The sequence below is a fragment of the Cinclus cinclus genome, chromosome 3 (assembly GCF_963662255.1).
Source record: "Cinclus cinclus chromosome 3, bCinCin1.1, whole genome shotgun sequence".
Classification (NCBI taxonomy): domain Eukaryota; kingdom Metazoa; phylum Chordata; class Aves; order Passeriformes; family Cinclidae; genus Cinclus; species Cinclus cinclus.
Genome location: NC_085048.1, coordinates 1,931,744 through 2,053,639, shown reverse-complemented (window position 1 = coordinate 2,053,639; position 121,896 = coordinate 1,931,744). Strand labels below are relative to the sequence as shown.

Here is a 121,896-nt window from a genome sequence, read left to right as displayed (position 1 = left end):
GGAGCTGCTCAGATCAAGTTTTCCAACCTTGTGTTTTCAAGGCATGACTGAAAATGAAAAAAACAAAAAAAAAACAAAAAAAAAAAAAACAAACAAAAAAAAAACAACAAAAAACACAAAAAAAAAAACCCAAAACAAACAAACAAACAAAAAAACTTCAGGTGATAAAGTCTGAAACTGGAGAAAAGAGAAATAATCTCTAGATGTTATTTTCAAAATGTCAAAGTTAGCCAATTAACGAGGGGAGGAAGAAAAACTGATTAAAGCCCTGACAAACCCTTGAGATCACAGACTGATTGTGAGTTCTGCTGCAGACTCCCTGTAGGAACCTGGGCAAGTTGATCCCTCTACACCTTTGTTTGCCACCTTTGAGACAAAAATAGCACTTTCTTTTCATATCCTGTCATTCTTACTTGTATTGTTCCCCAAATTAAAAGCATTTGTCAAAACACTTATCTTGAGCATTAACCCTGGGAACTGCATTCACAACTACCACACAACCCATTTGCATGGCTGAATGTTCAAAATACAAACTCTTAGTACACTTTGCTACCCAGCCATCCTAATTTAGGAATACTGCAGTGTTAAAATACATGTTTTTTACTAATCTTACAAATAAAACCAGCTTCAGCGTTATGAGTTAGACCGATCCCCCTCAAAAAAAATAAAATTCTCATCATTATGTCCTAAAAATCCCGCTGTAATCACAGTATTGGTCTCACTGCATTGATAACCCACAAGATCATATTATCAGCATAGGTATAATTAAAGCCCAATCCCACGAGGACATGTATGGAGAATCCAATCCACGCTCTGTTAAAATCAGCGTAACGTGAAATCAACTTTGGGGACTTCAGAATTAAAGCTGCATGAAGTTATCGACAGGAGGAACAAAGGCATCTGTTTTTTGCAGTAAGATTCTTAAGCTGACAGTATTTTGATTTCAAATTCTGGAACTTTGCAGATGAAAAAGATTTGCTACAGATGCCAATACTGTAGCCTGTCATTCTGTAATGTTCTTAAAAGCTCTGCACAGAAATCACTGTGAAGCACAAGTCGCTTTCTTTAGATCAAAATGTGCTGCTGTTGCCTGAAAATTCATTTGTTTGCTAACATAAACAACCAAACACTTCTCCAGATCCCTCGGTATAAGGAACAGTACAGCTTCCTCACGGTTCAGTTTCATTAATTCTCCTAATTCTCTGAATTCTCCACCCAAAGACCCAAATTTCACCCCTGCCCCACTGACACACAACGCAAAAAGAGCAGTCCCAAAAGTTAATGACAAAACAATTCCCGACAGTCCCGCTTAATAAAAATGCATTTTGTTAAAAAGTAAATGAGTATAAATATGAATGTCAGAGCCCCACTCTTTTCCCAAAACCAGACAGTAATGAAAAAACATACCAAACATTCCCATGAACCTACGGATTATCACTATAAACACTCCATAATAATTTAGTTTTCAAAACACTGCACAGCTATCAACTTCTAATACCCTTTTGTAAGAGACCAGTAAAACCCACACAGAAACTGCCTTAAAAATAAGCTTCCTGCAGCTGACACTAGCTACTGATTCCATGGAATTATCAGAATCACAATGCTAGAGAGAAGCACGTTGTCCAGAAAGGTCAATAAACCCAGGGAGTAGCTTAACACTGCTCAGTGAAACAGTTCTAGAGATAACCAGGCCTCATTCACACAGGATTTTCTCCCAGATTTCCTTACCCCTCCTTAAAAATCCTGCCGTTTCACCTAGGGTAGCATTCCTGGAACCCAGCTGGCAGCCCGCATACCACAATGTCGTCTAGACCTGCTCAGAACAGTGGGATGACACAGGAGTAAAAATGCTGATGCCTGTTCTGGTGCTTGCCCTGGTGCTAAGGGAACGAGACGAGGAAGAATAGGCAGCACGGAGTGAAACACAAGTTCCTTGTTCCCAGCCTCCTGTCCAGGCTCGTCAGGTAATTCTGTCAACCAGATAGAAAAAGTTGTGGCCTTCGCAGGGCTAAAGAATAATCTTCACATAAGGGGAAAAGAACATTCCCAAATCCCAGTTTTCACATGCAGAAACAAACCCTGCCCTTCCCCAGCCCAGTGCTCCCCGGACATGCAGATAACAAATGCATCCCTGCACAGACAACATTTTCCATCCCTTTCTTCCTTCTCCCCTCTCTCCATCTCAGAGATGTGTTCTCAGCAATTTGGAAGAGAAACGGTAAAAACGGAGATGCAAAACACAGAAATAAATTAAGTTTGCTCTCTGCTGTTGACGGATTTGGTCTTAGCATGATGGCAGGAAAAAAAATAATGTTAGGAGTGATAAATCCATATATACCTACTCCAAACTACACCCCGCTTCCCAAGGGACACGGTATAATGGTAAATAAGTATAGATGCAGTTCCTACTAATGAGGCAGGGTACAGCAAGGCCAAAGAAAATGCAATCATCTCGGGGAAAAAAACTGCACAGGACTCCTCCTCTCCCATCCACGGAGGAAATCAAATGCCAGCTGCACCATCCCAGGAAGGAAGCAGAGCCTGTACCTGATGAGCCCTGCAGAAATGAGCGAGTCATATCACGGGACCCGAGCAGGCACTTCAGGCTTTCGCCAGCCCACAAATCGTTTGCAGAGCACAATTCCTCGCTCCGGTATTTTACATGGGATCATTCATGCAAATTGTAGGGGTATTTTCCCCCAGTGTTTTCTTTTTTATTCCCTGCATCCCCACTAGTTTGAAGCAGGGGGACGTGGGCAGCGTCTCCCAGATCCGCGTTCCCTGGCCATCGCTTTAACGCTTTCCTCCCTACAAAGTTTAAATCTCCAAGGTTTTTGTTCATAGACATTTTGTACTTAAAAGCCATCGAATCACACTCCCAAGTGTTACTTGAACAAATTGAAACAGACCCGACTTCACAAACATGCTTAAGCCTTCATTTCCTCTTCCTTCTTCCTTCCCCACCCCCCAAAATAGCTTTTATTTTTTTTGTCCCCAACACGAAAGAATTGGAGAAAAAAAACAGCACGTCCAACCAAGGCTTTTCCAGAGCTATCGCAAAGCACAAAATGCTTCCCAAGAAGTGCTCTGCAAACATACCAAAAGGCACTCCACCAACTAGGAAAAAAAAAAAAAAAAAGGAGAGAACCCATCAGACAAAACTGAGGTCGAAGAACTCGGCGGGGTCTGGCTCGGGTGTGTATTCTGCACCTAAATACACTCGCCTCTTGTTTTGTTTTAACCCCGAAGCTGAGGCAAACACTCCAGCAGAATCCCCTGCCGCTTCCCCCGACCGCTCCTGCGGTCAAACCGTTCTGACCCAAAACCATGCCGGGCACGGGACACAAAAGCATTTACCCCCCCACCCCCGTTCCCCACCTCTTCCCAAGAAGTACAAAACAAGCGTCTGACACCCCACCCAAGCTCTCCTCGCACATTTTGGGAATGACTTCCCTCCGGGTCCTCCTCCCTCCCCCACCCGTTCCCACGTTAAACTCTCCAGCAAACAGACACCCTCCCGCTTTCACGCCTTTTGCCCTCCCCGAAAAACCTTCCGAAGCCCCAGGAGCTGCAAGAGGTCTCATAGCCCTAGGAGCTGGCGGGATGTGGGGCATCCCTGAGCCCCGTTCCCCGACCGCCACCGGCCCAAAGCTCCCGAAAAGGAGCCCCCGGAGCCCTCTCACAACGCAGAGCTCCCCGGCAGAGCGAGGGGGCTCCGTGCCCGGCTCCATCCCCGCAGGTCGGAGCCTCCCTCCTTCTCCTGCCGTCCCCGGGGGTCTCCGGGACAGGGAGCGCCGGGGGTCGCAGCAGCCCACCCCAAAACTCCGCGGCGAACAACAGGCGAACACCCCGAAACCGCAGCACCCACCCAGGTTGAGGGGGGCTCCGCGCCGCCACTCCGTGCCCCCGCACCCGGGAGATGGGAAGAATCAGAATAAATACACAAATGGCAGGAACAGCGAACCCCAAAGGTGCCCTGCCCTCTCGCTGCAGCCTCCCGGGGACACCTTCTCCTCCTCCCCCGATCCGGGGGCAGCCGCGGAGCTCCCCAAAGCCGAGGCTCTAACTCTGCCGCCCGTGCTGAGGGGCTGCCCCTGCCCACCCCTGCCCGCCCCCGGCTGCCCCCCTCACGCACATCCCGCTCTCCGGCTCGGCGCGACTCCCGGCGGTGCCGGCGGAGGGGGGACCCCTTCCCGCTACCCACCCTGCCTCCAGCCCACCCACCCGCCCGCCCCCTCCCCTCGCCACCGCCGCTCCCCCCCCGTATTCCCCGTCGACACTCACCTCTGGGTGCTGCCGGCGCCTCCGCCTCACCATGGACCGGCTGGACTGGGGGGGGTCCCCCCGCCCCAGACTGAGGGGGGATTAATGGGGGGCGCGGAGGGACGAGAACAATAGGGGGGGAGGAAATCCCTCAGCCCCCCCACGCCCCCCGAGGACACAGCCCCCTCCCCGCCCGGCGCTCCTCCTGCCGCTCCCTCCTCCTTGCCCGCTCCCTCTCCTTTTTTTTTTTTGGTTTTTTTTTTTTTTTGGCTCAATCACACCAGACCGACTGTCTTTGTCTGTCTGACAAGCGCCATGTTGATATCAACATCCAAGCCCCCACCTGCTGCAGCTGTGAGACCCTGGGACTTGTAGTTCCCCCTCCCCAGGGTGACGGGGAGACCCGCGGCGCCGGGACTACAACTCCCAGCGCGCCGCGGGTGCGCGGCGTGCCAATGGGGCGCCGGGGCTAAGCTCGGAGCGGACTACAACTCCCGGCATGCCTCGGGCGGCCATGACGTTATCTAGGGCGGAGGGGAGGCGGGACTACAATGCCCATGATGCCCCGGGGGCGACGGGGCGGGCAGGAAGGGGGGGCAGGGTTGTCTCGGTAAATAGAACCGGGGGACGCGATGAAGCTGGTGAGTGCCCGGGGCGGGGGGCCATGAGGATGGGGGGCCATGAGGACGGGGAGCCATGAGGACGGGGAGGGGGCTTGGCCTTCCCCTAGCGGAGGGGGTGTCCCGGTGTCGCCTCTGGGCTGCGTAGTGTCAGCCTCGCCGCGCGTGAGGGGAAACTGAGGTGCTGGAGGGGGGGCTGGGGGAGGAGGCGATCCTGAGGGAGTTCGGGAGGTGGACTGAGGGAAAAGGGGGTGATACTGAGGCGGGGAAGGGCTGAGGGAGGGACGGGGGTCGGTCCTGAGGTGTGGAGGAAGCCGGGAGTCGGCCCTTGAGTGGGGAGGATAAGGGGGGGGGGGGGCATTGCCCGGGTTTGAGGTGTTGGATGGGATCAAATCTTAGTAGGATTCTGCAGGAGGAGAAGAAAATGTTGCACAGCCTCCCTAGCCTTAAACATGAGTCTGGCGTGGAGCTTTCCTCCTGCACGTGTGGCTTCTGCTGGACTCTGCTAGGAGCGTGAATAAAATCCCTATGGTTTCTCATAAAGAAGTTTTCCATCCGCAGTGTGATAATACAGGGAGGTAGTGATAAAAAAAAAAGCAACAGCCTGAGACAGCTTTGCCAAGGGTGCACCTTGCTTCTAACAGGGATTTTAGTTCTGATATTATAGTCTTCTGTCAGGAAGTAGATGACCCGTGATACTGGTCTCCTCTCTTGACCTGTTAAACTTTCCTAGAGAGCTTGGATTCAGACGCCACTTTGTTTTCCAGGAAGAATTTCAGTTTCACATAATGTGCTGCAGTTCTCGGTCTGGAGGTGAAAACCCAAGCAGTTTTCAACATACCTGAGCATAATATTTGATTTATTGAATCTGAAGTGACACTATTATTCAATTTAAGATTGCCTCTTGGCTTTGAGACTGAGCAGTGTGTTATAACAAAGCTTCATCGAAGTAAATGTGGGTTCTGGGCTGTTTTAACCACTCTCCGTGGAAGTGTTAACAATTAATTCCAGAGGCAGGTGCTCAAGGAGCTTGATCCTGCTTAATCTTACCTGTGTGATAGGGATCTGTGCAGGGATGAATATTACCAGTGGGACAAACACTGCGATGTCAAGCACTTCTGGGTGTGATTGTAGAGGCTGATAGAATTCAGTGGGGAAAAGCAAACTGGGAAATCTTTAAATAAAGACCCCAGTGGAAATGCAGAGCTCTCTTAGAGTTTTGCATAGGGACAGAGAGAGGGAAGGGGTAGGGAGGGGAAATACAAACTATCTGAAGTCTGTATTGGAGCATTTTTAGACATGTTTTAAAATTCAGATACTCAGAATTATAAGGTGAGATTCTTCACCTTATATTTTTCTGGAGATGTTGTTTGAATTTGGGGTTGTGAGGAGAGGAGTCAAATGCTTTTCATGCTCTCTTCTCATGGATTTGAATTGAATTTGGAAGAACAGGGTAGAGGTGAGGGACTAGTGGAATATTCCCTGTCTGTGGCAGAGGGGTTGGGACAGGATGAGCTTCAAGGTCCCTTTCAACCCAAACCATTCTGGAATTCTGACTCCAGGCCTGATTCAGAATCCAATGAAAACGTCTGACTCCCACAAGCTCAAATGTGCTTTGACTCAGGCAAATCTCCGTGCTCATTTCCCCCCAGATTTTAAGATGGCATGTGATACTAATACTGGAGGAATGCACTGCAGGATTTGTTGGCTTCACTTGGAATTCCAAGTGAATTGGAATTCAATTCTTAATTGAATTGACTTTAACCTGCACAACTCTGAATGTTTTGGAGCTGCAAGTTTGGGCCACCATCTGTCTCCTCTGTCACAGCCAGAAAAGCTGTGAGCTGGCCTGGGCATATTTATGCCTTTTGTGTGTTTTGTGTCTTTTTTTACATGACTTTAGGAGTTAAGAGGTGACACACAATCTCTGTGTGTTGGCTGCACCAGCCATAAGGGAATAAAGCTGGAAGCAAGCAAATCTTGGAACAGAAAAAGTTTTTTTTTTTAGTCCAGTCAGGAACATGACTGAAGACTCTGGATCTGTTTTAAACAGTAACAGGTATGAACTGTGTGGAAATTATCACATTTATAATGTGTATAGAGACACACATAGTGCAAACACTCCCATTCCTGGATTCTTAATCTAAAATTTTAACAGGGGTGCAGGTCCAGCAATGTCACCTGTGCAAACAGCTGTATAGAAAATATTAATTGTTTTTTTTATTTTTCTGTCACTTTGTTTGAATCTGGTAGAAAGAATCCACTGACTCCCAGAATCCATTTACCACAGCGTGACAGCAACAGAGAGAGATGGTTTTAGCTGCTTTTAAAGAAGGAAAAAAGGAAGATTTTCCAGTTAGCTTATAGATGTCAGGGTCGTGATACTACTCATGATTATAAAAAAGGCAAGAAAATGTTTTGCTGATAAAAGTGGTGATATTTCATTGCCTTTTTTAATTACCAATAGTTTAAAAGCTACAAAAATAGAACTTATTTTTCCCCTTCATTTCTTTCTATTTACTTCAATTTATAGCTTCATTTGTCAAAGTTCTGGTCTGGTGAGAACCTAATTTCACATGAGTGTGTTACATTTGTGAATAAACCAAGTGAATTCCTCACTCCTCCACCAGCTTGGCTTTATGCAATTTTTCAGACTTTACTAAAAGAAAGGCAACATGTGATGTAACTCCTTAATAATTAAGGCTTTGAGAATTTAAAACAAAACTCTCTGTGATATTTTAAATTTAATATTTGGGGCTTAGTCGGCTTTACTATTTAAATATAGTTTAAAGCAGGTTTTTGAGGAATGTATGTAAACAGACACCTTGAAGGCTGTTAATCCAGACAGTTGCAGTCCTGTGTTAACATTATTGTGAGCAGAGGTAGAAAATGAAATTATTAATCTCCTTTTTTTTTTTTTTTTTCCACTTGGTAGAGGGAAGTATAAAACACTAGCTTAAGGGATAAATGACTTGGAAAAGGACTCGAGTCCGTATTTAGTGCAGTGCACGGCCAAACAAGTAGTATTTTTCATCTTCATTGACAAAAGCTTGAATTTCAAAACTCCAGTTTGACAACCTGAGCGTTGCTGTGCTGCCAGATGCCCAGACTTGGGAGACTGGAGATGCAAAATCCCTGCTGGGAGCAGAGGAACCCTCCAGCAGAAGTGGCCACGCTCTGCTCAGACATTTGTCTCTAATGCCACATTTTAAACCCGACCTTTCTGTTCTGTTCTTCCCTCAAAGCTCCCGTGCCTCGTTAAATGTTTGTCACTCCAGACAGGAGGTGGCTGAATCTCAGTGATGCTCAAGTGCCCCCTACATCACCTGCTCACCGGCTCATTAAGCTTACAAAGCCTTGGGGATTTGGATACACAAACCCTTCCATTCAGGTGGGGTTGCCCAGTCCCTCCTGCTTCCTGTTTGTGTTTAGTAAGACAAAAAGCAGGTGAAAACTTGCACCCAGAGCTGCTGCACCTGTGCAGCGGTTGTTGAGGCAGGTTTCTTGCCAAAATAAAAACTTGTGTTCTTGCAGGGCTTCTCTGCCTCCTTGTCCGCTTTGAGTAATTTTCAAGTTTTCTAGCCAAGTTCTGCCAGGAGGGCTGAGTTTGGAACAAGCTGGTTTCCTGGGTTTTTGGGGGAAATAGGTGATTCCAAGAAAAAAAGAGATTCTGTGTGTGTCCTAAATCGGAGAGAAGAGCTTTGTCATCCACTCAACACTTGGGATCAGAAAAACTGTTTGAAGAAAATCTGCCCCTTAATACCCTGACATAGGGAAATCTCAATGAACACACACAGCTGTGGGACACAGATTCATGGGAAATCATGGTTTTATTTTGGTGTGTAAGGAGCTGTGTTTAAAACCAAGGGGGGAAAGGCAGTTTGTGAACTCCGTTCACAGAATCACTGAGGCTGAAAAAGACTCCACAATCCAGTGCAACCTGATCCCACCTTGTCACTGAGTGCCACATCCAGCCATTCCTTGGACACCTTCAGGGATGGAGACTCCAAACTTCCCTGGGCAGCCTCTCCCAGTGCCTGACCACCCTTTCCATGAAGAAATTCTTCCTGGTGTCTGACCTGACCCTGCCCTGGCACAGCCTGAGGCCGTTCCCTCTCCTCCTGTCCCTGTTTCCCCAGGAGCAGAGCCCTGACCCCCCCGGCTGTCTCCTCCTGTCAGGGAGTTGTGCAGAGCCACAAGGTCTCCCCTGAGTCTCCTTTTCTCCAGGTTGAACCCCCCTTCCCAGCTCCCACAGCCACTCCTGGTGCTCCAGCCCCTTCCCCAGCTCCTTCCCTGCCCTGGACACACTCCAGCTGTTCCATGTCCTTGCAGTGAGGAGCCCAGAGCTGGACACAGGATTCGAGGTGTGGCTTCACCAGCGCACAGCACACAGGGAGGGGTCATGTTCTGAAAGGTCCTGAGTAACTCCTCCTCATTATTCTTCCAGTACTGCCTGTCAGGACATCCAACCTTGCCATGCAACGTGCTCAAGTTCAAATCCACCACCATCATGCTGGACTGTGGGCTGGATATGACATCTACCCTCAATTTCCTCCCGCTGCCTCTGGTCCAGAGGTGAGTTCTGTGGCCTGTCAGCACTTAGTCTGCATCTTCTTGGGTTGCAGTTGGAGTGCTGTGCCTGAAATGGTGTATTGGAAGGAGGGAGGGGATGGGTACAAATGAACAGCATCATCTGATATCATAAATAGACTTTGTTCACTTAAAAATTCTCTTTATCAAAATAACGTCCTTTGGCTCAGTAGACGGAAGACATTTTATGGATTTATTGATTGGTTTTTCTAGATAATTTATTCTAAGCTTCAGTAAAGTATTGCTGCAACTGCTCAGCACAAGTGAGGTCACATATCTGTCATCTTTCTGGCTTCTTCATGCAAGATGAGATAAATGGGTAACTGAGATGGAGTGCATGGAGCCCAGCAAGTCCTGTTTAGCCACCATCTTCTTGGGCTGTTCTTCAGAGCACAGACTAATGCAAAGAAAAATAGCACTTAGCAGCCCTTGTTAGCTGCCTGCATGGCATAATTGTTCCCTTTTAAAAGTTAAATAAATAAAAGGGCAGTGCAGCTGGGCATGGGATTGGAACAGCAGAGAAACAAAAATAGAGTCTAGAACAGAATCCTGAGATCTCCTTTCTGTGCCCTGCTACAAAGTTGTGTTTCCCGTGGTTTTTAGATTAATTTGGATATTCAGTTAGGGTGACATGTTTTGTGTAAATGGGATGAATGACAAAAATTAGCAGTTGGAAAGGTGGGAATGAGTCACTCTCAGTGGTGGGAAGCAGTAGGAGTTTTCTCAAAAGCTGTTTAGTAACTTTGATCCACAAGGAAACAAGTGAGGAACATTCTGGGTTCAGGGAAGGCTTGATTGAGAGGGGTAAAATATAATTGGAGAAGGAAGTTTCCTAAGTGACCTAGTGAGGTTAAAGCAGTTTGTCCAGCACTTCCTATGATTTGTTATTTTTTGGAAAGTGGAGGAAAGGAATAGACAATGTGTGCATTGTTCTGCAAGAACGTGGAGTTCAGGATCTGCTGTAGAGAGGCAGCAGATGCCCTCAGAGGGATCAGTGTGAAAGTCAGTTTTTGTCCCATTCCATCATGCAACTGCTAACTGCAACAACTGGTGCAGTAATGGATTTTGAACAGATCCAGCAAATTTTGGAAATCTAGGTACAGACAGAATAGCCTTACATTTGCTTTCTCCCACACCCCCTCAAAAAAAAAAAATAGAAATTGAGAGGAACAAGTAGCAAAATGAGGTGATTGAGCAAAGGCTTAAGAGGTTCTTTAGAGTGGCAGGAATCAGCCTTCCCCTGAGATGTGGCAGCTTTGTCTGCTGATAGCAGACCCTGGGAATGAGCAGCCAAATTGCAGGTCACAACCTGGAATTCCCCAAGCACCTCCAGAATGTCGGCACTAGAATGACTCAAACTCAATAAGGGAGGATGTCAGATTTGACCCCTGATGGCCCAGAGGAATGGGAGCAAACACTCGGATTTCAATCCAATCAATCTTGTCGGTGTAGTGACTGAGCACCCCTTAGAGCAAGGATTGGCCTGAGCACATGGACTTGGGCAAGTAATTGATCCCCTCTACAAACCAGGTATCCTGCAGAGAGTTGTGGAAATAAGTCAGAAATGTGAGGAGGAATGTGGCTGCCACTGCAAAGTCCTTATCTCTGTAGTACTCACAGTTGTACCCTTAGAGATTAGGAGTCCATTACCATGATGTCCAAACACCTCTGAAATTCAAATGTGTGTTATCAACATAACTCGGGGTGACAGAGGGCTGACATTGTCATCAGATGCCAGGTAAGGTGACAGGAAGGACTGACTGCCTAAGGAATTTGAACACAGGTCTGTCGGATCTGGGTTTCTCACCAGCTGTGTCCTCTGAGAGCCAGATGTGCTTCCTGGAGATGAGCATGGGTGAAACCTTAACCCCAGAGGAGCCCTGCTTCTCTCTGCTGTCTAACCAGAGATTCCGGCAGGATCCATGAATCCCTTGGATTCTGCAAATCTCAGTATGTGGTCTGCAAAACTGCCCAAATGTGTGGTATTACACAGGATCTTTGCTGCACAGCTCAGTCCTGGGTGGTACCTGGCATGGGACCCTCCTTGAGCAAATATTTTTGAGAGTCTGTGCTTTAAACTGTAAGAGAGGAAAGTGCTGCAGTGTTTGTGGAATTAAAGGGACTGGGCATTTTTTGGAGTTTTTTGCTCTTCAAAGAAATGCCAGTGCAAAGGTATTTAGATCTACCCTTGCCCTGGAAGTGGCATTCCCTGTTCTCACCAGCCCATGGAGCATGTGCAGAGCACCTGCAGCTCCCCAACTCTTCATGCTCCTGTACTTTAAAGGAGGTTTGTCAAATGGAGTTTTCTCCCCTGTACGAAAGTCAAATGCAAAACTGTAAAATGAACATGTGGAAAGCTCTTAACCTTTCCTGTCTAGCCATGACACACTTGCTCACATTATTTATGGGACAGTTCCAGCTATTTTGGATTAATCAATCACTCTATTACAATGTCACAACTATGTCAGGAGGAGCTGTGTCGCTTCTTGGCTTCAAGGTAAAGAGTCCTCTCTGTCCTGTGTTGCTTGTTCTGCTTTCAGCCACACAGAAGACACACCTGCTCATTTTGCCTCCCCTGACTCTTCACTCCTCAGTGGATGCCAGTTTAATACAAGTTTAGTGCTCTTTCATCATGAATAAAGCAAAACACTTGCTAGGTTAAATTATGGGGAATAGGACAAGTAAAGTTTATTCTGCTCTGCCTCGTGCTGCTGAAACCACAGATGGATGCAGGGATTTGCAAGGCACAAGCCACTGACCTGACCTTGTGCTGGTGTAGAGACAGGACTGCAGCCCTCGAGGTGACCCTTCCAGCCAAGGTTCCTATCCTCTCCTCCTGTATCTGTCAGAGCTGTTGGATATCAGAGTGGTTTGTTCTTGCTTTTTCCATAACTCTTTTAGACTCACTGCACCAATTCTACTCTGCCCCCTTCGTCTCCAAATTGCTGCTCCTAAATAGTGCTTTTGAACAATCCACTGGGGAGCACAGTTAGCCACTTCATCTTTTCTATCGTCAGACTTCTTCAGCCTTGCTCTTTATCCTCAGAAGGGAATTGCCCTTTTCTGGCCCAGCTTCTTCATGACAGATCCTTCTGCTCTCCCCTCTTACCTTCTGTCTTCACTCCTTGACTCTTGGATATCCCCTTTTTCCTTCCTTGTGACTTACTGGAGTGTCAGAATTTGTTCTTTTGTATTGCTGTTAGTCTGAGCACAGCGTTCCTCCGAGCCCTTGAATCACTTCCTATTTTCAAGATGTTCAATTTGAAAGCCCTTTCAGGATATAACCATGCTTGTCTGTAGAGCTTAGTGCACAGCACTTGCAAAATGCGTTGCAAGCAGGTTCTGTGTCCAAATCTGAAGTTGTTGCAGGGTTTGGTTTCAGGTGGGTTCAATTCTCTTGTTTACTCAATGTTGATTTTTTTTTTTTTTTTTTTAAATTTGTGTAAATGAATGTCAGTCTGGGCAGATACTGGGTTTGGAGCTAAGTTGTGGGCTCACACAAAAATCACATGTCACTGTGAAATACAAATAAGTCTGTCAATTATAGTATCAAGAAATGATGCAGCCACTATTGCTGTAAACTCAGAATTACAATGTCTATCTTTAAATTCCTTTATTAGTATTTGAAACAGTGAAAAAAAGGGGCTCTGCTGTTGTTTAGAACCTGCAGTTCACAGCAAAGCCTTCTTTCCCCTGTACTGTGCCCTGTACAGCTGTTGGTGTAGGTCTTTGGGGTGACACCCAGACACAGAACCGTGGTTTATGTGGATATAAAATCCCAACCTGTGTCTATAAATGACTTAATCCACAGCATCAGTCTTTCCCTGCCACTGCTGATGGGTATATTTGTCTCTTGTCCTCTATCCCACAGTTTTACAGTGGTTTTGTGTCGTTTCCAGCGCAGAGTTTGTTGCTGCCCTAACTTCTGTTTATTCATCCTGTTTCACCACAGGGAACTCAGCAGCACTGAGCTTTTTAAAATCCTCACCATAAATGACTAAAAACTCCCTGCATGCCTCGTCCTCTTATTTCTTTTTACTTCTAAGTGTCATCATCATGATTTGTAAAAGTCATTTTGGTGAGCACTTAGCCACAGTGAAACTGTCTGTCTGTTTTATTGGGACTGTTACTTCCCTGAGACAGGAATGGTGTTCTCTGCCTGTATGACACCAAGTAGAAGGTTTGTGCTTAGCCACTGATAATATTTCAGTTCATATTGCAGTAATTTCTCTTCTTTCTTTCCACAGCCCCAGGCTGTCCAAACTTCCTGGTTGGGTTTTGAAAGATGGAAGCACATTTCTGGACAAGGTACTGGAGTGATGGTTGGAATTTTCTTGCCATGCAAAATGCCACCTGACAGGTTGGGAGCTGGTGCTGCAGGAGCATTGTTCCACGCTGACTCATCCCAAAGGTTTCTCTGTGTACCTTCACCAGCCAGGATGTCCTTGCAGAGCAGAACATTTTGAAACAAAATGCTGATAGCAACTCTCAGGCTTCTGAGGTAGCCTAGATTATAAAAAAATCGCTTAAAATGCACAAGTTGTCAGTGTGAATATTTTTGTATCTCATGGAGCTCCATAAATAATAGTGCCTCGCCTTCTTAGTGTGCCTTTTATTCCACAGTCTCACTTTTCTGACTCTGAGGCTTCAGAGCATGCCTATAAATGAGGTTGGCTTCCTTTTTCAGGCAGAACTATGAGAAAGGCAATGGTTTGCCTATGGGAGGTCTCTCAGAGAGGAAAAGCATTGCTTTGGCCTCTGAAATCAACATGTGTTCTGCTGCTGGACATAGCAGGGAGGATATTATCTCCAGCCTCCTGATTCTAAGACACAGAACTTCCTCAGCGACATGAGAGACACAGAATTGCTCTTTCTTCCCCTTCTTTTCATTCCATCAGTTTTGGAGGCAGAATTTATCTGAGGCTTCAGCCAAAACTTGGCACTGCAGCGGCCAGCTTGATCTGCCATAGGGGAACAATGAACACAAAAATATGTCAGATGTTAGTAAAATAGGCAGATACATTTCAAATGTGGGCAGCAATAGATACCAGTAGAGAAAATGCTTAATACACTGTTCTCTGACTATGGGAACATTAAAGGAAACAGTGATAATAGTTGCTTTTGTAGGGGACTTTGAGGTGGACAAAATGGATTGATCTGATTTTTACAGACAAGGGAGCTGAAGATCATAGATTAAAAACCCGATTTTTCTTCTCATTGGAGACAAAAGAAACTGTGCAGGCAGCATTTCTGTTGGTAAAATAGTAACAGCTCTATTCAGAGCACTTGCTAACTGGCAATTGCATGGCTGCAGAGGCTCAGGGGCAGAAATGGAGTTGTTCAGTTTGAATTCCCTGGAATTTGTGTCTCCTGAACGCCAGCTTTGGTGTCAGAGCTTTGGGCTCCAAAGAATGCACAGACGATTACTGTAGTTTTATTTGGAATATATTTAAATTTCTGGGATGCTGCTGCTGCAGCGTGTGCTCGGGAGAAACCTCCAAACTCACACAGTGGCAATGGAAATCATGTTAAAAATTCAAAGGCAGCATCTCTTAACTTCACCTTGACCACTGTAAGTGCTTGGAATGGTAAATTCTTTGACCCATGTTGGAAAAAGGCAAGGGAAGGAGTCAAAGGGGGGTGTTTTATCATGTGGGGTGGACATTCCTGTTACAGCACTCAGTTATAAAACTTCAGTCCTGGAGAGGCATTGAAATGTGCTGTGATCTACTTTTAATCATTCTGAACTCCCTTGAGATGAGGTTAGGAGACTTCTGCCACTAGATGTAATTGCTCGTTCGTTATTAGTTGGCAGGTGCACTGTAATTATTAAGAATTGGATTCAGTCTTTAATTCTGTCAGTCTGAAGCTGGCTGAGACCACTTGCTTTGGGACAGAAGAGAAGGCAGGGTGGGTGGTAGGGAGCCTGTGAGTTGTGCTGGGAGTAGAGTTGGGAATATTTTTGTTCCACCCTGAAGAATGTGACTTTTCATGTGACAAAAGTTTTTGATGTCAGCCTTGAAGAAGAAGAAGAAAATAGGGGAGAGTTTAACAAAAAGTTCCATATGGAGATTAGATCCCCAAAAGTGTTTCATTGAATCCTCTGAGACAGGTACTATAAATTGTATTTAGGTTGTAATAAGACAGAAGAGGTTGGATGTTATTTGGAACCGAAAGTAAATTCCAAACTTGCCTTTCCTGGTGGTTACCAGGGCTCTTTCTTTACTTGCCAGAGTGCTCTCTCTGTCCTTCCTGAGGAGGGTCTGATCCCTTCAGGTACGAAGCAGCCTCATCTGGCATGAAAACAATTTCAGCAGATCTGCCTGCACCAAACTGTGTCTAGAAGGGGGATAAATGTCCTGTAGTAACAGGGCTGGAAATTACCCGTGATAAAGAAAAATGTCTGGAAAATCCAAAATGTGCTGCCTTGGAGTAATGCTGTGTTGTATTTTTGTGTCTCTTCTGTTGGTGTGTTTTTTTACAGGAGCTGAAGGAGTGCTCTGGCCATGTGTTTGTAGACTCTGTGCCTGAGTTCTGCTTACCAGAGGTGAGTTTGTTCAAAGCCTCACTGAAAAACGTGACTCCATTCAATCACATGAGGGGAACTTTGTTAAATTATTATTATTACTATTATCCTACTAATTTATTAATACTCAGTAAATAATACTGCTAAAACTCTGTATTGTTAAGGTGCCTCCAGGCTCTAGACACTGGAAAAAGGATGGAAACAGCCCTTTTCAGCTCTGGTTTTGGGAGACATGGAAGGTCTCCTTGAACAAATATATGACACAAGAATAAAACTGAGCTGTGCCTTGTTGTGGGCTTTTCAAACACAACCTGACTGAGCTGGGCTGGCTGACAGGATCCATGTGCTGATCTAGATGAGGACAGGGTGCAAAGGCAAGGGAAGCTGCTTGTCTCTAACCACAGATGCAGGACGTGCCAGTGGAGCTCCCTGGGGAGCCAGCTGTGGTTAAACCAGGCTGGATTCTGCTGGGCTGCACTTCTTTCAGGTTAAAAACTTTTACAGCCTCTTTGAGGGAAGAACTGGGCCTTTATATCCATGGGCATGGCTGCAAGTGGCTGCTCAAGCTGGTTTTTACTGGAATTTCTGGATTTAGACAAAGCAAGTAAGACTATTGAAGACGTTTGGATTACTTGGAGTCACCTGATGGATCAGGGGAGTGCTGTAGGAAAAATAAAGATCTAGAAAGCTGAGCAGAGAGGTGGGGATGAATGATGGAGGGTAGCATGGGAATAGTATCCCTTTCCTTAGTGTGTTCAGAGTGTGATAACATGAGTTCTTTCATTTCATGGTGGGATGTTTTCTCTGCCTTTCAAAGATATCCACAATTGCTTTTGGGCAGCAGTTTTTTGTTTTTTCCTTTCTGCCTGACCTTGCAGACAGGAAGCACAAAACACTCCTGGAAGGTTGCTGTCAGCTTGCTGAGGTTCTGAAAATATTGTTCCTATGTGTGGATCCCATGGAGCTCACCTGTGACATCACTCTTGTCAGCTTGATTGTTTCAAACAAGTTTGCAGCTCTGGTACTGGTTTTGGCAAATGGTTCCAACAGATTATAACAATTCCAACCTAGCTGGAATTGTCATAATCCAATCACATCAAAAAAGACCAGCCCAAAACCATAATAATTCTGGGTTCTTGTGAGCCTTTCAGTTACTGTCCTGTGAAACGGAGAGATGTGGGAAGCATCTGTGCGTGTTGAAAATGCCATTATGGCCCAGATCTTGGGAAGGATAGGGTTTATGTGCTGGATTCTCTTTGGAATTATTATCTGCTGCAGTTTAAGGTGCTTCAGCCAGACTTTCTGGTTACTTTGGGCTGGAAAATACCCACAGATGTAGCTCTAAGTATGACAGGGAGTCACTGCTTCATTTTACTGCTGTTATCATTGCACTAAGCTGCTTCCCAGCAGCCCATCCTGAAACCAGAAGATGGCAACCAACTGCACATCACCATTGCAGGGACTTTAAAAATGGCCTCTCAGATGTTTCCCAAAATTCCCAGCACATGCCACATCTCCTCCATGAACACTGGGAAGAGATCTGCAGTGATTCCCAGCTTGCACCTTGAGCTCACCTGTCTGCAGGAGGTTCAGGAGTCATGGCCAGCTGCAGACAGAGTGGAAATGTTGATGCTGTTTGGTAGCACAGGATAAGATGGAGCTTGTGTGAAAGAAGCTTTTACTTTTTCTCCTTCCATGCCACTTCTTTTGAAGAAATTTATCTGCAGAAGCAGTTAGCCAGAGTATCTAGGTATCACTTCCAGAGCACCATTGCCAAAGCAAGCCAAGGTTTGGATCTCATCCAGCAGCCACAAGGTGATAAGAGGCTGTCTCTGCAGCAGAGTACTCACACATGTCAGAGTGCAGGGTACAGCCCTCTCTTTGCTTGGCAACCTTCTGCTCTCTCACTTCACATGCAAGAAACATTTTTAAGCCTCTTCAGCTCAAAGGCACTTTAGTGAGATCACAGCAAGCCCCAGGGAAGATTTCACTTTGTTTTGGTTTTGACACCCTTTTCATCCTGTCAGTAAATGCTTCTAGGGTGCTGAGATGTGGCATGCTTAAGGCTGGAAAGTGCTGGTGTGTATCCTCCTGATGGCTCTCCTGGGCTGGGATTCGGCTCAGGGCTGGAGCCCCTCTGCTCTGGAGCCAGGCTGGGAGAGCTGGGGTTGTTCCCCTGGAGAAGAGAAGGATCCAGGGAGAGCTCAGAGTTCCTTCCAAAGCCTAAAGGGGCTCCAGGAGAGCTGGAGAGGGACTGGGGACAAGGGATGTGCAGTGACAAGGAGTGGCTTCCCACTGTCAGAGGGCAGGGTCAGATGGGATCTTGGGAAGGAATTGTTCTCTGTGAGCATGGGGTGGCCCTAGCAAAGGCTACCTGGAGAAGCTGTGGCTGCCCCTGGATCCCTGGAAGTGTCCATGGCCAGGCTGGACAGGGCTTGGAGCCACCTGAGATAGTGGAAGATGTCCCTGTGTGGAACAAGTTGAGCTTTAAGGTTCCTTTCCAACCCAGACCAGTCCAGAATTTGATCCTGTACAGTCTGGACACAGCTGAAAACTGAAGCATGGACAGCCCAAGCTTTGGCAGGAGCAGGCGTCAGCGGATCCTTTGATACCTTGCAGGGAGAGTGTTCCTGCCTGGAAGCCCAGGAAGATAAAAGGTGCCCTGTCAAGGAGCTGAGGATGTTGTTTCACCTCCTGTTCTCAGCTGGGAGATCATTGCTCCGTGATCAGCTGTGATCATGGATTGAAACCATGAGCTCTTAGGAGTTAAGCAGCTTGTCACCAGAGCAGTGTGTCAGCCCTCTGCAAAGCAGAGTGACCTACTTTCTTGCCTTTTTTATTCAAATTGCTGGACCAAGCCTTGTAATCAGATAATATGTGCTTGATGAGTGTTGAATTCCATTAGCTGCTCTATAATAACTGAGTAAGAGGTCAGTAATCTTGTAAATTTCTGACTTGACACCATTTGTGTTACAGCATTACCAGTAAATATTTCTAATTAAAATTCTTTTAACAATGTGTGAAATCTTCTTTCACTCTCAGAACTCTTGTCTAAACCGTCACATCAAAATGAATTGGGCCCACCCAACCATTTTGTTGTATTCTGTGCATGGGCTTCATCTCCTTCTATAGAAAATGTGAATGATAAAGATGCCAGGCAATTACTTCGGGAAAATATAAGGATTGTTTTTAAGCATATGAATAAATACAGTCTTCCTTCATCTCTTTCTTGGGGTGTAGTATGATGTACTGCATAAAAATTATGAGACACCTTAATCACTGCTCCAGAAGTTTGGTGTCTCCTCCTCCCTAAGGAGGTGCACACATCAATTCTTTGATAAAAGTAAAATAATCCTGGATCTCATAACAGCAGCCATTTCATCACCTGAAAGACAGAAAAACCCAGGACATGGTTTTCTTTTCCATGCTGGAGAATGGAATAATCTTAGGGGGCTTTTAAAATAAATCTTGTTAATTCAAAGGCAACATTAATCTTTGCCACAGCTGAGACATGCTATTATAAACCAGTCGCATTCCTGCAATAAAGTTTTAAAAAAACAGAATAAGAAGATTTTCTGCCATTTATTAAACCGCGTGAAAGGGTTACAAGTTGCTTATCTCTTTGCTCTGTTTTCAGACTGAACTGCTTGACCTCTCCACGGTGGATGTAATCTTGATCTCCAACTATCACTGCATGATGGCCCTGCCCTACATCACAGAGTACACAGGATTCACTGGAACAGTTTACGCCACCGAGCCCACTGTTCAAATTGGCAGGTAAAAAGCCCCTTCGAATTCTCTGCTCCTCTTTCATCGCTGCTGAGGAGAAGGTGTAAAGGACAGTGTGGGCAGAGGAGTGGTGTCTAATGTTCTGAAGAGGCTTTCAGGCAGGAGCTGAATGCCAGCCAAGTCCTTAGTGCTGCAAATGTGTTAACTCCATGTTTCCCAACCTCTGGAATCATCAGCATTTCCAGCAGGTGCTTTGTGTTAAGTCCAGGCATAGATGTGGGACAGTGGAATTTGAGTGAGCTGAGACACCTCAGTAATTGCCACATAGGCAACTTCAGACCTTCAAAAACCACGGATCAAAGAGCTCTCCTGCTCTTCTCTGTTTCCCTTAACCAAAAGGAGTCTTCCCAGTCAGAAAACTGAAATTGTTCTCCACAGAAGCTGCGGCTGCCCCTGGGTCCCTGTGAGTGTTCAAGTCCAGGTTGGAGGGGGCTTGGAGCAACCCCGGATAGTGGAAGGTGCCCGTAGCAGTTTAGTTGGAATGAAATGTTCCTCAAGGTTCCTTCCACCCCAAACCATTTATGATTCCATATCAACACAGTTCCCTCCATGGAAAGGAATTCAAGCTGACTTCATCTCCAATGACAGCTGAGCTACGTGAGCTCTGAACTCCAGAAAAATGCTCTAAGAAAAATGGCTGAAATAGGAGACTGAGGTAGAAAAAGACAAGACAGTGCAGTCAAAACCAGAATAGTCATCAAACTTGCCAATCTGTTTTTACATAATTGTTGATTGGATGGGTCAACACCAAATGCTGCAGATTTGGTGAGGCCTAACTGGAACTGAGCTCTGTACCTCTCTCCTGCAGAGCTGCCACATTCAGTAATTAGGAGCCAGATTAGGCCTTCCTATCTGGTAGCACTTCGGGGCAGGAATCTTTGTCCACTGAAGGTCCTGTGCAAACTTCCCATGCCAGAGTAATTCCCCCACTGTGTGAAAACAAACAGAAACTGAAGGCTCTTGTACATGAAAGGAATTGTGTAAATATGAACAAGTAGTAGACCTCAGGGCTTTGCTGGACCAGAGCTGGGGATAACAAGCACAGTCTTGTGGGAGAGTGCACTGGTGTGGTTCTCACCATCCCAAGTCATTCCAGATGCTGTCCTGCTCCAAACTTCAAGGGAAAGCCTGCACACAATCACAAATACTGTTCTGTTTTGGGCAGGGAAATCTGCTGTCACAGTTTTTTTAACGCTTGACACCTTCTTCTGTCTCAGGTATGTGTTGGTAGATGAGGACAGTTCACTTTGACAGCATGCTTGGTTTCCCTAAGTGATAAACAGGCATTAGCTGAGGAGTTTTTGTTGTGTGTTTTGTATCATTACATATCACAAGCAGTTAGGAATGAAGAAATTATCTTGCACTTTCCAAATAGCCCATAACCCAGTGGGCCAGATCCTCCTCTGTTGCAAGTAGAATGGAATGGGAAACACTCAAATTTTGGAAATTTGGAAACAGGGGCAGTGCTGGTAATGGCCTCTGTGGGAAGAGCCCCTCCGAGTGTTACAACTCCTATGTTATTTTGAAAAGATTTGGGCCAAAGTTCTCTCCTGTGTGAGAGGAGGCAGTGCTAATTTAGGTTTGTGTTTTCAGGCTCCTGATGGAAGAGCTGGTGAATTCCATTGAACGTGTGCCAAAGGCTCAGTCTGCCTCCATGTGGAAGAACAAGGAGGTGCAAAGGTAAGGAGCAAGTCCCAGAAAGGTGATGGTCCCAAATCACCAAAGTTTGGGAGTCTCTGTGAGGATGGCTCAGCTCCCACCATTTGAGATTTGCCACTGTGGTTCCTTTGGATCGATTATTTCTTTAATCGTTTTTGCACGTTGTTGGTTTTGCAGCCTCACAAATTTGTTCCTTGGAGAAAGGCTTGGTAACAGCAAAGCCTCCCCTCACACAGTTCAGCTCAATGATGGTAGCTAATACCAGCAGATTCTGGTATTAACATAATAAAAAGTTGTTGAAATGAACAGGCTATTTAAAATTAATGATTCTGCATTGGAATAATTTGCATTTAGAATGTATTTGCATTCATGTTTGCTGACATACTAAGAAAGTCAAGACACAGCTGTTAGAGGTCACTGGTGTTACCTTTCTCCCTGTGTCCTTTTACACCTGAATAACAGAGGTGGGCTTTTTGGCTTTCCAAAGCTTAAAAACAAAATAAAATCTGAATAAAAAAGGTTATTTGGAAGCACCATGTCCATTATTCCAGCTGTACATCAAAACAAGCTGCTCAGAGTTTTGAAAGCCTATGAAATCTAAAAATTATCCATACAGTTTACTAATTGTAGCTGATGCTTTCCTTGGGAATAAAAACAGTTTTAGGTGCACAAGATGTTCCTTGGAAGAGACAGTTTTGTTTTTAGCACATTTTAAAGATAGGGTTGGTTGATTAAAAAGTTATTTTTAAAAGCTGCTTTGTGCATTTTTAATTGATCTCCCATTTTATACTCCTAATTCTTAAGATGGCTTGATTTGGAAGCTTCCTAAAAGTGAATTATTTCTTACATTAGAAGAGTAGTCTTGATATTTTCCAATATCACAAAGCAAAATTTAAAATCTAAATTACCACGGTTTTAGCTGTATATTGTGTTCCCCTGCTGAATATAGGAGCAGTCTTTACACTGTAACTCTCATTCTTCTGAAGAAGACAAGCAGATGTCAACTTGGATGTAAAGCAGAACTAAATACACTAAAGTTCAGCAGGATTTTCAGAATAGTGGGGTTTTTTTTGTTAATTTTGGGGTCCACTGGCCTGCCCAGAACCACTGCTGAAGCTCCCAGTGTGTGGAGAGAGAGAGAGGACTGGAGCCATTATTCCTGTCACACCAGGCATGTTTTGTATGCATGGCTCAAAGGAGAATCATATATCTTGCAGCTCATACAATGTCACTTTCCTGGTGGTCATATTTTAGGAAAAGTGCTGCCTGGCACTTTGCATGCTGCTGATTATTCCAGAGGAGAACACAGAGAGGGAATCTTTGTTCTGATTCAGCTGCTGTAGGAGACTGAAGCCTTTTTTGCCTTGAAGTTCCATCCTGTAGCTGTTGCAAAGGGGTAGCAGAGAGGTGGGAGCTACTAAGCAGCTGTTTAATAGCATAAATTTGTGTATCATGAACTCTGCTGGTATGAACCAGTGTTGTCTTTGAGCTGGAACAAGGGGACAAATGTGAACTCCCTCTTTACCTCTGCCCCACCTGTGCCCTGAGTTCCCCCTTCACCTCCCTGTGCATCTGTAAAACAGAGCTCCCATCCAGCACAGAGGGCACACAGGGACTTTAATTAATGTTTGCAAAGTGGTTTTGAGATGCCTGGTGACAAGTGTCATGCAGGCGTGAATGGAGCTGATTATTAGAGCAAAACATTCACTGATCCCCAAATTAGCACCTGGCTAATGGCACATGCAGGCTTGGACTGACATCCGTTACTTAAGAAAATGTGATCTTGATGAATTAGGGTTTTTTTTCTTACTTGGCTGTTGCTAGAACAGAATGCTTATTACTTCTGAGTCTAACTTTAATTTTTCGGGCTGATCAATCCCCATTACTGCTTTACAGTTCAGCTAGTTCTACTCCAAACAGTTAGTATAAAACACAAAGTATTATCGTCTTCATTAGATGAAGCACTGGAGCATTTTAAATGCAAATACTGTATAAAATATAATAAGTTCATTATAGTGGTTTACATTTTTCCATTATCAGATCCAGTCTGAACTAATTGCTTAGCCAGTTTTATTGGGTTTTATTTCAAGTGAGCAGTCTTGTGGAAGTTCAGTAGATGTCAGCCAGGATATCTTTCACACTGATTGGGATTCAGGGGCAAAAGAGGAAGTTTGCCTTATGAAAGGCACTTTGTTGACTTCTTGTTTGGTGGTTTCCTATATCATTTGAAGTGTTTGAAACAAGCTGTTTCCTGAGGCTGAGCAAGGCACGAGAGAGGCCATGGCCTGATGTAGTTTCAGTGCTGCAATCCTCCTCTCCCTTCAAACAATTCTGGGATTTTATTAAATGACCTTATGGATTTTAAATCTCTTACGGATTTTATTGCATGACCCTTTGCATTGACCAGGAGGGACTGTCTCTGTGCAGATCCCAGGGAAGAATACAAATCCCTGAGATTTGTAAGTGTGAATTTTGTATCCTCAACCGTGTGGATTCATGGTACCTCCCTGTTTGTTGCTGTCCCAGCAGCTGCCCTCGTATGTCTGGTTGTTGTGAGATGATCCTTCACAGGATATTGCCATGGTGGCAGTAGATTTACTCCAGACTACAGAATATCCTCTGGTAACTCTGTAGGGAATTTAGAAATGAGATGACAGACTAAATGCTGACAGGGGCACATGTGAGGGACCAGCACCTCATTGCCACTCAGCTTCATGAAACCACTGGAGACTGGTGCCACTGGTCTCTGCCAGGATCAGAGTATTTTCAGTATAGCCACAGTCAAGGTTAGGAGAAACTTCCTTCAGTCACCAAGGACAATTCCCCACTTTCTCCATTACCTGGAGAAACATTTTCCTCTTCCCAGAAGAGAAGCTCCTGAAAGCATCCAACATTAAATGCTTCTTATGGTAGGTTAAATGCTTTTACAGGCAATTTGCTTCAGTGCAGTGGTGGACAACTCTTCACATTGTGTGGCCTTTTGTTGCTTATGACTTCCCAAAAAAGACCTTGAAGGCTTTGTTTGTTTCCTGAAGCACGGGGTGCTTTCAGCCAGTGCTGGAATTACAGTTATCGTTCTGGACCTGTGCTGTGGTCTTGGCAAGAGCTGTCCTTAATCCTTTCTTCAGTATCTTAAATTATGGAGGAGTTCACTGACCTAGTAGATATAACAATAAATTAAATTCCTTTAAACAAATTGATCAAAGAAACTTGACCAATTTCCATAAATCTTTGGAAATTGGTTTGAATTAGCCTTTGATTTAGCATTGGTTTAATATACAAAAAAAAAAAAATCCTATTCTTCTTATGCATTTGGCAGCTGTGCTGCTTCCTGCCTCAGTTCATGTTGCTAAGGGAGATTTATTTCCCAGAAGTTAGCCATCCCTCTTCCAGTCTGTGACATTATAGTTCACTTCTTCCCTTGACAACGCCGGCCAGCTGACTTGCAATGTCTGTGAGGAGCAGAATGGATGGATCTTACTTTGGTGTAAAACATCTTAAATACTTCCGTGGAGGGGATTTCAAAGAGCTCTGCAGTGTCAGCTCGTGTATCCCTGCCAGGGCACTCGGAAGGGAAGTGGGATTGAAGGCAGGGAAGCTGGGCTGCAGGGACACGTGCTCTTGGAAGAGACCAGTGGCAGAAATCAGGGCAGAGCCATCCCTGCTCCTGCTCTGGTCACTGTACTTTAATCACCAGATTGCTTCAGGTTATTAGGGTATTATTCAGATTATAATGATACAAAAAATAGACACTGATTCAAGATCCCAGTGCTAGAGATGCATTTCATGTTGTCATCTCAGATCAGCCATCACCTTTCATCAGTGGTGAAAATACCCCAAGGGTTGTGATAACACCTTGATCACAGCTATTTCTTTGATGCAAGGGCTGGACAGAACAGCAACAAAGAGAGCTGGAGGAGAGCAGTCCTCAGAGTGAGGCATATTGGGAAGCGTGGCTCCGCTCCTCAGCAGACAGAAAGTCTTGCTCCTCACTGTGAAGTGCCAGGCACAATGAAAATAAACATTTTAAATGGTAAAATCAAAGATGTGGAGAATGTAAATGGTTGTAGAAGCTGGTCCAGCACCAGCTGTTGTTCTGGATCCCCACAGAACATCCCACTGGTGTTCACAGGTTGCTGCCAGCCCCACTGAAGGATGCAGTGGAGGTGTCCATGTGGAGGAAGTGCTACACCATGCCAGAGGTGAATGCAGCCCTCAGCAAGATCCAGCTAGTGGGCTATTCCCAGAAAATCGTGAGTACCTGCACAGCTGTCCTCAGGGCAACAGCAACAACTGTTCCCCAGCTTTTTCCCCCTCTAGATCCTGTGTTGGATCTAGTTACCCTGGCCTAGGCAAGCAAGAGAGGATTACACAGACTGCCCCTCAGTCTGCCTCCCAGGAAGAGCTCTTGTTTGGTGAAATCAGGCAATATCCATTTGTTTCTTCTCTTCCTTGGGGAGGCCAATTTTAAGGCAGCATGCCCTCAAATTTGGAGCTGATGGCTGGCCCACTGAGAGCTGGGAGGATGCAAGGAGTGAATGTATCCTCTCTGTCTCTAAGCCACATCCCCTTCCCAGCTCCCCTATCTCACTTCTGGGAATCTTTTGAGTGCTTTAGCCTCCACTTTGTTTCATACTGTAAATTAGGAATTGTAAACAAAACCTAATGGTTCAATGTGAACTTCAGAAACACCTTTCCCAGGGCTCCCAGCTAATAGTTATTGTCTGTAATGCTGTTGACTATAATCCAGTGTAGTTTCCAGAATGAACTGAACCAACAATTCCATAGTCTGCAGATCCCATATGGATTGTAGGCAGCGTGTGGGCCATGGTCCCTGCTCTTGTTTGGGCTGTGATACCTGGTTTTGCTGCTCAGAGGCCATAAAAATAAAAATATGGGTTAAAGTAAGTTGTGACTCCTCATTATCCATGGATTGTTACAGTTCATTTTTGACTGTTCTCACATTGTGGATGTATCTCCTCTAATTTTAGATCTGTGCATCTGAGCCAATCATTCTTTTATGGTTACTGGGGGAAAAAAAAAAAAAAAAACCATATTTTTTTCTCTTCCCAAAGCTAACTTTTCAAATAATCAAACTTTAGAGCCTTGGCTTGCACACTCTTGAGGGATGAAGGCTCCCTGCCTTGTTTTTCAAGGCATCCAAATACGTATTGAAATACTAGAAAAACCATTAGTATTGCATGAATCAAATGCTTGTTCTATTATTTAGTAACCAGAAGGTGGATCACATTAGGGAGGTCTGTACATGAAGGTTTATTTTCCTTTCTCCAAACAAGTATTCCACATTCCTGGGTGCAGATGAAGGAATACAATTCCTAATGACACCTGGAAAGAAGGCAACTGTCAGGTTGCTTACACTGAATCTAAAACGTGGACTGAGTTTGCAGGTGTTGTTGCTAAATCACCAGCAGGAAACATTTAAAAAGAAATAAAGTTAGAAAGTGAGTGTGTTTGAAGTTAAGTTTGTTTTCCACAGTAAAATTTGCAAGCCAAGCAGAGTTTTATATCAATATAGAAGTACTTGTCCTTCCTTCTCTCCTGCTGGCCAGTACCAATTTAATTTGACTGAAGGAGAATAGAGTCTTCAAACATGCAAAGCTCCCACAAACTTCTTCAGTACGGCAGAGGATCAAGACACTGGTTGATTCCTTCATTTTGAGACATTGTTCAGTGTGAACTCAGATGCCATAAAATTCACATGGAAGAGAGACTTTATGGAGGCCCTGTCCCAGAAAAGCTTTTCTCAGAGCACGTGTCCTTCCAGACATGGGTGGGTAAAACCAGCAGATGTAATTCTCAGCAGAACAGCTTCACAAAGGCTTTAACAGCAGTACTGCTTTTTAAATTCCTATCACTGATGATAAAATGACCCTTCCTGATTTCTTTTGGGGCTCTCTCAAGTTAATGTGTCTGTCTGTCTTTGTGTTTCAGGAGCTCTTTGGGGCTGTCCAGGTCACCCCTCTGAGCTCGGGCTACGCTCTTGGGAGTTCCAACTGGATTATCCAGTCACACTATGAAAAGGTTTCTTATGTTTCAGGATCTTCTCTGCTTACAACACACCCTCAGGTAAAGCCTCTGACTTTTCCTAGTCTTTAGGAGGAACTTTTGCTCCAAAAAATGGGGTTATTCCAGCTGGGATCAGGTTTAGGATATAGGCCACTCTAAGGTAACTGTGTTATCAGTACCTGGACTTAATGGGCATTGATAAGACATACCCTGACAAATGACAGGTATCAATAGTTAGGAGGAAAAGATAACTAAAATTCTTTGTTCTTGGTGATTTGATGTTCACTTAAAACTGTGGAATTGTCTTTCACTCTAAAAAGGAAATTTTCAACAGAGTTAAACAAAAAAGCATTAGTGACTTTTTAAAAAAAAATCCATATTTGACTGAAGAATCTTCACAGACAGTTCACAGACTGCTTTATATCACTTCTGAAGCATCCTTCCTTAGGAGGAATGATAGCTCAGTGGCTGCCAAGTTTTCCACCCTGCTCTGCTAAGGGCAAAGTCTTTATAGTGCTGTAGATGTAATTTCCAGTAAATTAATTCTCTCTAGATCCATAAATTCTTAGTGCAAAGAAAGGCTTGAAGTTTGCAGTGCCGTGCGCTTCAGAAGTTGTCAAAATAGTTAAAAGCATTATTGCAGGAGGTATTTAAAAATAATTTAGAAGATGTGTCAGGTTTTTGATCAATAAGTGATTTCCCCCAAGGTGGGTATCTGCTGGAGAGCTTTGCTTCTGAGCATCCCTCACTTAAAAGCTTGTTCTCAGTTGAGAAACTACAGTAGAGAAATGATCCTTAATAGTAGGGCCATCCTTAGGTGCACAGAATGTATCAGAGCCTCTAAATCCCTGTTTCTCATCAGCCTCATTCCATCCTGGGCTCTCCCCTCCTAGAGAAGGAACAGCAGTATTTGACAATGTGTGAATGGAATGTTTCTGTGAGGAGAAACTTTGCCCTGCACAAAGTAATTTGGTCACTGAGAATGTTTTCTCCTCACTGACATGAAACGTGATTTAGTCTATCAGGTCAGACTGGCCAGGCTTCATTACTTTCCAGAGGTGAATATTTCTCTGGAAGCTTCTGGTAAAATTTCTGTTTTTAAGGAAATTAAGTCCCAGTGGCAGAGAATGGTTTGAGTGAACTGCTCATGGGCACATCTTTAGAAGGAGTAGTTTAACAGATAGTTAAAATCACATTCAGTTTGTGCTTTCCTTGTTATTTACCACATCACAGTTGTTACCCCATATCATCATTGTCTTGCATTTGCTTCCAGATGCTTTTTGAAGACAATGGATAGTTTTTGTCCTGGGGTTAATCCCTGTGAGCACCAGCACAGGCTGCTACAATCTGGGGTTTCTGTATGTGGATTTTGGGAGCTTCCAACCAGCTTCTCATCATCTCTTTGATGTTTGATAGACAATATTTAGTTATAACAATATCTCGAGTGGCACAGAGTCAGAATTGTGAGCAACAAATCATTTTTCCTCAGGGAGTGAAAAGTTGTCCTGGTTTTCCATAGGATCATGATGAGAAGTTCGTCATGAAATTCCTTTTTTTTTTAGCAGGGTGTGAAAACAGTCACTGCATTTTGTTTTTAAAAAGTACATACTTTGAACATATCCAGAGCTGCTTTTCCAGTGAACTGGGATTTAGGCCTGGCACCATTGACTGTTCCCTGTTCTTATGGCAGATGGTTTCCATTGAAATTTTGCCTCCCCCCTCTCCTGAGGCTGGAATTGACAGTGTTGCCACTGAAGTGGAGAACAGGAGTTGACAGCAGAGGTTCAGACATATTACTAAAAGCCTTTTAAGACATATTCTTTACATTAACCCACAAAAATCAATGCAGGCCCTCTCAGTGCAGTGGCATCTGAAACTTATGTGGATGTAATATGCCATAATCATTATGTACATTATCACAGGCAGATTCCATATTATTTTTTATTGCATTATTGGCATTTCATTTTCATGGACACGCTGGAGAGAGTCAAAGATTGTGCTAAATCTCACGTGTCAGGTCTGATCCTACAAGGGGGTGCACATATCAACTCCTGCCAGAGTTGATATGAAATTCCCCTGCATGTTTAACAGAGCAGGGTCCTTCTCAACTGTTTCAGAATGGCTCTGGAGAGCTGTGAGCAGGGGAATTAACCTCACAGTGGTCTTGGAGGTTCAGCAGAGGAAATCTCTTCATCTGTCTCTTCTGGCAGAAATCTTTCCTGGTTGGTGAGACTGCAGAATGTTGTTTATTGAGAGTAAATACCCATAAAGTACCACACAGCTGCCAGCAGTTGCCCACTTTTGCTTAATCAGTAGCTGTGGGAAGGGCATCCCAACACAAAGTGAAGCTCAAGGTTACCTTTTCACCATCTGCACAGAGAGAATTGGATTTTACCTTATCAAGATTGGATCACGCTACATTTTCAGTATCAAGAATATGTATTTAGTGTCACACTCATGTCTAATTTCTGAATATCTATTTTCTGTTTGCTAATGCAGAGAAATGGGTTTGCATTTTCATTCTGCTTCAATAAAATACCAGTTATAAAACAAGTTAGGTTCCCACAGATGGAGGAGTGTGAAGTGTAAAATGTTTGGTGACTGTATCTATTATGTCCTGCCTGGAGATACTCTCCCATTCCTGATTTTATTTCCCTGTGCTCTGTTCCAGCCCATGGACCAGGCTTCTCTTAAAAACAGCGACGTTCTCATCCTGACAGGGCTGACCCAGATCCCTACTGCCAACCCTGATGGAATGGTGGGAGAGTTCTGCAGCAACCTGGGTAGGTCACTGAGAGAAATCTCCTGCCTGTTTTATCATCTTATTCATGGCTTTGGGTGGGAAATAATTCTGAGATTCCTGGAATTGAATAAGTTGTCCAGCTATAGCTCCTGGCATAAAACTACCTGTTTAGATTTTACGATGTGCTCCTGATGTCATTAATGCAGTAAGTGCTTGGAGAGACACAGGTTGTACCTAAAATGTTTTGGAATGGAACAGGTATAATGAGATTTAATCATCTGCTGCTCCTGGTTTGCTAAGTATGTCACTTGGCTGCCAACAGGCTACGTGGATATTGTTCCCAGCTGAAATATTACTATTTCCTTCCTGTGTATCAGCCAGAGTAAAATCTTTACATGCTTTTTTATGACTTTCAGTTTTGAAAACAAGCACATCTGCTTCCCTTCTTACACCTGACTTTTAAATATATCAAAAGCAAACAGCACAATCTGTTTTAAAAAAAAAAGTCAAGATATATTTATAGACCCCCAGAAATATAAAACCTAATCAGATGCTTTCACAGCTGGAAAAGCTGATAATTGCAAAGCTGTGATATCAGTGTGAATGGCAGCATTTTCCAGCCTGTTTGGAATGTCACATCTAGTGCTGTTCTCCTTTTCTCCCCTTGCCCCTGCTCAGTTCCTCTGTGCTCTCCTCCTTCTTTCATCAAACCACTTTTCCATGTCTGTCCTGCTCTGTGTTGTCTGTTCTTTTACCAGGATCTTCCCTTTATTTTAAATTCCCTACATTTTACAAATAGAATTTAAAAGCTCGTGATAGGAGGATCCTTAAAAAAAATACCAAAGACATGACAAGACTAAATCAGACTAAGTTCCTGATCCAGTGGAATGGGACCCTGCCCATGGCAGGGGGTTGGACCTAGATGATCCCTAAGGTCCCTTCCAACTCAACCCACTCAGTGATTCTAGATATCTGTTAATAGAGCACATTTTGGCATTTTATAAGAATGATAATCGTGGGTTTTACTAAAGATCCTCTCTGCCAGCATCCAAGAAGAATAGGGTGAAATTCTGTGATACTTTTCTCTGATGATCTTTAAGTATTTTTATTTCAGGAATTTCCTGAATTAGATGTGACTGTGTAATTAATGATGTCCTGTAGTTTTGTTCAACCTCCCCTTGAAGCTGTGTTAACACCTGTGACTTCCTTTCCTAAATGTGTGTTTTTACATGTGTGTGTATCTCATCTGCATTTTCATTGGTTTTAAACACTGAGTTTTATTCCCCTGCCACAGCTCTGGTGATCTGGTTTTGGTAAATCCAGATGAGCTGCCCTTCTCTGTCCCTCCTGGACCTCCATGGGGGTGGGTCACTGTCCCCCTGACAGACAGTGGCACAGTCCCCTCCTATCATGATGAGTAAACAAGAGTGAGACTGTTAATTAAAATGCATTTACAAATTAAACTCTCAGAGCTGTAGTTGGGCCAAAGCAGAATCCAAAAGTTGACTGTGTATAAACAACCATGTTACATGTGTCAGTGCAGGTGGCTGTTTGTCTGCACAACTTGTTCTGGTTTACAGAAACATTCTGAACTATTTTCAGGGGTTTGCAGGTCCTCGAGCCAGTTTGTTGAATGAGACAAACTCAGAGAAATGAGAAAAAAAAAATAATTAAAGACCAAAGGAAGATACATGCTTAAAATAATGCCATTGTAAGAATCTGGAATTTGAGTGGTACTTGCCAAAAACCAGCAAAATGAAGAAATTAAATAATTCTACATTAATGCAGTTTAGAGCTGTCTTTTACATGACACCAGCTATATTTATCTACCCAACCTCAGGAAAACAGAGAATCAGTTTTCTTTCAAATATGTAAAAATGTCCAAAAGCAATGGGTTTCTGGGAAAAGCAATTGAGGAGGCAGGCTGAGCACAGTAGCTTTCATGTGTGTTTTCTCACTTCCAAAATGTGCAATGGAGTGCACAAGCAGCTCAGAATACTCAAGGTAAAAACTCCAAAGCAGACCAAAATTCACCAAAAGTGTGTATGAGGAGGTAGCAGCATGCTTGTGAAGAGGGGGCGGGGGGGAGTGAAGCACAGAAATGGAAGTGTGAAAATTCCACCTCGATCTCTGTTTTCATCCCAGCATGTGGAGCTGCAGCCCTAATTCCCAGGATTCCCAAGGCACACACAGTTTCATCCCCACACTGTGTCCCACCTCCAGCTTCCTCTGAGTTTACCCCAAACCTCTTTTTTCCCTGCTCAGCACTGCAGCACCAGCACTCTGCAGCTCAGGGAGAGCAGTTTTATTTCCACATTGCCTTGGGCACCAGCAGCAAAGCTGCCAGTCTGTCTGTGGGGACAGTTGGTGATATTTTGTGTGAGTGTGAGGCTGTGTGTGTTAATAGAGAGCAGAAAAGAGCACAGTTTGCTTTTTAGGTGCCAACTCGACCTTGTGGTGGCAGCTGCTGGGAAAGCAAGGATCTCTTTGTGAGTTGTAAATTGAACAACTTGTTATGGAGCTGCTGAAGGAGACTAAATTTGAAATGCCAAGATTATTATACAATTTTTATCAGGAGAGAGCATCCATCAGTCACCAAGATAAATTGGGCTTTAAACAACTTTCAGATAGATGTGTCCTCTTACTGACAACTCTGAAAAGCTGCTGTAGTGCTGCAGAGAGCCAGACTGGACCTGCTGCTTGTGTGAAAAGCAGTGTTCTTGGAAAGGTTTTCACCCCTGTTTTGCAGAAGCTGGGAGGTGATTCTTACCCCTTTGTGGATCCCTGGCCTGGTGGGCACCTGGCTGGAATCATTCTCCACTCCCTGGATTGTGATTTTATATCCATCATTGCTCACCAGCTCTTTGGTTCAGATGAGGACACAGACTCGGGCTGAGATCTCCTCCAAGACTTTACCCTCCATTATTTCCTCTGTGGCCCCAGGAATCTTGAACTTGTTCTTGTTTTCAGCAGGAAAGGCTTGAGGTTTCCAGGGAGCCAGTGGCTGTGGGGAAGGGAGAGTTGGGAATTCAGGCTCTGTTGGGCTTGGCACAGCCAGGTTTTGGTAGTGTGGGGCTACAGGGGTGATTTCTGGTGTTTCCAGAAGTTTTCCCCCATCCCAGCTGGCTCCAGGATGGACCCCCTGCTGGCCAAGGCCAAGCCCATCAGAGATGGAGCACTTCTGAGATAACAGAGTGAAGAGAGGGAAAGAAGTGACTGTGCAGGAGTAATTGCAGCCAGGGGAGAGGAGGGTGAGGATAAATGAGGAGCAGCTCTGCAAACCCCCAGGACAGTGAGGAAGAAGAAGGCAGGAGCTGCTCCAGGAACCAAAGCTGAGATTCCCAGCCCAGGGAGAGGCAGCTGTGCCCCTGCAGCCCATGGGGACCAAGGGAGGTGCAGAAATCCACCTGGAGACCCCACATTGGAGCAGGGGGATGGATGCCTGAAGGAGGTTGTGAAGCATGGGAAGCACATGTTGGAGCAGGATCCTGGCTGGGTCTGTACCCTCTCTGGAGGGAGGTGTAATAAATTTAACTAATTTCCACAAGTCAAGTCTATTTTGTCCATGATGGTAATTACTCGTTGATCTCTCCCTGGTTTTAACTCTCCCCACAAGCTTTTTGTTACATTTTCTCCCCTGCCCAACTGAGTGATAGAGCAGCTTTGGTGAGCACCCAGCCTCCAGCCAGGGTCAAAGCACCACAAAGGAAAAGTAACATTTTTTGTGGCCTGACACATTCTTTAACCTCTGTTCTGCATCTCATCCCTGCCCTGTGCACCATTCCTGCTGCAGTAGGTGCAGGTACTTTCCTTTACCTCTGCAGGATTTTTGGGTTTGTGATTTCTCAGTGTAAATTCAGGTCCTGGAGGAGCCAGAGCCTCAACTTCCACCTCCAGATGGCTTTGAAAATGTTGTTCTTAACCTCCTCATTGCTCTCTTCACATCCTGTTTACAGCTGGGATGGTTTAGATTTGACCGTGTGAGGGGGATAATGTCACACATTGCTGGGATGTTTGGGAACATCTTGAGTTCTGGACAAATCTGAACTATTGCTGTTCATCTCCACAAATATTTGGATGGTATAGTTTGTATATGGCCTGGAGAAGTAAATCCACTACCCTGCAGTTGTATTGTAAGTGATAAACAAGGGGCCTTTGATGAGCAGTTGTTGATAGCACCGTGTCAGAGGCACTGACTGCTGCAAGGAGTAAAATAACCACAAATGCATGTGAAAAATCCTACTAGGCTGTGCATCTCCCTGAACTCCATAAAACTTAAACATTCAGCCAGAAAAATCTTCCTTGAGGAAGATTCTGTCCCATCAGGGGCAAGAAGACCCTTAAAGTGCTAAATCCATACCCCAATCCATACCCAGCAAGAAACTGAAGTCAAAGAAGTGATTTTGCAGGGTATGCAATATTTGTATTTTCAGACTCTTCCACAGCTTTTTGTGGAATACTTGGTGCATGATTTAACTGCTGCTGGACTGCAGTTAACAGCAGTGAATGGTTTTACCCCACGACCACAGGTGAAATTGCTCATTGAGGTGAACAAAGTATTTCTCCTTTCCCAGAAGGTGCAGTATTTTTGTAATTCATTCTGCCAGAAGAACACCATGTTTGCTCTGTTTGCTTTTGCTGTTGTGCTCAGATCTGTCTCAATTACAGAGTAAACCTATATTTCCTTTTTCTTCTGCTCAATTTTATCTAGTCCCATGCTGGCTGCAAGTTTTAAATTTTTCTTGTTATACAGAAAGGACAGAAATATTTAGAATTTTTTAAAAGGACAAACATTCCATCACCCATTTCTGGCTCTGGGGGCTGTTTGAAATAACCACACCTTGAGCTTTTCATCTGAAATCCAAGCACTGAACAGCTTACTTATGTGCAGTGCTTTTGGCTGAGACCTGGGAGCTGTTGTCCTTCCCCTCTGTAGGCAGCTGAGAGATGGATTTATTTTGGGTTTATTTTGATGGTGAGATGGTTTGTGTGACTCCTTTATCCTCCTGTGCCAGTGCATGGCTGCCCTCTCCTGTCAGGAGTTTTCCATGTGCTCAGGCTGTCATGTGCCCCCAGCTAAAGGAGCAGAATCGCTCCACTGAGCCTGGAGAAGGCAGGAAATAAACATATTTAATGATCAGAGGTTTTCTTTCCAAACATAATGTCTTGTGTTAATTCATGCGAAAGCTGCTTTTTATGTAATACTTGGATGAAAGGAATTTATTAAAAGTTGAAGTACGAATTGATTTCTCTCACTGTCTCTCCCTTAGCGATGACTGTCCGGAATGGAGGCAATGTCCTGGTTCCCTGTTACCCCTCAGGAGTGATCTACGACCTGCTGGAGTGCCTCTATCAGTACATTGACTCTGCAGGACTCTCCAATGTCCCCTTTTATTTCATCTCACCTGTTGCCAACAGTTCCCTGGAGTTCTCCCAGATCTTTGCCGAGTGGTAGGTGTGCCAGAGCAACCCCAAGTGCACCCTCAGCTGTGGGAGGAGGCAGGTGCAGGTTATCTCTACCTGACAGATTCTAAAATACACCTGGTTAGGATTGTGAACACATTCCTGGAGTCACCAGGGTGTGTGTGTGTGTGTGTGTGTGTGTGTGTAAGAATATATTCTGTAATTAGGGAAGGATCATTTCCTATAGAATGTGCAGACTCAATCTCTGCTTTTTTGGTGCTTACCATAATGAGTAAATTATGTTCCTGACTTGAGTGAGTTTTAGCTGTGCCTGTCTGCAAGTCTTACCCCCCAGACTGTACCATGATGTCCCTGGCTAAGCAAAATAAGAGTTTCCAGGCTTAATTTTGCTGAGCCATGGCAAGAAAAGGCCAAGAGTGTCCTGGGCTGAGCAGATCAGAGCTGAGCCAGCAGGTCAGGAGAGGAGATCCTGCTCTGCTCAGCACTGCTGAGGCTACATGGACGTGGTTCTGGTCTCCCCAGTAGGATGTGGGATTTCTGGAATGAGGGCCATGGAGATGAGGGGAGGCTGAGAGAGCTGGGGTTCTCCAGCCTGGAGAGCAGAAGGCTCAGAGGGATCTTATCATTGTGTAGAAGCACCTGATAGGAAGTAATGAAGGATAAGGGCTCAGTCTCTTTGGCAGGGCCCACTGGCAGAACAAATTAAAACACGTGAAATTCCATCAGGGTAGGGATTTAAACTGCCAAAGGGCCGGGTTGGGTAGGATATTGGGATGAAATTCTTCCATGTGAGGATGCTGAGGCCCTAGCAGAGGTTGCCCAGAGAAGCTGTGTCTGCTCCATCCCCGGGAAGTGTCCAAGGCCAGGCTGGACAGGGCTTGAAGCAACCTGAGATGGTGGAAGGTGTCCCTGCCCACGGCAGGTGATTGGAACTGGATGATCTTTCAGATCCCTTCCAGCCCATCCCATTCCATGATTCTGTGAAACACTGCAGCCTCTGTGCAGAGAGGTTATGTAGACTTTGCTATGGGGATGTCAAAATCCAACTGGACCCAGTCCTGGATGATCTGCTCTGCTGAGAGTGCTTGAGCAGGGCTTGAACTTGGTGATCTCAAGGAGGTCCCTCCAAACCTCAACCATTCTGTGATTCTGAGCCCTAGAAAGGAGAACCCAACCAATTGAAACTCTTCCCAAATTCTTACCAATGGAGGCATGCTGTAGAAAATTAAATACAATAAGGTAGCTCTTCTTCCTCTCCAGATTTTGGAGTTCAGAAAAGCAAAGACAGGTCCTGGAAATCTTACGGGAATTGATTCCTCAGGAGAATTGTAAAGAGGATTGAAATCTGCTGGATTTACATGGAAATGGAGGCAAGGGTTGAACAAAACAGAGGTTTGGGGTCAGAACTGTGGTTGATATTCAGGGATTCCAGCCTTTAAGTCTACCCTTTACTCAGCTAAAGGAAATGCCTTGCTTAGTATCCCTTAGGCTTTTAAAAAATTAGTTTGACCCAGGCTCATTTCTGTTAAATAAAGCATTAAGGATGAGCCAGGCAGTGTTTCCCAGAAAAGCCACCAGGACAGTGTCACTGCAGATCATTGTAACGTCACCCAGACCTCTGACAAACAACTTTTTTTAGCTGCTGTAATAGGATGAATCAGGAGTCTGGGTAGAGCTCATCAGCAGCTCTCAATGTCTGTTTTAAAGAGAAGTGATTGATGGAAAATGTCAGGTCACAGTGAGCTTTGGGCTGTGGGGAGAGGCAGTTTACCAACATTGAACTGCAATAATAAAATGCACAGGGGAATTGGATTAGAATGAGCAAAAGGACCAAGTCACTGCTGAGAAGTGGGATGAGGCAAGTGGGATTTTTCTGTTGACAGATGATTTGGCTTTGCAAAAGCTGCTGAGATCTGGATGAGGAACCATTGTGGATGCTGAGTTACAGATCTGTTTTGAGCAGCAGAGGAGCTCTGTTCCAGTGTGTACAGAATTACCTTCAGCTGCTTTGCACCTTTCTCTGTGTGATCCTGCTGTGACTGAGGTGTTGTGTCCTGTAGGTGTGAGTCCTCCCACCAGAGACTCTGGCAGCAGCAGGAACCAACTGGTGATTTTGTACCTCACATCCAAACCAGTTTTCTCCAAAATTGTAACAGTAGATGGCAGCAGATGCTGCAGGATGTGCTGCACCTCTAACTCTGGCTGATTTCCTTTTCTTTTAAAGGTTGTGTCATAACAAACAAACAAAGGTGTATCTTCCAGAACCTCCTTTTCCCCACGCTGAGGTGAGTTCACCATGGTCTCGTTCACTTTCTGGATCACAGTCCACACAGTATAGCTGTCATTTTTCTGATGAACCCTTCTACTGCTATTTACATTTTGTTTAATTTTTTTATAAAAGTGTTTTTTTTTTCCCTTTGCTTTTTGTGATGAATTTGGGAGCATGGGGGATGAATGAGTGATGATGTTCCTTAAACTCCAATATTACCCTGTTTATTCCAGCCCATCACTTTCACAGGCTGGCCTGGTTCACTCCTTCCCCCACAGAAGGAGATCTGGTGTGGGATATTTGTTCTTATCAACTGCAACCACCAGCATTCCCTTTGTCCAAGCAGTTTATTTCCAAGTCTGTGAAACTAAGAGCTTGTTATCAGAGACAGCTTAGTCATGCCAGCTCCTTCCTCCTCACTGAAGCAGGCACCATGTCTGCTGCAGGAGAAATGGTTATCTTGAAAGAGAGATTTTTATATCAAAATTTAAGTTCACAGCACTGAGTGCTGTCCGTGGCAGTTTTAAATGAAATTACTTGAGCATTGTAATGAAGCAAGGAGGAATGAGGCTTCTAAATTTGGAGGATTTCCCTACAACAAAATAATAATTTGAGGGGAAGCTTTAGCCAAGTAGACATTAAGTATAACTGATGCCTTCAGAGTTACATACTGGGACAGTAAATTCTCCCCTGGGTAGTTTCCCCACTGAAGCAGACAAGAGGCAGGCTGGGAAAGGAAGGAACAGGACTGAGAATTTAACTAAATCCTTCTCCTCAGTGAGCCACTGAGCCACTTGGGACATGCAGAAACCTGGCTCTTCTAGCTGCTGTGGTCCAGACTGTTTGATGAGATGTGCAGAGGGGCCATAGCAGGTTTAAGAGCCCAGAAGTTCAATGTTTTTACAGACACTGGGTGCTTTTTTTTTTCCTCTGAGATATCTCATCCAGGGACTTGTTCTAGAAATTGCTATTGCCCATAATATGTATCATCTGTAGGTGCTTCAAAGGCGTTGTTGGAAGTAGGATCTGACCAGGAGCCCTCACTCTTTCCAGATGCTTGAATGTGTTTTGAGCAGGATGTGCAGTGAATTATGTATAATCTGTTACCAAGAATAATGTGGACTGCAGGGCAAGCCACCTGTTCACCATTTATTTTATAACCAAAAAATTGATTCCCACTGATAAATCAATTCCAAATTCTCTCATTACAAGGCTCTGCAGCCTTGCTGCTGGCTGTGCTTTCTGTCTTGCCCTCCATCCCTGCTTTCTGGGGTGTCCTTGTTGATCCACAGTGTCATTGGATTCACTGACAGCCCATATTCTGATATACAATATCTACTGGAACTGGCAGATTTAAGTGAAAACCCATCCAAAAATGAGAAGCCAAACATGCAGCTGTCAAAGACTGGATTAATTAACCCATCTTATAGGATGGGTCTTTGTGTTATAGAGCGATAACTCTGTCCTCTAATTCCTGGGACATTTTATATTTTCTGGGGGCCTGTTGATTGTGAGATTTTGCCAAATTATTGGAACAGCTTTGCAAGAGCTGCTCTGTGCTCCATGTGTAGATCAGGGTAATTGTGCAGGAAAGGCCTCCCAGCAGTGGATCCCAGCTCAGTTTCCCTGCACAGAGGGAGGAATGTGCCTGGTCCAGGTGCAGGATGGAACATCTCACGGCATGTCCCTGCCAGCACCCCAGTGCTCAGCACATGCCTTGGGTCCCTTGTTAAATCTCCAAAATCTCACACCTCTGACACTGTATTTCATGCACACAGTGTGAAACATCCATAAAACCTCTTCCCAGCACAATCCTAGGCTTCCACAATCCCAATCCCCCCAGACAGGAGCTTTGCTTACTGGCACTTCAGGGGATTTTTAATGAGTATCAGAAGCAGACAGTGAATGATGGTTTCTATCGGAGAGGTTGTTAGTGGAGAATTGCTTGGCTTTTTTCAAAGTAATGCTAGGCTTGTGCAATGTAACCTGTGCTGAAATTGCCCATCATGAAAAGATGTGCTTAACTGCTCAGTTGTTGGAGGAAAATAGGGAATTACTCAGACATGCCTTTTACTTCTAAGGAATCATTAATAACATGCCTGGCATGATACATCAGAGAGGGACAGGCCAGGAAATAAGCTTCTAATTATCCACAGAACAAGCCCAGCCCAGCATGCTGCTGGTCCTGAAATTTGATGTTCCTGTTAGTTGTATAAACAGCAAGATTTAAAAACAAAGAAGGCAAAAAATCCCCCAAATCATTGATGTTGTCCCTTGTAGCAATGAGTTCCAGCAGTTCCTGATGTGTAGTAGAACAGAGTAATTCCTTCCTTTAATCAGCTGTGATTGTATTTGGCATTTCACTTAACTCTGCGTTTATTATTGTCACAAGAAGGTAAATAAAAACATCTTCATTTTCTCTACAATTACTATTTTTATTTCTCCTCACTCTCTGCACTCAGTTGTTTGAAGCTTTTGCATTCTCTCCGCATGGAAATTTTCATTTTACGATTTATGTTGCATGTTTTGAACTCATTCCTTGTTCTGCTCTGCTGAATAAAACCAGACACATGTTCAGCTCTACAGAGAACCTGAAACATTTCTCCCTCCTTGTTTAATTCCACTTTAATGGAGCAGTGGATGTTCATCTTATCTCCTCCTATGCAGTCCTGGTACAGTTCTTGTGGTGGCAGTTTGCTTCCTAACATCCAGTGTGAGTGAACAGGGAATACTTTCCCTCTGGTAGGAGCAAGGGATGTAGGCTGAAGTAGGGACAGCGTTGAACATCAGTTTCTGCTAAAGTTAATAAAAATGGAGTATACAGGCTCTTGTTGAAGTCTCTCCTGCAGCCTTTTAGTGGTGCACTAACTAAAAGAGCTTCTTTTTAATGGCATTTCTGAGGGAAGAGTTGCTCTGACTGCAAAGCCAAAAACTGGAGATCCCAAATATTTGTCAACGCAAGCTGGCAAGGCAGGGGGTGGCTTTCACTTCCAAGCCCCTGTAGCCATTATAGCCAAGGATCAACTGTCTAAATAGGCTCAGATTGAAGCTCCACAATGCCTTGGTGAAATTCTATGGAGCATAAACCAATAATTTGTTTAGCTTGGATTTGTGATTCTGGTATCCCAGAACCCACGTGTGGTGTCTTACCAAATTCCATACAGGAATATTCCATTGCAGCACAGCCCCAGATGAGGACTTAGGGCTCTCCTTGATCATTTTAACGGGATCCTTGGATTGTACACTCTGTCCCATCCCTTTTGTGGAGGTGGAGGCTTTATGTTTATCAAGGAATGGCTCAATTGTTGTGGCTGAATTTGTTCCTCTCTGTTCGATCTTTACATGGACAATTTCAGGCTCAGAGATTAGTGAATCCAGACTCCTCTAAATGTCTGCAGCAATAAAATTTGAGAGGTAATTTGTATTGATCAGTATTTGCCAGTGGAGGGAGGATTTGGATTTACTGTGCTCTTATTAAGGATTTTATTAGCAAGATCTGAGAGAAATGGCTGCAAAACCCCTTTTTTCTGACTCAAAAAAGAGCCAGGGTGGGAGCAATATTGATTTTAAATACCACTATTTGTTTTCTTTATCTTTGATTCCTTCCTGCATTTGCCAGTTCCTGCATAAGACATTTAAATAAATACCTGGAACCAGGTGATTGTGGAGCATTATGGTTTGGTTTATAGAATTGTGTTATAAATATTACCATAAAGGAGTTGAGCTCAGTGATCCCTTCCAACTCTGGATATTCTGCGATAAAATTAGGCCCCTGTTAGTGTTGATCTGATGAAGGGAGTGAGGGAGGTGAAGCAATAAATGTATTTCTCATTCCCTGATAGGAGCCACATCTGTTCCAAATTCTGGATACACGGCACACACACATAAACACACACAGAGTAAATATCAGTGTATTTTGGCTCACTTCAACAAAGGGTACACAAAGGCTCTGGAGATTGATCCTGTTTATAGCAGCAGTTGCTGACCCTGTAAATCAAGTCTACAGCTTTAAAGGGAAGCACAGAACCATTTGGGATTTCACAAAAATGCAGCTCTCACTCTTGATTCAGTACTTTACCAGCCCCTGTCTCTTAAGCTTTCAGTCAATAGTGGTTCTTTCTGTAAAAAGATGCTCTGAATGTTGCTTGTGCTTTTCAGAAACCAGGCCCACTGTGAAAATATTGGCTGGCTCAGTGCCAGGTGTTGGGTTTGGCCCAGGCTGGAGGTCTGACCATTGCACAGCAAAGGTTTACACACATTATCTCATCTGGAGATACAAAAAAACCTGCACGAATCATTACAAACTCGGGCCCCTTCATAAGTTGGGAAAATTTGTTGGACCTGTCAGCTCCATCTATTTTTGATGGGGTGATTAGAAGAGACTTTACTCTAAGAAACTAAAATCCACCAGCTGCTTTCTCACCGGAGTGAGTAGAATGTCTCTAAACTTGTTTTTGTAGCCTTTCACCCCTGCTCTGTCCACCTGTGAGAATCAGGGAATGTGAGATGAGCTCTGAAGCATCACCAGACTTATCAGAAAAGATCTGGCAAGATAAAAAGAAAAGATGAAAAAAAAATCATCACCAACGAGCTCCTGAAAACTGGATTAGAGCTCCTGTGTCTCTTTACAAAGCAATAGGAGGGGATTTGAAGCTTCCATAATGCTTTGAAGAAAATACAGCTTTTATGTTGCTGAGCGGTGAATGTTTGTGGAGGTATGGCAGGGAAATGAGCTGTTCACTGCTTTCCACATCCAGTGCTGCTCTCACATCTTCCCAAAGATCTGAATGCTCCATACAAATAAATACCATTTGATGGAACCTGATAAAAAAGATGCTGGAACAACAGTTTGTGGTTTTCAGGAGTGTCTTAGATCAATGCTGGCTGTAGAAATGTCTTTCCCTGACTTATCTGCCTATCCCTGGAAAAGATTTCCCCTGGAATATCACATATCCCACAATGTTTGAAATAGAAGTCAGCCTCCTCTTCCAGTTTACCCAGTTGAAACTGCTTCTGCAATTTTAGTTTTGAGACTTTTGAGACCTCAAAAAAGCAACAATAACAAAAAAACCCAAACAGAGCAAAAGCTTTTTGAGGCCATTTCCTACAAGTTCATTTAAATGTCAGTATTTTATGGATTCAAATTTGTTTTACCCATTGTCTGCTAAGCTGCAGTTTTTATTACTGAAGCTAAGTTTAGATTCTAAACCCTGCACTCCAGATGTGTTAATCAGAAATCTTTACCAGTATAATTGCAGGAGTATTTTTGAGATTCAGTGCCTATCAACTGCCAGAGCAGTTATTGGGTGTTTTTTTTCCAATTTCCCTCTTGAAGATTAAATAGGAACTAGCTATTACTTGCAGAAAATGTAGTCCAATTTCTACTTCCTCCATGATTCAAAGATCCACATGGAAATGATCCATGTGCATCTACAGAATTGTGTAATAACCTTGCATTGTGAGGTACTTTGTGGTGCACAAGTTGCTGAGAATTCTCAGTTTCTGTTCATTTCCATGCAGGCACCTTAGATCAGCCATGGTAAAAAGTAACACCGGACAAGGAGAAATGGCCTTGAACTGAAGTGGAGGTTTAGATGAGATACCAGGGAGAAAATCTTCACTGGGAGGGTGGGGAGGCCCTGGCACAGATTCCCAGAGAAGCTGTGGCTGCTGCATCCCTGGAATTGTCCAAGGCCAGGTTGGACAGGGCTTGGAGCAACCTGGGCTGGTGGAAGGTGTCCCTGCCCATGGCAGGGGGTGGAACAGGATGAGCTTTCAGGTTCCTTTCCAACCCAAACCATTCCAGGATTCTGTGATTTGTTGAACAGCCCAATCTCCTTTAAAAGCTGGCTGGCAAAGGAATCCCCCTTCCCTCCCTCACACTCTTTATCTCCGTGGTTTTTCTCTCAGCTGTTCAGTCTGTGATTTCATGTGTTAAATTCCTTGCTTTTTAAACTGTATTGACAGTTATTTTCATGCTGGAGATGGAAGCATATACCTGCCAAGGAAAAACTTGCAAAATTTTGCATGAAAGTGCTTCACAGCCTGCTTATTAAATTGCTTTTTAAGTCGCACCTTCTTTTGCAGATTAGAAAACAGTGGCAGGACAAATAAAGCAAAACTCTTCGAGAAGTGCCTTGATAAATAGACTTCTCCATCTTAGTAAAGAAATCTGTTCCACCTGCAGAGCTGATTGCACTGTGTGTGCAAAACATCTTATTGCTCTTAGTTCATGTTTATTGCTGGTTTCAGAGATAGTTAAGGAAGGGAAAGTCAGTCTGTTCTTTTTCAGCAGGTTTGACTTTGTGTGAACCCTTCAGACTGGGGAAGCTCAGCAGCATTCTGCTGAAGGCAAGAGTGCCTGGTACTGCTGTGATGCAAGAAAAGCAGGTTAAACATGAGCCCAGAGCTCTTTGCAGACATGGCAAATAGGAAAAAGGAGCTTATTGTGAACTTGGCAGCTGAGCATTCTGCTCACTCCAGGGAGCTCAAAGCAGGGAGTGTTTGCAGAGTTTCCTCCCAGCCACCATCCTGCTGGTACCAAAGAAGTGAGAGCAAGGACTTGGAGGTCCCTGGCCCCATGCTTTGACTTTCTTTTCATAACATTTATGACAGTCATGGCTAAATTTGTTGGAAAAATCTGAGGGGCGTACAGGAAGGGACTCTCCAATGAGTTAGAAATAAATTGTAGAACATTTATAATCTTATATAAATAAACACACTCAAGCACAGAGGCATGAAAAGTTGCACTGTCTGGATTTTTGTGGTTTTTTTTTTTTCCCAGCTCATTCAGACAAACAAATTGAAACACTATCCCAGCATCCATGGAGACTTCAGCAATGACTTCAAGCAGCCCTGTGTTGTGTTCACTGGGCATCCCTCTCTCAGATTTGGAGATGTGGTGCATTTCATGGAGCTGTGGGGAAAATCCAGTTTGAACACTGTTATATTCACAGGTAAGTAAAATGCTGGTATCATTATCAAATTAACAGTTTATGCACTCCGGGACAGAAGTTTTTGACTTCACTAGGAGCTTATCTAAATTAAGGCCCCAGGACTAGCTGCAGGGACAAATGTAATTATTGTGCCATTTAATTCAGTGTAGCCCCGCAGAGCCAACCTTTGCCTTGCAGAGTCCATTCCTGCCACCTCTGAGCAAAATCTTTGTTATGCACAGCAGTAAAATGCCTACAGGAAATTAATTTTTGAATTAAAAGCAGCTGGCTGCAAGTTAAACTCAGGCAAGACCTAATGGATGCTGGTCAGAAAGGAGAAACAATTCTCCATATTCCACTGGAACCACAAACCTTTCCTCATCCCTTCTCCTGCCTTTTCATCTTTCAGTGTTTCTAAAGAGGTTTCTGTCCTCTCTGCTGTCCCAGAAGTGACACAGGGATCTGAGCTGTTCTGCCTTTGGGCTGAGCTTTGTTCAGATGGTTTTTGGCTGGCAGACACATTTGTAGCTGAAGGTACAGCTCTGGCTCATTCCCCAGTGGAGCTGTTTCCTTTCTCAGTGCTCAACAGGTCTTTTAAGTTCCTCCACTTCTCTCCATCTGCTTCTAGTGCTGACCCTAATTAAAAAGTCCATCAAGGCCTTCCCTGGAGCTGAGGTTCTGTGCAGGTGTATTTGTACTTGATGTGTCACTCAGACAGAGCCCTGCAGTGGGCATTGTCCTGATTTGGGAAGGCAAAGAATAATTTAGGTCCTTACTCCTGATTTTGTGTCTGAAGTGCTCTGGGATAGTGGGAGGTGTGTTCTCTATGACTTAGCCAGGTAAAAAAGGTATGGATTTTTTGACAAAGTAATGTGGGAGGAACATTCCCACAGCAAGGGTGGGGTGGAGTCCCGCTGATAAGTTTATTTTCCTCCAGTTTTTAGTGAATAAGAAAGCTGCTGGAAAGCACAAAACCTGAAGAAAAAAAGGCTGGGAAAGGTTTATTTCTTTCTTCTTTCCTTTTTTAAGTGTAGACTCGAGGCTAGTGACAAGCAAGTCCCTTTGACTCTTTCACAGTATTGGCTCCAAAAAGTGTGACAGTGTCATGATACTGTTAAGCCAGTTTGGGGGTATTTATAGTGTATAATTAACCCTGTTCAATGGGAGGGGAGACACGAGGGGGTTCCTGCAGGGAACTTAAATCCAGACTGTTTTTGTGCTGGGAAATGGTGCAAGGTACCACAGCAATAAAAGTATAACTGCTGCAGTGCCCATCCCTCCTCACCTTCGAGGCAGTTCAGGAGACATGCCCTAATTACAGTAATTGGGTAAAATTGCAATGTGGCTATGCAGTGTCTTGGAAATAGTGAATTCTACTGCAGTCAGGACTTCAATTAAGGCAGAGTTTGCAGAGCTTTTGCTGGAGTGTGTATTCCATGAATCCCCAGGGAGCCAGTGGCATTAATCACGTTGTGAATGTGCTGCCCAGGGTGTCAGGAACTGGCCTTTCATGGCAGGAACTCTTCCTCTGTGTCTTCTGTAAGGAGAGGCAATTGACCTTTCTGTGTGAGATCCTAATCCTTCAGTGAACTGAGGCAGTCTAGCACTTCTGTCAGAGCCTGGCCCTGGCAGGTTGTTAAGGCATCAAAATGTCACTCCTGACAACCTGGGAGTGCTGCAGGTCGTGGTCTTGAAGATTCATTCCCAGTTTGTACTTAGTGAAACTCCAATTGAGAGCTGCTTTAGTTGGGTGACCCTGGAGTGCACAGTGATTCCAGATGCTTGTGGTGGTTTTTTTCCTAAATTCATGTCTTTTGTCTCTGTCTGTGGGCACATTCACTGGGCAGGATGGTCCTACTGCCTTGTGACTATCTAGTCCTAGGCCTATTTCCTTATGGTTGTCTCAGCTGGAACAAAACACAGGGTTTAGTGCTGGTTTTGGCAGTTGGACTTGATGACCTTAGAGATTTGTTTCCAGCCTAAGTGATTCTATGTCTGTAGAAATTCCTAGAATATTAAATTCTCCTCTTCTTAGCACCAGTGAAAATCTGAAGCACTCCACTGATGCTACTGATTTCCATTATTTAATTACTTTTCTGTTTTAAGCTAAAATCTCCTGTGGATCTGAAAGAACCCCAGTCCTTTGGAGCAGTGTGTGAGAGCAGATGATGTTGTAGCTTTTCCTGTGAAAAACTCTTGGTTTCTGGTAATTAGAGCCTTTAAACTCCAGACTATCCTGCATTGTTAATGAACACTGCTTGTTCAGTCCATAAGAACCAGACAGTCCCCACCTTTCCAATCTATAATGTAAAAAGCAATGACAAGAACACAAATTAAAGCAGCCAGCAGTCAGGACCTGGCTGTGAGGGAACTGTGGTGCTGCTCTGCTGGCTGGTGTCACCTGCAGACATCACTGCTGGAGTAGTATTGAGGAGATTATTGATTAAAAATATTGAACACCACTAAGCCACAAAGAAATTCTAGCAGAAGAAACAGTAGAAAGAAGTCTCCTTTAAAAACCAGCTCCCTGGGAGATGTAAAAACTAGCTCATGCATGTCAGTGCTGTACAGTGGAAGGTTTTATAACTCAGTGTCACACAGCAGTAAATCAGGAGTCTTGGGGGAAAAGCTAAAGACCTGTAATTCTGTCAGGAAAAGTCAATATGTGTCCTTGACAAGCACTTGGTGCCTCCAGACAGGTGACTTTGGGATTTTGGGTGGTTTCAAAACAGCAGTTCCTGTGTGTCACATGAGTTCCCTGTGAGCCCAGCTCAAATTCTCTTTTTAACATTGTAGATCTCACACAGAGTCCTGTGTTAGGATCCCTTCACTAGAATTTTTCCCCTTTCCAAGGTTCTCCTGTCCTTACTAGGAGTTCAGAGAGGCTTTGGACTGGATTTTATATGGGATTCCTGGACCAAGACTCCATGTCTGTACATTCTCTGAACCTGCTGATTCAGAAATGCTGAATAGGTGCTGCTTCAAATCTCTGTGTCCTCCACAGCTCCAGATGGGATGGAAAACCTCCCTTCTGGTAACTTTTTAAACTTATTTTTTACAATTTCACAGCACATTTCTAGCAGAGAACCTCTGCCTGACTTAAGTTTTCTGTTTTCCCCTAGTGACTTTTACAATGCCTTGTCATTTAACCCTAACAGATCACTGATCATTCTTCAACTACCAACTTTCTCAGTATTCCTATTTTTACATTTCTATTCATTGCTATTAAACCTAACTGACAGAAAATGCCATTTTTACATTGATATTTATAAGCTTTGTTTCATTCCCAGCACCACATCTGCTTTTAACTATCATGGCTTTTTGCCCAGTGTAATTTTTATTTCATGTTTGTGGATTTATGGCTTCATGTGCACGTCCTTGTACAACGCTCACTTTTTGTTAATATTTCTCACTTTAATGTTCCCAGGCAGCTACTCTGACAATTGCTTTAAACTTGGGGAAATTATCCCTTTGGCAGTTCCAAACATTTGTATCATTGCCTGGTGCCATGTACTGTTCTCTCAGGGTAAATATCCCCACATTGTGCTCAGTGGTGCTTAGCCAGCAGCAGATTTTAAGATTTTTAGATGTTTAGGTGAGCTATTATCTTGTCTTTTTGCTGGATGTCCCAGTGGTGCTGAACTTCCTCTGGTAAGGTTTGAAGGCGATTTTTTTTTCTTTCTGTCTGCATGAGAAATCCAACCAGTGCCGTGCTCTGCTGCATGTCAGAGCATCCTAGATAGCTCTTTAAATCTGGACTGGAGCCTTTGAATTTCAGTTTCCTTTAAGTTCATCCTTTCACAGCCTCAGCAGGTCCCAGAGAATTCCTCTTGCTGTGCTCCAGCCAGGCTTGAACTGCACTTCATTCTGCCTGCTGTCATTTGAGGCCCTGTGGTTCAGGATAATACAGCAGATGAGATTTTCATGTAGCCCTTTCTCTTTTCCCATTCTGTACTTATCAAACTAATACCAGTTCTTTTTTTTTTTTTTTTTTTTCAACATTCCCTTTGTCCCATCTATCCTACAATTATCAGGGAAATAAAGATGGCATAATCTTTTCCATACCATTGGTTGGTGACCCCCCAGAATGAAGAGGTTACCTGTATCCTACACCATGTTACCTGAGATCTACATTTGTCATTCACCAAAAAAATAATCTTTTTTCTGTAGTATTCTCAGTGTTTTAATACTCTCTGTGGGAGTAAAAACCCATTCAGTGCCTGACTTTTCCCTGGCAAACCTCTAATTCAGTTATAAAAGAACCCTTGGTTTCCCACCAATCTAAAACTGGCTTTTAGATTCAAAAGAATAAATAGGTATATATTTATATATCAAGATACCATCTTTATGCTGCATTTTTGTCATAGTGAAAACCAACTTGCCATTTGGCTTACCTTACAAGATTGAAAATGTCTACATTTTGCCTTCCTTTACAGGATCTGATTAAAAGTAAGAGATTATGTTTTGGTCTTGATTAAATTTGCTCTAAAAATCATGCAATAATGTGTTCAAGTGAAATAGTATTGCTCTATTGCTTGATTAAGGTAAGACTAATTGTGAGTGTAATTTTCATCAAATTAATTGAAAATAATGGGTGGGGGAAGGAGGAAGGGAAGAGAAATCTGTAACAGAATTAACATTGAACAACAGCTCTGACTAAACTGGAATTAGAGAGAAATTGGGCAGTTTTTGTGGTTTTTGGGCTCTGAGTGTTTTCACCATTTCTCTTTCCAGAACCTGATTTCTCTTACCTGGATGCCCTGGCTCCCTATCAGCCCTTGGCAATGAAATGTGTTTACTGTCCCATTGACACGAGACTCAACTTCATTCAGGTGTCTAAATTACTCAAAGAAGTCCAGGTAATGAATTTTCTGTTGCCTTTTCTTATGTTTCCTCACACAGCTGAAGTTAAATGAATGAATTGTGGGCAAATGTTGCATTGAACAAAAATGGAGGCAACACCCAGATCCTTCTTCCCAGGACACAGAGGGCTCTGTGAATGAATGAGGACACAGCATTGAACTCTGTTTTAGGAGAGGTCTAAGAAAAAGAGGGTTCTTGTAGTATTTGCTGTTTCCCCTCAACTCTTTGGAGTTTTAGTGACCCATCCCATTTGTTTCTGCTAAAATTTGCTTTCTGACTCATGACATACTTAAAATAATGACCAGATTTTTTTTTTTCTGTCTGAGTTTTTCCCTGTGTTCTATCTTGCTGAACTCTGAAATGCACATTCTTCCAAACCTTCCAAAGTGATGCAGTGCCTGCATCACTTTATCTCATTGTTCTGCAAGCTGGCTTGTCACTGCAAACTGATAGTGATGCCTTGGGTTGTAGCTTTTATATTTTTCAGAATCTCTGCTGTTTAGTGTGTAACTGTGAAACTTCATATTATGTGTTAGTGAGTTCTCTTCACAGGGTATTTAGACAAAACAATTCCTTTCTAGCTAGAGAATCAAGGACAACTGGTATCCAAAAAGCAGAAACAATGGAGAAGGGAAGGGGGCAAACCAGGGGGCTGAGACTTCATAGCCTGGGGCTGTGGTTGGACAACTGACCCCAGTGTGCAGATGAACCAAAACTTGTAAAAGTGTAAAAAACTCATGACCGGAATCCATCTTGGATTTGATTTGGATACAGCCCTGGCCAGGCTCTTGCACTGTCCAAGGTGTATCCTTTCAGTAAATTCCTATTTTATTCCTTTTGCTCTGTCTAGTCTCTGTTCCAGGTCAGCCTTTCCAGGCAACAATAGAACTGCCACTGCCTGGCTTTGGATAAACATCTCCTTCCATGTTACTGCTGATGTGTTGTGCTGTCTCCAGGGCAGCTTGCACTGGCTTCTCCTTTGGCTTCCTTAAACCCTGCAGTGGCAACCAGCCTGTTTATGTTTTGTTAACATATTGCTGGAAAACTGGAGCTGGAAAATTCAGGAGCTGTTTTTGCAGCCTCGATTATCGAGGTTTCTGCAGCCTCACATGCCGACACTTGGGATGGTCTCCACCGCTGCTGCCATTTCCTTCCAGTTTATCTGGCAAAGATTTAGGAGAAAAAGCTACGTAATATTTTTATGTTTCCCCTCCTCGTGGCAAGTATCCAACTGACGATTAAAGACATAAATTCCGGGCGGTTCGCCGCCGCACTCGGCTCCTACTCCTGGAGCAGTTGATTGAGGTGCTGATGGCGATGCCACGCTGCTCTTTTGCAGCCCCTGCACGTGGTGTGCCCCGAGCAGTACACGCAGCCCCCTCCCACCCAGTCCCACCGCACGGACCTGATGATCGACTGCCAGCCCCCGGCCATGTCCTACCGCCGCGCCGAGGTGCTCACGCTGCCCTACAAGCGCCGCTACGAGAAGATCGAGATCATGCCCGACGTGAGTCCCTGCAGGGCACGGGGTGGGGGTCCCTGCTCACACAGCCAGATTCCAGCTCTGCTGCCTCTGCAAAGTTGTGCAATCGCGGAGTTGTTGTGCTTGGGAAAGGTCTTTAAGGTTGAGCTGTCAGCCAGTGCCACGTCGCTGTGGTCGGCCTCGAGTGCCACTTCATGGTTGGGGACTTCTCCCCTTTCCGTGAAGAAGTTGTTCCCAATGTCCAACCTAAACCTCCTCTGGTTTACTCAAGGCTGTTTCCTCTCCTCCTGTCCCTGTTCCCTGGGAGCAGAGCCCTGACCCCCCTGGCTGTCCCCTCCTGTCAGGGAGTTGTGCAGAGCCACGAGGTCCCCCCTGAGCCTCCTTTTCTCCAGGCTGAGCCCCTTTCCCAGCTCCCTCAGCCTCTCCTGGGGCTCCAGCCCCTTCCCCAGCCCTGTTCCCTTCCCTGGACACACTCCAGCCTCTCAATGTCATTCTTGTTGTGAGGGACCCAGAACTGTCCTCAGGACTGGAGGTGCAGCCTCAGAACTAAAGGTGTTTGTCCTAAAGATGTCATGATGCTGGGATTTACGTTTGACTCTTGTCACATAAAGCACATTCTGTCAACTGGAGAGATAGGAAAGAAGCATTTTTGAGTGATAATTTCACTCTGTAAACTAAGAGGAACTGATAAAAAAACATTGGCTGGCTGAGAGAGCTGTTCAGCCTGGAGAAGAGACCTTAGAACCCCCTCCAGAGCCTAAAGGGGCTCCAGGAGAGCTGGAGAGGGACTGGGGACAAGGGATGGAGGGACAGGACACAGGGAATGGCTTCCCATTGGGAAAGGGGAGATTAGGGTGGGATCTTGGGAAGGAGTTCCTGGCTAGGAGAGTGGGGAGGGGCTGGCCTGGAATTCCCAGAGAAGCTGTGGCTGCCCCTGGATCCCTGGAAGTGTCCAAGGTCCAGCTGGAGCAACCTGGGATAGTGGAAGGTGTCAGGATTTGAGTGGGATGAGCTTCAAGGGTTCCTTCCAGCCCAAACTATTCCATGATTGTGTGATTGTGAGCAAGCAAAAACTGTGTTCAGGTGAGCTGTCCTTTGGTAGAGAATCCCATCCCACAAGACAAACAGTGATCTCTGCCATGAGTGAAGCAACCAGTCACTTCCAGTTTCAATATGAGGAAGTTTGAATTAGTGCCCCAGGACCATGGAAAGGATTTAGAGAATTTAGGAGTTAGTGTCCAGGAGTTGTTTTTCTTCTTCCCCAAATTCACCTGCTGTTAGAAATATTTCCTTCCCATTAAGGATCAGTTTTCAGTCATGGTAAAGAAGCAGTGAAAAAGCTCATTTGTGTTCCAACAATTTCCATAAATGGTTAATTCCTACTGGCTGCAGGAGCCCAGCAGGTTAATGGATTGCTTGTAGCCATCTAAAATGCGGATTACTTATCCCCACAACATCTATTAATGATTTGTTAGCCCTGTAAGTCAAATCCAAATGTACCCATATTACAAAGGGTGACCCATATTCTGACAGACACGAGCTTAAAATATTTTTTTTTACAATCTAGTCAGCACAAATGTGTCCTTGGATCAAAGGTGACAGTGGCCTTTTGCAAGCAGGCATTACTGCCCTTTGAAACTGGAATATTGAGTGGCTTTTCATTGGAGTGTAGAAGGAGGAATCATCCTTTAGTTGAGCCAAATATGAGGTGCAGAACTGGGACCCACGTAACAAATCCCTCAGCCAGCCCACAGCACCCACTGCCACCATTTCACACCATTTCTGTGAGGAGCCTGCCCAGCCCACTGCTTGGAGACAAGGAGAGGGCTTTAATTACAAAATATGCTTGGCTGCAGCTCCATCTTAGCATGTATATTTAATTGTTTTGGAAATTTGCATCTTTATTGGATCCCATTAAACCCAAGATTGGTGAAACGCGGCTTCGATTCACCAACACGAAACCAATCCTGAGTTCAGAATGCAGGTAGCCAGCCTGGGGCTCACAGATTATCCAAATTCCACAAAATTCCGCTGAAGCTTTGAGTTTCCACCTAAACTCTGAGGTGGAACTGAGCCTTTGTGTGAGAGTCTGTCCCTTGTGTCAGCCTCTGAAGGGTTTGGATTCCAGCTCTCCCTGAACTTCCCAAAGCTGCTGGGAGGGAGGGAATGTGGCATTCACCAGCCTGGGAAAAGCGAGCTGGTTTCTACTGTGTTTCCTTTAACTTAGGTCCAGCAGAAATCTGAAAAAAAAGGACAGAAATGGCCTTTTTTTTTCTCCTCATCAAATAACATCCAATTATATTCACACAGCAGTCCTAATTTCAGGGCTGTCCATGCTCAGGGAAGAGAAATAGCTTGTGATTGTCTATATCCAGGGATTCTTCAGGCTGGTTGTTCAGCCTGAGAAGGTTCTGGAGTGATCTTTCAGCACCTGAAGGGGAACTCCAGGAAAGCTGGAGAGGGACTTTGGATGAGGGCTGGAGTGCCAGGACAAGGAGGAATAGCTTCCTACTGCCACAGGGCAGGGTTAGATGGGATTCTGGGGACAAATTCTTCCCTGTAAGGGTGGGCAGGCCCTGGCACAGGGTGCCCAGAGAAGCTGTGGCTGCCCCTGGATCCCTGGAAGTGTCCAAGGCCAGGTTGGACGGGGCCTGGAGCAACCTGGGATAGTGGAAGGTGTCCCTGCCCATGGCAGGGAGTGGCACTGGATGAGTTTTAAGGTTCCTCCCAACCCAATCCGTTCTGGGATTTCCCTGGTTCCAAAGCTACTCTTCACAGCTCGTTGCAAAAGCTGCTTGATCTGTAGTGATGCTCCTGAAAAGACTCCTGAGAGCAAAGCTGTGCTTCTGGACTGTTAACAGGATGCCATTCCCCAGCTCCAAGATATGCAAATCATCCTCCAAAAGAGGATCTTGCTCCTTCTTTTTAAGGGAACTACGTGATCCTGGTAAAAAAATGGATGCAGCTTCCCCTTCTGCTGAGTGGGTTGTGCAAGACAGATTTCAGACATGATGGATGGGGCTCCCTGGTGTGGGAGTATTTGCTGCTTAATGTTCCCTTTTCAGTAGTTTAGGGCTTGTGAATATAGGAATTTCTGTACAGCAAGGAAAGGGCATTTGTTTAATATGGGCTCCCACCAGCCCTGGGTTCTGTGCAGGCTCAAGTGGCAATTGTAAAGAGCATTGTAAAGGGCATTTTATAGCTCCTAGAAACCTTGCAATGGCTTCTTATTTCTCAAAACCATGTTTGCCTGAAATGGAATGCTGAAATCCACCCTGGAAGAACCAGTAATTGCTACATCTGCCGCAGAGCTGGGATTTGTGTGTGAAGTAAAAACCTGAAAGTCTCATAAAAGAATGGCTGCTGCAATCAAGTCCTGATCAGGGCCTTCTCCTGACATCCTCAGTCCCTTTCCCAGCCCAAAGTTCTGCCTGGATTCTTCCAGCTTTTAAAAACCAAAGGGTTGGCTCAGCATGGCTCCACTCATTGCAGGCTGATGCTCTGGTAGAGTGAAATTTCCTTCCCAAAACTTGCAGTGATGCAGATCCTGCCCTGTCAGACTAATGGAAATCTACTTTTACTGCTGGACCTTGTCTATATTTCAATCACTTCACCGAGGTGCCAAAGGCAGGTCAGGCAGGTCTGTTGTCTGATAATGAGATTTACATTCACAGCAGCCTTTGTTTGGAGAGAGTTTTTAACAGTCCCAAGGCATCAGGCTGGAATGGCTCTCCCAGGGATTCTGCAAACCCTTACACTTCAAATAATTTCTTCTCAGCATCTGCCTTTCACTTAAAAATATATATATATAAGTAACAAAAAAAAGACTGCTTCCTGGAAATTGGTTAAGCATTGTCTGCTCACAGGACAAAGATGGGAAAATGGAAAACACCTTCTGGAGCAAACAGATAAAATTAAACAGTAGTGTCTGAGCAAATAAAGTGCCTCCAGTTTAATTACAGCTGAACAATGGTGCGGATCACTCAGTGCCGGCAGCAGACATTTCACTCGGGCTCTGTGCTTTTCAGATACTCCATTTGCCAGTTCTTCAGGACACAGCCCAGTCAGGAGAGTGTCAGGGTACAAGGCACAGCCAGACACCAAGTGAAATGATGAGAAAACACTGCAGAGAAGAATTAGGAAAACTGCCATTATAATTATGGAGCTTTTGTCTTGGCTCCTTTTCCTTCCTTTTTACCTGACATTTCCAGCTTCCTTCTGTGTTTCAGGGACTAAGGAGTTTTGAATTCTTTCCTTCTTCCCACCTTCAGCTCATTTTGGTGACCCCACATTATCCAGTCTCTGAACTCTGTGTTCCTTCTTCCCTGACTATTCCCCCTGGGTTCAATGTGCTGTAGCCTCACAAAAAGTAAATGAAATACAACCTGTTTAAATTAAATACATCCTGTTTACTTCTGCTGCTCAGCCCTGCCCCAGCTCCCAGCTCACTGCAGAATTGCCTGGAGTCTCTCTGTGAGTTGGACCTCACCTTTTGACATTCCACCAAAACTGCTCTTTCCCAGCTTTTACCAACCTTCCTCACACAAAGACAGCACCAGTGCAGATAAATCCCTCTGATTTACATCAGCAGAGCTCAGTGCAGCCTTTATTTTCTCTTTAAAAAGTCTCCTACCTCACTCTGATCTCTCTTCTCTCCTGCTTGAGAGAGTTCTCCTCCCTCCTCCTCCTCCTCTCCTTTGTGGGCTTGGAATGTGTTATCCTTCATTTGCTTTGCCTTTTTTTGTTGATGTACCTTTTCTGTGTTTGGTCTTACCCACAGGTTGTCCTATTTAGTCAGGTGGAACTCAGATCTGCATTTCTGCTACCAGCCTGCCTTTGTCTGCCTGTATTAATGTCTAGGTTTGTTTTTCCTTTCATTTTTGATGGCTTGCTGGAAGATAACACTTTTCTAGCCAGGCACTCAGCTCTCTCTTCCCAGTCAGTTTCAACAAGAACATCCCATCCCAACTTGACATTCTGACCCATAAAATGGTTACTGTATTTTGAATATTTTGATTTATGCCATTTTTATGTCTTTCAAATGACTCATCTCTTGCATCTGCAAGCTTTACTGTCTTTACTTTGAAGATATTTCATGTCCTTGCTTCCCCTACCTGTCATTTTTCATTCAAATCCAAGCCTAATTTCTGCTTCTGCTGGTTCTATTTTCCACCATCCTTTTGTAAGTTCCTCAGACAACTGTTCCCTTCCTCCTCCCAGGCTGCTGGGGAAGAGCTTCATTAAATAGCCATAAATCTCCTTCATTACACTCCTTAAACTGCTTTTTTTGGCACAGGGTTGGCAAAAAGCCAGCAGTTAGAGTTAGTGCTGAGTGGTTAGGGTGAGTTCTGGTGCTTGGAATCCCACCCAGGATTATTCCCTGGTGGTTGGTTGGTGTCTTTCTGGTTTGGGAACAAGGGTTTGGGGACAAGGGTCTGGGGATGAGATTGCTTCTCATGATCTGGAGCCCTGATCAAGTAGCTGCATGTGGAACATGGCCATGAAAAAGAAGAGCTTTAATTAATTGCTCAAAAACTGCAGACTGTACCTCGTGCTTCTTTTATTTCTTCACTGGACGTTGGCTCTGTGGAAGCCCAGAGCCAACACCTGGGCCTCTGCAAGTGATAATATCAAAATCTTTAGGTATTCCTGGTAGGATTCTTTATCCACTGAAGCTAACGAGACTTAAAAATCTGCTCCAGATGGAGCTATGGGAGACTCCCAGTGAGTGACAGCTCTGTGAAGTTGGGGTTAACTCAGCAGCTGAATTAAAACCCTTGGATTATGTCAAATGTGAGGCTGAAAGCCCAACAAGACCTGACTCAGATCACCCACTAATGATTCTACAGATGCCCTTCATTTCTGGGATGTTCTCTGGTGGAAAAGCCTTTGTTCCTTTAGGTCTCGTAAGCAAAATTCCCCAATTTCCATGCTGCCTGCAGCTTGCCTGTGCCTTGTTCCCTGTACCTGCTGGTCACAAATTCCACAGGCACATTTCAATTTCCCCTTCACCCCATGTGTTTGACCTGACATGTTTTTTGTCCCTCTGAAGGATCTGACAGTTGCAGAATTCCCTAGTTCAGCAGGGGCTGTCAAACCAAGGCTGGATCTGTTGGAGACTGCTCCTGTCTAGTTACAAGGGACTGGCCATGAGAGCTCCTGGTACTTACTTACTTAATTGCTAACTAAATTCCTTTAAAAATTAAGGGATAAGAGGAGGGAATGAAGTAAGAGGTGAGGGAAATTATCCTTCCCTCCTGACACCACCATCCAAATTTAAGTGACATGGCAAAGACCATGGTTTTAATTCTGCTTACAGTACTGACTCTACAGATCCTTCCTGCTTGTGAAAGGTCTACTGCACAGCCTTGAAGCCATTTCTGCCCTATTAAAGATGCTGTCCTGCACCCAGAAACTGGATTTGGTGTGTGTGAGGAGCAGGGAAGTGGAGAGATGGAGGATGAGCCAGGTTCTCCATTCAGGTTTTGCTGAGGAGTGGTTACTATAAAAACCTCTGCAGGTGTGATCTCCAGGGCTGTCTCTAAACTCAGGCAGATCTTAAAATCCTTGGGCTTCTCTAATAATTGGCAGGGGAGGTTTTTTTTGTTGTTGTTGTTTTGTTTTTTTTTTGTTGTTTTTTTTTTTTGTTGTTGTTTTTGGTTTTTTTTTTGTTTGTTTGTGTGTTTGGGGTTTTTTTGTGGGTGTTTGGTTGGTTGGTTGGTTGGTTTTTTTGTTTTGTTTTGTTTTTCCTTTTTTTTTTTTTATTTTTTTTTTTGGTCCCATATAGATTCCATCCTATTCAGGGGCTGGGATCTGGGTGGGAATTGCTTCATACCCAGCAACCTCCAGTGCTGTATTCCATCATTCCCACCCAGAAATGGAAGTGCCCTCAGGGCTTATGTGGCCAGAACCCAGCTGCAGTTACCAACAGTGTTTATAGTGTGCCTCAAAAACATGTAAGATTTCAAATTGCAGAGACTTTTCCCCCTGCTGTTCCCAGTAGATGCTGTTCAAGTCCCCACTGTCTCTAGAAACATCCTAATTTCCAGCCTACACATATTCACTGCTGGCCTGCACACATTTATTCCTAACATCATGTTTGAGCATAAATACATTTTCCCTTTTGTTGGTATTTTCCCTGTGGTGTTTATGTAGAATAATCAAATTCTCCCTTTGGCTTTTTTGCCAGGCTAAACAAGCCAAGATTTAGTTTCACCTTACAAGACAGCTCCTCCTGCCTTAATCTACCCTTCAGAATCTCTTACTTGAATTGAAATTACCCACAATTTACAAGTAGTTCAGATGAAATCTTGCCAGGCCCAATATAAGAGTGAGAGCTCATCTCAGAGAGAATTACCTGATGTTTTCTGGGCTTGCATTTAGCTTTTTCACGGCCATGTCACATTTGTGACTCTCCAGGGACGGATTAATAAACCTGAACCCTTCACCTCTATCCTTTGCAGGAGCTGCTAGCCCACAGCAGAAATTCTCAGTGTTAGCCCCATCCTAGGCCTTCATTTTGTGCTATGGAATTTCATCTTGGTTTTCTCACTCCAGTTCTTGAGGTCTTTGAGTTTTTCCTCTCTCATAGCTTGGTCCTGTTTTCTGTTGAAGGTGCCCTACAAACTTCTGAACACTTCTTGTTCTGTCCTGAGGTCATTAATGAAAACTGGGAGCAGGCTCAAGAATGACCCTTCAGGAATTGCAGCATCTGCCCAGGAGTTGCCTGGGAATCTTTCCCCACCTCAGAACTGCCAGAAAGATCCACAGTTTGGGGTTTCCCATGTGCTTCTCTTGTTTGATCCCACCTCTAATGCAGAGATCCCACGTTTATGCAGTTTGAAAATCTGGAAAACACATTTAATGATGTAAAAACCCCAGCTGCCCCCCTTTCTAAATACACGTTATAACGTAATGTACACATTAGTGATTTCAGGTCCTAAAAGTTCAGGGGATTTTAACTGCTGGTCACTTTGCTGTGCTCCTGCTTCTTCTCCATATCCAGCTCACCTCACTCAGCCCAAACTTTGCCCCTTTCTGCTGGGTCAGCCTTTCTGCACCCTCTCCAGTGTAAGCCAGAGATAAAAAGGGAGAAGGGAGGAGTTTGGGGAGATGTCCCAAAAAAATCTAAGAAATTACTGCAACTGGGATGTTAAAATACTGTTGTGCATCCAGCTTGTCTGTCCCTGGGAGAATCCTCCAGAGGACAAGACTATGTGTGCTGAAAGTGTGGTCCTGCCCTAATTTTATTCACTGATTATTCAGCCTCATTTTCTTTTTACTGTGGAGTTTCAGGTCCCATCCTCAGTGGTTGTTCAGCCCCTCATTGCCAATAAGAAGATTTTTGGCTGGTGACTGAAGACAGCTTAAGCCTGGAGAGAATTGTCCCCATTGAAGCCTTTAGGAGAGTCTTAAGAGTGACTTAACCCACGTTGTTCTTTATCAACATCTGTAGTTTGGCCAACAGCAGTGTTTGTGCTCACAGGGTGTGTGTCACATCCCCTTTTGGGGTGGAAAATGCAACCCTACAGGAAAGACTTAATGGTAAAAATATCTTTCCTCTGGTTTAGCATGAGCAGACAGCTCTGATCACAGGCAGAAAACATCCCAAGCTGAAATCGGAAATAGGGCACACATCCCCCCCAAATTTATCCTAAGGCAGTCCAAGTGCTCCTCTATGGGCAGGGGACTGATTAATGTGGTGTTAGATCTCAGTGTCCCTGCTTTGGTGGCTTTCCTGGTGCCAGCGTGTGACATCAGGCTTGGGATAATGACTGGAAGGAAGACTCATTTATTCCTGCATGGTGGGGGGCTTTTCAATCTTACACACAAAGGCACAACAAGAGCCAGCCTCTGCAAGTTGGACAAATTCAACCTTGAAATGAGACACGGCTTCCTGACTGCCAGGAGAATTAAAGTTTGAAACCACTTGTGAGGGGAAACAGTGGAGTTGCCATAGCTTGGAGTTCAGACAAGACTTGCTGTCTCTGTGAAAAGGGTTTCTTTAATGCAGCTTTTTGGAGGAGTTCTGTGATTTGTGTGTGCAGGAGGTCAGTTGAAAGGAGTGGAGCAGTGCTGCCTGGCCTTGGTGGGTGAATTACTGGATGTGATTAAATGACCTTTTTGGTTTGGGTCACTGAGTTTCTATAATGAAAGGATTGGCTGCCACATGGAGAGGGCTACGAGCTGGGGAGGAAATAAAAATGGATGCCTGTCCTACTGTCTTTCTGACTGTAAATAACCCAAGTGTTGCAATTTAGCCTGTTTAAAACCTGCAGAAATGTTATTAGCAAAATACTTCCCTGGCAGAAGACTTTGGTTCCAAGCCTCTCCCTGTTCTTTAAGGATCTTTCTCTTCACAGGATTTGTCACTTTGCTCTTCATCAGAGCCCATTTTGTATCGATCCTCCTCAGGAAGGTGGTTGGAATGGAAAGTGCCTTCGACCACTGGGAAGGCAGCAGAACTCACTGCTGCAAGTGCTGCTATTTTTAGGTCCCAGGAGAAATCTGAAGCAATGATTGTTGTTATATTTTCATTCTCTTTGCCTTCAACGGCAAAACATAAAGGCTATATTCAAATTGCCTGCTTTAAAGATCTTCAACAGAGTCCCAGAGTAACAGTGAGCTGAATTGCTCCATCAAATTTGGATTTCTAGGATTCGCCACAGCTGAACAAAGACAAAATTTAGGGATTTTTAATGAAGTTTGTTTTTTTCCAACACACTAATTGCTTTATTCCAAGGAGCTGCTCTCAGAATGTTCCTGCAGCTTTAACAGTGGTAGGTGAGATTTTCAGAACTTACCAAAAGAACTTTGCCACCGTCGAAGCAAACACAAAACACCCTTTCAAGTGCTTTCATGGCAAAAGGATTGGGCATCCTGGCACCTTGAATTCCCTTGGAGGGAAAAAGGGAATAATTTTTTCTCCATTCGTGAACACTATTTTCTGCAGAATTCCTTTGGAAGAGTGGCTGGAAGAGTTGCTTCCCATTTGGCCAACTTCCACTGGTCTCAGCAGGTGCAGCATTGCCCACTCCAGGCACTGCCAGCAGTGTTAGATCCAAACTTCAAGCAAAGACTAAATTTTATGTGTTTCAGGGAAGAATTCTATAAATGGCAGTGGAACGGGTTTTGTGCAGAACTGTTGGAATAATTTCAAACTAATCAACAGTTTGTTGATTGAAAACATTGGGGTTTTAAGGACAAACCCTTCTTATTCCAGATATTCTGCAGTCAGGAACTGAAAGGAAACTCACTTTGATTTTTCATTGTCCATCAGCATAAAAAACATAATAATGTTGGATTAGACCAGGAGTTTTAATGACTAAAATTATTTAATGAAGCAATTGTCTTTTCACACAAGGGTTCTCTGTGCTCATTATGGTTTTTGAGACCAGCCCTGGTTCCTGCAAACCTTGTGCTGCTCTGCTGGTGCTGTGAAATCCGTAATTCTTGGAGCTGGAAGGAGGCTGGGCAGGTCTGAGGAGCTCTCAGTCTATCAGTGGCTTTGTGTTTACAGTTCATTAGCCCATGTTTAAAAATACCACACTGCCAATTTATCTCACAGCTGGGTTCATGCACGTTTTGAGCTGATCACTTGCTGAACAAAATCTCCTTTTGCTTCAGCTTGCAGATTCCCTCGTGCCCTTGGAGATCAAGCCTGGTATTTCCTTGGCAACAGTTTCTGCTGTGCTGCATACTAAGGACAACAAGCATGTGCTGCAGGTACAGTCTAAAGGGAAAGGGAGAAAAATATCCTTACTCTGGCTTTTCCTGCCCTGCTGGACCCCAGCAGCCCCTCCTGCAGCTCCTTCCCAGCAGAGCAGGGCCGTGGGCAGAGGCTTTGCCCTGGCACGTGTGGGTGAGGAATTACACCCAGAGCAGGGAGTGGGATGCAAATAAATCTCTCTGCCCTCTTTTCTTTGGCCATGTGCCTGGCTGAGATAAAAGGGGAAGTGAGATAATTCCTGAAGAGAGGCTACAGATCATCCTGCTGTCTTCCATGGTCAGGAACAGCATCAGTCAACTTCTCAGGACAAAGGGTTAGAGGAGAGAGATGACCTGGGACATCAAACTTGGGAAGGGACCATCTGCCTTCAGTTTCCCTGGAGGCTGTACATCTCTGTACACTCCCTTCCTGCCACCCCCTTGAGGCTGGCACTGGAATTCCTGGCATGAGTTCTGTGCAAGAGGAGGTGATGTCCAGGGACACTGGTCAGCAGTGGCTGCTCTGCTCCCCTTTCTCTCAGAGCCATGAGCCTGCAGGGCCTCACTGAACCCTTCCCACACTGGGCAGCAGAGCTGGCTGGGCCCAGGACACTTGGGAGGGGAGCCCAATGTGGAAATGGCAGGGATGTGAAGGTTGGCTGAGGATTTCTGTCAGAGCACAGCAGACAGGCTGCCCTCCTCTTCCCAAGCTGCTTCCCTGGAAACCCTCAGCAGTTCTGGAAACATTGAAGTGCTGCAGTGGGATTGGTCTGAGGCTGCTGTTGTTCATTTACTCCCTTCTCCACTCATTCCTGCTGCCAAATAAACTTAACTTAAGACCTGGGCTTAAAATGCCAGAGTCCTCATAAATGGCTGGAGCTAAGCCACGTTCTCATTCCTGAGTAGTTGCTTGCTCTGAATTTGCCTGTTTACCAACCTGTTGCATCTTTCAGAGTGGGATTTTTTTTTCCTTCTCGTCCATCAGCTCCCTCCAAAACCTTCCCAACCTCCTGCCAGCAAGAAGAGGAAGCGGGTGAGTGATGATGTGCCCGAGTGCAAATCTTTGAAGCCGCTGCTGAGTGGCTCCATCCCCATGGACCAGTTTGTGCAGACTCTGGAGAAGGTGAGGAATCTTCAGTGGCAGGTGGGATTCCTGCACATTTCTGCACATCTCAGATTTGCTGCTTTGGTTGCAGAGAGAGGGGAAATAATTTTAGTGTAGCTTGAAATGGAGAAAGGCCAGTGAATTTCCAAAGTGCTCCAGGGTGTCCCTGCACTTCAGAATAGAGGGAATTGTTCCCTGTGGAGCTGTATCCTGCTCTGTGGGGTTCATATCAGTGGTCTCCTCCTTTTTCCCATGAAAGCTGAGATTTTGGGTGGGTGATTTGCCTCACAGAACTTTTGGATTCAGTAGCTGAGGGAGTCTCAAAACCATTTAAATATCCACAAGGTTTGTGAGAAGGTGACCAAGTGAAGAACAGATCCTGGAAATGTCTCCAGTAGTGGAGGAGCCTCCTGTGGAAGCTGCACAAATTTGGTTGCTGCTCTGTGGAGTCATGTTCTCACCTGGAGGAGAAAATTGGAGATAATTGGCAGGGAAAAGGGCAGGATTGCAGACTTCCAGTGCCTAAAGGGGCTCCAGGAGAGCTGGAGAGGGACTTGGGACAAGGCATGGATGGACAGGACACAGGGAATGGCTTCCCGCTGCCAGAGGGCAGGGATGGATGGGATATTGGGCAGGAATTCTCCCCTGTGAGGGTGGGGAGGCCCTGGCACAGGGTGCCCAGAGAAGCTGTGGCTTCCCCTGGATCCCTGGAAGTGTCCAAGGCCAGGCTGGACAGGGCTTGGAGCAACCTGGGACAGTGGAAGGTGTCCCTGCCCATGGCAGGGGTGCCACTGGATGAGATTTAAGATCCCTTCCCACCCAACCCAATCTATGACTCCATGAAATTCCTCCTCACCCCTATGCCCTGGTCTCTCCTCTCTCCCAGTTTTCCTGAGCTGTGCTGATTTCCCTCTCTCTCCCTCTCCCACCCCAAATCCAGCACGGCTTCAGCGATGTGAAGGTGGAGGACACTGCCAAGGGCCACATTGTGCTGCTGCAGGAGGCTGAGACCCTGATCCAGCTGGAGGAGGACTCCACCCACATCATCTGTGACAATGACGAGCCCCTCCGGGTCAAACTGCGGGACCTGGTGCTCAAATTCCTGCAGAAATTTTAGCTCATGGACATCAGGAGGTTCTGCAAGGAGAGAGCCTGGAGCAGCAGAGCTTGGAGCTGTCCAAGGAGAGAGAGAGAAAATTCTGTGATTCAGAGAGACCAGAAACCACCTTCCCCTTCATGGAGGAGCAAGGGAGTATTTTTAATATCTATTTTTTAAATCTTATTTTTAACTTGTTTTGGAATACTTTGGAGGAGATTCCTGTTGTGTAAAATTGGAAGGGGGAATCTTACAGGAGATAGGAGATGCAGAGTAAATAACTGGAGTGTTTATTTACAACATCAGGGTGAACTGCTGCTCCTCTGTGTCCCTCAGCAGTGTCTGTCCCAGTCCTTCACCTGCCAGAACTCTGTAGGAATACTGAAACAATGGCCTTTTTCCTCCCACTGCTTCTTCCCAGTCCCCAGATCCCATTCCCTGCCTCTCCTCCCCGTGTGCTGTTCACGTGTCCTTCACTGGCATGAGGAGAGGAGAGCTGGTGAGGCAAAGATTGTACAAATAAAAATGGAAAAAGGGGGTCTGGTGGACATGGGGAATAGTGGGAAGAGCCTGGTCATTCCCTGCATAAGCAGAGGCACTTTGGAAAAGCTTTATCCTTTAGGAATTCAAGTGTTCGTTGATGCTGCAGCCTCACCTGTTACATCCAGATGTGTCCATGGAGCTCCAGGCCCTTCACTAAAGCTGGTTCCTCCTGGGTTCCTCCATCAGCAGTGGAGGAAACACCTCAGGAAGACACTTAGGGAATTCCATAAAGCAGGAAAATTCCTAATGCTCATAAAAAACTTTTCGAGATTTAAGTGCCTCTTGTTTCTGCCTTCCAAAAACTTGTCCTTGCAGCACCCCCCCATCCCAAATCCTGGGTGGAATCCTGAGTCATTTATCCAAAGCCATCTGTACTGCAGACCTGGGAAGGCTTTCCCCCCCCAAATCATGTATTTGGGGCCTCACCTAAGTCAATAATACTGCTTTTAAAGGCAACCCATTTCTCAGATTTACTGCTGTTCATTTTTTATTGGATTGTTTTGTATTTATTTGGTGTTAAAAAATAAAAAGTGGAGTGAGACTGCCCAGGAGGGAGCACATCCCGTGGTTTATAAAATCCTCTCCATGTCCATTCCACATCCTTGTCCTGACACCTTGGGGAAATAAAGCTGCTCCTCCAGTTCATCCCTTTGGGGAGATGGAGGCAATGGAAGCAGCTCTGTAATAAAATCTCTTTGCTACTGCAGTGTCCACATCCCATTTCATTCCCATGAAGGAATTCTGTTGGGTTGGGTGTGCAGATCCCAGCACCCACACCTTTCTTTATTCTGTGTGTGTGCCATGGGTGTGTGAGGAGTGGTGTCATCAGCGTGAAAAACTCGGGGCAGTGCAATTGAATCCTCATCAGGCTTTGCAGGTTTGCTGCTTTAGCATCACTTAACCAGAGTAAAAGAACTGGGATAATTTCACTTTAAGAAACTCCAAAGGGATTATTCCTAACCCAGAGAGGCTGTGGGATAAGCTCATCTTTCTGCTGGTTACCTCAGCTCCAGCACTGATCTCACTGCTCCAGTGCCTTCCTTTTCACATTCCCAAGGCTTTCCCACCCTCCTCAGGGGGAGAAAGTGAAAATTAAAAGCTTTTACATTTTTTTTCCTGTCATTTTGAGCAGGAAAACTTCTCATTGTTGCATCAGTCCAGCAGCTGAGAGTGGATTGTTTTGTTACATTCAGGTTGTGCCTGCTGGAAAAACAAATATGCTGGGAGGGGAATTCTTTAATGAAAAACCCTAATTAAACTGGAAAAAGTGCTTGTTCCCTCTGCACAGATAGAGAAAAACAAACAGCATTTCTTTGGGCTGGGTGAGTCCAGCAGAAGGAACCATGGCAGCCCAGGGAACTGCCAGGGGAAGAATACCATGGTTGCAATCCAGGCTTTATCCAGAAGTTCCCAGTTTAATGGCCAAAGAACAGCAAAGGTTCGTGGTTTCACTCTCCTTCTTTCAGAAGGGAAAATAAATCCCTTAGCCCCCATGTAGGTTCCTTGTGCTGTGGCCATCCCCATTCCCTGGATTCCACATCCCTCCCTGAGCTGCTCTGGCCTCTCTCCACTGCTCCTCTCATTAAACACAATTAGTAGGGTGTGTGGCAAGTGATTAATTCCCAGTGACTTCCCAACCCTGTGCTCCCACAGGAATAATGGGGAGGAAAGGTACAAATCAGATTTCTGCTCTTGGATGGCTTTTATGGAACAGCTGTTCCTGGGTGGAGGGGAATTTATTGTGTTTTCTCTTCATTAATGTGAGACCCAATGAAAAGAGCTGGACCAGGTGAGGTAATACCAGGGCACCTGGTCCAGGCTGGCACTGGCACTGGGATCTGTCACCTCCATGGGCACCTGGACATGAGGAGCAGAGAAACTGGATCAAGGTACTGGATCTGTGCCCCAGCAGCAGCTCAGCCTTTGGGAGGAGTGGAAATGAGCAGTGGGATTTGGAATTGGCTGCACATCATGGCCTGGGCAGGTTCGTGGTGGGAAAGGTGGGATCTGACAGGTCACAGGTGAGCTGTCACCTGGGAGCCATGGACTGTGACCCAAATCCCTCAAGGATCCATAGACCCTGACTCAAATCCCTCAGGGATCCATGGACTGTGACCCCATCCCTTGAAGACCATGAAGGGGACAGGTCCTCCCTGAAGGATCCGTGGACTTGGGCCCAGTCACCTGGGAATGGGTGGCAGTGGGTCCTTTCCTGGGCTCCAGCAGGAGCTGGTGGCTTTTATGGCACTGCTGGGCAGAATGGGAACAATTCCAGTGAAATTGCTTTTTATCAAGGAGTGCAATCATGCAAAAGGGAAAATCGAGGGCAGTTTGTAGTGCAGAGGAGTGGAGTGTAAAGCACTTCACCCTGCCCTCCTCCTGGGAGCAGGGAATGAATTATTCACAGGATTTATCACCTCTGTTTCCTCGTCCCAGGGTACAAACCCTAACACAGGGAAACAGGGAAATGGAACTGGAGCTGTGGCTCCCCTCACCAAACACAGCAGTTACAGCAGGAAAAATTATTGATCAGGAGATTTTTATCTCCAGAAAAGCCTCAGGAGAAAATCAGCTCCAGCTGAGTCCATGCCCAAGGTGCTGCTGAGCTCATTTGGGAATCAGATCCCAAACCAGCATCCCGTTGCTGCTGCCAGGCTGGCATCCTGCAGTGAGGAATTCTGTGTCCTTGCCTGCCAGTGATGGCCCCGCTTCCCCACAGTGTTTTGGGGAGAGATCACAGGCATTTGGGAGTCTGAGCATCCAGGACTAGAATCCTTTGGGATTTAAAATCCCCTTCGGGAAACAAACCCAAGCACAAACCAAGCCTTACTCCAAGGCAGAAGGGAAACGAAAGGACACAATTCCCAGCGGGAGCAGCAGCAAGGGTGGGAGACACAGAGGTGAAAAAATGACCACGGAGGAAGCAGCTGCTTGGGAGGGAGGGCAAGAAACAAAAGGCAGCAGGAAGGAAGAGAGGCAATCCAGCCACGTAGAGGAAATCCTGGAGGATTCCCCAGCCCAGCGTGGAGGGGATCCCATGGCCCCTGGCCCAGCTGGCTCCACTCCTCCCCTCTGCTCCTCCCTGCAGCTTTGAAGCTGGGGATCCGCTCACAAACCTCGTGGATCCATTTGGTTTTTCCACCTCAGCCTCCTGCACAGGAGAGGGACTGGGAGCATCCTGAGCCAGCAATGCTACAGGAACTGACCCCAAAGGTTCTGGATCCCCAGGCAGGGATGGGCAGATTTGCAGTCCCAGCACCAGCTCAGCTGCTGCTTTCATTGCCTACAAACCCCCCCCACAAGCAGCAGCCCCAGAACAGGGCTGGGGATGTCCCTGGAAGCCACTCAGGGTCCACCCCCTCCCTGGAGCTCTGCTGGCCCAGCCGTGAGCTCACCACAGACACGATGGGGTTTGGTTCCAGGCGCTGCCATCCATGAGGAGTTTCCAGCATTCCAGACCAGCTCACCTGCCCCATGGGAACAGAAGCCCAGGAGATGCCTGGTTTTATTGTTTTTTTTTTTTTTATTTTGGGGTGTCCCAGGGCCTGGAGCAGCAACAGCCCCATCCTGGTCCAGCCCCTCTCCCAGCCCCAGCAAAGAGGCACCGAGACACTCCCAAGTTAAACTCTCCATTTATTGGAACCTTTTACAAAAAAACTCAACATTGTGCTCGTGTCAAAGGAGTGTTCCTTGTCTTTCAGTTCCTGTTGGATTTGAAATCCAGGTGCTCACGGGCACCGTGGGCACAAGGGGAGGGCAGGGGCCGTGTGACACGGCCATGTCACCTCAGTCCTTCTATTTACAGCGGGAGAGGCCTCGCTCCGTGCCCGGGGGAAGCAGCAGAAACTCTGCAACAGGGAAAAGGTGCAGCTGCCAAGAGCTCTTCCCAGCTCCTCAGGGCTGGGGTGGTGGAGGCCGCGTGCCCCAGGAGCTGGGATGGATCATACAAGCAAACCTGAGCTTCGGAGTGAGCCTGGGATGCCCTGAAAATCCTGGGAGAACGATGGGTGGTAGCAAGGAGGGATGTTTGGGATGGTGGCACGGGTGGGAGCACTCTCTGGAAAAGCCCCTCTCCTCCCTGGTGGAGGACAGCTCAGGTCCTGGCGTGTGTCAGGAGCAGAAAGCTGGACTGTGAATCCAGTACTCCAGGGGGTTCGGTGATCTTTGGGATGATTTGGGAAAGAGCCAAGGTGGGGAAGATGCTCCCGCTGGCATTTCATTTCCTCACAGAATTCCATCCCTCCCAACACTGCTGCTGCCCAGGTATCTCCCTTTATGAGCCTTTTTACCCCTTCACCCCCAAATCTTTCCCCTTTAGGGGCACTCAGCAAGGAGGAATTCATCCCACGACATGCAGAGGGAGATCCCACTGCACATCCTGTCCTTGCTCCAGCAAAATGGACAGGGAGATCCTCCCAACAAAAAAAAAAACAGCTTGGGAAAAAAGCCAAAGAGCCTGGGAAGAAGAACAGTTGGATTTGCTCTGCTGATCCCTGATCTCAACTGGCCTTGAATCAAAACACAGCGAGGGAAAGCAGAATTCCCAGCCTGGGCTCTGACACCCTGAGCATCCCGAGCCCCACGATGCACTCGGCAATGCCAGCACTTCCCATCCCATCCGTGTTCCCCCAGAAATTCCATCTCACTGGATTTTCCCTTTGGATTTTGGAAAGCCTGAGGGCTGCTGAGCAGCACCTGTGCTTGGATGAAGTGCAGTCCCTGCCCACATCACTCTGTGCTCTGGGAGGGCTGGGAAGGCAGAGCTGAGCCCGGGCCTGGGCTGCACCTGAGCCATGGCACTGCTGCTAACGAACCCCCACTAATGAGGGGGGAATTAATGCCGTGGAGAGGAGCTCAGGCCCCTCGGGAATGCTGGAGCTGACACAGCTCCTGACAAGTGCCACATTTCCATTCTGGGCAGGGCAGAGAATCCTTCCAGGTGTTCCAGGGCCTCACAGGAGTCTCCCGTGGCGTTTTTAAGGAGATTGTAACACATGCTGCATTTGGGGCATCTGATGTTAAAGCAAAAAGGGAATGGAAAAGGAAAAAAAAAAAAACCACAGGAAAAGATTCCTTGTTTTGCTGTGGTCAGTGCTGCTGGTGAAGGCACGAGCCATGGGCTCTGCTGGGAACGGGCTGCTCCTTCCCTCCCCTTCCCATAAGGAAGTGTCAGTGCTGATAGGAAAACCTGGGGAGAAGAGTTTGGAGAGGCCCCACAATGTGGTGCAGGAGGAGCATGGACAGGGCTGACCTTGGCAATGAGCCCAGGAGCTGCTGCTGGCCCATCCCTGCTCCCACCACCAGAGACACACCAGGGGTGACATCCAGGTGACACTTGTGTGTCACCTACCCAGCAAGAGCTTCTCCAGGCTGCTCACAAACATCTGGGATGTGCTGAGGGAGAACATCACATGAGGACCAAGCTGAGCTTGGGGGGTCACAGGTGTGACAGCATTTTGCTCTGGGGGAGAGGACCCAGCTCCAAATCCACTCTGGGAGTGTGATCCCAGCAGCATCACACACTGGAAAGCTCCTGTGGGGATTAATCCTGTTGGGATTAAGCCTCAGACACAGCCCAAAGCCAGGGTGTGAGGCTGGGCTGGGGTTAAGGCAGCTGTGCTGAGGCCCACGGCAAACCCGCCACGGGCACAGTGCTGGATGGGGATGAGGCAGAGCAGGAATTGCAGCTCTGGTCTGGCACACCCAGGCTGGGCTGAGCACGGAGAAGGCTCAAGAGCCTCCAGGAGTCTGGAGCACTCCCAGCCCTGTCTGTGCTGAAGGTGGATCTTCCCTAAACCCCAAACACACCCCCTATCTTCAGAGGATCAGCAGGACAAGGTGGGGAAAGACACTGAGACAGCAGCAACTGAACCCCCCGGGCCACAGGGAATGGCACTGGGCCAGAGCTGGGGCCAGGAAGGACCATCCAGGCCAAGCTCAGCCCTCTCCAGGGGCTCAGGGTGGGGAGCAGAGCAGAGCAGAGCAAAGGGCTCTTCACCAGGTGACACCTGAGAGGCCTCAGTAGTAGTCACAGGGCAAGAGAAGCCAGGATGTGGTGTGTGGGAAGGGCTGTGCCATGGGAGGAAGGATGGGGACAGCAGTGGTGACAGGAGCTGGGCTGATGCTGCACCCGAACACCTCCAACCTGCCTTTGCTACGGTCTCCTCAGGTGGGCTGAAGGGTCCAGGTGGGGAGAGGGGACGGAAAAGAAAACAAAAAAGCGCCTCAGGCGGCAAATCTAAAACACTTTCATTTTAAATAACAATAATTATAATTAAAAAGAACGGCTGCCCTTGGCTAGCGAAGGGGCAGAGCCAGTGGCCAGCGAGCCATTCCTCAGTGTATGATCCGTGGGAGTGTCCGTGGGATCCCATTCCCTGTCCGGGTGAGGTGCTGTGGGAGCATGGGGAAGGAGGGAAGTGCCCGTCCCGGTCCCAGTCCCGGTCCCAGTCCCGGTCCCAGTCCCAGTCCCAGTCCTGTCCGCCGGCGGGAGCGAGGCTGCAGTCCACAGCAAATGGCCTCAACACTCACAGCCCAACAGAGCAGCCCCGTGCCCGCCTCTCCTGCGAGCTGGGAGTGTCCAGCTGCTCCCATTCCTAGATGAACTTGAAGCATTTGGTCTTGTCGTGGGGCAGGCGGGTCTTGAAGAGGACCGAGTCGACGCGGAACTGGGTGTAGAGCAGGGGCATGTACCCGTACACCTTCACAAAGAAGTTGATGCACTTGTGCCGCTCGTGGAAGTGGGAATCGTCGTGGGAAAGAGCCTGGGGGCAGCCGGGGCAGCGGAAGGTCCAGCGGGAGGTCACCTGCCAGCATGGACAGAGGTGTCAGTGCCACTGCCCGCAGCGCCCAGCCCGGGGCACTGAGAGGGAGCTCGGACACAGGTGGGTTCCAGAAGGGATTGAGTTGGAAGGGAGCTCAAAGCTCATCCCAGGGTCACCCCTGCCATGGGCAGGGACGCCTCCCACTGTCCCAGGTTGCTGCAACCTGGCCTTGGACACTTCCAGGGATGCAGGGGCAGCCACAGCTTCTCTGGGCACCCTGTGCCAGGGCCTCAGCCCCCTCACGGGGAACAATTCCTTCCCAAAATCCCATCCATCCCTGTGTCCTGTCCCTCCATGCCTTGTCCCCAGTCCCTCTCCAGCTCTCCTGGAGCCCCTTTAGGCTCTGGAAGGGGCTCTGAGCTCTCCCTGGATCCTTCTGTTCTCCAGGTGAACACCCCCAGCTCTCCCAGCCTGGCTCTGTGGCCAGGGAACCTTTCACCAGGATTTTTTTTTTTGATTTGGCCGATTCCAAAGGTTGAGCTTTCCTACTGGAGCTGGATTTTTCTGGAGCAGACGCCACTCATTTCCCAACCACAGCTTGTCCAGCAATGCCAGCCCTGTGAGAAGCCCCTGGCTGCTTTACCTTGATGGGAGGTTTCCTGGTCAGGTGGGACACCAGGAAGTTCATGGCGATGTCCTCGCAGTTGATGTACTCGTCCACCATGTCCCGGATGGCCTGGGGCATCACGTAGGAGTACAGGTACGCGTAGTACTGCAACACAGAGGCACAGAAACCTTCCCCAGTGCTCCGCAGGGGACATCTGGAACGTGTCTGACTCAAAACTCGAGGATCCCACCGGAGACGTTCCCCATAACGGAGTTCATCCCAAGATCTGCTGGAGCCACAGCAGCAGCAACTCTCCCACAGCCACCACCCTCTCCTGGAACCTCAGACATCGAGGAATGGGGGTCCCAGCCCCCTCAGATCCTGCTCTCTGCTGCTGTGGATTCAGCCCAGCAGGAATAGCCACTGGATATCCCTCCCAGTGCACTCAGCACCAGGTTCTGGCTGTTTCAGTTTGGAGAAAATGAGGGGAAAGGAGCGGAGAGCCCCCGTATTTGTCCTTAAAAAAACCACAACCCCCCAAAGCTGCAGCCTCGGGTGGCTGTGAGCAGGAAGGGGCAGCCTCGGGGAGTTCTCACCTTGTGGAAGAAGGCAGCACCAGTGAGCACCATGGAGAGCTCGCAGGAATAGTTGGAGTTGTAGAGCCAGGACTGGTGGGGGATGTCCCAGGCGTGGTAGCGCCCTGGGAAGCCCACGATGCGATCCCTGGCCTCTCTCCACACCCTGCAAACACACAACTGTCCATGAGACACAGCTGGAGCCCATCCCGAGGCTCCCGGGGGGCCTGAGAATAAAGGAGCTTGGCAACTGTTTATCCAAGGAATGCCCAAAGGGCAAAAAGGAAAACTGTTAAAATGTGTTCCTGTCCTAGAGCACAGCCAAACTGCTTATGCATGGAGAAAGGGTTCCTAATCCATGAATTAGGGATTTTGTAGCTCATAAGGGCTGCTCTGGAGGTTAAAAAAAAAAAAAAATCTAAGGCCAGAGCAGCCTGGGAGGAGCTCAACATGTCCTGGCCTCTACCCCAAATCCCTGGGACTTTCCATCTCCCAGGAGCTCAGTAAAGCCAAGATAACATCAACCTCCCTCAAGGAAAGCTTCAAGACCAGGCTGGACAGGGCTTTGAGCACACTGGAATAGTGGAAGAGGTCTCTGCCCATAGCAGGGGTGGGACTGGATGAGCTTTGAGGTCCCTTCCCACCCAAACCATTCCAGCACATTGGAAATTCTGTAATTCCACAATTCTGTGAAAAGCTGCTGAGATGCTGAAGGCCCCAGTGTCTCCTAAGGGAAGACCTGGAGTGACAAACTGCCAGCTCCTCATCCCAAACTGCAGCTTCCCAGGCTCTGGCCACACAGGAAAAGCCTCCAGGGCCCTGAGTGCCTCCCTCACCCCGCCATGTGCTCACAGTCCAGCCTTGGGAATGAAATCCTGAATTTTGCACATGCAGCGTGGGATTGCTTAATGCTCTGCTCTCATCTGCACCTCACGCTCCTCCAGAGAAATCCCCCAGGAGAGATGCAACACTGGCAGGAATAATTAAGGAAGAAGTCAGTGCCTGATGCCTAAACTGGGAAACAAATCCAGCTTCCACAGGCAGGGGTGCTGGCTTCCCTTGGATTGTTCAATTCCCCCTCCCTGCTGCTCAGTGCCCGACCTGTGACTCCAGACTGCATGAGAGAACTCCCTGTGGACACAGAAGGGTTTTCCCTTCTTCCCAGGCACAAAACTGGGCAGAAAGTGCCATTTTTTTGGGTTTCTTCCCTCATTTGGATGTGAGTTTCTCTGACAGGAACTGTTCTGGGAGAGCTACAGGAGGAGAGCAGCTGAGGAGACCGAGATTCCCTGAGCCTTCCCTACACTTATGGAGCACAGACGTGTTTGTTGTTCATTCCTCCACTTCAATTAATGAAACTCCAAGATAATCCTGAGGACTCAACACCACCAGCAGCTTCCCTGGTTTTATCCTCCCCCCAGCACTTGTTTGCTGCAGCTCCTGTCAGTCGAGGGTGATTGTTTAGAAAAGCTGGAAGTTGAAAGCAGTTACTCCCTTTGACTTCTCCCACATCTTCGCTGTCCTACAAATGTGATGCTTTTCCCTTCCCAGCTCGGCCACTAAAATCAGGATTTCTCTAGAGAATTGTTCTGGGGGTGCTCAGAGAGCTGCCTCCAGCTCCCTCCTGAGTGGCAAACAGGGAAAAAAACCCAATTATTTTGGCCCCAAGCATCAAAGCCTGGAGCAAAGTTTTGACAAAGCACAGTTGTTGTGGGCAGAGGTTCACTCCAGTGCCAAGACTCCAGCAGCTCCTGGGAACGTGTTAACACAGGGAGGCTTTGTGGGAACAGGGTGTCTGTAAGCAGGGATATGAGTGAGAACAACACAGGGCACTTAGAACCTTCATCTGATGCTCTCCAGGGCTAATCAGCAAAACCTTGGCTAGGTGAAGGAAAACAGAGACCAAAAAAGGGGAGGGAAAACAGAGACCCAAAAAGGGGAGAAAACAGACACCAAAAAAGGGGAGAAAACAGACACCAAAAAAGGGGAGAAAACAGCCCAGTTTGGATAAAGAGCCTGGAATGGGGCAGGGAAGGGAAGCCTGGAATCCTGACGCCTCCTCCTGCACCTTAATCCCTCTCACACCTCGTTTCTCATCTCTCTGAGGGACCCTGGTGGCTTTCCAGGCATTTTGTGCCTTTTAATGCTCCTCCCAAGCAGGTTTTGGTTCTCCTTTCCCAGCCCTGGGCAGCTGCTGGGTGTTCTCCAGCTGGGAATGGCAGTCCCTGCTCCTGGTGCCACCCTCAGTCCCCAGCAGCTCCTGGCAGGGAGCGAGGTTTGGCTGCAGGGGCTGCAGGAGCAGCTGGCACAAACCCCCCTCAGCAGGAGCCCCCACATCCCCATGATCAGGAAGCTTTTGGCAGGGAAAATTCAAGGGAAAACTGGATACTGGAGCAGAATGGTGGTGGGAGTGAGAGCAGCAGCTGCCTTTGCTGGGTGACATCTGCCTTTGCCTGCTCTGCAGGAGAAAATGCCCAAAGAAGTGTCACACCCCAGTGTCACACAGAGCAGAGGGTGGCAGCCACCACCAGCACGTGAGCATCGTCCTGGCCTTGCCCCTGGCTCGTGGATGGAGTGCAGTGACCTCTTGGATTTGTTTTCCAGGCTCTGTCCACCCCAGGAAGCCTCAAAACCATTCAAGGACCATTATCAGCACAGCAAAAGCTGAAGAGCTGGGTTAAGAAGTGTGGGAAATGGGACAACCTGGCATGGGGTTCCCCACCCCATTAATGAGTGTTTCTCCAGGAAACAGAGCTGGGAAGCCACGGGAAGGGATGTGCCAGCCCTAATTGTGCCCCTGGCTGCTGCCTGAGCAGATCCTGGCTCTGGGGAATGTTGGAGTCTGAAAAACAGAGGTATCGCAGAGTTCCTCAGAGAGAGATCAATTTGCAGGGTTTGAATTAAAACCTTTGGATGGATTAAAGTTTATTAAGCCACTCATACATGAACTAGAGGTGTAAGCTTAAGTTTTAAGTCATTAAGTAAGCAAGAATATATTTTAAGTGCCTTAAGAAGTAAAAGCCTTAGAATTCAGTGTGAAAAACAAGTTTTAGTGAGAGCTCAAAAACATAGTTTTAGACATAATAAAATTATAGTAAGAATATTGCTTACATTCTTGAGATAGATCAGAGAGGCTACATGCACAGATTATATAAAAAGTTTTGTATTAAAAAATTAAAATTCGAATAGTTTAGAAGAAATGTTTCAGATCTGTCCTTTTAGCTCATTGGGCAGTTTGTAAGTAAAAATCTGTGTGTCGGAGCGAGAGCTCCGTTACTCTCTCTCTTCTTCCACTATCATCATCATCATCATCACTACCACCACACAAAGCAGAAGAAAAAGAAGAAGAGAACAAAAGAAAGAAAGACCAGAGAGCATCTGCCTCTCGAGACTCTGTGCCAGCCTCTGCCTCTGCTCAGGACTCTGTACCAGGCTGTAACTTCAGCCCTCCCGGGGCCTCGCACCAGGAGCTGCTTCTACTTCTAACCAGGAACTTTTCTTCTCTTTGGGACTCTGTGCCAAAAGCTTTCAGCAGGGACTCGAACACTTGGGACTGTTTGCCTTTTGAGACTGATGCGCCCTTCCAGTAAAGAACTTCAGGAGCACTGCTGAGCTCTGTTGAAGATACCAGCCCACAGCAGCCCTGGCAGGGCAGGGCAGGGCAGGGCAGGGCGCTCACCTGAAGCCGAACATGATCTCGTCGTGGCGCAGGTGAGCGTCGTCGTCGATGGACAGGATGGCCTCGGTGTCGATCTCGTCCCAGGGCAGGAACCGGTTGTTCAGGCTGTTCTTCTCCGTGCGCACGACCTGCGGGGTGGCAGTGATGTTTACGGGGTTCTGGGGAGCCAGGGTGAGGGTTTGGGGCTGGGGTCGTGCCAGCTGTGGTGCCCCTGGGATGGGGAGAGCTCCAGGAATTCCCCTCAGCCCCAGCCATCCACCTGTAAAATCCTACTGAACTTCTCCCTGTTCCAAGAGTCACAGAACAGAATCATGGAGCTGGAAGGAACGCACCAGGATTATTGATCCAACTCCTGGTCCTGTACAGGCACCCCAACAATCCCACCCTGTGCATCCCTGGAAACATTGCCCAAACTCTCCTGGAGCTCTGGCAGCTTTGGGAATGTCACCATTCCCTGGGGAGCTGTTCCAGTGCTCAAACACCCTCTGGGGGAAGAACCTTTCCCTGATATCCAGCCTAACCCTCCCCTGGCACAGTTCCACACCATTCCTGACAGCCCCATCCACCCTGGATCCTTTCCCCTGCTCTTACACTTTCAGCCTCCCCTGGCTTATCCAAAGTCACTCTGTCCATCCCACATTTCCCACCCCATTAAAACCCCCCAGGCATTTCCGTGCCTCTGCTCTGAACAATCTCCATTTAAAAATTAAGCCCAGCCTGGTGAAAAGACCAAAGCATCACAGCAATAGAACTCCATTAAACAAGATTACATTTGATCCCACAAAAAAGCCCACACTGAAACCATTAACAGTGGAAATATTTGTATCGGGATCTGCGTGACAGATGGGATGATTAAATTCCCGTGGAAAACCAGTCTTGGAGCTTTCTTCTGCCAATAGCTCCGGGTGGATGGAATATTCAGAAGGAATGTTGAATATTTCACTGAAGAGCCATCAAAAGCACCAACAGTTTACTGCAGGTGAGCAAACTGGGCAGCTCTGGGCTATGGAAAAGCAGGGCCAGAGCTGAGCCTGCAGAATTCCCACTCCTGGAGCTCTGGGCTTCATAAGGACATGGAAAAAGCAGGGACAGTGTCAGCACAGGAATGTCTGACCCTGCTCCTTCCCACGGTGGAGAAGCATCACAAAACCCAGCTCAGTGTTTGGCTTGGATGAAGGGTTCTCCAGAGCCAGCAGATGCTCACAGGGGGGTTCTTGTTTGCCTGGGAACTGCTGGAAAAGGGGATGCAGGAATCAGGGTGGGGATGGGGTGAGGAGGGAAGCAGGAGGAAGCAATTCCACACTCCGTGTTCAGCTAAGGGGTCCTCAGCACAGGAAGGATCTGCTGGAGTGAGTCCAGCCTGGAACAGAGAAGGATCCAGGGAGAGCTCAGAGCCCCTTCCAGAGCCTAAAGGAGCTCCAGGAGAGCTGGAGAGGGACTGGGGACAAGGCATGGAGGGACAGGACACAGGGAATGGCTTAAACAGAAGGTTGGTGTGTTTAGATGGGGTATTAGGAAGAAATTCCTGGCTATGAGGGTGAGGAGGTCCTGGCACAGGGTGCCCAGAGAAGCTGTGGCTGCCCCTGGATCCCTGGAAGTGTCCAAGGCCAGGCTGGACAGGGCTTGGAGCAACCTGGGAGAGTGGAAAGTGCCCCTGCCCATGGAAAAGGGCGTGGGGTGGGATGGGATGGGATGGGATGGGATGGGATGGGATGGGATGGGATGGGATGGGATGGGATGGGATGGGATGGGATGGGATGGGATGAGCTTTAAGGTTCCTTCCCACCCAAACCAATCTGGAATCCTCAAAGTCACCAACATTAACCCTCTGCATGCCCCAGGGCAGTGGAGCTGTCACTGGGAGATCCCTGTCCCGTCTCCACCTGCAGACAGTGGGAGTGGGAGAATCCACCTTTCCTCTGCCATGTTCCCCCTCAAACATCAACGCTGCTCCTTGGGAATTGTCTCCCTTCAGCTGCCACCCCCTGCCCTGGGTGGGTCTCACCCCCCCAGAAGATCCCAGAGGTGCCATAACCAACCCTCTCTCTGTCCTTTTTCAGACACTGAGGTCTCAATCTCTCCCCAGCGCTGCTTCTCCTGCCCTTCCATCACTTTAATGATCAATTTTGCCACAACTTTATTCCTTAACTTTCTTGAGCTTTGTCAAAACCCAAGGAAAGATGTTCCCTCAGCAAAGCTGGGAGGCTGTGGCAGGATGGGGAGTCAGCAGTTCTCCTTCCCAAGGAGATCCAGACAGTGAGGAGGGCACGAAATCAGCCAGAGAACAGCAAGAGACCCCAGCCCAGCACCAAAACACCACCTCCCCTCACAGCAAGGGCTCCAAACACCGAGCAGAGCACCAGGGGTGGGACCTGCACCAAACTCCAACTCAAAACCACCCCAGACTGTGCCCTGCTCCCCTTATTTTGATTATTTTGGACTTTTGTTTGGGACTAATTCTCTTTCAAGTGCTTTGCCATCAGCTAAATGGCCCAGTGCTTAAAACCATGAACCTCCTGAGCAGTTTGCAAGGTTTGGAGACAGCTAAAATGTCTCCAAGCACCCAACAGACCACACATTTCTCCTTTTAGAAAATCAGTTCCAGGTGATTCAGTCCCACACAACATGGGATTTGTTTGACTCAAGGAACACAAAACCCCAGGACTCCATGACATCCATTTCCTCCCGCTGTTGTGTTGTTCACAGACACGTTGGATAAATGGATCTAAAAAAATCTGAGAGAAAACTAAACTAGAGCATAAATCCAGAGCCTGCCCAGCAATAACATCCTTTTACCAATACTTTAAAATATGTTTTTATACATAAACACAAAAAAACACAGCAAAATCAATACCTTCCAGCAATCTCCCTGCTAGTGAGGCTTCACACCAGCTTTAAATTAAGTGTCACATATAATTTGATGGTGAAAACATGAGGAATGCCCATGCCCTTGGAGAAGTTTTGACAGCTCAGCTCAGAACTGGATTGATTCCTGGGTAAAGAGCAAACTCTGCAAGAAACCGTGAGCCTCACTGCTCATGTCGGGTCTCTGTGAGGGGAAAAAAACCTGAAGGATCCCCTTAGGAGAGCTGGATAATTTGGGGAGACAGTGAATGAGCTCTCAGGATCTGTTCCCATCTTTGCCAGATTTGAGAAATCCTGCTCCGATGGGCTGGGAGAAGAGAGCAGGGTGGGGTGGGGACAGCATGCACTCCCTCTGCTCCACTGAAAACAAGCAGGACTCAGATCCTCCCCACGCAGGAAAGGGTTAACACATTTCCCTGATCATGGGTGACCACTCAGAGCAGCCCAGGTCTGCAACTTGGTGCCACCTCTGTCCCCACCCTGAAATCAAGGACTGCCACATCTGTGAGGTGATGATCTTCATCCCATGTCCTCGTTCCCAGCTGAGCAGGTCTCGTCCCATCCTCTTTTCCTTCTGCAGAAGCACACAGGAAGCCAAGGCTACTCCAGCTCTCCCATGTGCACACGTGGGAAAGAAATCAATTAAAAATCAGCCAATCTAAGCTTAATAGAGGTCAGGGAGGGCTCCCTTGGAGGACTTTGGGAGATGGCAAACTCTAGGAAAAGGGAACAACGAGTTCCAAGTATCTCTGAAGCCACCCTGTCACACACGTTTAATTTCAACTCCTGGTTTGGCCACGTCCAGGCATGTTTTCATTAAGAAAGTTGCCCAGATCAACACTTGAGACCCACAGACTGAGATCCACCAGGGTCCCTTCCCTCTACACATCCACACGAGTGCTGGGATTATTTACAAGACTCCCGGGAAGGAGGGAAGGGTGTGCAGATCCAGAAACAGAATAAATCCCATCCTTTATTAGCACAGCCCCATTCCTGCTCCCTCTAGCTGAGGTGTGAGATCAGAGTGGCACTTGCTGCTCTGAAAATCCAACCAGAGAAGGGGACAAGGAAGACAACACCTCTGCCTGGTCCCACCATACAGCATCCTCCTGGAAGCTGGGTAATTTTTTGGAAGTGAAGCTGTCAGAACGAGTTTGCACTGAGCCAAGAACAAATGTCAGACAGGGACAAAGCACACGGCCTCAGGCTGGGTGAAGACGAGGAATTTCCTCATGGAAAGGGTGGTCAGGCCTTGGAAGGGGCTGCCCAGGGAGGTTTGGAGTCCCCATCCCTGGAGGTGTCCAGGGAAAGGCCTGGATGTGGCACTCAGAGCTCTGGGCTGGTGACAAGGTGGGGATGGGGCACAGGTTGGACTCGAAGGCCCTGAAGGACTTTTCCAACCTGAATGATTTTGTGATCCTCTCAACATCCTGGCTACAGCAGGAATTCTGGCACTGGGTAAGGCTCCATATGGAAATCACACACCTTTGAGTTCCCTTTGCTAAAGATGACTTTGATCCTGATGTCCCTGAGCTCTGTCATCACTTCATGGAAGGAGAGAAGAGGCTGATCCCTGATCCATGACAAGCAGCCAAGCTCTCTGCCAGGACAGGTGCCAAGGAGAAGCCAAAGGAGCTGCTGTCATCACCAGAGATGCCACCCAAAACCTCTGCAGCCCATTCCCAGTGAGATGACATTGGAGTAAATCCCCCAAGTCTGACCACAGCCACATTTTCAACTCGATTTTCTCAGTGTTTTATCACTACCTGTTCTGGGCAAGCCCAGCTGCTCCACAAAAGCTGGCAGGATCACCGTGGCTCTCAGCCCAGACCTGAAATCTGCTTGGCTGCCCCTACCAAGGACAACCATGGTGGTGCTTTTTGAAGATTTCCAAGTGCAGCCTCACACCCAGCGGCGCTGGTGTCCTGCCCTGCCCACGCAGAACCTTTTCCCTGCTGCCAACCTCAACTCCCACCATGAGAAAACCCTCAGAGGACAGAAATTCATCCAGCTCCTACTGGCCAGCATCCTGCTTTCCAAAGCCAAAAGCACAGATCCAGGCCTTTGGCTCAGCCAGGAGTTCTTCATTTCATGAGAAACAAAATAATCACAACGCCCCTGGCTCCTCCTGGCACACTGCCAGAGCTGCATGGGCAGGGAGGAGATGGGATGCCAGCACGGCATTTCCACCAGAGCCAAGCCCCTGGGATGATGCCTTTTCTCCCCAAAACCAGGCTCTTTTTTTTTTTTCCCAACACAGACCCAAAAGCTCGAGGAAATGAGTCTGGGCACAGCAAGGGACTTCAGAGTGTTTGTGGCAGCAAATCCAGTGGGAATTGCTGCCCTGCACTTTGACACTGTGTGAGCAGGGTGTCAAAGCTCCTTCCAGACACGCTGCCACATCTGAGCAGGCATTCTGTAAAAAAAAAAAAAAAAAAAAAAAAAGGTTCTTCTGGCCGTGTTTGTGATAATGTTTAAAAAACTTCAGAGGTGAAATCGCAGATGTGCAAAAAGCAGCTTTGAGGTGTTTGTTAGGACAATGATATTTGGGGATAACACACTCAGATCCTGATATCTCAATAAATGGGAATGGTTGGGACCTCAGCTCCTAAAGCAACCCTGTTACCACATCCAGAGGGAGGTGCCTGGATCCTCCTGGATCCTCCTGCATCCAGACAAAGCCACAGGGGATGTGCTCCTCTCCTGACTGGTCTCTCCCCACCAACCACCCTCACCATTCCCAGCTGGCTCCCAGCTTTGTTCCAGGACTGGATGAGTCCCAGGGCAGCCAAGGGGGACATCAGTCCTCACCCATCCCATAGAAATCCTCTGGGATCTGTTCCCTTGTTTGATTTGATGGCACCAAAAATCCCCATTTATCTGAGTACCCGTCCCAACCCTGACACTTTCAGCAGGATGTTTCCTCAGTCAGGCATTGCCTGAGGAGCTGTCCCTGCTTTTCACAGCGGTTTCCCCTGGCAATTCTTCACCTTCTTGTTTTCCCTTTAATCCTGCCTTGTAAAAATGGATCTGGAAGTTGCTGTTATCCCCTTTTTCATGTATTAATTATTCCCTGCTCTTCCCTCTTCACCTTGAAACAGCCACAGCCCGTCCTTTATGCCCTGAACCTCCAGCTTTGCTACCTCCGACTTCGAGCGTTTTCAAGATCTGAATTAAAAGGATTTATAGACTATTTTAAGACTCATCTCCAGAGGTATGAGAAGGGTATTTAGCTCCAAAGCCATCCGAAGGCAGCGCACGCTGAATATAAATTGGCAAAACAGATGCATTTTAAAAATACGTGTAATTAAATAATGCAACATAAAACCCAGCATAAATTATCCCCTGCTGAGAACAAAACCACACAGGAAGATACCATGGAAAGGCTTTTTTTCTTTAAACTGATGCTGTGTCCATGCACAGGAAATGTGCAAAGCCTTGGTCTCCCTTTAAACTCCTCAGCTGAGATCAGTGGATCGCTTAGCTCCAAGAGGAGAAAACAGCTTGAGATACAAATAAATCTGATTATTTATTCATTTTTCTACAGGAGCAGCTGTCGCATCTTCCCAGAGAAACTAAAGGAGAAGGATGCTCGTTTTAACATTAAAGGGATGCAGATAGTTATTTTTATTCTCTGTGTGCTGCTGTTAGTGGCTGTGCAATTAGAGATGCACATGGAGCTGGTTGTCCAATTAGATTTATTTTACAATTAATTGTAATTATTTGGCTCAAAGAAGGTCCTTGGGATAACACGCTGTCATGTTGCAATATTTCCACTGCTGCAGCTCATTCCCTTCTCAACTTCCCGAAATTCCTCTGTGTGCTTTTCATGAAAGCTCACAGGGAAAAACTGCAGAGTGCAAAGCTCATGATCCAACTTCCACTGGCAGGTCTGGGATCATGAGCCAGATTTCTGAGCTGCTGTTTGCTGTGAAGCCAAGAAAATTCATTTCAAGAAGAAAGAGAGTTTTGATACTGATAACTATAACTCAAATTTTTAGTTTGGTGGGGTTTCTTTGTTTGTTTCTGTTTTTTTTGTTGTTTTGGGGTTTTTTTGTTTGTTTTTTTTTGGGGGGGGGGGTGTTTTTGTTTGTTTTTTTTTCAGTGGAATGGACAATTCCCAAAGGTTAACCCATGATCCACACCCAGCACATCTACATGTTTTAAAACCACCTCCAGGCATGGGGTCTCCAGCCCTGCCCCGAGCAGTTCCAATGCCTGATCAGCCCTTCCAGGGAGAAATTCCTCCTGAAGTCCAACCTGACCCTACCCTGGCCCAGCCTGAGGCCGTTCCCTCTCCTCCTGTCCCTGTTCCCTGGAGCAGAGCCCTGACCCCCCTGGCTGTCCCCTCCTGTCAGGGAGTTGTGCAGAGCCACAAGGTCCCCCCTGAGCCTCCTTTTCTCCAGGCTGAGCCCCTTTCCCAGCTCCCTCAGCCTCTCCTGGTGCTCCAGCCCCTTCCCCAGCTCTGTTGCCTTCCCTGGACACGCTCCAGCCCCTCAGGGTCTCTCTTGCCACAAGGAGCCTCAAACTGAACCCAGGATTGGAGGTGCCCCAGCAGCGCCCAGCACGTGCCATGTCCTGACAGATGTCACGGATCTTTATCGATGCTCTCTCAAGATGCAGCTGGATGAACCTGTTTTCACCTGGCAAATCCTGTCTTGGTATTCAAAGCCTGAAAATTCCAATGGAATTCTGCCCAGCCTAGAAACAGTCCCAGATTCCAGAGCTGAAACACCCCAGGGAGACGATGGATGGCAGCAGGAGTGTCCCCAGCATGGATTCAGTGCAAGCAGGGCATCCGTACATTGTCATTTGTCAACTCTGAACTTCATCCTCTGTGCCTCCTCTTCCTCTCCAAATACCCCTTGGCTGCTTTAGTGGCAATTTTAACAGTAAGAAGGTTGTTCTGATGAAATGGGGACACCTTCCTCACACTGCCTGTACCAAACCCACTTTGCTAATACTAGGTAAAACACAGAGATGCCATTTGGGACTACTGTTGAGAAAGAGAACAAGCAAAGAGACAGAAAGAGGGCAGGCAGCAGGTTCTAACTCCATCCTCAAGGTGGAGTGTTACTGCCTGGAGCTCAGGGATGAGGAATTCAAACCACTTGTGGGTAGCAAAAACTTCCCAGACTGGTAAATACCAACAGCTCAAGAAAGGATGTGTGCAGTCGGTGAGTCTGGGAAAAGATCCCACCCTCCTGCTCCAGATTTGACCCAACTCAGGCCCCTGGGATTCAGCAGGAGTTTGGCTGAGCCAGCTGCAGACCCCTGAGAGCAGAGCAGAGAGAGCCTGAGGGGCACATCAGGTTGGAGTGATCACTGCTCTGATCACAGCTCTCATCTCCTGGATCTGTTTTGGGAATCACTGGGAAGCTGCCACTGCACCAGGCAGGCCAGAGCTGCACAAGGAACTTGCTGGGAAAGCCTGGCCTTATTTTGGCAAAAATATTCATTTTCCCTGCCGGCCTCACCTTCCCAGATGTGCTCCCAGTGGAGCACTCAGAGCTGTGTCAGTACAAATTTCTTTGTTATCCTTGGAAGAGCCGAACAAGAGGCTGGAAGAGCCACACAGGAGCCCAAGAACCACTCACAGGCTGCAACTCCCCCACCCGATTTCAATAAACAAGCAAAACCCCCAAAACTTCTAAAGAATGAAAGCCCAGATGTCCCTCAGCCCATCACCAGCTAATTGCTGCACTTCTGATTTCCTTTTTCTGGGAAAGGCACATTGCCAGTCCCTGATCCGTGCTGAGGAGTCTGCCAGCAAATGGACTGGGAGCTCGGGGGTGGATCTGAGAGGGGCTGTCACATCTCATCTGTGAGACAGGAGGTGGAAAAGGCAGGAGGGGGCTCAGGAGCACCCCTGAGGTCTCCTCCCCTTGCCAAGCCATCCGAGCCGTGCAGCACCAGGTCACAGCATGGGAGGAAACCCAGCAACTTCCATCCTGGAGACAAAAATGCACAGCAGAGAGGCAGAGGAGAGCAAAGAGCTGGAAATCCAAGGGCTGTGATCCCAGGGGATTATTGGAAATGCCTCCTTTCTGCTCACTAAGTCAGGCAGAGCTTATCTTTCCACACTTTGCTCTTTGGCTGATGGCCCGGCTGCTTTAATTACCGGAGGCTTTCGTCAGCGCAAATCCTCTGTATTGTTGTGCAATTACTTCTTCAGCAGGTTCCTCCTCGGGATCTGTCAGCCAGGATTTCCACCACGGCAGGAAAACAAAACACCTGGCAGAGCAGGTGCCGTTATTTGTGAATTTGTTCACACTGGTGCATCTCACTCTTTGGAATACATCACACCCAAGGATGCTTGGAGAGGTTTCCAGCATTTAAAAGCTGCTCTGACCCACCCTACAAGAGCTTTAGTGCAAACATTTGTATCTGAGGGCATCCAAATGAACATCACAGCCCAACAAAGGGAGGAGGGAATTGCAGTCAGACTATAACTCACTGAGCAGCTCCTAAAAAACCTGGAATATAAACTCTGCTACAAGCAGAGCCAAGAAGGCATCAAGTTTGCAGGCAGGTTATTGTGATGGGAAGAGGACAGTGGATTTATTAACGTTTATGTGGCTGGGAGCAGCAACCATAAAGCACTCAGGCACATAAACTCACTTTGGATTCCAGGTTGAGTCCAGACCAGAAGCCTTCCAGGGACTTGTGAGATGAGAAGGCTGAGATCTCACTGGGGAAGTTCTGGGTGAAATGAAGACAGCTCGTTGCCTGTCCTCAAATCCATCATGGAGGGACAAGAGGTCCTTTATTATGGAATATCAGAAGAAAAGAACTGTCCCAGTACTCACACCACGATCCCCAAACTGGCATTTTATCCCTCATTGTTCCTGTTGTTCCAGGAGCACAACTCATTGAGAACTGCAGCTTCCATCAGCTCCAACAGCAGAGGATGGGGTTGGGATGTCCTCCTGAATGTGGCCAAATAAAGGGAGAGGCATCTTCCACAAACACAATTTTCCCTCCAGGTAGCAGAACCAGCCAGTGCATGATCTGGATATGAGACCCCAGATGGGTTTCTGAGGAATTTCATTTTGCTGGTAGACTTCAATTTCTGGATCCTAATTGCTGGAATCCTTGGCTAAATCCTACTTCACCTGGTCCATGTCTCACACCTGCCCATTATTTCACCCAGAGGAGCACAGAACTCAAGCCATGGGCAATGTCATGTCCTTAAAAACTCGATTTAACCAAGGCTTTTAATACTTGCTTCAGCAAAATCCAGGAGAAAAAAAAATGCTTCCATCAAGAGGCAGTTAATAATTACTGCCAAACACATGGCTGGGATGAATCTAGACCCCCAGCACCACCTCCCACAAGTCACAGGATGGGTTGGGAATTAAGGAGCAGCATGTGTTAGGAATTACAGAGATCACATACATGACTCACAATTCCAAACAATTCCTTTCTATAAATTTCTGATAAAATCAACCTAATTAATACCACTGTTTGAAACCAATTTGCTTTGTCACCTGCATTCAGAGCAAGAGGAAAATGAGCCCTTTGGGAAAGAATTATCCAGTTTATGGCTGTTCTGAAGCTTTTCTAATTCCTGTCACAGCCCAAGGTGGGGCTGTCCCTTGTCATAGAGATAAGCCAGGCTCCCATAAGCTGAGCTCTGGGCAACTCAGAGATCAAAACCATGATCAGGCTGGAAATGGAACTTCTCTGCCTCAAATGCTTTCAGTGTTGAGAACAAAACCCATTTCTCTTCCCTCCATGAAGCTCAAACCCCTCAGAGTTCAGTTCAAATGAGCATTCAGGAAGCTGAAGACTTTGCTGAAATATTTGGGCATCTTATCACTGGGAAGACAGAGGCTTCACCAGACTTCCCATCCTCCTGCTGTCAGAAAATCTGGCAGTAGGTGACAACAGCATTTCTGTGAACTTATGGAGACATACAAGTGGATGTTTCAGTGACCAGGTGTGGCTTTCTCTCTCTGTGCCTCAGTTTCCCTCTAGTGCCCTTAGCTCCTTGCTGATGGTCCTTTGGCCCATTTCAGGAAAAGGAAAAAAAAAAATCCTCATTTTTCTTAACAGGACTAACATAGATTTTCAATAATTAAGTAAAGGCTTTAAATAAAAGGAAGTGACTGAAAACTACCGATTTCCCCCTTGATTTTCTCCCAGGCTCTAAAATTGCATCCCCTCCCTGCCATCAGGAGAAAAAACTCCATCCTTTCAGGGTGCTTGTAGTGAAACAACTGATTCTGGAGACAGGGCAGGGGGAAAACAAACTGCAGCCCTCGGTTCTGAATCCAGCTACTCCATCACTTGTTGTCAATAGCATTTCACAGGAGATGAACCTTTTCCAAAAGTCCAGGAAAAGCCAGGTACTGCTTTTTGGAGAGGAGAGCAGTCCCTATGCCTAGCAGGGCAGGGAGACCAGTCAGGTTTTATCACCAACCACCATTTGATTTTATGAAAATGGGCAAAAAAAGCATCCATGAGTTTGATAATACAACAGCATCTGCTTCCTCACCAAACAAAGGTGAGGAAAGAGGAAGGGACTGTGGAAAAAAGGGGCAGGAGACTGCTCAGGGGGTGGCTGCTGCTGCCAGCCCACCCCAAAACTTGGGAGTAAATCATGCCCTTCTTGAGAGCTGCAATGTCCTTCTTTGCTGATCGATCCACAGAGCTTGGGGAGGCAGCTGGGAGCTACATCAGACACGCAGCAACAAGCAGTGATTAAAACCTCTCTCCTGTTTCCCATCTCATTCTCTAACCCCATCTCCAAGAGGTACCTTCCTCTTTGTAACCTCCTCATGTCCCTCACAGCTGCCTCTTTGATGTCCCAATGCCCCATGAGGTCCCTCCTGTCCCAGCAAACACAATTTTCTTTTTCCCTGCCTATTTAATACCCGATTTCCTGACCTCAGTGAGTCCTGCTCGCTCCTTCCCTCCTGTGCCAGGGGATCCATCCCTGTCTTGTGGCACAGCGTCGAGTTATGGCCACCCTGGGAGACAAGGCTGTCTTCACAAACAAGGCAGCCTGTGCAGAATGCACAATCAAATGGCTTTGCACAGCAGAACTGCTCCACCAGGACAGATAAAAGCCTGGGAAAAAAGGAAATGCAGATATCCAGGCTCTGGGACTTTATGGGAGGCAGGGCATAGCTTGCAGTGAAGTGGACATCAACACTCAGCTCCATCATAACAAAGTCACAGAGGATGAAAAGTAGATGAAAACAAAAGGAAAAAAGAGAGAAAATCCACCCACATCCACTCCCCTCCATGTTTGTTCCAGTGCATGGAATAATTTGGGGACGTTCAGTATTCTGTTGGTGTTCAAACAGGTCACAAAACAAACCCTAAAAGTAGCAGGAATGCAGCCTTGGAAAATCAGTGTGGGTTTTGGAGCTGCACTGCCCCTGGTGCCAAGTCCTGTCGTGCTGCTTTTATCCCCCAGCAGTTGTGACAAGGGAGCATTTGAGATGCACAAGCAGCTTTTGTGATGTTTAATGGCTTCAGCACTGAGGCTGTGACACCTTCAGGCTTTCACGTGTGACAAAACCCACCCAATTATCTCCCCAGCAGCATGCAAGGACGCTCCCCTCCCTTGATTTTCCTTTCCATTACCCCAAACACTCTTCCTTCTGGTCACCAACCCCATTAGCTGCATCCCGAGCCGATGGGATTCAGAGAGCTGGGGCTACAGGAAGGTTTTCTCTGTGGAAAAGCCATCACAAACTAGCACATGACATGGGGAGAATGAAGGGCTGGGTGAAGGCAGTAGCAGTGAGGACTGTGAGGGTGTTGGAGTTAATATTCCAAGTGCAAATTCAGAGCAGTGGGTTTTGCTTGTTCCATTATCATCCCGCGTTCACGCATCGCTGCACCTTTGCTCAGGCCCTGCAGTGACAAGCATCTGGATTTTAGGATTTGCAGGTAAAATAAGCAGCAAATTTGTTCCTTCCTCTGCTGCTACACAACAGAAAAAAAGCACATATGAAGATGGCAAAACTCACAGGGATTTTAGAACTCGGCACTGGCTCCACGGGCAGCAGGTGGTGCTGCAAACCCGACAGCAGCACCCAGGCACTTCTGTGGAACATCTCCCTGCCTTCCAAAACTTCTCTCATGGAGAAACTGAGCTCACAAACCTGGGATATAGTGCTGGTAACGCTGGTGCACTGAACATAGGCTGTTCAACCCAGGGATGGAGCAAATCTCCTGTGGGAAGGGACTCAGTGCTGAGAAACAGGGATTTTCTCAGCTTATTTTGTGTGAATTGTTCCTTCTGGAATTCCTTCTGGAGCTCCCTGCACCCATAAGCAATCCAGGACCTCAAAGCAAAGTTGGGTTTTTCCTCATTTGGAACACAAGAGCTGTGAGTCAAAGTAACGCAGGGAAAAGCAAGATAAAGCTGGGACTCACCGAAGAGTTTCTGCAGGTTGAGTTGGACCAGAAAAGCACAAATCGCATCACCAAGGAGGAGTGTGCTAAATGCTGAATTACCAAGATGAACCAAACCCCGAGCTGGCATTTAGTCAAAGCTCCCAGGAAGGAGAAGGACTGATTGAAATGGTGGTGCTGATCAGCATGGAGGTTTTATTCTCTTTTTTTAACTCCTGGTCAGCATGACGATCTCACTCTGGATCACACACACCACTGCAGCTTATCCCAAGCTGCTGGTTAGTTTGGAAGGTCGGTGCTGCTCTTATCAGTAAACCAAGCTTGGGGATCCAGCTGCTTGCTGAAGGACAAGCAGAGAAGCTCATTCTGCCACCATCACCACCAGCCTGACCAGGTTTCTGTCCTCCTCCACCTCTTAGCCAGAAGCATCACCTACAGATCCTGCTGTGCTCCTTAAAACGGAGACATGAAAAACCCTTTTGAGTTCTTCTGCTGGAAAGGACGTGCAAACCTCAGACATCCGAGCTTCAGAGCCAGCTCAACACAGCACATTTACACAGCCCAAAGAGAAGGGAAAGTCAGGACAGCATTCCCTGCCCAGCCTGCTCCTGATTAATAAATGCCATGTTGAGGGACCCGTGTGCAGCCAAACAGGTCTGCAGACCCGGCAGCACTTCTGCATTTGCCATTTTCCACAGAGGATTCCTTTTTCAACAAGCAGCTAAACAGAATGAGCCCTCTCAGCCAGCCACCAGGCCAGCAGCAAAGGACTTTACACCACTGGAAGTGGCTGCAGGGATCAAAGGCAGTGACTTATTCTGGAACAAAGCTGAAGGAAGGGATTAGTCACCTCTGGCAGCCACTGGAGCTGGCACTGAACCCAGCCTAAATGCTCAGAGATGCCTCCAGCACTCCCAGCCTACCTCAGCCCCGAGCAGGAGGAGAAACCAAACTGCTGCAGGGCTTTTCCAGCCACTGAGGGCCCTCACAAACCCAGCAGAGGGAGAGGAGCTGGAAGTTCTGGCTGTTACTTCTTAGAATGTGAGCAGAGGTTGTGAAAATAATGCTTTGGGCTAAATAAGGGTTAGCCCCAAATGGCAGAATCCCAGAACGGTTTGGGTGGGAAAGGACCTTAAAGCTCACACAGTCCCACCCCCTGCCATGGACAGGGACACCTTTCACTAGCCCAGGCTGCTCCAAACCCTGACCAACCTGGCCTGGAACATTCCCAGGGATGCCTGGAACCTTTCCAGGGATCCAGGGGCAGCCACAGCTTCTCTGGGCAACAAAGAAGTTCAGCAGTGGCTGTGCTGTGGCTGCTGGAGCTGGAACAGTCACACTCTTCCTATCCTGGGGAGTTCTCCTAAGGCAGTGCTAGAGATACAAACACTTGGGGAAAAGTGAGTTTTTGAGCTTGGCAAACAAGACTTCTCACTGACAGCCTCTGGGTTTTGCTGCAATACTGATTAACGTGAGATGGGAAGAGTTTTTAGAGCTTTAAATGTTAGGTTAAAGTGCCTACATCTGTTGCAGGGGCAGCCCTGAGTGACTACAAACAACTTCACATTACATAGGATTTCCACCTTCTCACTTCAGGCTGGGAACAGGGACAGAATATTTGATCAGACTCCTGTGCAGCTTAGGAATCTTTCTGACGTTTTAGTAAATTATGCTATCTATATTTAAGTCAAAGTTTATCTTTAAAAAAAAAAATCAAATATATTCTGTAGCCCTGTTTATCTCATTATACATGAAAGATTCAAAGTTGCAATGCAGCTTTGAGCTTGGCTCTTGATTAATTCCCAGCCCACCAGGGAAAAGAAATCTGCTTGGGAGGACAACCCCCAAATCACAGCCAAGTTTGCCAACGATGTTTCAAGGAACTCAGCAATAAATGAAGCTGACACACGGAGTAGGGAGAAGTCCAACTCTCCTTTGGGGAATTCTGCCAGCACGGAGCCACACTCTTCTTGCCACCAGCAGGCCCTGGTGAAGTTTAGGACTCTGTTTTGCTTCCAAAGGCTCTTAACGTGCTACACACGTTGTTTTGTCTCATTAGCTTTTAATTTACATAGAATGATAAAAAGTGTGGGTAGGAAGGGACCTGAAAGATCATCCCATACCATGGGCAGGGACACCTTCCACTATCCCAGGTTATTCTAAGACCCATCCAACCCAACCTTGGACACTTCCAGGGATTCAGTGGAAGCCACAGCTTCTCTGGGAATTCTATTCCAGGGCCTCAACCACACTCAAATGGAGGAATTCCTTCCCAATATCCCATCTTAATCTACCCACTGGCAGTATGAAGCCATTCCCTGTGTCCTGTCCCTCCATCCCTTGTCCCCAGTCCCTCTCCAGCTCTCCTGGAGCCCCTTTAGGCCCTGCCAGGGGCTCTGAGCTCTCCCTGGATCCTTCTCTTCTCCAGGTGAACACCCCCAGCTCTCCCAGCCTGGCTCCAGAGCAGAGGGGCTCCAGCCCTCGGAGCAGCTCCATGGCCTCCTCTGGACTCACTACAACAGCTCCACATCTTTCTGATGCTGGATTTTCTTCAATAACCTTCTGGCTTCAGGTGCTTTGATCCTGGATCATGTTGGCACATGTGTGCTGCCCCTCCGAGTCAGGTGGTGCCTGGACCCACTTCAATCACAACCCAAATCCACCCTCAACCTCTTCTCCCCTCAAGTTTCTCCACAAAGCTCTGTGCTTTGGGACCTGAACAAGGAGCAATTCCTTGCATCCCAAAGTTACCCAGAACGTATTTGTTACATAGAGATACAGCACCACTGCCAGATCTGAGAGAATTGGATATTTCCCATCAAAAGAGCTTTTTAATTCCTCATAAGGAAATCAGAATCACAGCTCCTCACTTTCTTTTGACACTGGCTTGTGTCTCCTGCCAATCCCACATCCCCACCTGCCTCTTCCCCTGGCCAGCACATCCCACATCTCAGCCAGCACCAGGCTCCAACAGAGCCTCACCTCTGCTCACAACACTCTTGTCACCCTGTTCCAGAGCAGACCTTAGGTTCTCTCACCATCTGATGAAGCCCAGGGAAATTTCCCAACACTGCCAAACCAAACCATCCTTGCAGATGAATGGTACAAACTCCCAACAGGATTAAACACCCAGTCTGGAGGTGGGCTTAGCAACAGGCACGTCAGGGGGACGGACGCCTGGAGGCTGCTCCAGGCTTAACCCTCCCAGATTTGGGCTCTTTTAAAAACTGGGATTTAGAAAAAAGGGAAGAAAGCAGAGTTATTATCAGACCAACACGCCCCTTCAGAAAGGAGCTGGCAGAAGCTCTCTGTGATCCAGCCACTTCTGGCACTTGGCCATGAGCGCAGTGTCACCATCCACCATCCCAAAGCAGGCACAGGACAATTCCCTCCTCTGGAACCACACGGTTCCCAACGTTCCCCACGGCTCACCCCGCCCAGAGCGTGGCTCGAAGGTGACACAAAGCAAATCGTGTGTGTGAAGTCCCCAAAAAGCCAGCAGGGCTCCAGCACAACAGATGTACAGATGAGAGCCAGGTACAAAAAGCCATTATCTTCCATCAACAGAAATGCATTTTTCTTTCACAAATAACACCCATTAGCAGCTCCAAGGAGAACAATCCCCGCTCCGAAGGAGGACACAGTTTTTTGGCAGACACAATACAAAGATTTTGTAGAATTCGCAGGTTTAAAAGGACTAATGTGAAAGATTATTTTGCAATTAACCAAGCAATTTTCTCTCCTCATTGTTCCCAGACCATAAGGGTTTTTAAATGTGAGCAGAAGGATTTATTCATCACAATAATAATAAAACGAAATATTAAATCAATGAATCTCTTTGCATGCAGCATAAAGCTCGCACTGCTATTAAGCTCAGTAGAGTCCTGTCACATAAACCACATGCAGTTTGTGTATTTAAGTACCATCTCCCTCTTTTATTTTTCCCTTCCCTGATTTGTAAGGCATTATCCTCCCATTTGTCCTCTAAACACAACCAGATTCAGAGCACTCAGTGTTAGTTCTTGTTAGAGGCTCTGCTCCCTCGCTCTCTTTATGAGCCAAGATTTATAGTTGATTTTAATTGTTAACAGTGGCCAGCGAAGAAAGTTATGCTGGGATGACAAGGAAGTCCTAAAATAAATAAAAATTCGGGGAGAACTCACTCCTAACGAGTCAGTGCCCAAGTGAGTACATTTTCATGGGTCTGAAAACGAAGGTGTCACTTCTTCAGTTTGGCTGGGAAAAAAATCAACCCAAATACATGCAAAAGTCAGCTACAACCTTGGGAGCATGGAAGCTCTCAGAGTCACATCAGCCTTGGCTGGTAATTCCTTCTCTTGTAATATAAAGTGAGAGGTGAGTTTTGAGGTCTTTGCAGTCCACACTAATTCAGTGGGTCCCTCTTTTGTTTTAATAAAAAATTCATCTGGCAAAGTGCAGAAACAGTTACTGCTTAGGTATTTATAAGGTGTCAACTGTCCTCACAGGGAGGCACTTAAAGAGCCTTAGCCAAGATTTCCAACCAGCAACAATCTTTAGCTTTAAGCATCAAAATTCACATGAGGCTCCTCAAAACCAATTTGCATTCTAGGAGCGCTAAGTACCTGGCATCTCTTGTTTTTCTCCCCTGATACAAGTATCCAGATGAGGTACAGACACCTTCGACCATCCCCCAGGACTGAAGCCGAGCTGACACAGCAAACTCCAACATGCAAAACCCATTGGGAACAAGCCCATGGTAGCTACAACTGTCTTACCATGATTGGGACGCCAATGTCTGGCCACAAGAGATCCTCGGAGGGAAGCTTGGGAGAGTTCCACACCACCACAACTTTATTTAAGTAGGGGAGACCATTGAGCCTTTCTAGGGAGTTCATCAACACTTCCTCCCGCTCGTAAGTCAACATCACCACCGTGAACTGTTCCCGTGGGACGTTGCCACCCAAAGCAGCCTGGAACTCCTTCCCAGAGCCACCTGCTCCTCCACCAATCGGTCGAAATCCAGTCCCAGACCCCAAAAATTTCGCTTCTGATGGCAAAACGGGGTCAAAGGGAGTGTAGGGGAAGAGGTGGAAAGGCCCCGGGGCAGAATTCCAATTCCTGTAGATATCCATTGCGGTGAGGGTGAAATTGCGGAGATATTTGGGAGAGGCGTAGGGCGGTTCTGTTTCCACAGGCCCCAGGTCCAGGTCACCATTGTCTGCCATATTGGGGTCTGTACCAGCAGCTTTGCCAGACCGGTGGGGGATCTCCACGGCGGGTTCTTCTCGGATAGGAGCAGCCGGGATTTGGATTCGAGTCCTTATGATAGCTAAGACTGTGCTGAAGACGTTGTCGGAGGTGGAGAAGTAGGTCTCCCACAAGAAGCGGCCCTGCCTCCTCATGGCAAGGAGATCGTTGTCAGAAATGCTTCTCAGAAGAAAGTGCACTTCTGTGATACGTGGCTTTGGTATAATTAAGGCTGCCTCGTTCCACCGGATCACGTCGTTGTAGGGTAGCTGAACTTGTTCTCCGAGAACCACCGGGATGGCCCCGACTTCCAGGGCCTCAAACAGTCTCATGGTACACCCGGCGGAGATCACTAAATGGGTGTCCCCGGGGGTGATGATCAGTGCAAAAGTAGAAAGCTTCAGTAGCTCTAGTCTGTCGTCCCTTTCTCCACACAGAGCCCACTCAGTGGGCAGACTCACCTTAGGCTGGTTCTTACACGTGAACTCCACCAGAACAAAGTCCAGCTTGCTGTCCTGAACAGCCTTCAGGGTGGTGATGATCCGGTCGTCGTAGTCGGCCGGGGCGTTGCCTTCGATCTCCTCTTCGAAAGAGCGAACCTCCTGCAGGCTGGAGCGGAGAGACTCGATCTTCTCTCCCTGGAAACTGAACAGGTACTTACGCTTGACCGGCACCTGGGGTGGGATTTCTAGGAAGTTGGGCTCGGACATGGCGTGGACCAGAGGTGATACCACAATGTCAAAGCCCGGCCGATACTGGGAATCGTAGAAGGTGGACTGGGCGATCATGGCACGCCCCGTGCTGATGTTGTAAATGAAATTCTGAGTTTCCGACTTCCTCGACAGATTGATGATGAGATGGTTGTGCCCATCAGTCCTCCAATATGGCAAAGAGTGCAACTGTTGCTCTAGTTCAGTAGGTTTTGGCATTACAGGCTCTTGCATTTCCCCCACTAAAATTATATACACACAAGCGATATTTGCATTTTCAGTAACATAAACATTAGTTCTGACAGTCGCCTCAAAGGCCTGTTTAATTAAAGGGTCTAAGGAACTACCAAAAGGGTAATCGTCACTGTTGTAGACATAGACTGGAAAGCCAGAAGTCAGCGGGCAGCGTGAGTAGTCAAAGCAGTTGTGCAGCCTGCAGTTCCTGTTGGATTTTGGCAGGGGGAAGGTCACATCATCCTTGTCCGGCAGCAGCCGGATGGGCAAGGAAAGCTTAGGCTGGTTCTGAGCCATCAGCTCTTTGTAGGAATGCTCAGTCTGACTGATGACGTTCTTCAGCTGCAGCAGGTCCTGCTTGGCATTTTCAATGCTCTTCTTGCAGGCCTCGATCTTCAAGTTGAGCTTGGCGATTTCACTGTTGAGCTCCTGGCGCTTGGCCTCGAGCTGGAGCAGCTCCTCGCTGACCGACTCGCGGATGCGGCACAGGTCCTGCACGTGCTTCACCTCGCACAGCTCGTTGCCGGTGCGGGGGCCGAAGATGCGCTTGCCGGCATCGTCCGCGTCATCAATGGTGGTCAGGTAGTAGTGGGCAATGAGGGGGAAGAAAACGAGGATGACGAAAAGGGTGAAGCTGAGCCAGGTGAGCCGGATCCGACTGGACCACCTCAACACCCACGGCTGGCCTCCGTTCCCCACTCCCCCATTGCGCAACATCGTATAGCCAGTCATGAGTTCCAAAGTCGCTGCGCGCGCAATCACGTTGGATCAGTAGCCATAACCATAAGAGTTTTTATAGCGAGTCCCTCCAAGGGAAATGTTATTGTGCCTGCTCAGCGAGAAGCCAATGGAAGGGGAATTTCATCTTCTTGTCGTGCTGACGGCTCTTCCACGGTCGTTTTGCTGCAGGCGCGACTTCTGATCCCGTTGGACTCGATCATTGACCTTCTCGCCCACCCTCAGCCCACCCCTGGTCCGTGGGCAACCTTTGCTGGAAGTGTCACAGCGTCGTCATGGTGATTCAGAGTCGCAACCGGCAGAAGAAAAACACCGAGGGACCGACACAGTGTGTACCGCTGCTGCCGACATCCTGCATTACCATCCAATGAATATGCAGAGGCAGCAGCCCTTGTGCAGAAGGAGCCAGAAGGGACTCGTAGCACTGTCAGTCTCTCTCATCGCTGCTGGGAGGGTGAAGCTCTGCCATTCCTACAAGAGAACAATCACACAGTCAGGCAACACAACCAAAATGACCCGTTAGTGACCCGAGACATGGTTAGATTTAAAAGCAATCATCCTCTCTCAAAAGAACAACCTCTGGCATGGCACCTGAGAAGGTGATGGGATCAATGAGATGTGGACAAAGAGCTTTCTCCAGGCACTCTGTTCTTCATTAGGGCTGTGTAGGGCCGCTCCAGAACACACAACCTCCTCAGCCCTGGACCGAGATCCCTGTTTTTCCCGCCTGCAAGGCCCCGTCCCCTCACTTCCAAACCAGAGGCACTGATGTACACGTGCTCTCCCTGTGATCCTGGGACAGACACAGCAGTGCTGGGAATTTGCACTGCACAACTGAGCGTAATCGCCATTGTTCCGCTCTGGTGACTAGAGCTGATGAAGAAATTTTAGATGAAGTGTTTTGCTTTCATTTCCTACTGGAAAATTTTGATTCAATGCATGAGAAAGTTTAAAGGGAACGTACTTGTGTTGGTTGCAATTAACTGCCTGGCTGCATATGAGGGAATTTCTGGTCAACACTGGAAAAGTCTACACCGTACATCAAAGTGAAGATGCTGATGTCAGGATCTGTTGGGAACTTCTTGGGAGAAACTTTTCCCTGTGAGGGTGGTGAAGCCCTGGCACAGGATTCCCAGAGAAGCTGTGGCTGCCCCTGCATCCCAAGAACAACCTGGGATAGTGGAAGGTGCCCTGCCCCTGGCAGGGGGTGGAACTGGATGATTTTTGAGGTCCCTTCCCACCCAAACCATTCTGTGGTTCTAAGAAATTCAGCTCTGACTCAGCTCTAGGCCAACAGATTTAAATCTAGGCCACATTAATTTGCTGTCACTAGGAAATCTCCCCTTTTATTGGCATCCTACAAGGTATTGAAGTTTCTAGGATATTCTTTCATACACTGGACTTCCCACATCACTGATGAATATAGAGCTGGGCTTAGCACCAGCTCCTGCACAGCCTCAAGAGAAGCTCATTCATTTCCATTTTAATTTTTAATTAGAAGAAAGCCATCCACACTGGTGACGGTCATTTTTCACTTAATCTATTTAATGCCTCTCTCATCTACTCATCAAGAATTCCCAGAAAGAAGGTGAGGAAGCAAATCTCAGCTGAAAGAGAGATCTGGAAATGGGCCAAAAGCAAAAAAGTTCACCTTAAAGCAGCAGTGAGAAGTCAGGAGGAATTTTCAGTGTTGTACTCAAGTGCACGTCAGAGAAAATAAAGGGGAATTTTTTTTTTAAGCATGAAAAATCATCATGAAGAGGGGAAATATGTGAGGTAAAAAATCACAATCCCCATGCCTATTGTTACACAGACATTTGTTGTCACTAACTTAACACCCCGTGATTAAATGGGATTTCCAGCCCCCCTCCACTAACATGACCCACAACCCAGTTGCACAGCAGAATGAACACTTAAAACCAAGGCAGATTTTAAATTCATGACATTGGCAAACAGCAGTGGTGTAATTCTCGGAAAGCCAGGAGGATAAAGGGGCTAAAAAGTCAGCAAAAGGCTAAATCAGCTTTCTTGGATCTTGGCAGCACATGGCTGTGGGCAGATGGGAGGCTCCAGCCTCTGGGACTGCTCTGGCCAGCAGCAGGATTTTAGCAGGCACCAACATGCAACTGAAGGCAATAATAACAATAATAATGATAATTTTTAAAACGTTTTCATTTTATTTTTCTTTCTTTCTGTCTTTCCCCTCCTCCACCTCCTTTTCAGGCCCTCTGCAGTGAAGCTCATGCTCTGTGTGTGTGCCACCTTGGTCTCATGGGGGCTGCAAAGATCCTCCAGTTGCCACCAGTTTTCTGCAAACAGCTGGCCAGGAGATGAGCTGCCCTAATAATGCTCTTCCTGAGGGAAATGCTAAAGCACACACTCACTTGAACACCACAGAATCTAAAAATCAGCTTAACTTCCAGGCAACGTGGGGAAAACAAGCTTTGTTGGGTTTTTTTGGGGGTGCCATAGGATAAGTGGGGTCAAACCCAGAAGGGTTCATAAATGTGGGCACATGGACATGTTGCTTTGGACTGGTCAGAAAAAAATGCAACACCAAAGGTAAGACTGCATCAAAATCTTACTCCTTTGTGGTTACTTTGCTCATTTATAAGTCATAAATGGTAATGAAATGGCAAACTGGACTCCCTAAAATTGCTACTGGGGTCCTTGAGAAGCCAAATCTATCACCCCACACCTGATCCTCAGCTGCTGTTCTGCCACCTAATGCTTCCAGTAGCTCCTCTGCTCCTTCTCTTCCTTGACACAGAACAAAATTCATCCTCCTCACCTCAAAATGTGGGTTGTGAATTAAAAATATCCATATGCTCAGAATGCCAGTGTGACTCAGTTGCTCTCTTAGAAGACATCACATGGGAAAGACCAGAGCAGGCTGAGGAGGGGTTTAAAATGCACCACACGTGGCTTGGGACTAGTTAAAAGTATGGACTGTCAGTATGAAATATGTGCTGGTGATAAAATGAGCACTTTAGACACACTCCTGGACTCTTCTTCACTATTAAGAGTTTATTCCTCATCAACTCAATAGAGCCTGAGGTTGTCACACATTGCCATTAGGACTTATAAATAAAGAAAAAAAAAAGACAAAGTAAAAAACTCAATCTCTGTTTTTATCAAGAGAGACTTCAGGGCTGTGTTTATCAGCCCTGGGGAAATAGGCTGCTGATTCCCATCATTCCCAAAAAGAAATCTGGGAGGAGGAGAAGCAGGATAGCTGCTGGGCTTTCCAGCCAACTCATCCTTTTCACTCCCAAATACTATTTAGTTCTTTAAGCTTATCAAGCTCCACACTGAAAACTCTTGTTGACGTTATAGCACGGTGCTGCTGCCTGATGGAGCTAATTACACACACACAGAAGGAGGCAGGAAAAGCTCTCAGGAGATCAGAAGATCAATAATTATCAGACCCACTTCCCAAACACCAACCTGACTGAATTCTCAGGCACGACAGGTTTGCACACTGCAGCTCCTTCTCCCAGGAAACTCAGCTGCTCAGAGCACATTGTCAAAGCTCAGGCTGCATTCCCAGCTTTCCTCAGCTCCATAGCAGGCACTCCCTGTGCCACTGAGGTTGTGGGAATACCTGAGGTTCTCCCTCATTTTGCATTTCTAGAAATAACCTGACTGGTCTGATCCGTGTTTGTGGAGTCATTGCTCTGCAAATGTTCAGAGACTTAAGCACACCTACTCCTCCCTGCTTACACCTCTGCTACCCATCTCCCTATAGAATTATGGAAATATTTCTCTTTTCTCAGCATATTTATGAACAGAGCCTGTAAAATTTAAACTTATGGTCCTTCAGAGCTCAGCAGAGCAATGCACAGCTATGAGGCAGCACATGGTGGCACAGACTGCACTGTGGGGAGGAAAATCCACAGGGATCCTCCTGCACCTGCTAAATCAGAGTTCCCAAACTCTCTCTGTGTGTATCCACACTCATCCTTACTCTCTTTCCTTAATAAGGGGTCTACAGTGTTATTATCCACAAAGTTCTGCTGTGCTGCTCTCCATGGAGAACAAACCCACCTCTGCCACGCCAGCTCCCTCCTGAAAAATGGAAAAGGACTACAGGGAGTGTGGAAGTGGCTCCTCTGCTTTATCTGGGCTTGGAGAGACACGTTCTACCTCCAAGTCTCTCTTTCATCAGCACTAGGAATGAAATCAAAGAGAGAAAATAAAAATACAGAATATTCTCCCCTTCAGAACTGGCTGTAGTGGAAGAAAAGGAACTCCAAATAACCATTCAGCAGCGATAACTTTCTATTTCCTAATGCTCTCAAAGGAAGAATTACATCCCAAATCTCCCGATCACTTTGGGAACAGGAGCAGTTGAACAAGGAGAATAAATCTATCAGGTGTGTGCTTTACAGTACAGTTGGCTGGGAGCAGATCCTTCAAAGGAGCAGATGGAAAATGGACTCTGAAATGCTTTGCATGCAGCAGCCTTAGGGATCATCCCGAGGGATTTGTACCATCTCCAGAGCTCCCAGGTACAGAACAATTCTCCCAGGCTGAGATCAGTGCTGTTACACACACAGGTTAAAGGGCCTGTAACCTGGAAATTCCAGGGATAAACTGCATCCCTGGCTTTAGGGAGTTTTATCTAAACCAAGGAACATTCTGTACCTTTGCAGCTCCATGAAAAGCCAAACCTGCTCCCAGCCCCGTTCCTCATCCACATGGGCACGTGTGGGGTAAAGGGATCCTGGAAAAATGCTCCACAAGCCACTCCATGTGCTCCCTCTGGAAAAGTAGGAAACCACATGTGCTGAAGAAGGCTTCAGAAGTGGCATTTAAGGAACTTTGAGTTTTCCACCCCAAGTTCTTGGGGGAAAAGGGTGCTCACTCCTGTCACCACAGCACACAAGTGGTATTCTCCTCTGTCCTCCCAGCTGCAGGGAATGATGAAGGAAAAAGCAGGAACAGATCAATACCTGGCTCTGAGCAGGTAGAATTTTGGGGCTTTGGATCATGGATTGGTTTACACCACACCAGGTCTGGTGGCAACAGGCAGGATTCAGCTGTTTCACAAGGAGAAAAGGATCATCCTGCAGGAGCTAGGAGGGCTCAGGGAAAGAGCTTTAAACAGGATTTGAAGGATGATGTAAGAGGCCAAGAGACATCCAAAACTCACTGGACAATGCCCAGTTTCAGAGACAAGATCCCAAGATCCCTTCCCACCTATATGACTGTGTGGCTCTGTGTCCAGGCTCCCAGCTGGTAGCAATTCAGAAATATGAGGAGAAACCTGGAGTCAAGATGTGTTGGGCCTGCCCCCAGCTCTGACACTGCCTCCTTCCAGCACCCAGGGGAAATCAGGCACCCCCTGGGCCCTCCATCTCTCTCTCTCTCTCTCTCTCTCTCTCTCTCTCCACAAAGCAAAGGTGACCTCAAATGCTTCAAGGCAGATGAGAGAAGAGCTGAGTCTGGCTCTCAGCTTTATGTTCTCATCTGGGCATTGGGACAAGGTCCAGGAGATGCTCAGTGTTGAGAAAATACAGAAACCTCTCCCCCAGGTGCTCGCAGGTACCTGAGCTCTGCCCTCTGCCAAAGGCTCACGGGCTGTCCCTGCTCCTCAGCCAAGTGCTTCACAAACACTCATTTATTATTCTGATGAAATCAGAAGAGAGAAGAGAGAACCACATCCTGTTTTTAGAGAGCAGGTAATGGAGGTGTGGAGAAACAACTTGCCCAAGGTCACTTGAGAAGCCGTGCCAGTTTGGGATTCACTCCACGTCTCCTCATCCTGTCCACAAGATCATCCATCTTCTCAGCCTGCCTTCTTCCAGTGGTTTCCTTTCTGCTTTTTGCATAATGCATTGTGAAATCTACTTTACATATAGAGCTTTTAGCTCTTAAATTTATTATTTAGCCTTGTTTTCTGGTAATAAACCAGTCACAGTGTTTTATTTATTCTTCCAGGCTGTACACAAGCACTTCTCTGCTCAAAGTAACATCCAGCTTAGGAGCAAATCCTTCTGTGTCCTGTGGGATGGAGTGGCAGAAAATTCTGGATGCCAAGTTCACCCCTCTCCTCTCCAGAGCTCAAAGGGCAGAGTTTTTCAAGAAAGCTGGAAAATCCCTACAACCACTGTGGCTGATGCTGTAAAGCTCATCACATTCCCAGCTACAAAGTGCTGAAGGTATTTTGAGACGTGGGAAGCAAACCAAGGATGCTCCAGCATGCAGAGGCACAAGCTTTTACTCACTTCTAAAAGGGATAAATTAGGTGTGGGAGGAAGCAAAGCTTCTCTTTGCTTTTACCTTGAAGTAATTAATGAACAAGAATTTTCTTGAGGTTAAACCACATCCAAGAGCCGGGTGCTCCCCATCACATGAGAGAAGCATGAGGAGGTCAGTTCCAGGCAGGAAGAGAGGGTTGGCTTCCCAAACACTGACTCCATGAGACAGCTCAAATCCTTGGTATTCTTTGTGGTTTCCAGCCCTAGATAGCTCAGGCACGTTATTTTCCCCAAGGCAAAACCACAAGCCTCTCTCACCTCCCTAAAACACCCTCCTTGCTGCTTCCACAGCAGGAAATAAGCACGTGGCAGGTTCAGGCTCCTGCTCTCTGACAGAAGCTTCAGGTCATAATTAAGCACAAATTTAAAAGTTTCGTTGTCCTGGGTAAGTTACAAGGAAAAGGAAATACTGCTTAAAAAGCACAGAGACACACAGAGTGTTTAACAGCATCTCACTCAGCAGGGTGTGTCTCTATGGAAAGTAATCCATCTGTGTGGGGTTTATGGAAAGTTTGCCCCTTTCCTGCACACAGGGAATAAACCAGTTCTGGAGACTGAGCACCTCCACTGAGAGGCCTCCAAGATACAAGGAATCACACAGATGGTTTCTTGTGCACCTCAAGGGGCAAGGAGGCAGCTCAGCACTGTCCTCCCAGCCCAGGGACACTGAGAAGTTCACATCCAGGGAAAGCCAACACAAACCTGGGAGCCCTGGCTGCTAAACCTGAGCAAGGTTCAGTGACATTCATCAGAGCCACGTGGCCAGATTCACCAACTCCAAATGTACCTTCCCTCCCTGTAACAGCTCCTTCACCTGCTCCCATGTTATCCCTGCTGTTATCCCTGTTTATCCAGTTCCAGCTCCTCCCTGCCTCTCTGAGATGGACAGGGTGGGCACTCACCCACAGCCTTGTGCTGAGGGCCGTCTGCACTTTTTGGAGATGCTTCAACATCACCTAAATGGGATCTGCTCTGTTCCAGACAGCCTGATCAATCTCTCACACACACACACACACACACACACACACACACACAAATTAAATTACCTGATGTGTTGGATCACCTGTATTTATACAGCAGGTGGGGTTTTTATCCCACGCAGTTTATTGCAAAGCAAGCTGGAAATTCAAATCCCAAAACGGTTTGGGAGGGAAGAGACCTAAAGCTCATCCCATTCCACCCCTGCCATGGGCAGGGACACCTTCCACTGTCCCAGGTTTCTCCAAGCCCTGTCCAACCTGGCCTTGGACACTCCCAGGGACCTAGGGGCAGCCACAGCTTCTCTGGGAATTCTATTCCAGGGCCTCACCACCCTCACAGGGGAGGAATTCCTTCCCAATATCCCATTTAACCCTGCTCTCTGGCAGTTTGAAGCCATTCCCCGTGTTCTGTACCCTCCATGCCTTGTCCCCAGTCCCTTTCCAGCTCTCCTGGAGCTCCTTTAGGCTCTGGAAGGGGCTCTGAGCTCTCCCTGGATCCTTCTCTTCTCCAGGTGAACACCCCCAGCTCTTCCAGCCTGGCTCCAGAGGGGCTCCAGGCCCTGGAGTATCTCTGTATATCTCCATTTCTCCCTCCTTAGCAAAGCTGTACTAGGGCTTGGAGCAACCTGGGACAGTGGAAGATGTCCCTGTCCATGGCAGGGACTGGAATGAGATGAGTTTTGAGGTCCTTCCCACCCAAACCATTCTGGGATCGTATAAAACCTAATGAAAGTCCCTGCAGCACACTCCACTACACAGGACTTGCAGATGTGGACGTGGCCAAATACTGCAAAACACACTGAGAAGACAGAACAGGGCACCTGAGGTTTGTGTGTGTGCCTAACTAAGTCATTAACCAGCAGCAGAGTGGATGATAGGAGATAAGCAGCAGCACAATCCATGGTAATTAAATTCCTACAAAGCACTGCTGCTGCTTGGATTTGGGATGCTGGATCATTCCACACATGCTGTGCTCTGTCTTGTCACTGGTGCCCAGTGCTTCCCTTCCAACACAACAAACAAAGCCTTTCTCAAGCTGCTTCTGGCTGGAGAAGACCAACACAGCCAGTCCTTGGAAAAGGCAGGATGGGAGATGACAAATTCCACTCAGCACGTGCATCCAGCCTGGAGACTGGCTCCTACCAAAACAGGAAAGTAGAAAATATCCAGAAGATGCTGCAGGGCAGATGTAGCAATAACAGCAGTTAGGAAGGGCAAAGTGACACTTCTGTTTATTGGAGGGCCAAGAGAAAGGTCAGGCAAGGAGGGATCCAAGGAACTTGACCAGAGCTGGAGGTGAAGGAAGGAATTAACTTTTCAGTTGTACGAGGTGGATTCAATCACTGAGAGAGATGAGATGGGTTCTGGAAAGCCACGGGTTACAAAAGTTAAGCTGAGGGTTAGATTGAGCCTGCTGAGAAATAAATGGATCAATTTAAGACCTATTCACCAAATATTCAATAATGCAGCATTGAACAAAGTAAGTCTCTGCTCTGGAGCAGCACCCTCATGTCCCAGGCCTGTGCTTCTGCTTTACACCTCTGTGATGGCCACTTCTGGGAAATGCTTTAGAATCCTTCCAATTCAGAGGTGATTCTTCCTGCTGCCAGGGCTGGGAACTCAGGGATATTAGGAAGAATACAGCAGGACTCTCAGTTTAAGGGCTGCAAACTTAATGAGCAAACACAGCACTTCTTTTGACCTCCAAAATTACTTTTTAGGATAAAAGAGAGGCCTTAAAATAATAGTAAAAAAAAAGCATGATGAAATGCTTCAACCAATGGCGCTACTGCATGGAGCCTCTTCCTTAGCATCCCAGAGCAGATGTGCTGCACTCAAAATGTCTTTGTCTATTAAAACTGTGTCAGCTTCAGAGACTCCAAAACTCCCTGTGGCATAAACAGAATTTCTAATGAACAGCTGCAGGATACAGGAGTGGCCACACAAAATGCAGCTGCTGAGATCGTTTCTTTTGCCCCCCTCCCTCACCAGCTTTTCCCTGTTGTCCCAATCCCATCTCCATCCATTTGGGTCTCTCCTGTCTTCCCTGTCCCACAGCTCTGCTGCCTCACTGTTCCTTCTGCACCCTCCACACATCTCCTGGTCCAAAAGAACCCTCGACCTCTCTCCTGCTGGAGTTTTGCTGCTGCTTTCCCTGCTCGCACCAAGGAAGTGCAAAAGGGACAAATTAAGGAGAAAAATGTTATCATGCCAAACCCTGTGATTCCAGAGAACAAGAGCAATCCTCAGGGAAGGATTTATCCTGAGTAAATTGAAACTCACTAATAGATTTTTTAGCTTCCATGCTGCCTTCCAGGCCAAGGCACCAAAGCATGGCTCCTTGTGTGAGCTGGGGGAGCACTTTTAAAATGCCTTTGAAACCCAAAACCTGCCAAGCTTTAAAGCCTGGTCCCAATGCACTTTTCAGCTGCTCTCCCAAACCTAATGGTGTCCTCTTAGCTGGAGAAAGAGCTGGAATCATTATTAATTTTGTCAAGTGCTTGTAATGGCCCTGCAATTCTCAGCATGGTATTTGGAGAAAAATATCTGTGGTGTCAACGTGCCCCCATGAGTTCTGGGAACTGCAGCACAAATGAGGCTGAATTGTTACTGTTTGATGCCTTCAGTTTTCCATGGGGTTCTCCAGCACCCCATAAAGAGCCTCAGTTCTCTATTTTCAGAGTATTTATACAGAGTTACTGCTTTGGTGAGCTCCATCTCTCGAATTTGAGAGCAAACAGCTGATGGATTCAACAGTTATTGGAAGACTAATAGGTAAGAGCAGATGCCAAAGCCCTGCTTTATTAGAACCCTCTGACAACATTAAAGAGCATCTAATGTTAAGCAATGTGTCTTTTTAAGGAAATTTTCATTAATGGGTGTTGTACAAGAAAGCAAATTAATACCTGGTGGCTTTGAGACAATCTGTATCCTGCAATCACACCAAGTCCAAATGCTTCAGCCACAAGTGGTGAGACTGGTGCTGTCATTGAGCACCTCAAAGCAGCCAAGTTTTTGCAGAGTTAATGGTTTAACAGCTTCCCTGGGCTGGCAGCAGGATGTTCAGGACAGAGCTTGTTCGCGGGGCTTTGAATAGCTCACATCACAAATGTGATTCCATGGCCAGGAGGGAAAATTCCCAGAGAAACCATGGATATTGTGGATACACCCTGCACTCCAGAAATCACCAAAATAACCCTCACCATGCAATCCCTCCTGCCTGCTCACAGCACAGGGTGGAGGGAACCCAAATCCTCAGCAGAGAGAGCACGTTTGGGAAGGTGGAGTTCCTTTGGCTCCCAAATCCTCCAGGCAGGAATCTCCAACACCCAGCAGCTATTTTTGTATGGAAGAGGGGCCAAATGTCCTCAGAGCAGCTCAAAAAATGGGCCACAGTGCCAAGCACAAGGCTCGTGCAGATAAAGGAACTGCTTCCAACACAAGCTGCTGTCTCCCAGCCATCATCCCAAAGATCAGACTGGTTCCAACTCACAGAGCTGGTTCCAGCTCACTTCAGGGACGTTTGGAAAATAGATGCTGAGAGGTGCTAATGGATGAGCAACCCACAAATGACTGTTCTGGTCATTCACAACAGTTATTATGGACAGGAGAGCCAGCCCCAGCATCTCAAGCTGTGCCATCTCACTCTCATCTCAGTGGCTGGAGCCACAAATGGTTCTGATTGCACAAAATTTCCCTGAGGGACAGCAGAGTTGCTCTCTCCCTTTCAGCCTCACACTATCCCAGGTTGGACAGTGTGGGAGTTTTCTATTGCCACCCACTGTACAAAGGCTGCTTGTGGCCAGAGTAAACACCTGATGGCCAGTCAGGAAAAGGGGAGCCATTCCCAGAGGCTGGGAAAGCTGCTGGCAAACACAGCTCCACTGTGAACGTGCCACACGGATGGACACGAAGGCATCAGCCTGGAACAAAGTCATTAGGATGGGCACAGGATTCACAACTCAATTTGGCCTCTGTAGAGAATCCAAAAAAAATATTAGGGAAGCACTAGGATGGCTGTATTAGATCAAGCCAATGATCCGTTCACTTCAGCCCCTCACTCCTCATTTCCAGCTGCTTTGGTGTAAAATAACCATAAATCACAGTCATAGAACAGTTTATTCAGGACAATTTCCCTTAACCATTAACAAATAGGAGCCCTTGAAGAACAGCAGCTGTCCACTAAAATACCTTTTTTTGAAGCAATCAACCACAGATATTCTTAATAGTACGGAGTCTGTACTATCAAAAAAAAAAAAGGGGGGGGGGGGAGGGAAAAGGAAAGGAAATGCATACCAGGCACTCACTTTCACAGCTTCCTGCAGCAGCAGCTTCCACAGATGAGCTCTGCAAGTTGCCCAGAGAAGCTGTGGCTGCCCCTGGATCCCTGGAAGTGTCCAAGGCCAGGCTGGACAGGGCTTGGAGCAACCTGGGACAGCGGAAGTGCTCCCTGCCCATGGCAGGGGATGGAATGGGATGAGCTCTACGGTCCCTTCCCATACAAACCATTCTGTGATTTTAAGGGATTTCCTTTCACCAGCTTCAAGCCCAACCCCTCCTGATTCAGTCCCTGCTCTCTTCTCCAGCATTACACACATCCACAGGGATGGGGATGACAGGACTCACAGCCAAATCACAGCAGATCCAAAGGAACAGCAGTCCCAAAGCCACCACGGAACAAGAAGTGCCACCTTACCTTCTTCTAGCTGCCTGACATCCCACCACATGCTCCTCTCTGCACCAGGCAGTACAAATCTTTTCAATCCTGGCAGCCAGCAGAGCTGGCAGGGAAGCAGAAATACAAGGATCCTACTGCCAAGGGATAATTTCAGCACAAATCTGCACTTCTGTTATTGTCTCTCCCTTCCTGATGGACACCCTGGTTCTCCCGCACGCTCCTTTTGTGGAGCAGCCCTCCCTCTCTTTTATCCAGCATCCTCTCTAACATCTTTGTTCTGTTCCCATTCCACTCATTTCCCAAATTTGTGCATAGTTTCCTTTTTTTTTTAATTGCTCTCAATATGTCACTCTATATTAGTCAACAGCAGATTTATTTAAACGTGTCAATGCTGTTGCTTAGCAGATCTGACTGTGCTTTACCATTTCAGCCTCCTTCAGAGTCACATGTTCCCCTTCCCAGAGCTCCCCAGCATGTTTGGATCACCAGGAAGTTTAAGGAAAAACAAAAATAAGTCTGATTCTAAAGACAGGCCACTAGCCTGCCAGGGAAAACTTTCAGGAAAACAGCAGAACACCTCCAAAAACGACCAAGAGAAGGGATTCTGCCCAAAAACCCATATGATTTTATTCCTCAGTTATAAAGCAGTACCAGGTTCTGGTTTTCTTCCATTTTCTACCTTTTACCAATGAGTTTCAATAGGAGCCCATCAAGTAAATGATCATCCAGAGGTTTGGAAAGGCTTTGATATGGAGCCAGTATCAGCTTTCCCCTGCAGCAGCTAATTTTAGGAAATGGCCTTCAACCACTCTATAAAAGGCTGGGAACACCCAGGTGAGAGCATGTTCTGACCTTTGAAATTAGATTTAGGTCTTTGCTGAGGCAGAGAGAGAAGATAATGTGCAGCTAAATCCTGCACAGGAGGTTTTCTGCTCGGGCTTTCTGAGCTCTCAGATTTGGTCACTGGCCTCAGATTCCAACTTGCACATTCAGAGCTGAGTAACTGGAGAACCCAGTGGCTCCAAGCAGCATCAGCTCCACACATAAACTGTGGTACAGCTGTCCCAAGATGCTGACAGAATCGTGGAATCACGGAACCATTAAGGTTGGAAAAGCCCTCTGAGATCATCGAGTCCAACTAAACCCAGTGCTGCCAAGCCCAGCCTGAACCCTGTCCCCACATGACAAAATTCTTTATGAAAAGGACTGAGCAAAACCAAGAAAACAGAACAACAACAGAACAATCCCAAACTCCCTAGAACACCCCAAAACCTGCTGTGTGCCCACTGGCAGATGCCAAGCCTGCATATTCATCAAGGACTCCAACTGTGAGAGCATCTCCATGGCTTGGCTCCACTCCAGGTGCATTTCCCACCTTGCCCCTAAGCCAACCTCATATTCTGCCCCCAAAACTCCAGCTCGACCATCACCCTGCATCCCTCCCAGACAGGTTGATTTAGAATCCCAAAATCCCAGAATCCCAGACTGGTTTGGGTTGGAAAAGACCTTAGGGCTCCTCTCATTCCAGCCCCTGCCACGGGTGGGGATGCCACTCACTAGATCAGGTTGCTCAGGGCCCCATCCAACCTGGCCTAGCAGAATTAAATCCCAGTAACTGATGCCATCAACAGGATCTCCAGCAGCTGCTAATTCCACATTCAGAGTACAGATCACATCCAAGAAACCAGGTTCACAACCTTGGGAACTGACACCACAACCTGAGACAGCCCAGCTGAAGACAAATCCCGCAGCAGGGCCTGCCAGAACAGGCTGCTGATGGGTTTCCAAAAATAACCCAGTCCCCTTTCCGTGGTGTCTGATGTCCATTTACTTACAGCCACCTAAAAATAGCCCTTCCCATTCAGGATCGATGACAGAAGTGAAAGAAGCTCATCACTTCACAGACACAGGACTAAAGGAGATAAAATACTTTGGAAATGCAGCATAGGGAACAATCCCATTCTGGCCCCGAGACAGCCAGCTGGATGGGCCTAATGATTCTTCTCCAGCACCAGCTGTGATTGAATTTATTTCCATTTGGTGTGATTAAAAAGAAAGAGACAGATAAAAGGGAGAACAAAAAGTCCAAGATTTCAAAAGACACTAAAAATAAAATAGTTTGTGTGTGCCTGGCACCCTACCTTGACAATTTTTATGTGTCAGCCAAGCCCAAAAACCCAAAAGAAAGGCACAAGTAATTTATAGGTGGGAAAACAAAGGCATGGAAATGTTAAAATACCAATTCAATCATCAATAAAATCAACAGCAGGAACAGGTTTAAGGGGCAGGCATTCCTGAGACATCCATGCCCCAAGATCCCTCTGTATTTATTCTTCATGGAGCCATTTTAATCGTTTCCATTGCCTGGCAAGTGCAGATCAATGCTGAGGAGCTCAGTGGCTCCTCCCAACAGTTCCAGTCCACTTAGCTGCTCAAAGGGAGCCCCTTTGCACCTCACAGGGAAAAGGCACTTCCTCAAAATTCCAACCTACGAGTTTAGCAGCAGGAGGCCTGAAATTAATCCCTTTATTTAAACATTAACAACTTGAAGTGTCTCTAAGCAATTGTAAAGGCTTTATTAGAGAAGGCAATGAAAGCTCGTGAGCAGCCAAGTCAAGAGGAAGCCAAGGTTACCTGCACTCACTTTCTGAGTATTAACTTTGACAAAACTCACTGCTTTGACACCACAAACTCACTCTGCAGAGGGTTTGTAGCTGGAATAAAGAGGACAGCAACACCTTGCTGCCAGCTCAAGTCTGTGGGCAGGGATGGATGGAGCAAATCCTCCTGGAATCCATGCCCAGGGTAAGAAGATGCGCTGTGGGAAAACTGAACCTCATTGATTTGTCTTCTTGAACCATCCTTGACAGCAGCAAGGTTTCTGATGTAGTTTCCTATGTGGATATTCAGTAGGAAAACCAATGGAACAGGAGGCTGGAGAGCTCCTTCAGCCCAGCAGAGTCAAACCTCAGCTGGACAAAACCTCCAGCAATCTCATCTACCTTTGCCATAAGCAGGACATTGAATTAGAGATTTCCAAAGATCCCTTCCAAACTTGTTTGCTCTACAATTCAAAGAAATGCCAGAGAGAAGATGGAACCCTTTCCTGGAGATAACTGAACTAGATAAAGTTGCAATGGATAATAAAAATAACTCTTAGTAAGCTTCTCACTGGGTGTATGAGCTGGTGGCATTGAGGAGCCTCCCAGCACACTGTGCTTCCCTCTCTTGAGCATTTACCTCTGGACACAGGAATACATCTCTTCTGTAAGTTAAGACACACCACTTTCACACTAAAATTCAACGTGTTTTAGTGGCATTGTAGGACTTAATACTTGTAGGAGGTGATAAAACATTCATGAGAGCAACGCTGTGAGATTAAACGGGTCAGGCTGGAATTAAAAGACTTTTAAGGGACAGCATTTTAAGGAGCAGCTCTCTGCTCAACCATTACACAATCATTTCCCCAAATCCTTCCAAGTATCCAACATGCAGAGAGGCACACAAGGTGTGCACATCCCACCCTGAATCCTGTCTGGTTGCTGTAGTGGGAGAAAACAAGCATGGATTAGATGCTGTCTGAATTGCAGATGTCACCAGGTTTGGCTTTTTTTAAAGGTTCCCTGTTACTGGAAAGTAACTACTGATTTTCACCAAAATCAAAAGCTCCTCCTCTCAGGTTCATTTCCCTTTCAGCTACTCCAGGAACTGTCGTGCCAAAATCCACAGAAGAGCAAATCTATAGTTCCTAGGATTCACATTTTGAAACGGCTCCAAAGGCAGAGCTAAAGTTTCACCTTTAAGACACTCTTGCAAGGAACACAGCTATCTCCCTGACTTTGCTGGTCCTGATCCAGATGGTAAAAAATATCCTGAAGCACAAGTCAGTTTTCTTGCTGACCAGGATTACCTGGTTTAGTGTCAGCAGCCTTCAAGGACATGGTCTAACACACCCGAGTGGAAATCACCAGTGCTGGATGCAGTGCCCTTAAATCCTCTAAGCTTCTCTGCTGGAACAGTTAACTGCTGATAAACTCACTTTCAGACTATTTTCATAAAACTGAAGGTCAGCAAATGATTTGTTAATTAAATCTGTCACATAATTCTCAGCCAGATGCATAACTCAAGCCAGCTCCACCGAGCAGAGTGGCAGGCAGGGGTCAGCTGCCTGTTCTGAGCTGGGAGGGCTTTGGGGACAGATTCCTCAGAGCCACATCTTGCAGCAGGCTGTGTTTTGCAGCCTCTCCAAGCCCTGCCTACCCTTCACCTCTCTGCTCTGCAGTTTGTCCATGTTTAGTGACACGTTCTTGGTGGTTTTGGTGCATCCCTTGGCTCTGCACAACTCGTCCTCCTCCAGCAGCTCAGAAGTCACCCCTTGCCCAGGGTGGCTTTCCAGATGAAGGGTGAGACACTGCACTGATCAACTCCCAGCATCTAAAATTATCTTGACTCTTTTCAAAGCCACTCTGAAGAAACACAACAATCCTGCCCCCAGAAAAATTCTCCAGTCTTGGAAGTTGTTCTATTTTCAACCAGAGGAGGGCAACCACACACGGTCACAACAGGCAGCATCCTTCTGCCTGACACAGAAAAATGCACTTCGTTCCCATTCCCAACCACCAGAAGAGTTGCTTCATCTTTCTCATTCTGCCTTATGTCTGTTCCCTTCCTTGTGATATTTAAAGAGAATCCCCCATACAGAATCACAGAATTGCAGAAGGTTTTGGGTTGGAAGGGACCTTAAAAATCATCCAGTTCAACCCTCTGCCATGGGCAGGGACACCTCCCACTATCCCAGGTTGCTCCAAGCCCTGTCCAACCTGTCCTTGGATACTTCCAGGGATGCAGGGGCACCAAGAGCTTCTCTGGGCACCCTGTGCCAAGGCCTCACCATCTTCTGAGTAAAGAATTTCTTCCTAAAATCCAACCTAACTCTGCCCTCTGTTAAAGTAGCAGGGAATATTCCTGTGCTGAAGAGAACCTGAATTCCTCATTCCTCCTGTTCAGCAGCAGCTATGGCAGCCAGAAGCCATCAAGCTTATCCAAACTGTGTGTGCCACTGACCTAAGGAGAATTCATCAAACCCAGCTGGGAACTTGGGAACTGGGAGCAATTAAACTACTTGTGACATGGCTAAAACCAGCAAAGGACTGGGGATATTTTCTCCCTCTCATCTACTCCTGCCTGCCCTGACTGCATGAACCCTTTGGAGCCTGGATCTGCTCTGATGCTCTCCTGCCAATTTTGAATCACAAGATGAACACGAAAGGGTTTGTTCAGGAGAGCAAAGAAACCTTAATTTTTATATCTTGAGGGAGAATACCCTGTAAGTAACAGTATTCCTCAGTACTTGGCTGGAAAACCCAGGAAAAGGCAGGAGCTTGTGGGAGAGGCCCCAGGTGACAGCTTTTCACCCTCTCCCCTCTCCCTGTGGACATTTCAACAGCACAAGGCAATGGAGTTACAGGGTGAGACACAGGGATTCACTCAGTACACAAAATGGAAATTCAGCAACCCCATCAACTTCAGTTTTTAAGGATACTCATTTCTCCATCATCATTATGCTCTGGTAAAATCTACTTTACGAGCTCAGCTAATCTGGGATGCTGTTGTATCATCACCTGATATTGATGAACTGTTATTAAAGGGAAAAAAAAAAGAGGCAAACAAATCCATGCTTCTCCTCTGGCCTGGGGTGGTTTTCAGTACCATTATCAGTGAAAAAGGGGAAGAAGTAGCTCTGTGGTTTTGCTATGGGCTGCTGTGGTCCCAAGGCCTGTTCTGTAGCCCAAATCCAGGGATATAAGCCAGCCACTTTCATGCTCTTGAGCTTTCTCACCTGCACAAACACCCAGGCCACATCTGATTTGCCTTGGAGGTTTGATTCCTGGTTGTGCCAACTTCTGGATCAATGGCAGCTGGCTGAGGCCACCATTGGGTGGTTCCAGTCTGAACAAGTGAGTGAACAGAGCAGCCCCTCATGTCCCAAACCTGAGCTGTGCACCCATCTGGGAGCAGAGCCTGGCCCCTGGCTGGGGAAGGATTGGGAATCCCAGCTTTACACTACTCCGTGGCATTCAGTAACAAATAAATGCTGTGAACCTGGGGAGGGTTATCACTCCAGCACGTATAAAGGAGATGCTGAAGTGACAGGGAACTTCCCACATTTTGTGGGGATAATAAAAACCAGCAGAGCAGAAAGGCATCCAAAACATCACTTTTCAAAGCAGCAACAGATTTTTCTGTCAGAGGAGAGATTTCACCAGGACGTCTTGGGCATGGATGGAATCATGGCAAAACAATCAAGCAACACAAGAGTCACACGACCATTTCTCTTCTCTGAGTGATGAAAAGCTTTCAGGAGATTTATAAAATTAGAGCTGCTCATGTTGAACATCTCGAAGGGAAAGGGAGGGAGAGGAAGTGTTTCCCCCTCGAAGCTCTCCAGCAGCAGCTCCTGATTGTACTCAGTGGGAAAGGAGCACTCTCAGCACCTTCCCTCCCACCCAGCTCCAGGCACAGGGGAAGCTCAGCAATTTGCAGGATTTGGGTCCTTGCTTTTGTTCCCCTCCCCATCCTGCCTTTGACAACCAGGGATGGAAAGACTAAAGAGAACACAGCAATTAAAGGAATTTGAAGCCTCGCTAGCAGCTGCTCTGAATGCAGGCACATGAAGCAGCAGGATTCTGCTGGTGACATTTGGACCAAAAATGAAGTCCCCAAGAGTAATAAACAATCAGGTAAAGAAATCTGGAAAGAAATTACCCAGCACACCTCGTCTTCCTGGCCCCCATGAGATCCATATAAAATGTGTTAACGCATCTGATTATGATCTAAATTATGTACAGAGGCTCCTGCCAAGCACTCTGTGAAGATCCTTTATTGTTAAGTTGGAAGCTGTTTAAGAACGGTCCAGTCATCATGTTTCAAATTAGATTTGGGGAAAAAAACATTTTCCTACTTTATTGCTGGCTCAAAACACGGGAGAAGATCAGGATGTGGGTTTTCTCTGCTGAAGAAAGAGCAGGGGGAGTGGGGACAGAACAGCAGAAGAGCCTGGTACCTGTCCTTTCCTGTCACCTGAGCTGTGTGGCTTTACTGTACCCACACATGCCAGAGTATGATTGCAGTTACAGCTTTCTACACATTTTTTTTTTCCTGGAAGTGGGGTAAAACACCAAGGTGCTCCCATGCACACTGTCCACAGGCCCAAAAACTTTGAAAGAAAGGAATTCTGGATGAGTTCTGCTGAGAAGGGCTGGAAAAACACCATGTGAGATTTTCCTCATAGCTGTGAGGGCTACCTGAGCTGTCACTTATGCTGCCAGTCCTTTGTGCTGCTTGGAGGCAGGTAAAAAAGCTGATTCTCTCCCCAGCATGCCACACCAGGACTGAAGCTTTTTAAAAAACAGAGATACACCCGTCCCAGGTGTAAATTCAAATTTGGGAGAGCCCATAGTTTTAATTGCAAGCCTGACAGCCTCACGTATGCTGAAAACTCCACCAGCCCAACCTGTGCTTTCTCCTCTGCTGCTGTCTGGCCAAGCCTTTGCTCCATGGATCAGCATCTCCTTCCCCATGCAGGGCTGGATTCCCAAGTCAGAAGCAGAGCCAAGGTCACCTTGCTCAGAGGAGCTAGGAGGATTTTAAAAGGAGGGTCCCTACAGTTATTAAAAGTCTTCCATCCATTACCTCTGCCCTTCCAAGCTCACAGCTGCAGCCACAACTGCATAAATCTGGACTAAGCAGAGCCCTGTGGAAGTGAAATAGGATATAAATAGTTCTTACAGGTTTGTTTTGCTCTATATATGTACATAAATCGTACACACACATATATATGTCAGATATGTCTGCACCTCATTGAATCATGGAATGATTTGGGCTGGAAAGGACTTTAAAGGTCTTCCCATTCCACCCCTGCCATGGGCAGGGACACCTTCCACTATCCCAGGGTGCTCCAAACCCTGTTCATCTCTGGACACTTCCAGAGATGGGGCAGCCACAGCTTTGCTGGGAATTCCATTCCTTACCACCACTCTTATAGTAAAGAATTTCTTCCTAATAAATCACCTAACCCTGCAGATTAGCAGGAAGTTAGGGATAAGAACTACCATTTCTAGCCACCATGGTAATGTAGTGGTTTAAACACTCAAAAAATGCTTTAATGTAGGATCACAGGCTGGATCCCAGCCAGGCAACAGCACTGCTTTTAAAGGAGTGTTTATCTCCATAAAACACTTCCTAAACAACGTGCTCAGTGCTTGAAAATAAAGCCTTGCTAAACAACCAGATTTTAACCTGGAATTCTGCATGTTGGCATTCTCTGCTGCTCCAGGTAAGTCTGATTCCCTCACACAGCATGGTGATTTTCTTTTTAAGAAGAAAAGGAATTTTCTCTTTCAGTTTAACTTTGAGACAAGATGGAAGCCCACAGCCTGGCCTCAAAGACGTGAGATCTTTTGAACTCCAAGTCAGCAGGCTCTCACAGGAGCTGAGCTTGAGGGCTGCTCTGGAATAAATCAAAAAGGATTTACTCTTTCACTTGAACAAGACAGGAAAAAAACCTCCATAGATGCACAGAGAGGGGGTTGGGAGGCAGCTAACAGGTTTTAAAAAATAATACAAAAAGGCAACTTAAGAATGCCATGATGGTTTGATAGTCACAGTCCCATAAGCTAAACACCATCCTGCATGGTTGGATTTCCTGCAGGTTATCACAGGCACAGTTGCTCAGCCTGCTGGAAGCAGCTCAGCCCAAGAACATACAGAGCAGATTCTCCAAGCACGGCTCACAAGGACAAGGAGCCCCTGGAGAAATCCTCTGACAGGGAGGCTTGAACTGGCCATGTGTCATTAGAGATGCAGCTGTGATCTCAGAGGAGCAGAGTTCATGGCCAAAAGGGACCTTGAGAGCACTTAAGGTGCTTTGTGCTGTACCACAGCCCATCACACTTCATCCAAGTTTTCCTAAGAGCAGGAGTCAGGTTTAACAGCCAGATTCTGACTTGGGTAACTCTGGTGGCTCCCAGTCACAATCCACGGGCTGCTTCCCCTCCAAAACTCAGGCTGACAGAGTAGCTTTGTGCAGGATGCTACTGCCTCGTGGTGTCCTTGTGTCCCTGTGCCAGGAAATGCTGTTCCCTGGACCAGGCAGGACTCCTCTGCTTCACTCTTGGCACCCTTGCTGGAGCCCAAACTCACCAGCAGTTTCGACAATACTCCAGAGCCCGAGTTTGCCTGAAGGAGCTCAGCACAGGGCACAAAATCTCATCCTCTGGCTTCTTTACAGGAGTGAGAAGAAAACTGGGGAAGGAGAAATGTGCTGCTGGCAGCAATTCCAGCCTCTGCAGTGAGACTGGAAGGTTCCCAAGCAGCCACACACCCCCACAAGACCTGTGATCAGCACCCATGGACTAATCCTCACACCTCGATTACAAAGAGTTTGGGGACAAGAATCTGCCCAGAGAATGAAGCTAAAGAAGAAAAATGTTCAGAGCTCAACTTCCCCCTGAGCTGTGTGCAGGGATTTGGATCCCGAGGCACCCAGACACTGAGCTTAGGCCATTAGTGACATTCAACACTGCTTTTAAAATCAGAATTGCAAACTGCTGAAACCAGAATATTGTGAAATGCTGCTTCTTCGCCTGCAGTTCTGCCAAGTGAATCTGGCTAAAACTTTCAGCAATTAACGGATGATTAAATGAAAGAGTTGATGGCCAAAAATATGTAAGGGGCTTGATTAAAGCTCTGGAGGTGACACTGTGCTGGTCCTGCCCTATTTTTACAAGCTTTCCTCATCTCATCATTATTTCAACTGGACTGTGGGGAGGAGGACAGTGTTGTTAGAAGGGTGTGAGATGTTTTGGTAAATTATGTTAAAATCCAGCAAGGCAAGAAGCAATTTAACCCCGGGCATGGGTCAGCCTGACACCGCAGTGCTCCTTTGTGCTTTACCTGTTGTCCCTCAGCTCCTTGGCTCAGACCTGTCCCACATCCCACATCGACTCCTTCACCACCTCTCTTCTTTCTCCCAGCACTGATCTCAAGGGTTTCGCTCCTGTTCAACAGAAAAACACAGACAAAACCACATGGACTCAAAAATAAGTTATGTATGGCCTCGAGGCATCCTGCAAGAGAGGGACTCTGACACAAACATTCCTTCTGGACCTCTCCAAACAGGGACTGAGCAATCTGGGAGTGTGGAAGGTGGCCCTGCCCATGGCAGGGCATGGGACAAGATGAGTTTTAAGGTCCCTTCCCTCCCCTTCTGGAATCCTGTGATTTATGACATGGTCTTAAGCCTGGAAGCTCCCACATGTTTGACAATTTGGGCTGCTGGGGAGTAAGGGAGGATGAAGGACACTAAAGGGGGAGTCAGGCACAAATGAGACCACCTGGAGAAAGGATTTGCAAATCTAAAAGGGATCAGATGTGGGTCATCAGCTCCCTGCTCCATCAGTTCTGAGCCTGCTTCCAGGCATTCTCAGCTTTCTCAGCTCACTTCACACAAAATTCTTCCTGTACAACACCTGATAATTGACAGCTCGAAGGTTACATCCATGCAATCATTTCCCACAAAAATATTAAATAAAATCATTATCTCCACTGCTCCATAAGGTCCAAGAGGATCATTGCAAGCCACCCAGCCCGACCTGTTCGTGACACAGTTCCACCCACCAAGTCCAGCCTCGAGCCCACCAATTCCCACCAATTCTTCATCCAGCTTTTTTCCTAGGTCAAATCCTCTCTCAGCCACGCCTCTGCTGCAACCAACCCGTCGGATCTCAGCAGACCAACAGATTAAAAAAATAAAAGAAAAATAAAATACCTTTTGTTAAGAAAAGCCTGAGGCTCCAGGATTATCCTTCCTGTCAGTGGCATTTCCCTTTGTTTCAAAACAAAGAGGACCATCCACATCCTGCCTTCATCCTCTCACACAGCCTCTGAGACAGAAGAGCATCTCAACCTCCCTCTCCCCACCTTGACTCTCACTAATGTGTTCCATACTCGAAGCCTCTCCCCAGTCCCCAAAGGGAATCAGGGCTGGTCCTTGGAGGTTGGTGCTGCTTATAAAGGCTGCTTCCATCCCTTCCACTTCAGCTGGCAAAACACTTCCTGAGTGCCCACATCTTCAGGATACAAAGAAGGAAACACATGGTGATGGGAGCTCCTCTCTCCTGGCACGGCTCCACCCGCACACAGCTACAAAATGTTTGAAGAAACAAGAACAGCCACGACCCTTCCCTTCCCTTCCCTTCCCTTCCCTTCCCTTCCCTTCCCTTCCCTTCCCTTCCCTTCCCTTCCCTTCCCTTCCCTTCCCTTCCCTTCCCTTCCCTTCCCTTCCCTTCCCTTCCCTTCCCTTCCCTTCCCTTCCCTTCCTCCCTTCCTCCCTTCCTTCCTCCCTCCCTCCCCAACTGCAAAGTTCTTCCCACAGTTGTGCAGAAATCACGAGTGTGTAGATGTTACTCAGCAGCCACAGCTGAAGGTTTCATTTCCACATGACCTGTGAAATACCCACTTGAAACCTCACCCACGCTGCAGGAGCCCAGCATCTGCACGGCCCTCGCTGCCTCTCCCAGGTCTGGAGGTGTTTTATGGCAAGCTTGGAATGCTGACGGTTTAACTAAGTAAAAATCTGCTTTTTAATTTATTTTTTTTCCTTCAAAGCCATCAATTATTTTGAGTCCCTGCAACTCCAGCCATTTGGGGCAAAGGAGCCAAGGAATCAGAGCAGTTGGAATGGGATGCCCAAATCTATCAGTCAAACAAACCACTCTCCTGAGAGACACAGAATTGTTTGGGTTAGAAGGAACCTCAAAGATCATCTCATTTCAACCCCCTTGCCATGGGCAGGGGCAACTTCCACTAGAAGAGAGCTTAAGAATTTTTTTTTAAAAAACCCCTAATTTTAATGTAAGCTCTGGAAAACACCAGGCTCTTCATAGAATAAACGCTACTTTATAATTAAAGCCCGTGTCTAATAAACACTATATAATTAATATGATGTAAAAATTCTGGCATATATTAATATTTTATTCTGATCACTGTCATTAAAGCAATAACAGCACCCCAGCACAGGCTCACCCCCCCCAATAAAAAGGGTGATTTCTCCTACTCTCCACCAGAGAAGAGGTGACAACTCGCTGTTCCAAGTTCATTTTATATTTTATTAGTTTTTACAAGCCAGCTATGCTAAAAGGTTGCACCAGTAATTTAAACTGCAGTTGTCAGCAGAAGTGAAGGACATTGTGGGATACATTTTATTCCAGCTCTTTTATTGCCTGGCTCCTAGGAGTGATTCAAGCAGCTTAAGAATTTTAGAGGCACTGTCACAACAGTTTCTGGCCCTTTGCAAGCTGCTATTTGGAAAAAAAAGAAAAAGAAAAAAGTACCCAAAAACTCCAACTTTCAAAGAACTGGCTGGACCAGCAGAAGCTGTTCAAGACTCAGCAACTCCTGAATGCCACCAAATTGTTCCCTCACGGCGACAGGCACTTTCTGCAATGTTATTCCTGCTTGGCAGAAGGGGAGGGGGATCCATAAAACAGGGGGAAATGCTGATTTCTGCAGCACTGCCAAAGCACAGGAACACACAGAACCACGTCGTGACTCTGCCCACCATCAGGAGCCAGCTCTGTCACATCTGCTGGGACACAGCAAAACAGGTGACAAGCTGGGGACAGGAGCACAATGAGGCTGGCACAGACCCAACCCAGGAGAGCCTCCAGCAGTGCTGGCCAGAGCAGAAATTGTTTTGAAGATTCTTGAGATGGAAGGCACCCGTCCCAGCAGCACCCCAGGGTTCTGCTGGACTCTCCCCTACGAATGATCAAAAAGCAAATTAATTCCTTGAAGTCAGGGACCAAGCCCTTCTCCTCACCACCCCAGGCTGCTGGGAGATGTTGGTTTTCATCCCCATCCAGCTGCCCTGGATGCTGCAGGGCTGCGGGGGAAGAACATCCCACTGATGTGCTGAGATGTCTGCTGGCTGCTACAGGACACAGGATTCCTGGTCCCATTAGGGAAACTATCCTGGAAAAACAGGGAAATGTCACTTTGTGGGAGGATGGAATGAACAGGGCTATTCCTGGTCAAAGCAGATAAATGGTGTGACAGAGCTTGGTGTCCCCTTTGCTCCGCAGGGTGCTGAGCTTTCCTGAGTTTTCCATCTCCTGCCCACACACACAGCAAGCCACAAGACACGTGTGGGTCACTTATCCCACCTCTTGGGGTGCTTGCAGAGAGGGAGATCCAAGGCTGACAGTCCTGGAAGGGCTCACAGGGCTGTGGGGTCACCTGCACTGATCCTGACTCAGCAGGGAGGGGACACTCACTCTGTGCCAGGGGCAGAGAAATCCTCATCCTCGCCCCATCCAAGCTGGCCTTGGACACTTCCAGGGATCCAGGGACAGCCACAGCTTCTCTGGGAAACCTGTGCCAGGGCCTCCTCATCTTCCCAGTCAAGAATTCTTTCCCAATATCCCACCCTCTGGCAGTGGGAAGCCAGCAGATTACCAGATGATGCCACACAAGTATGGGAGCATGGATCATTCTCAAC

General features: G+C 46.8%; 2 protein-coding genes across 4 annotated transcripts; one reads left to right on the top strand and one right to left on the bottom strand.

Annotated features, from left to right (window-relative positions):
* The first annotated feature begins 4,692 nt into the window (after positions 1-4,692).
* INTS9 (integrator complex subunit 9) lies at positions 4,693-65,337 on the top strand. Of its 3 annotated transcripts, XM_062489597.1 has the most exons (17): positions 4,693-4,904; positions 9,331-9,458; positions 13,721-13,781; positions 15,958-16,020; positions 19,637-19,776; positions 21,382-21,468; positions 25,580-25,700; positions 27,400-27,534; positions 30,146-30,257; positions 35,488-35,668; positions 37,866-37,926; positions 44,695-44,866; positions 49,580-49,704; positions 51,048-51,215; positions 61,818-61,916; positions 62,884-63,021; positions 63,944-65,337. In XM_062489597.1, exons 1-17 carry the CDS (start codon positions 4,896-4,898, stop codon positions 64,118-64,120), a joined length of 1,977 nt encoding a protein of 658 aa, XP_062345581.1. In that variant the 5' UTR covers positions 4,693-4,895; the 3' UTR covers positions 64,121-65,337. The 3 variants fall into 3 exon arrangements, with proteins under 3 accessions (XP_062345581.1, XP_062345582.1, XP_062345583.1); XM_062489598.1 differs by lacking the exon at positions 15,958-16,020; XM_062489599.1 differs by lacking the exon at positions 61,818-61,916.
* A 5,537-nt stretch (positions 65,338-70,874) lies between these two features.
* Positions 70,875-96,411, bottom strand: EXTL3 (exostosin like glycosyltransferase 3). Its single transcript, XM_062488372.1, has 5 exons — positions 94,264-96,411; positions 76,268-76,395; positions 72,610-72,754; positions 72,050-72,178; positions 70,875-71,448 (listed from the first exon to the last, which is right to left on the bottom strand). The coding sequence occupies exons 1-5, from the start codon at positions 96,409-96,411 to the stop codon at positions 71,239-71,241; spliced, it is 2,760 nt and encodes a 919-aa protein (XP_062344356.1). The 3' UTR covers positions 70,875-71,238.
* Between the last annotated feature and the right edge of the window lie 25,485 nt (positions 96,412-121,896).

What these genes read in the sequence shown, in the direction of transcription:
- INTS9 (XM_062489597.1), top strand. An exon ending in CCGCTGCCTCTGGTCCAGAG is followed by an intron (nt 9,459 to 13,720) that starts GTGAGTTCTGTG and finishes TTCTTTCCACAG; the next exon opens with CCCCAGGCTGTCCAAACTTC. An exon ending in AGAGTTCTGCAGCAACCTGG is followed by an intron (nt 30,258 to 35,487) that starts GTAGGTCACTGA and finishes TCTCTCCCTTAG; the next exon opens with CGATGACTGTCCGGAATGGA.
- EXTL3 (XM_062488372.1), bottom strand. Translation starts at nt 96,411, where the DNA reads ATGACTGGCTATACGATGTTGCGCAATGGGGGAGTGGGGAACGGAGGC. An exon ending in ACATTGGCGTCCCAATCATG is followed by an intron (nt 76,396 to 94,263) that starts GTAAGACAGTTG and finishes GCCACCCCGCAG; the next exon opens with GTCGTGCGCACGGAGAAGAA. An exon ending in GAGATCATGTTCGGCTTCAG is followed by an intron (nt 72,755 to 76,267) that starts GTGAGCGCCCTG and finishes GTGTGTTTGCAG; the next exon opens with GGTGTGGAGAGAGGCCAGGG.